The sequence below is a fragment of the Amblyomma maculatum genome, chromosome 7 (assembly GCF_055883805.1).
Source record: "Amblyomma maculatum isolate TAMU_Amacu chromosome 7, ASM5588380v1, whole genome shotgun sequence".
NCBI lineage: Eukaryota > Metazoa > Arthropoda > Arachnida > Ixodida > Ixodidae > Amblyomma > Amblyomma maculatum.
In genome coordinates, this window is record NC_139350.1 from 52,807,542 (window position 1) to 52,951,720 (window position 144,179).

Genomic DNA, 144,179 nt, shown 5'->3' on the forward strand with positions numbered 1-144,179 from the left:
ACGATTACTTACATAGACGCTTCACGACAATGAAATCTAAGTGTAGGAGAGCGACCACCGCTCATTCGTCACGGTCTTCATGAAATCCTCGTGATAACAAAATGACCTGAGCGTAGGTCTCCAAACGAGACGCGGTGAGATTATAAAAGGGTAAAAGATCTTGCTAACAAACAAAGTATACATATCAGCGTCAAAGAACAACAAAAACAAACGAACGGAATAACGCTAGCGCTAGAACGCCAACCTGTAAGAGCTTAAGTAAGCAATTCAAATTGGGATTGCTAGTATTTAGAAGTTAATGCGTCTGAGAAGTGAAAATATCTACGATATAGCTTCGCTCCAATAAATCTTGCCCTGTTCATGATTCCCATATTTTACTCGCGCTTCATTTGCCACTGAAAGGAGTCAATGTGAGGTTACAAATTTACAACTTAAGCATTTAACATGTTCATGAGAAAGATCCCATTGACAATAGGAACATCACTGTAATAACAGCTAAAGCACGTTCAGCGAACGTTGGTGCGGTAATACGACGCAGTAAGCAAAACACGCAGCAAGGGGAGCGGAACCGAAGGCTTTGAGCAATGCGACACGCTTCTTGGGGGCAATAAAATCTCACCTTCACCGCTCAATTAAAACATGCAGCGATACGCCGCTCATGCAGACGTGTATCCGTAAAACAAGCCACCACTTTTGCGACGTGCCTGGGAGGCCGAGCCGAGCCGCCGAGCTGTGACGCAGCATTGTCCCATCGTCCGGAAATGCGCACATGCAGCGGCAATCAGTTTCTCATCGAGCACAGACAGTCTTCGCCTTGCAGTAAAGCTCTACCAAAACCAGCAGAATGAAATACTGACTGTTTGTTACAGATAACCCACTCTGTACGCAGCACGCAACGATGAACGTTGAACAGGGGCCGACGACGCACCCATTCCGCGGAGACAGGTTGAACCATATCTGAGCGTGTGAGCTTTGGGCAACTACGGCCGAGAGAGGCCGTTAGAAACAAGTTAAAATATTAGTAAAAATGTGACACGTTTTTTCTTGCGCAAGAAACAAAAACTGCATTCATTCCTGAGCGCGAATATTATGTTTACTTTCTAGTTCTTTGGAGTTCTGGCAGATCTTATTTTCTGTGCGTTAGTAATTTGCCTCACAGTTCGCAGGAGCCCTCATCATCGAGTTGATGCCGCTGGCAGTAGGCAGCTGCACGCGTTTTCTTCCTAGTTGCGCGACCAGTTGTACATTGACCTTGTACGTCCGACGTACCCATTCGGTTCTCATAAAGATACGACGGACGTCGATGTACAGGCTCATGGCTATATGCACGTCAAACGGTGGCCGCATTCCGCTTGCTACGCGTGAATGAATCTTATCCTCTATATCAGCTAGCCGCGACTCTCAATGAGGCGCTACGAAGAGTTCATCCGTTCTAACATAGATCACGGTCTTCACTCAGGATTGTGTACGGCAAGCATCGCTGTCACGCACATAGCTGCAGGCGATGCGACGTAATGCACCAACTCTACCAGCTGCCATCGAGATACGCACATTCACGAGCAGCTTTTGCTTCGCACTAAACTATTACCTCGATCTGCCCGTAATGTAGGCGAGCTACTTCTAGCATTTACGCTGTCTTAGGTCTTGCATCGACCTCCGAAGATCTAGCGCTGGCACAACACACACACCTCGCCGTGCAGAACATTCGGCTGTCCAAAGTATGTATATGCGCTGCATGTGAAATGGTATTATGCTCGTTCCTCACATGCAGACAGAGGAAACAGGATGTTTCTAGTTAAATTCTTCATTTAAATTCTACCTCAGAGCCGTGGCAGAAGACATGCCGAATCTACTAAAGGCCTACACAGCTACTGCGGCGAGCTGCACATCGACTCGTCGAGGCGAAGACCTACTGCACCGCAATACATTAGTGCACAACCGGAAAGCCGGAAGCGCGAATGCTCCGAATTCCCTACGAACAGCAATGTTCTTTGGTATTTAGGGGAAGACTAGACTAACGTGCTCAGCCTGCATCTTTTTCTCGCCGTTGAATTTTGCGTACATGTAGTTTAAACCCCCGCATGCTCGAGGTTATCGTGACCCGACTGAACGGCCGCGCAGCTTTGAAACGATCGGGATCGATATGCATGCATCGCCGGACTTAGGTACGCGGTAGAAAATGCGCGCTGCACATTTCGTTGCAGAAGCTGACTCTTGGAATTTTGCAGAGTGTGCTATGCAAGTGATCGCTGCTATAACCACGCATCCATGTTCTCACGGCTGGCCTACCCCGAGGCGCATAAATGTTCAACCGTGGAAGTATCAATGATCGAAGAGAGGACTCATTTTCAATATTGGGCGCGAAATCGATAGCTACCAGTGCTCAGTGTTAGAGAAGTTCTGCCTTGACCATGCACAATTCAGTGTTTCAGGTGTGGGCAGTAGCTATAAGAAGTTTGAACAGTTAGCCTTTCAAGTCAGCGGCGCCAGCGATGGACTGGCGGAGCGATTTTCCACGCTACACCGCTGTCTTGCTAGAAAGCCTACCTGCGGCGTTTGACATTCAGCTGCTTTTTGTGGGCCTCGTAATTGAAAGCAACGCCTTCAGAAACGCGTTGAATGTTCAAAAATGTGTTCACTTTAACAGTTTCACTCCAGGCTGTCAAAGCAGGCGGACGCTGATAAAGCAGTTGAGCACTCCAGTCGAAACCAAACATCTGCGTGTCGTTAGAGATCTGTAGAATCGCCTTCAGTTTTTAAAATTAGAATAGGTCACTTTCCGATCGCTGGGACATAAACCCTCATGACAGCGCTGTCACGTGAGTAAGGACCACACCAGACCGAAGCTTGTCTCATATAACATAGCTAACCAAGGTATACCTTACAGCATTGTGTTGATTTTTATGGTGCATAAGCGACTAATGCTGCCATGCACCAAGAACAAGGTTTAATGTATTCATTTTGTGTGTAATGAATTAAATGTTCTTTAGGATGTAACTTGTTTTGGAACATTTTTGGAAACCAAAAATGCAGGAAATTTGCACGTCTCTCCTAGGATCATGCTGGGATGGAAAGGGATCTGTTGCAAAATTGTACAAAATGTTTTCCTTTTATTTTCTCGAGTCTGATGCACATGTAAGATATGGTTTATTGTCAGTTTATCTCCACACTCCTTGTATGTTGGTTTGTCCTCTTTCATAAGTATGAGGCTGTGTGTCAGGTGTGGGTGTGTCTTTTGTGAGGATGACCTAAAATGTCCTCCATGATATGTTTTTGATGACTGCATGATTTCCATTCCTCAATAACAGGTTTGACAAAGTGTAGTTTGCTGTTTATTTTGATGTTTCAAAATTCCTGCCATTTCACTCTCAATTTTCTTTGTACAAGCTTCTTGGTATCTTCATGCAGCATATTCACCCTCTGTAATTTAACGTTGTGGTAAGGTAACCTGGTTATTTCTTTCATCACCTTTCAAGACAGCTGTCCCGCTTTCATAAAGTGTAGGGCTTCTGACGACAGGAACTCCTTGGAAGTAATAATGGGACCTATAATCATGAGCTATCTAAGGTATGCATATATATGCCCATCACTCAGTGGAATGGTGCCAGCACGCTGTTAGAACAGGTCTTGTGGTAACAACAACCATTGTCTGAGGTGTTCCTTTAATGGGCATTGGAGTGCCATGTAACCACAGGTACCGACAAAACTCTTGATTATGCTGTGTGATGATGCCGCCCTTGCATGCATATAGGTGTACATTTCAGAATCTGCAGTGCACCACTTTACCATTTGCCACCAATGTTTGTGCAAAAATGTCTTTTTCATGCATGTTAGCCATCATGATTAACAGACAGACCCTATGCACAAGCCAAAAGTACCACAAGCCAATTGTCACGAGGCCACACGACATGGCAGGAGCTGTTAACTCGAGCTTACAAAGTTATATTTTAAAATATGTTCCGGGATGTTTCAGCTTCGAGTAAGAAAGCTTACTCCAAGGCCATGGAGGCATGTTTGTACAGTTTGGTTAACGTGAGGCTTACAGAGGTCTATGCCAGGTTGTCTATCACATAACAGGGCAGCCTACGACAGTATGCTAATGAGTATGTCTGAGATAACAGAGACATGAATTAAGGAATTAGTAATTAAGTTTATAGCAAAAGGCATATAAATTAATGAGAATCCACAGTGGGATCTGTACAATAAAGCCATTAACGCTGGCGCATCATACCCTTACAGGTGGAGATTAGGAGTCTCCCTAATTTTTTGTCTGCTCAAGGCTTGTCATTTTCTTCGTTCTTCCAGGTGAGGAAGATGTGAAAATGATAGCATCGAGAATGCCAGAGACCATCGTTAACAAGGATGCTGATCCCAACAGCGTAAAAAGAAATTTCAGAAAAGATGGGTGACTAGTAATGCTGGCAACAGTTGAAGCTAAGTGGAAAGGCATGAAATTGAAATGCAACGTATGCAGAGATATGTTGCGAGACGACCAGTCTGTGGTGTGAGACATCTGTCTCCGTTAGTTTCATCAAGTGATTGGCCAAAGCAGATGGGGCTTGTGGTTTTGTGATAAGTGCAGTGTAGTAGCATAGATGCAACCTAGCCCATTAACAATTGGAATGCAGTAAGTGCATTGTTTTGTTTTTGTAAGATATTCATGGTTTCCATGCAAACATTGACAAATTTCTTCTTAGAGAATGTTTGCTGAAATGTGAATATAATGTGCAATAAAACTGGTGTTGTCTTGCTATTTACTTTTCCTTGTATACATTAGTTCTGTGAAGGAAACCACAGTCTAGAAGGAAAGGTAATGACATGCATTTTGTTACTTGACCCCGTTGTGCTGGCTCAGTAGTTACTTGGCTGCTGAACCCATAGATGCAGATTTGATTCCAGCCACAGCAGGGGCATTTCAGTAGAGGTGAAACAATAGGCCGTCATGCACCGTACGGTGTCGGTGCATGTAAAAGAACCCCAAGTGGTCGAAATTATACTGCAGCCCTCAACTATTGTGTTCCTCATAACCGTAGTTGTTTTGGGATGCTAAACCAGATATTATATATCGCATCATACTCTGAGTAAGATGCTATTTATGGTCAGTTAATCATACACAAAATGAACAATTTGTTTCTGCATGGTACAGCAGCTGTTGCACAATTTTATTTTAGCCTTCATGGAGAATATCACACTGGTTCCACATGGCCTTCTGTCGACCCTTGATATGTGTCACAATCACACACCCGAGTATGTATTTGTCTAAGGGCACCTGTACATGCATGGAGGGGACTGTTACTTTCCATTTGTAGGAACTGAAATGCATGATCCACACCATTCCTGTAATTCAACTGCCTGCTATTTGAACTGTCCAGCATTGATGCAAGTTTCAAAGAACTGCAATTACCAAATTAATCCAAGCAGGAAACCAAGCCAAGAACTGCTTCGGTTTCATCTTCAACAACTGTTTGAAAACAAAAATTAGCCAAATGTTGCACAACATAGATGAGAGGTTACAAAATTTAAAAAATAATGTATCCTACCTGTGGCATGTAGGGTTTCACATCCTAAAGTGACATATGTAGCTATGAAGAATACTGTAGTGGAGAGCTCCAGAATAATTTGACTGCCCGGGCTTTGTACTTTGTATTGACATCTCGCAGGAAACAAATGCAATTGCATTTCACCTGCAGCAAAGTGCGACTGCCATCACTGGCATTAAACATTACGACCTTGGGGCATGTAGCCGAATGTGCCGCTGAGATGTCGCAGCGTGTACATACATACTATACACGTCAACCTTTCCAGCATTAAAGCTGTCACATGCATGGCAGATATTCATGTTCACCTTTGGACTGACAAGTTTAAAAGTGTACAATTTGTGTTTGTCTAGCATGAAAAACAAAGGAAACTAAGGAAAAACGAAAACAAAATGAGCATAATATATTGAAAAAGCACTATCATTAACACATAAAGCATATTCGTTCCTTTATTAATGATAAAGTGGCCTTCACAAAGCCTTTACAAAGCATGTATACATGCATTTAGGAAGGTGCTGCGCCAGGCAGCTATTTTACAGAAACCTGAACCATTTCACCCGTAGTAATGCGCACCTCGGCGGTGTGGGCTGGGCACTTATTTTTCGGTCCACTCCAACATGCGAAAACTGCATCACGTGCATTCCCATTTTCCGAGTTTCGAGCTCTGTAGTGCAGTCTGATAACAAATTGTCGATGACTTATTTTCGTCTGACTGTTGCACAGCGCGTGTAAATAAATTACCACTGCATCTAATAAACACTGACATGCACGTGGAACATCGCCGATCATAAACGAACATACTGATGTCCGTCCGGATATTGACGCACTCATCACAGCACTCTCGTAAGACGTAATCCGTACATCACAGCATCTCACGGTAAGCACAAACCGCACGTATAGTTGTACAACAAACACAAATGACGCGATGCTTGGGCTAGAGACACGCCGGCGGTACCCAGCTTTTTCAGCGCCGCTTGTATATGTATGTAGAACTTGGCAGCACCAAACCTCAATGCGAGCAGAAAGCGATGCGTTATGTGACGCATCTCATCACAGATGCAAGTGAGGAAACTTTGAAGAATCAAAACTATGTAACGACCGTCGTATACTTTAATCCACATGATAACGAGGATCAAATGAGCGGGCGTGCGGGCCGCGGGCTGGCCGTCAACACCGCGATTACATGTGCTTGCACCCTACCGCGGTCCAACTCACGTAAACCTATAATCATGCGATCACGTAGTCTATCAGTCTATCACCTATTCTAGGCACTATTTTTGCCACTGTACTATTCTTTGTAATTTCACATTTCACGCATGCAGTATGTTCTACACACGACCGGCTTTATTACTTGTTCTACATACTTCTTGCACCTCGCACACCTCGTACCAACTTCGATTTGGCTACATATGGCTACCAAGTTGTTACCAACCACATCCAAGGTCAATGTACAACTGGTCGCGCAACTTGGAAGAAAACGCGTGCAGCTGCCTACTGCCAGCGGCATCAACTCGATGATGAGGGCTCCTGCGAACTGTGAGGCAAATTACTAGCACACAGAAAATAAGATCTGCCAGAATTCCAAAGAACTAGAAAGCAAACATAATATTCGCGCTCAGGAATGAATGCAGTTTTTGTTTCTTGCGTAAGAAAAAACGTGTCACATTTTTAATAATATTTTAACTTTTTTCTAACGGCCTCTCTCGGCCACTTATTATCCGCTGCGTAGTTGCCCAAAGCTCAGAAATGGCTCAGACCAAAGCTTTTTTCATCCGCGGGTGGGTGCGTCATCGGCCCCGGTTCAACGTTCATCGTTGCGTGCTGCGTACAGAGTGGGTTATCTGTACCAAACAGTCAGTGTTTCATTCTGCTGGTTGTGGTAAAGCTTTACAGCAAGGCGAAGACTGTGTGTGCTCGATGAGAAACTGATTGCCGCTGCATGTGCGCATTTCCGGACGATGGGACAATGTTGCGTCACAGCTCGGCGGCTCGGTTCGGCCTCCCAGGCACGTCGCAAAAGTGGGGGCTTGTTTTACGGATACACGTCTGCATGAGCGGTTATCGCTGCATGTTTTAATTGAGCGGTGAAGGTGAGATTTTATTGCCCCCAAGACGCGTGTCGCATTGCTCAAAGCCTTCCGTTCCGCTCCCTTTGCTACGTGTTTTGCTTACTGCGTCGTATTACCGCACCAACGTTCGCTGAACGTGCTTTAGCTGTTATTACAGTGATCTTCCTATTGTCAATGGGATCTTTCTCATGAACATGTTAAATGCTTAAGTTGTAAATTTGTAACCTCACATTGACTCCTTTCAGTGGCAAATGAAGCGCGAGTAAAATATGGGAATCATGAACAGGGCGAGATTTATTGGAGCGAAGCTATATCGTAGATATTTTCACTTCTCAGACGCAATAACTTCTAAATACTAGCAATCCCAATTTGAATTGCTTACCTAAGCTCTTACAGGTTGGCGTTCTAGCGCTAGCGTTAGACTATTCCGTTCGTTTGTTTTTGTTGTTCTTTGACGCTGATATGTACTTTGTTAGCAAGATCTTTTACCCTTTTATAATCTCACCGCGTCTCGTTTGGAGACCTACGCTCAGGTCATTTTGTTATCACGAGGATTTCATGAAGACCGTGACGAATGAGCGGTGGTCGCTCTCCTACACTTATTTTTCATTGTCGTGAAGCGTCTATGTAAGTAACCGTGAATTAATAAAGCCTGGCTTTCTGTGCAGCACAGCTTCACTCATTTATGCCCTTAGTGAAATGCCTCAAGCCATGTGGTTCTTTCCATGTGCTTGCCGAATTCACTTGAAGGCCCTTGTTCACAAACGTGCCCAAGAAATAAGCCCCAGAATGCGTTTACATGACGCGCGACGAAAGACTAGGCTAACGACGACGGAGGCAGAACGATGCTATGATAAGATGGTTAAAGATGCCGTAACATTTCAGTTAACGTAAAACTTGACAGTAGAAATCCATGTCAAGTAAAGTTGGCTGAACAGTTACGGTGTCCATTTTTCTGCCTTATCCGAGCATCGTTCTGTCTCCGTCGTTGTTGGCCTTGTTTTTCGTTCATAAATAAAAAGACAATCAAATTCCCCGCCAAAAGTACGTCACTGTGACGTCACAAGCAACGTCACGTGTTTGTTGTGCCTTACAGTTCGCAGAGGGCGCTGGGAAACTAAAGCCTCGCTCAGAGTCGACACGCAGGCTTCTGTGGGAGTTACGCTACCATTTGTTCTTCTACCATGCCACATCTGGGGATCTCTGATCCGTCCGGCTTTCCCAACAGATCCCAAGGCCCATATCGGAGAAAAATGCGTTGGGTCCGTCGGATGAACCCCACCGATCGGGTCCGTCCGCCGTATCCCGAAGAAAAACCCACCGGGTCCGTCGGACGTACCTTTAAGACCATTGATCGGGTCCGTCCAACGTATGTACCTTTAGCCACAGCCTAACATATATGCCAAAAATGCATACATGAGGAGAGCAGAGAAGTTTTGTTTAGGTACTTCACAAGGCTTCTCTACTGCTATTTTATTTTATTTGAGTGCATGGGACAAAAACCATCAACAATAAGTTGTTTTGTGAAATTATTGACTACACAAACAGTCCTAAGAGCATCCATCTGCTCACCTTCAGGTGCTTTGAATCTTGACATTGCGCTCGTTATTGCATTTTGTGAAAGAGTGCATGCGGGCAGTTAAGCAGTGATTTCAGCTGCAACAATTTGACAGTGGTCAGAGCACCCAAGTTAGCAGGTTTGCTTGGCCAGTAACATACTGAGTACAAGCTGTCTGCTTGAATTTAGGCTGAAGCAGGTTGTAAACACATTCTCAAGGTCAGCCACAAACTGGTGTCACCTGAAGGGTACAAAAGGCCTCTGTTATCCTTAAGATTAGTAAAATTAGCCAAGTTTAATACACGTGACTTATCTTTTTCTTTAAAAAAAAAAGATTAAAGCCTTTATCACAGTTAGTTTGAGGTAGGATAGAGAGAGCACAATTGTATACAGCTGCCAGCCAACTGGCTCACCCCAGGCAATTTTTAATTTTGAAGTTAAGTAATTATTTTTTCTAATTGACTAACTATTGCCTTTAGACAATAACTGGATTTGCAAAATTTGAGAGCGCCTTCTAAAACCTCCATTCCATTTATTTCCGATAAAGAAAGCCTCATCGTTTTTCCAAGCTGGTGCAGTGGTAAGACGCCCGACTACTGTGCCGGAGTTCCCGGGATCGAATCCCGGCCTCGGCGGCTGCGTTTCGATGGAGGCGAAACGAAGTGGCGTCCGTGTGCTGTGCGATGTCAGCGCACGTTAAAGATCCCCAGGTGGTCGAAATTACTCCGTAGCCCTCCACTACGGCCCCCCTTCTCTCTATCCACTTTCACTCCCACCTTCATCCTTTCTCTTACGGCGCGGTTCAGATGTCCACAGAGCAAGTGTGACAGATACTGCTCCTTTCCCTTCCTATGAACCAACCAACCATCTAAAGAAAGCCCGCGAAATACAAAAATCATCAGCCTGTATAACCAGTATAGCGCTGAGACTGGGCTGTTGAGTCACGGCCGCAGCTAATTTCTGTCACTCAAACCATGCACGGTTGGGAGCACCGCAATATCGTAACGCATGAATGCGTCAGTCACGTGATTTTTTTTTATTTCGCGGGCTTTCTACAGACGTGGGAAAAACTATGCACGTGAGGTTTTCCTTATCGGGAATAAATGAAATGGGGGTTTAAAAAGGTCCTCCACAACTTTGCAAATCACATTTATTTGAAAGCAATACTTAGTAAATTAGAATTGCAAAATGAAAAATTGCCTGCACCGTTTTTTTTATCGATATTTATTGTCTTGGGATATCAGTAGGGTATGATATGAAGATTGAATAAATGATTAAATAAATGGTCCAGCTAGAGATCCAAGGACATACCATGACTACGCGGAATTGAATTTAATTTAATCTCAGCTGTCTCCTTTATTGAGCCAGTGGTAGTATTCGAGATCACGCAAACAGTCGAAGCTTTCTTCCCCGAAGTCTTCCTTTTTTTCAGACCTGGTGCGCCAGGTGGCTGTTAGCAAGTGGTTTCTCTGGCTTATCTCAAATGGTTTATTTTTAACACTTGGCTGAAGTTAGCTTGGACACGCGGTATAAAATATGTCGGCTATCGTTTGGTGCTACAGGCTTATAGCAAGAATCTGCACTAAGCACAACTCTCTGCAACATCAATATTGCCCACATCCAGCCTTGGCTTCACGGGTTTGACGGTAATATATGCCGGAGGATAACCTGGCAAGAGTGTATAGGCACCGCATCAGGTGCCAGTGATGGATTTCACGCGGTATATCCTCACTTCTGCCATTGATCATATATATGTGCGTAGTCACGCAGCAGAATGAGATGCGGCTCGAAATGATGCTCACACACTGCCAATGTTTCTGTGAGAGGCTTTTCCTGCCTTCACAAGCTTCGTAAATTTCCACTTTGTGCGATGTTTGTTGTCCCTCGGAGCAGCAAACAAAGGTGACTGGAGCACCCGGATAGCCGCGCTTCGGTTCGGAGCAAAACAGTGCGAGTTGGTCTTTTTCCTGGCCATTTCGAACTGCGCATGGTGCTTTTGAAGAGCTGAGATGTCTTAGTTGCTGTGATGAAAGGCAGAACTGAAAGTTCGAGGGCAAAATCGCAAGAATGTGCAGACTGCACGGCGCGCCAAGCCTTGACTTCCCTTTGCGGAGGGGCACGCGGTCCTGAAAGCGTGGCGTGACATGGTCAATAGGGTCACGAAGAGTCGGACACGACTGAACGACTGAACTGAACTGACGCGGTCCTAGGGTCCTAGTAGCTACTAGTAGACGTAACTGCAGCGCCACCAGCGGCGGTCAGTGGCGGCCGGCGTGCAAGAGCACGGCCGGTCTCGAGGGAGAGAGCACGCAGAGAAACGCGCTCTCCCTGGAGACCGGCCGTGGCAAGAGGCGCCCATTTTCCTTCCGTTCGCGCCACTAGAAAGTATTCTAGTTCACTATAGCCGTAAGAAAGAGCGCGCGCTCTCTCCCTCGAGACCGGCCGTGGCAGAACCTGGCAGAGGAAGAAAATCACGAACCATCGTAACGCATTTAAACAAATCGAGAAATAAAAATCAGAGTGCATTTTCGAAATACTAACCTCACTTTCAACCGAACGCCGCGGTACTTTTCCGAATCTGCCCACGATTTCGGCAAAATGCAAAGAAAAAGATAGGCAAAAAAAAAAGCTGCGATGATGATGATGGCCGGCTCGGAAGGAGGCTGCTACTGGCTAATGGCTCAGGGGCTCAGGCGCGGCACTGTAGGCGCGGATTGCGAAAGGGACGCGGTGAGATCGCGAGTACACACTTTTGCATGACAACGTAATTGCCTAACATTTTGCCTTTCAGTATGGCCATGGATCGCGATGCAGTGTCGTCGGGCTCCCATTGTGTTCTGCAATTGTTGTCGTAGAGCTGCGACATTTGTGTGGGTGCAACAGGCGAGGCTCAAAACTATCGGTCACCTGTGCGTGAGCTGCGATAAAAACCAATAAAAAGGGCAGGTAAGTACATGTCCATTTGGCTACATTAAAGGTAGTGACTAACGTTCTCCCTGAAGGAACGACTGTTGATGTCAGTCTTAAATGTGTATCGTGGAAGACGTGTGTATTGTGGAAGCTGGCCACCTGTGACTGGACCTTGTTTTGCAACATTTCTGAAATATTTTGTTTGTTGTAAATTTTTGCATGACATATATGTCTAATCTTTCTTGTATTTAAATCAGCATTTCGTGCACCAAAAACGTCCAGTACAGGTCATTGCTCCATAGAGTCAAAGTAACATTTTTTTTTTTTTTTTTTCTGTGCTCTGTACTATGCATTTTCTTAGATCTTTGTTATTTTCCCACAGGTCTATTGAAGCTCATTTTCACAGCCTGTACTAGGCATGTTTTCACAGTTTACTATTCCTTACTCTGCATGAGCCTTGCTTAAGGTCGATTAATCACATGCTGTAAAAAATGTGCTGCAAAAGTTCTGCTGGAGAAAGTAACATGTGTACTTACAGTACGAGAACGGTTTCTCATTTCCAAGAATCTTTGCTCTTTCATGGCTATATATTAAAGACTAGTCACTTTTATCTTTGGCTATTTTCTTGTGCCTGACTGTTTCTCTTGGTGCCCGTAGCAAAGCTGTGCTAAGCGTTGATACCTTGCTTTCAATTGATGCTTTCATTATGAAAAACCAGACTTTATGCCTTGCTTTTCGTACTTGACTGCTTTACCTTGAACACATTATTCAATTGATGCTTTCATTATGAAAAACCAGACTTTATGCCTGGCTTTTTGTACTTGACTGCTTTACCTTGAACACATTGCATATAGTGCAGAAGCTATACATTCCCACATTTCAGTATGTATGCATTAGCAGCCTATGTGCCTGCTGGAAACATTTGAATGTACACAATCTAGTTTTTCTGTCAAGACTCCAGCGCAAATATACACAATAGCAGAATCGTTACCGGTTCTTCACAGGTTTAATTGGAGGAAATAATAGTTTTGCATTCTGATTCTGAAGTTTCTGGAGGTTTCAAGAGATTCTTAACACAAAGCTTTTGTTTAGTACTTGGCCGACATAAGGTGGTGCTTCTTTGCACCACCAGATTTCAGCAGCCATCTGCAGTTTTAAAGCATGTACAGTTATTTCCAATATGAAAGGGAATACATTATGTGCATTCAGCAAACGAATGCCTCATATTTTCTCGTCCGTTCTTTGTAATCATGATCTCTTATACAAAAATAGCAATTTTTTTTTTTGTGCCTTATACCTGCGCATTTGCAGCATTTTGAGATTTGTTTGATAATTAAACTTATATATTTCATAAGCATTACAATGTTTGCCAGGTGTTCACGTTCTTTGCCCTAAATTCGCATGATTTAAAATTATTCACCAAAGAAAACTGCTAGTCCTAGCCCTAACAAGCTTTTCATGTAACTGTGGATAGTGAAGGAGTAGTCTTTTGTATGCAAGGTAGAAGTGCCAATAGTTCGCTCAACGAAATTGATTTTGGCCGAAGCCACCGGCTTCATTTGAGGGTACAATACGCACGATCTTAGGAATTTGTGGCTGGGCAGTTATGAAATTATTTAATCTGCATATCGTTCAGTTCAGCTATCAGTGCAATGGTAGTTTAGTTGGAGCTAGTGGTGGCCGTATAACAATCCCGCTTGTCCTCGGACAGATGCGGTCCAAAATTGAACACCTTCCAAGACAAGTTAGCAGACAGAGAACAAGCACGCATGGTGAGGTGATCCCAAGGATACCACTTAAAGGACTGTCAGTGTTGATTAATGTTACCTAGTCAGTGCTTTTCCCACTAACTTTAACTTGTTTTAACACTGTTTGGCAATCAAAAATGTTGCATTGCCGGAAGTGGGGTTTTAGTGATTTGTAAGTCCTGTTGGCTTCTTTATGGGCGGTGTTTGATGGTCCTACAATTTTTGTTTAGAACAGTTGCTGTTCTTTAAAATGATATTCATTTCTGCAGAAAAACTTTGTTGCAAGAGCGTGGGCACTGCAATCTCAAGATGGCAAATATTACTTGCCCAATACGCCTTGAATTGGTTTCTGCGGCATTTCTAATGCATTTCTGCTGCTGCCGAGCTTTCGGTCTGACATTACTAGAACTTGTTAAGTTAGTGCAGAAGTTTAGGAAAGGATGGCTGAAAGACTATCAAGACTAAGTACTGGAAGTTTCAAATGCAAATGAGCATTATTTGTGTAGTTACAGAGTCGTCAGTGTCCATAATGGATATAGGTACAACTGAAAAAATCATTGCCTGTCCAAATACTCTCATCAGCTGGAACAGCCATGGAAGCTGAGCTTTATTTTGAGATGAAGTGAACTAGTACTGGGATGCTTCCAACCAAAATCCTTTCTTTGAGAAGGCCGAATTTGCTTTGTCCATGCTGATGCTGCCCTGGTAGAACATAAAAGTTACGACGCATGCTCAGTACCTAAACATTATCAAAGGTAAACAGGGAACCTTATGTGAATAGAGACGATGATTCTCATCTTAATTATTCCAGCCGGACTTCGAAGGCGAAGTGTAAATGCTGCTTAAACTGCCAACTGCTCGCAAATATAATCCAAGAGAGCTGTACAGCACGAGTGTGTAGGCTGGCAGCAGTGCTACAAACCTGCCTAGAACTGGCGGTATGAACGGACTCTCTCCCACACAGTACTAAGAAAACTTGCAATCGCCATTACACATACTGATCATCAGGATATGTAAAAGCTTTTCTTTGCTCTAAAAATTAGGCGCTTAAAGTTCAGTATTTGATCTTTTTAAGATGTATAGTGCCAGTTAACGCTCAGTGTTGCCCTGCTTTCACGACAGGCTCAACTGCTTTAAATGAATAAATCGCATGCTTCCTGAGCAGAATAGTTTGATATGCTAATTGCTACCTAGTCTGCTAGTGCATATAGCTACACAAAATACAGACTTAAGTCTTGGAGCTGTGTGACGAATGTAGGGTAGAGATTGTCCCGCAAAGTCATACCAACTGCTTAAAAGAGTTGGTCCTATGGGTGGCTTGTAGTCTTCCACTTTTTAAGGTCATGTTGCTTCAATAATCAAGTGTATCACTTCAAAGTGGGCATCACCTAAAATTTTATTGCTACTTCATGTGCAAGCCAGGCTGAAGACTTGTTTTCTGATGCATATTCACGGGGTGCCTGTATTACTTTGCCAAAACATATTCTTGACTAGAAGATAACCATTCTACTGGATCTGCTGTATAGACACTGAATTTGCAAAAAAATTACACTTAAGAAGAAAAGGCTTTTTAATTGCGAATACTGTGCATTGGTCAGGTTGTTTTATGAAACTACAGATATCCTAGCCATAAAACTATCCATGGCAAATTATGAAAACTGGAAATGCCTAGAAGGACAATGCTTCAAAGGGCAGTGCAATTACAGTGGTCGTTTAATTTACTGAGGGAAATAAGAGGAAGTTTATTTGTGGGAAATAATTACTGGAATAAAAATGCAGCTGCTTTGATTTTTTGTGCTCGTTGCCCAGTCCATTACTTGAAATGGCTTCTACTTTTCTGCATTCAGCTTTCGCACAGCAGTTTATGACAAGTAATTTTTCCTTGAAGTTATGTGCTGTATCCTGTATTTTGCTTCTTTTGAATTTAGTGCCATGTGAAATAACCTAATGAAGCACTCAACATTTACAGTGTTCCAGTATTAATGTTCTGATTGTGTAGCTTCATGCTGTGTTCTTTTTTTTTTTATCTTCCTGCAGGTCATTCCATCAGACATGTGTGAGCAGATGGTCATCTTGGTTTCCCCTGCCTGTTCGACAGTACCGGTTGGATTCGGTGACTGTGCAGTTCCTTTCCACGGGCAACTGTAGCGAGCTCAAGTGCAATAAATAACATATTTTAATGCAATAACGTCAAAGGCCCTGTTATATAGAAAATCTGGTATTAGCATTGTTAGTTAAAAATCACAGGCATGGCTCTGGCTGGTGGTAGTTGGCCGTTGACATGGTCGTGCACTGATTATTTGTTGGGTTGTGTGACATTATGAGGCGACATGACACGGCTGAATGGGCAGGTGCTGCCAACTCGCGCTTTTGTCTTTAAGGTCAGAGGGCGAGATTGCACTGCAGCTTTCCAAGTTTCTTTGATCCCAAGTTAGACACGTACCCCCTTTAGACCACACCGGCATGCTCGTATGGCTTATTTAAAATGGGGAGTTATGTCTGCGTCGTGTGGTCTGTCAAATGATGGCATACCTTCCAACTCTTCCGGTTTGCACAGAAGACTTTCGATGTTTGACTCAACTTTCCGATGACACGATCATTGCTTTAAATCTTCCGACAGATGGTTTCTGCCTGCACAAGAAGGCTGTGTCGGTTCGGACTCACGGCGACGTCCTTGTAGGCAGCAAATTCGGCGGCGGCTAGCAGCGGTGCGCAGTCGCAGTAGATGCAGAAGTTAGCTGGCCTCGCCTTCAATCTTGAGTAAAGGGTGGCATCTAAGCGCACTCGGTGGGGAAGAATTATTTCTGCAGCTTTGCCCAAACATCACGCCTTCTGATCCTCCTACATTGCGCTCGGCCACGTGTCTCATGTTACTGAGCAGCGCTATGCACGTCGATGGCATGACAGCTCTTCTTTCGGAACAATCATGACCAACAACGGTCAAGGGCAGAACTGCGTGTAAAGGGGCTAATAATGGTTTCACATTAAACAAAAACGGTGCGCCGATGGTACTGAGAGAAAACGGCAGTGGTGCCTTGCTGATCAGTTTGCATCGACCACCTGCGGAGGTGTAGTGAGATCACTCGGCTGTGGCGTGGAGAGGTCTCCAGGACTCACCTTTCATGCATGCTGTTGCTGCTTGTGTTTTGATTAGCACTCATTGGACACTGCGTCCTGAACGTGCCGTCCCCCACCCCACCTTAGTGCAACTAAAAGATCTTCCGATTCTTGATCTCGCCAAGTTGGCAGATATCCGATGGGATATTTTGAGACTTTGTGCTAATGAGTGTGCATGGGATAACAGGTGCACAAGTAACACTACTGATTAGGCAAGTAGCAGAGTGAATGGACACGAACGATAAAGAGGAGTTGGAAAATGGGAGCCATTAATGCTGTCACGTCATATCTTTAAAGGCCGAGCAGGAGTGCCCCCCCCCCCCCCCCTTCTTTGTCAGACAAGTTGAGAGTTGGGGTCACGTGAGGCATACAAAAGCAGTGATGTAATAGCTGCATGTTCATAATTTGCATAATAGCCACCGATCAACTGCTGAAATTGATGGCTTGCTAGTACAAATTGAATTATGAGTTATTTGGCAGGAAGTTCTTAATTTTATGCTTATTTTGTAACGTCATGAATCACTGAAACAAAAAAGAATGATAGCTCGAAATTCGGTGTCCACACTTGCGTAAATTAAAATTATTTACACGAACGCCTATGCAATGAAACAACCTGTATAGTTAAGGCTTTCTAATGTCCCAGCTGAACTACTCTCTTTCATATCTGTGGCACTACAACAGATTTGCCTACAAAATGAAGGAATGTCGGCAGCTGTAACTGCTTTACAATGAACACACATAATGGGGCTGTGATTGCCGCCCACTGAGCTGTGGTGCATATAGGGACTCAATTTTCAATTTTAGTTTTAAGGTAAAGGTCAATGGCTCCAACCAAGTTCTTGGTTGGTTGGAGTCATTGACCTTTACCTTAAATTTAAAATCTTGACGAGTGACACTAGCACTGCCTGTCGCCAGAAAAAGTAAAACTAGGCAAAACAATCTTCATGCTCTCGCTTGCTGGTGGGCACTAGAAAACTGAACAGCAAGTGTGAACATGTCGACGGAGCCGATGGATGTAGCTGGCCGTTTTGCATCGATCCAGTCCAAAGGTGACAAAACAACACTTTGATGAGCACCTTGCCGGCATTTTCCTTCTCCCTGCTTGTACTTTCGTGTTCCTCTTGGATATCACCATGGAGCATGCCATGAACCTGGATATGATAAGGATTAGCTACAGGTGCACATTCTGTTGCAGATAGAAGAAAATTAACAAATTGTTTCATGAAATAGTTCTTTAGTTGATGGTAAATAAAGGTTTTCTTTTGCAAGACATGCTTACCATGCTCTATTCCATGTGATACAGTGCTCTGCGAATGACTTTAACAATGAAGTGACCTGTAATATGATTTTCGAGGTCGAAACCACTTCGTACAAAGGCACTTGATTGCACTAGCATTGCATTTACCCGAATGCATGACTACAGACATTTTCAGTTCTGGCTGCTTTAAGTTTATCTGTGCACTTTATTAAAGTTTTCAGCATGATTTCAATAAGGTGATGTCCTGGCACGGTTGCTCCGTGGTTAAAGCGCTCTACTGCTGAACCAGAGAACCCAAAATCGAATCTTGGCCACTGCAGCCGCTTTTCGGTGGTGGCAGGAAGCAAGGCACCCTTGTTCTGTGCGATTTCAGTGTACGGAAAAGAACCCTAGGCGGCTGAAATTTCCAGAGCCCTCCACTATGGAGTCTCTCACAGCCAGAGTCATTTTGGCACATTAAACCCCATAATTGAAACTAACCAGTAAAGTGATACTCATCCTGCTTGTGAATCTTACTATGAATGCCATGAATCTTTAACAACGGTGGAACCATTCAGTCCAGACTTGAGCAGCTACTTGCAGTGTTTGTCGATCTAAAATTGTGTTTTCAATCTGCGTAGCTGGAACATGCTATTTGAAAGGGTGATCGTAGTGAGCCTTCTCTTGGCACTCTCTCATGCCTGTATACCCTGCATATGCAGATTGGAGCGTGCCATAGTAGGATGCAACTTAAAAAAACAGCTGTTGCTAACCATGCTGCGACTGCTGGCGCATGTGTGAGCTATGAAGATGGTGTTTTGTACAGTAGCTTATATCATACAACACATGGCACCCAAGCTTTTTTCTTTTTTTTTTGAAAGAATAAAATTTTGGTGCCAGCTTGGCCCAAATTGCTCAAATTTCATAATGTGGCAGCATAAGGCAAGGTAAGCTTTGGGACTCAGTTTAGCATAGCACTCACATCACTGCAGTAGACTTCCTAACATGTTGTGCAGAGCAATCATGATTCTTAGAAAATGTGGCTTCAGTCCAGCTGGCATCTCCATTTATCAGAGCCTGTACAGAGTCTGCACCTTTCCACCATTTGTTGAATGTTCACTAATTTAAAATGGCTTAGAACAATATGAACCGTATTTATTTTTTTTTACTGTAGTGCAGACCCCTTTTTGTTATGTTGTACACTTCAGGCATATCATTCCTTAATGACTTGGGCCATTTCCTTGAATAAATTCAGGTCAATCCGTGCATTTGCTATTTTTGGTAAGTACTATACTTGTGCACAGCCGGTCTCGATGGAGAGCAGACGCTCTTTCTTGTGGTCTTCTCAATCACCAAAAAAGCAATGGGAGCGGTTCTCTTTTCATTACGCTCTCCACTGCCGTAAGTTGCGCCACCGGCTCACCGTTCACTTTGCACCTGTTGCAGCAGCAGCGGGTGGTTTTTGCCTAGTTTCGCGCTGTGATCCACTGGTTTCGTAGAATGCGCAACGAAATAAAAGAACGCATAGTGTAGTTGCTTTAGCTGCACGTCTCCAGTGTATTCCACATGTGAATGAAGTCTTTAACAAAATCTGCCACTTAGAATCATCAAAAAGATGAATCATCCTTCTTCAAAAATATCACGTGCATATATGACAGCTACTGCTCTCTTAAATGCAGAAGATGGTGAATTGATTCATTCTTTGCAAATATTCATACTGGGCTGACAAATACTATAAGTAAGCTTGTTAATTCAAGGTTAGATTGGTGGCACGTCTATGTGATTTAGCGCAGCAAAGAAACTTTGGCTATTAGAGGCGCTACAATGGAGGTCCTGGAAATTTCTATCACTCAGTGTTCTTTAATGTGCACTACATTGTGTAGAAGACGAATGCCATGACGATATCGCTTTCATTGAGATGTGGCCGCCGCTGCTGGGATCGAACCCAAGACAAATGAAAACCGAAGCTTTTCAAGTTTGCGCTCCTAGATATCGCCCTGTAAAAACATTAGGACGACTACGGCCATGAAATTTCGGTTTTATTGACAGTCATAACTTTATATTCTCTAATATGCAAGCTGGCAATTGCTGTCAAAATTAACCTAAATTTCATGGGCACCACATTTTTTGCGAGTTGCGCATAGCTCATTCGAAAATAGCTCTTTTAAATAACCTGTAGAAATAACAAATAATAATTTAGAAAATAAAGTGCCTCTGAGACTAACATGAGACTTCTGTTTAGAACTGGAAATGCGGTTTCTCCCATGGAGGGTGTGCTTATTTATATGTTTTACGTTAAATAAATCCCTTATGCCCATATGGAGACGCTACTGGCGCATTAAAAGCTCTCCAGCGCAGTCAGGTGCTCGGCGCCGAGACTCTCCCCGCAGGCGAATTGCTTTCAAAGCACTATGTCATTATGATTGCAACAACGTTAGAAGCATTCCCCCCCCCTCCCCCCAAATGCACACACATGTGCACACATGCCGTCCTTGTGCGTGAACGGCGCTAGCTGAAGCGGAGCGGTGAGGTGGTGGCGACCCTACCGAGATGTGGAAACATTGGGGAGGCCGTAAGAAGAACCATGCTTTCCCTCGAGACAGGCCATGACATGTGTTGCTGCGTGGGTAACCAGCCTAGTCTGAATAGAGAGGGCAGTGCATGTACATTTTTTTTTATCTTGATGAAAGCTTGAATAAATTTTCATTTGAAAGTTAGCATTCATAGCAAAATTGTCCTTCTTTGTCCTCTGTTTTTCACTGTGGTTTTTTCTTGAGTGAAAGGGAGTGACAGCAGAATAGTGCCTCTACTGCCAGATCAGCTTTCAGTTAGTGTTGCGTTTGTTGCCTTACACAAAAAGATGCTGTATATAAAATTTCCTAAGAGTAATTGTGGCTTTACAAAGTTCAGGTTTACGTGCCAGCCATATCGGTTTGTACACTATATATTACAGCCAATGCCAATGCTGCAGGTGAGTTGGCATAGCCCTACCACTGTTCTACTGCAAGAATGAATACATAGAATGGCATGCAATATTCTCGCCATGGCAGCTAGGCTGGATGTATTGAAAGTGTGTTGTATGTGAATGAAGAATTACAAGACACAAAAAAAAAAAAAAAAAAAAAAAAAAGGATTTAAAGTAGACAAGTCTTTTTTGTGCTGTGTATTCCTCCATTCACAATACACTAATTAGCATAGAACCACTAGCTGTAAGCAATATTCTAGGGTTCCTAAAGATGGCACCTAATCGTGTCGCTAGGCCCACTGCTGGAGTCTACACAAGGAGTAGCATTGACTGGGTGGGCCAGTGGTTGCCGATGTAGAGACGGGCCGAAAATAAGAATACTCATTTATTAATGCAATAGCTTACAGTCCATATGAACAAAAAAACACGGTGTTGCAAGGAAATTTCTTGCTTGGTAGAGAGGTCAGGTCATGTATATGACCAAATGCTGATTGGTTGGCAAGGAGTGTGATTTCACAAGACCATGTGACGTGACCTCCCCAGATTGGGTGCAATCTGCATTAATTCACAGAAGTTCCATGCCAGTTCTAAAAGTTATGAATTTGACTCTACCTTTTTTATGCGCTGTGCAAAATGATGCAGGCAAACTGTCACAGAGTCAGTGGGTACTTCGAAGAGATAACAGCAGAAACCAAGAGTGTGCGTATTAAGGCTGTTGCTGTTCCCATCAAAATGTGTCACCAGTTGCCTGTCAATTAAAAAGAGTTCACTTTTAAACTCCACAACTTGGGCTTTCTGTTGGCAGGCAGTGGTGGAAGAGTGATTGTCAGACATTTACTGGCAGGCATGGGTAGACTAACGGGCGAAGGTATAGACAAACGTCAAGCTTGTAAACAAAGATGGTGCTGCGATCGGCAGCGACATGGGGGTGTAGGCAGAAACGCAGCGTGCCTACACAGCGCTAAGCGATGCTGCCTTCGAAACCAGTTCGCGCATGCAAATATTCTGAAGCGTAAGCTTCGCTTGTGCATATAAATGGTTTGACGTATGCCTGGAAAATAGTTCAGCACTTATTTCAGCTGAATACTGCTGGAATTACTCGATGAAGAACTGCATTGACTTCCTTCACCATGGCCTCAACAGCACGCGGCTACGGTCAGCGGCTATAGTGATTTAGATGTAAACGATAAAACGCAATGAATAAGAAAAACCAATAGTCAATCCGGCCTCCTGGACTACTTATCACTGAAAAGGAAACAGTCCACAGCTCTGTGAAATGCACCAACTAGCCTAGCGATTGGTTTTCCCGGGCCTATTGCCAACACTGAAAGGAGGACAATGATATGAATGACTGGAAGTGTGTTTTTCATATGACGACTGTTTTGATGGGCTTTCCGCTGCTCCAAGTACCTTCACTTTAATGAACAATATTACTGGCAACTATAAGGAACTAGAAATCATATTTATAGGTCACCTGCAACTTACTTGACAGAATTTTATCGAATAAGAAGATCTCAGTATTTTAGTTCTTTGTAACATTCGTTATGTAGTGCGCTGCCAACTTGGAATATCCTGGTCAATAAAAAAAAAAGTTTCACATCTGTTTCATCGTATAAATGCGTCAAGGCCATTCACAGATTAATGTATGCGTGAAGGATTTTAAGAATGCTCTCATTTTGTTCTCTTTGCTCTGTTGGAGAGGTGCTTGAGCGCAAATGCAACATTCTCCACAATCGCTTACAGCAAAATTTAAGCGATTTGCTGATTATTCTTTTAATACGCTTGGAACATTTTCATTAAAATGCGAGTCATCTTATTCTGCTTATTTTGCACTCATAGCCGAATCAACTTTGGGACATTAAACTCTATATACGATACCATACTTAAATATATCCTGCTCAATCAAGTTAGGCTCTGTTTAGAGAAGGCTCTGCTGCCTACTTCTACGAGAGTAACAGAGTTAGGCTGTACGTGGATATTTAATTCGTTCGTCAAAATCTTAATGACCTTCTAAAAGAAAGTTTAATAATCTGAGAAATAATGCTGTGTAATTTTGTCCAGATCCTATGTTTACTTGCTTTCTAGGGCCGGGGATGAATAGTCACTCGTTAAAATTCGCGAAAGTGAAAACAGAAAAAAGATGTACTTCACAAGACCGGGCCTGTTTCGGCAATATTGCGTAGGAATGACCGCTCAAAGTAGCTGCAGTTATCCTTCACAGCAGCAGCTTCTGCATCGTTCTTTGTACGAACATATACACGGATAGTACAGCAGGTGAATAGGATGTCGCAGCGCAGCTTTCCTGCCTTCATATGCACACGGAGTATCGCGTCAAAAATGTTATGACTTGATAGCTACATACAAAAAACCGTGCATAAGCTGCACGCGCTTGCTATTGCGCTCTTTGTCATGCGGCCGAAAGTCAACCATGAAAATTAAGAGCTGCAAACGAACTGATCAAGTTTCAATGCAGAATTGCAACGCATGCACGTTAGCTGCGAAGGCAATTCGTTGCCGAAGAATCTACTTATCGTGCTCGACGCCACTGCCCTTCGCTCTCATATTTATTCGACCGCAAGAAACATGTGAAAACAGGTGCCATTTTCTTTTTTGTTCCTTGAAAACACAGCAAGCACTGCACATCCAATGCAGACGGCTCTGGCTTTTGCCTACACCCCGAAAGTTACTGCTGTCGCCAGCGCCGCCACATCTTCACTGACGTCACGGGCTGACTCTTATCTATAGGCTGACTAGCATCCTTAAAACAAATCGCTACTCTAAGTGGAGGTACCTTTTTGTCCTGTTCCCCTACTACCTCAGGATTAACTGATTTGCTGGCATCAGTTGAACTCTCCTGATCTTGGTAGATCAACTTCCGAGAAAGTTGTCGCGCTTTAGCCAGAGTTAAAGCCATCACTTGGGCTTCGGTGTCAGTGAAGCCACAACCCTTTTCATTTAGCAATGATTCCGAGCTCTTCGAAAAAAGATAAGGGTAGCCTTCGGGCAGACCCTTCGACACCACCACTACTGTGTTTAGTATGCCAAATGGCACCTCAATTTTAACATTAGCAACTGGCAGACAAACCGAATCTTCACTTACTGCCTGACGTATCCACGCACACTCCAACACATAGTCTTCTTTTGCAACAAATTTAGGGTGAACTACGTCCATGGTTGCGGCCGAATCTCTGAGAACTCTGCACATCTGACAATTTACGGTGTACTCCTTAGTGTACGGTTTCAGGAGGCCGTTGTTACTCGGGTGGTCTCTCACTGAGGTGAACACCTGCCTTTCTTTCGTACAGTTTCACGCGAAATGCCCTGGCTCTTTACATTGTTGTAACAATGTAACAATGAGGGACATTATTGATGTTTTTACTGAGTGTGGATCTGGGCTAGAATTTACTGTTGAAGAACCAGTGGACGATCGGTTACAGTTTTTAGATTTATTGATTCAGTTCGGTGAGGATCATGCTAGTTGGAATACAACCCGAGATCGGTGAAGCCCTTGCTAAGTTCCAGTTCGGGGCATTCCAAATTAGTAAAGAATGGTATGATCAACACATGCTTGTTAAATGCATTGAAGAAATCTGGCTACCAAGGCATGGGCAACAGTTTTGAAAGGCAATTGACAAGAATTGCAAAGGGCGGTTATCAGAAGTCTGTTATTAATGAGGCCTGTTGCCGGTTACTGAAGAGCCTTAAAAGAACGCTCAGACAGAAATCTCTGCCCTGCATGGGTGAGAAGAAGAGGAAGGTTGCAGTGGTACCTTATGTGCACAGAATTTCACATGGCCTCAAAAATGTTGGCAAGAGGTATGGTGTTGATATAGCAATGACCGCCCAGCTCAAGATGAAGAGGATTTGCCTGGCTATTCAAAGGGAAAGAGAATCGAAGAAGCAAGAATGTGGGATGAAACATACAGACCCATTTGTCAGATGCAAGACTGGTGTTGTGTACAGGTTTCCACTCTCTTGTGGAGCCTGTTATATAGAACAGGGTGCTGTATTAACAAGAGACTACTGGAACACCAGAACAACTTGGAAAGTGACAAGGACAAAACATTTCTGGTCTCACATTACCATTCCTGTGGGACAATGAAGAAGGAGAAGAAGTGTACTCCCCTATTTGACCAGGTTGGGATTTTGTATCGCCACAAAGAAAAGTTGATGAGAGAACTAGTTGAAGCATATTTTATTTTAAGGGACGTTAAGTGCGTCAGCAAGACTTCTCTTGCTCTTTCAAGCAAAGAGATTTCTTTTTTAGAGTGACTTTTTGTGTAGCATGTGAACCCAGGGGTTGTTTCACGTGAATGCTTCATTTTCGTCATATTTGTTTTTATCTGGGCCTTCGAGTAAAAGCATAGGCTGAGTTGTGAGTCAGCTCTTGTCCTGTGGCTTCCTTTTATCTTGTCCTGTGTCTATCTGTTCGTGCTGTTTAGTTAAATCTCGTTACGAGAGACACTGTAACAAGAGACACACGGTTATAAGAGACATTTATAAATGGTTTGGTTGGTTTTCCTATGTCTGCCATGTTAACAACATTGCATACAAAAGACACGGTTACAAGAGACACTCGGTTACTAAGGACAACTTTTTCAGGTTCGTGGAGTAAATTCTTCACTATTTAGAAGAGGCACAACCCAGGTGTGCCCATGCAATGCATTTGGAACGTACCAACTCGTGCATGATGCACTTCAGATTCCCTTAGCTAAATTCTGTTCAATATCAGTGTCCTTTTTGTTGTGTATGTCAGGAACTGAGGAGTGCTTCCCCATGATTGGAGTCAAAGCGGCATTGCATTACTGTTACCTACGAAGCAAATCAAAATGCATGAATGACATTCAGCATTTTTAACTCCTCACTGTTCAAATTCGATCACAAGATGAAAGCATAGACTCCTGATGTCTTCCTCTTTGTGAATCATCTGAGGGTGACAAGCCTGTAAGCATCTGAGGGTGACGAGCCTGAAGAGTGCCTCAAAGGTATTAGAGCAATAGGAAGGCTTGCAAAGTGAAGTGCTTTACCTCAAGAATTCGGGAAGGAATACACTTTGCATTCACAAAAATACATACTAGTATGAATAACTTCTTTAAGCTTTCGTGAACAATTTACTGTTAATGCATGTGAATGCATTTATATACTGATGTGCAGTAAACTGATCAACACAGTGCTTTTAGAATCTTTGGTTACAAGAGACCTTGCTTACAAGAGACTTGTTTTTCAGGTCCCTTGAGTGTCTCTTGTAACGAGGTTTTACTGTATTAACAATGTACGGTCATGGTGCTGGCAGGTTGTACTAGCTAGCAGCTGACATGGCCAAGCACCGATACTTCGGTGGTCAGTGCAACTTAACGAGATCACTTATCAGAAAGATGGGAGGAGCTGCCAACTCTGGTTGCTCATTTGGGGTGGGAAGGTGGAATAAGAATCAACCTTCCACTATTTTTGGATGACAAGTCAGGCACTCTCAAACGGCTTGGTTAAAGCGGAGGTTTACATGTTGGATGGTCGCCTACATCCGGTAGAGGGATAAGGTGACAGTTTAGTACTGTATGCTAATAAGAATGTGTGATATATTAGAGGCACAGATCAAGAGATTGGTGAATAAGCAAGCGAGGACTACATGTATGCAAATGAACTGTAAGGGAAGCTGCAGACGCTATATAGTCATATGCTTAAAAGAAGAGCTTAAGTGTCCCCAGAATTTGCTATCTTCTACACAGTATCAAAGATAAATTCTAGAACAATGCGCAAAGAGACAATTCCATCCAAATTTTGCTTTTAGTTGAAATGAATTTTATGGCTCTTTCTGGCTGTGATGATCTTTCACCAGCAGCAGAAAAAAAACACACACACACACAAAAAAACTCATAAATTGGATTTCAAACTTTCCTTGACACTCAATTCAAGAGTATGCCACCAAACTGATGACTCCATGATCACCATATGAAAGTGAAAGGTGGTGTAGCCTAGCCTCAAAGGTGTGCAAAGAACGTTTTCTTCTTGTGGCCCACCTAGGCCACTGCTTTGCTAAAAAAGGGCCACAAATGGGCTTTACAGCATGATATAGATTTATACCCATGTCACACGGGCACTGTAAAGGCATTTGAATAAAAAGACACCTTACTAAAAAGAGTTTCATCCGCAGACACACGACAGAGTTCAATCGCCTTTCCAGAAGCGGTCTTTTTCGTAAGCGGAGATCGCCAATCTCTTTTACGGCTGGAAAGGAGTATCCTCTAGCCCAGTGGACACCAATGATTATCTTTTAATAAATAAAGGAAGCAAAGAGGAAATTTTGTGTCACATTTATACATTATAAAAAAGTTTTACGCTTCGCAGAAGGTTAACTAGGCACTATAATGTAATTTTTCTGCAGCACTCTCGTAACCAGTTCGAAGATATCACGTGGCGACGCTAACCGCTGATGCGTATTTAACATTTGTAAACATACTGTAGCTAAATTTACTTTTTCACTTTTGATAGCGCCTTCGGTAGGAAACACTAAAAGAGATTGCTAGCGCCGTGTGTCTGCTATGCAACTCCTTTTGAATAAAAGACTTTCAACTCTCTAAAAGACCGGTTAGGTGAACGAGTTTTTGCTTGCTCGTGTGATACCAGTATTAAATTTTAAAGTGGGACAGTATGAGACCCTTTCCACAATCATTTCATCCGCCCCCCCCCCCCCCCCTAAAAAAAGAAAAAAAAGTTGTGCACTATTGTGAGGAAAAGTTTGCCCTCAAAGGAAATCAGTTGGTATCCGACTGCACCAGGGATCAAACTCTGCACGAGGCAGATGCTCGAACCACTAGGTCATCACTGTGCACCTCAGTTTGCTTACAGAAATGGCCAGTAATGATGACACCCATATTTCATTTGTAGAGATTTTTCTAGTTTATAAAACCCTTGTTCAGGAGAATATGCACCCATCAATGTGGGGCTCTGAAACAAAGAACTGCTAGAACTGCTAAGCTATACTGTTGATTAAACTACTAGACAGTGCTGAGGAGCAGAATTCTGAATGATCCATAACAAGACCATTGTGTTGTATAGTCCAGAATGAGATCTCATTACTTCAGGGCCTTGATCACACTATGCATCAAATCGTGTATTCTGTAGAACAACGGGCATTCTCGTTCCAATTGCCATTTTTGTTGGCAAGTAGGTGATGATCACATCAATACTAATTCCATTATTGAAGACGTATTTAAGTTTGAAACTGCAGAAAAGACAAAAATGCAGACTGCTGCTAGGTGTGCAGAATTTCTGTAGCATCAAAACTGTTTCGGGTAATAACTATTAGTCCGATTGTTTTTCCACTTGTGATAGTATGAATCTTTCTTTTTCAGGACTTCAAGTATAGCTTTTGTCATCCAAGGACATATACCATGGTCGTAGTTACGCCTAGTATATGTGTAAGTGGATCGATCAATGACGCCTGTGATTTTTCTCACCAGATTCTGATATTCAATATCTATGTCGTCATCGTGCACGCCTTCGAAATCAGTGCACTGAAGCAGCGATCGCACTTGAGCGTAATCAATTCGGGTCGTACATTCTTTACACTGCTTGCAAGGACAGCGCAAAGGGTCACAGGGATAAAGAACAAAGACGGGATTGTGGTCCGGGATGGCAATGTCGCAGACACCAGCAAACACATTTACGTCCTCGTTGCAAAGACATGGTCAATCAGAGAGGCGGATTGGTTAGTGACTCGAGTTGGCTCATCTATAACATTTGTCAAGTTAAAGGACTGTATCAGCAAGAGGTAACCACGGCAATCATCTTTCAACAAATCAATGTTGAAATCACCACAGACAATCAAAGATGATTTATTCGTAGCAAGTGATAATAGCGTGGTTTCCATTACGGAATAGAATTTGTTTAGACAAGCGCTAGGTGGGCGGTAAACAACACCAATGATGCCACACTTCAGTTCAATGACCCCCCCCCCTCCCAGAGTATACCTGCTTCATAACTAGCATTGCATTGACAAAAGTAATCGATCCCTTTTCGAACAAAAAGTGCGATGCCACTACCACGTGATATACTATCCCGCGGTCGCGAAAGGAAGTTGTACCCAGGAATTTCAAGTTTCACCTTGCTTGAGCAATGTCTCTGTCAGCGCAATAACATTGTAATGATACGAGTAATGTCACAGATAAAAAACCAAACGATCCAGGTTTTTCCTAGCACTACGGATGTTGCAGAGTAACACAGATACCTGACCGCGCCCAAGCCATTTGTTTTTGATTTCAGCAGCAGTGTAAGTCATTCGGAGATACATATAGCGATTACAGGGCAGCTGTATTTGTTACTGTACCTGGGCAAGGTCAGCCACCTGCAGTAAGTGCGAGTTGTCTGTTTTGCACATCAAGATTTTACGTTCTATGACCCAAGCATACTTCCAACCTTTCTCTTTTCTTTCCTTCAAAGCGTGGCCCAGCAGCAGTTTCTTTGTCAAGCACAAATGCTTGTTTACACAGACTGGTGAACTCTTTTCTTCTGAACTGTTGAAACCCAGGTGAAATGTATTTAGTCTGTTTTTTGGCAGCTTTCAGCATTTTGTCTCTAGTGGTATGGGAATGAAATTTGACTACTACATTTGCATACCTGCCAGGTTCACAGAAAAGGCATTAGGAAGATCTGATCGGACCGGGGAGGAGGAGGGGGGGACTGAAGGAGTTACTAGGCATTTATATTGAATGAGTTGTTTTTATTTGGTTCAAAAGAGCGGGAATTGGGTGGATTTTGTTTGAAAACCACTGACGTGCCACATCACTGCTCACTGTTGGGGAATCTTCAATATGGCAGACGCTGCCCTTTTCAGAAATTCTTTTGAGTACTGCCGAGAGTAACAGTGTTCGCCCCTGTGACATTTAGCCAAAAGAATGTGACCGAGGGTTGTGTCAGACATGGATGATCTGAACTGGGCGCGATTTTTTTTACAATACTGAACTGCCTCTCACATTCAGCATTGCTGTGTGGTATACAGAGGATTCCAAGCATTACTGCTGAGATACGGCTAAATTTCTTTTGCCCATCTGCGCCTTTCAGCTGGGAGATGGCGCTCCACTGCCTTTCAGTACGTTCCTCTTGCAGCACATCTTGGGGAATGTCAAATGCCTGAAGTTTGACAAATTCCATTTCCAGAGAATTCAAAGCTTGGTCTTTCGACTCTTGCTGCTTTAGTGGCAGTAAGACCGGAAACCACTCCACAAAGAAAAGTACATTCTGAAAGGACATAGTGTCTATGGATTTCAGATCTGCGACTCTAGGATTAATTACTGCATTGTCAGCCAAAGGAAATTTGAGGCGAATATAATCGCAGGCAGCGATCATGTACTTCCGAACAGCTTCATAAAATTGTTCTTGCTCACTTGGCTTGAGTTTCTGAACAATGCGCTTGGCTTCCAGTCCCACCACAATGTCTTCATCCTCCTTCTGTCCATCTTTGTCATGGTAATCAACTGTAAGTAGGTCCTTGTGTTCCTTTAGAAGGCGTGGCTGCATAAACCTTGAAAGGAGGTCTTCAAGAAGCCCAAAAAGTAAAGATTGCAATGCGTGTATTTGAAGAGCTTGAGAGTGCAGCCGACAGTTCAGTGTCTCAAAGACAGGAATGGTGTTATTCAAAAAAAGACAGCACGCCTAGTTCAGGTCCAAGCTCAAAAACTGAAACAGCCTCTCTTCACGTTACTGCCATCCACGGCAACTGAAAACACACTCTTTTTCAGGGCACTCACCGTGCTCTCTTGTGCGTGACGCGCCATTTCACCAACAATTGCTGTCGTCTTGCTTCTACAACATGCGCAGCGCTTTGCAACGTCAGACTTTGGGAACATTTTGCGCAACAGAGGTCCCACGTGCTCAGAGGCGCTCAGCGGGTCATTATGTTCCAACAGGACATCGGTAAACAAGTACTCCGCTCAGATGACATCGCTGTCGTCTTGTGCACCGAAGAAATCTTGGAGACTCTGTTGCTTGTCTTGGCACTCAAGGTTGCTTGAGTGTCTCTTTGACGAAATGTGCGTAGCCAAGTCCACTCTGCCGCCGTGCGAGATGCTGATGTCACAATTGCAAACTGTGTAAAATGCATGATGCTCGCCTTTCTGAGATGGCACAATACATCCAAACTCAGCAGTATACTGCCTGAGGAAGACCTGAAGATATTTCTTGCGCTCTTTGCTTAGCGCCATGGCCGAAGACTACGTTAAAGCAGTACTAAACAACACACAATGCACGCCTCTTGGAAACTGCACTAGACCATGCAACTGAGCTGCCGAAGGTAACAAAGAACACAAGTAAACACGAAAGTTGCCTAAGCAAAACCGGTGTTAGTGTAGAAACATTATAGGCAGAAATTAAGCCACTGGAACTTTAGACAAAACCCGACCTTAGCGCCAAGCCTGAACCGCCCCAAGCGGTGGCGGCGCTACAGTCTCAGCAAAGTGAAAGTAGTTCTGGCAGTTTTTAACTACTGCGCTTGGCCGACTATGCTTTTTAGACCTTTCACTGATCATGATGTCAATCGGTGTCAAATGGTAGGTAGCCTTGGAGCTATGTGGCCAGACTAGAAAAAGGATTTCGCCAAACGTGGGAGCGTTTCCAGGAGATTTGTGTTTTGGTCGTACAATCATACAAAAGCATCAAGATTCGGGAGACCTGGCAGGTACGCACTTGACTCTTTTTGTTCATCGATGTGAACGACATCAATGTCACTCTCACTGATTTCAATTTGCAAATGGCGTGATATATCTGTCAAAGCAGCGACAAGGTGTGCACCATGGACTACAGGAAGCCTCACTGATTTCTAGATTACTTCTCCTGCTGTACTGCTGCAAGTCAATCACCTCTTTCTTCATGTCTTCTAGTTCTTTCGAGAGGCGATCATTGTCCTTTTTTACTTCTACACTTTCAGCTTTAACATTTTTCAGTTCCATTTTTATTTCAACTATTTCTGCCTTAAGCTCTCCAAAATTGTGTTAATGAAATCTATGGATTTCCGCACTGGCTCAAGCTCATCTTCAATCACCTTTTTGAGGGCCTCTTTCAGCTCTACCTGACTGGTTTCAAAGTGTGCTGACAAGTTAGCAAGTGCTTTAACGACTTCCTTTATAGTCGAAGGTGCCTTGTCTCCCATCATGTCATGTACAGACGGAGCAGTCCAAGAGCCGCTATATAGCAAGAAGCACTTTAAGTAAAAGAACGCTTACACACATACCTGCACAGAATGAAGCAGGCAGTTAGCTGCAGCTCAACAGCGGCCTGGACTGCTCCGTAATGGTGCTGAGGGTGGGATAGACAGCGGCTTTTATAGCCTTCCTGTGACGTCGATGCCCCTTCCAGCTGCGAAAGCGCAGCTGACTGCCGGACGATAAAGTGTCGCTGACGGCCCTCCAACAGTCCAAAAAGCGCAGGCACAGCTGGTATCTGGCAGATGCAGCACGTGGACGCTCGATGTAGGCAATAAGCAGGATTTCAGGCGATGGCTTGAGGATTTTTTTTTTTGATGACAATCTGCACAGAATGAAGCAGGCAGTTAGTTGCTGCTCAACGTTACGGCGTCCTGGACTGCTCCAGATTGGTCACCATGATGAGGAACTCAGAGAAACAATCTCTGCACCAATCTAATTACGAGACAAGAAGGAAATTCCAAAAAGATATGGGGGATTGTGAATGATGTTGTTGGATTAAAGAAAAAAGAACATATCCTTCCGGACGTAATCTCAGAGGAGGTGGCTGATACCTTCAATAATCATTTCATTGATCGTGGAGGAAAACTGGTTAATGCCTTCCCTTCAACAACGCCTCGCTTAGGAAGACCTATAGCAACAAATAATACTTACGCTTTCCGGGAGAACCTGAAGAAGAAATGAGGTCAGTAATTAAAACTCTGCGAGAAAGCAAAGCTTGTGGTTATGATGAAATACCATTGAAGGTGTTAAAAGACAATCTCAACATTCTTTGCACCCCCTTATGCAACATAATTAATCATGCGATGGTTAGCTCGCAGTATGCAATAAACTTGAAGATTGCGAAAGTTGTGCCAGTCTACAAGACAGGAGATCCTAATGGCCCCAATAGTTATAGATCCATATCTGTGCTTAATGTAATGAAAAATTAATATCCTTACAATTTAACAAGTTTCTGCTTGATAATAATGTAATCTGTGCTGAGCAGCATGGCTTTATCTCAGCCAAATCAACAACCACTGCTGTCACATCCCTTTACACTATATTAACACTGCTCTTCACAAAAATCAAATTACAATAGTAATATTCCTCAACATAAAAAAAGGCATTTGAGTGCGTCTGTCACTCAGAGTTATTGAAAAAATTAAAAGCAAGTGGTATTAATAATGCCTCTCTCCAGTTTTTTGATAGCTACCTTTTCGCCAGAAAATAAAAAGTAGTGCTGAGTGACAGACACTCCACACTACTACCCGTGACTTGCGGGGTCCCACAAGGATCTGTATTGGGTCCAGTTTTGTTTTCTATTTTCGTGAACGACCTACCGTGCAACTTTCAAAGGTCTTTATGTATGCAGATGACACTGCTCTTCTGTTCACATCTGAGTCACTCTTGGGTCTAGAAAACACGATAACGTCCGAATTGTTTAATGTTTCAGAATGGTTTCGTGCTAATAAACTAACAATAAATGTAGATAAAACTAAATATGTATTATTCCACTCCAAGAGAAGAAACACTGACCCTAGTATGATTCACATATCTCTAAACAACAACTGTGATCAGCGGGTTTCTCCTTTCAAATACCTTGGTATCATCTTTGACCAGCACTTGCACTGGCAAGAGCAGATAGATAAGCTATCTAAAAAGCTAGCTTTCAATTGCTACACACTTGCCAAAGCAAAAAAGTATCTCCCATACACCATACTACGTTCCCTGTATTTTTCGTTATTTCACTGCCACATTAGCTACTGCCGCGAATCTTGGGGACAAACGTACAAAACTTATTTACTTCCCTTGGAGAGACTGCAGAAGAGAGCACTGCATATAATATATCACATATCTTCTAACTGCAGCAACAATAATTTATTTCTAGAAAATCGAGTGCTTTCATTAGAATTCATGCTTAATTACAAAATCTGTGTATTAGTAAATATCATTAATACCAGTATTCCACTGCCATTTGATATTTTCTTGTTACCATCTCGCAATACAAGACATGCATTAAATGGCAAGTTCAACCTGCCTGCTGTAATATGTACGGAGAACGTTTAGTACAATTTTCTGGAGCAAAACATTAGAACAGGTTGCCTATTAATGTGAAGCTAGCAAATAACTTTAAGCAAAGTTGCAAGATGTTCTTTATTAACAGCCAAGAAGGGTCATGAATCCCCCCCCCCCCCTTTTCTTGTGTGTGCTTGCATTTTGTATTAGTACTCGCCTATTAATCATTTGCTGAAATATATATTCCTCCGTGCATGCTGATTCTTTTTTTGTTTCCTCTTTTTTTCATTTTTGCTCATTAGTTTATTTTGTACTGGACCGTCTACTAGCCCCGCGGCTATCGGTCCAAATATCCTTTATGTATTTCATTGCATACAAATAAAGATCATTTTGATTTGATTGACTGATATAATTTGAGCTGCCAAACTTCAGCATTTTTCTGGCTCAGTAGAGGCTGCAAGGTGGCAAGAATTGATCTGTGAAGCATACATTATTACAAGGGCACTTCAAAACATACCTCCACAGTTGAAATCGTCAATACTTCAGCAAGGAAACCTAGCCCTACTTTGGCATTGTGAAGTGGCATCCATGTGGGAAAGAGTGCTCTTTAAAAAATAGGCTGTGTGACATGTTGCAATAGAAACAGTATGAAGGAAATGACTGCACCCTTAGATTTTTACCCCGTTGGGGTGGTGAAGTGGTTAGGGCACTTGACTACTGTGCCCAAGGATGTGGGATCACATCCCGGCCTAGGCGGCCGCTTTTCGATCCAGGCGAAAAGCTAGGCGCCCGAGTGCTGTGCGATGTCAGTGCACGTTGAAGAACCCCACGTGGTTACAATTTGCGGAGTCCTCCACTACAGCGTCTCTCATAGCCTGAGCTGCTTTGGGCCGTTACACCCCACAAACCTAACCAAACCAAACCTTAGACTTTCAACAAGGATTGTGAACCATCTGCAAATTGTTTTAGAAGTCAAAATAAGACAAAATCTTGTACAACTTGCATAGTAGTGAAACAAGGAAAATACCAGTGTCAATGAAACATTTGGACACGACATCACCGAAACAGAACAATCCTCATGCCAACAATTTCTAGCAAGATTCCTTGTATCTAGTTTGATGTGATAACTGCTGCTTTGCAGTGCAACACTGAGTGAAACTGAGCGAGTGGTCATGTCATTCACTGAGTACTACATTACTTATTTCCCTGAGTACGTTTCACAACTGTGTTGCCTCCAAATGTTGAAAGCCTGAGTATTTATTTTTGCATTACGCTGGTACCGAGGAGCACTTTCGAGTAATGCACAAGTCAGTGCGGCATCCTGCAAGTGTGCTTCTGCTAATTTTTTTAGCCAACGACCCATATACCTACATGAGTATGACTGACCAGCAGAGCTGCACTCTGGTGGTATCTGCAGAGTGGCACTGCAGGCTATATGCCAGCACAAAAGGTACTTCCGTGCATTCCACAGATTCGATGAAGTGCAAGGCTGTTCATGCTTATATGAATGCTCAAGATGACAAGCTTTAGATAGCACTGCACTATCAGACAAATGCAGCACCCTTTCTTTCCTACAATTCGCTCCACCACACCCCCATGGTGCAATCAAATGCAATGGAATGGATGGTAAAGTACTGCCACCAAAGTGCCCTCAGTCTCCTGCAGTAAGAGAGCATGTGTCATTCATGGTGGTTTCATAGCATGAACAGCAGCAAACTACATCACACACTACTGCCATGGCATGCAATAATGGCTATATAAATTGCGTGCACTGAGAACAGCGGTCTCTGCTCATTTATGCTATCTGTAGCAAAACATTGGCAGTGTTGCAGAAGCAAGCAACTAACGTTTAAAACCGACAACGTTCTCATGCGTATTAGAAAAACCGGCAATCGATACAGGTGTCGAGAGTGCGCCGCGTCGCAGAGCAGTCCGGGCAGCATATTAGCAAATCATATCCCGTAGGAGCACTCGAACAGACGGCGCTCTGGCACGTGATTCCTCTGAGTAGTAGCACCACCTGGCGACAAATAGTGGATATATTGTCTAAACAAATAAGAAAGCATTTAAAGGCTACCGTTCCCGTCGTTTTGGTGGCGCAATGCATTAACACCAGCCATCACTGCATTGATGCCACTTAAACATCTGTTCGACTCATGTGTTGTAACTTTTTTTCTGAACATTTTTTTGCAATTGCCTTCACCGTAATTATATCCTGCCTTCAGTGAGTGTATGTTACTTTTAGGTGGCGTTCACAGACAACTTCAAGTAACAATCGGTATGACATCTGGGACATTAAGCAATTACCTTCCCCATAAACATTTCCTGCCTCAGTGAATGTATGTTACCTTTAGGTTGCGTTTACTGACATCCTTCAGCAACAATCGCCGTTTACAGTGAGTGTATGTTACCTTTAGGTTGCGTTCAGAGAGACCTTTCACCAACAATCGCAGTTTTAACTCGCTGAAAGCGTCATCTGCTAAAGTGCCCCTACGGGATATGGTTTGGCAATACGCGTCCGGGCAGCCACGTGCTGTCGATCTCTCTTTGTTTCGTGGGCTATTTCGCATTGTGCAAGGTCTTGCTTTTTTCTCTGCCTTTGGATGCTACAGGAATGCAGCATTGTATCAACTGGTAAGTGCCAGCTTTGTTTTATCCTTCCGACGATCGCTGCATAGTATTCAGCTGCATTGAGGCTTGTGAAAAATAGTGACGGCACAAAGAACTGTGTTTATTACGCGTCAGTACCGCAGTAGCAATATTAGATGTGCACGTTTTTTGTGGACTGCAATGCTAATTGCTTCCCTGCCTAGCTCGTCTAGTTTGGGCGAGCTCCTGCGCAGTTTTTTTTTTTTTTTTGCAGTACACGTAATTGTGATACTTTGTGATAAAATTGAAACACAAGCTTTACATGGCTTTACCCATTGTGACGATGGCTACTTTAACTTGAGTTAAACCGAATGATGCAAAGTCTATATTAGTCTCCCTTGTCAACTCGATCGCTGTGTCCCTCTCTAGCATCGGAAACCGCAAAACTCATATTCAACCGCATTGAGGCCTGTGAAAAATAATTACAGCACCAGAAACTGTGATTATCACACGTCAGTAAAGCAATAATAATATTAAATGTGCATGTGCATTTTCTGGACTGCAATGCTAATTTCCTCCCTTATTAGCTCGTCTGTGTGGCATGTTGCACATGCTCCAGCGCAGTATTTTTTTTTTATTTGCAGTGTATAGGCTAATAACATAATTCTGTGATAAAATAAAAACACAAGCTTTACCTCTTGTGACGATTACTTTGGAGAGAGCGAAACAGAAAGATAAAACGCATATATTTGTTCTCCTTGTTCATTAAGTTATAAAAAAAAAAAATTGTTTTGCGCGACGTGCTGAATCATTGAAAGTAACAGCTGATACCGAAGTTATTCTCCTTGCGGATCCCAATGGCATACAGCTGTGTGCCACTGTGCCGGTCGGACAGTAAAAAGAAGGAGCCTGGTGTTTCTTTTCATGGGGTCAAAGCTGCGCTGCGTGAGCAATGGCTGACAGCAATACGAAGAGACGACTGGGTACCGAATTGCACTTCCAACTATTCAAGGGTATGTAGCGAACATTTCAAAAACTCGGACTGTGCAGAAGGAAAAAGGCGCCGTCTGAAAAAGGGAGTTGTACCATCAGTGTTCACTGACTACCCGTCATACTTGCAACCTCACATATTGAAGGAGAGGAACAGTGCAAGCCTAAGAAAAAGAGCAGCTTTTGAGACCCACCATAGCCAAGATGAGCCAGCGAAAAAACTCATGAAGCACGACGAAAGCACGAACGTTGAAACGCCAACTTCTGATACTGACAATGAGGTCTCTGAAGTCTCTCCAACTACAAGCGTCAACTATATTGAAGTGCAGCAACATCAACCAAGAGCTATTTGTAGAAACAAAGAAAAAGAATTCGTCCGTGCCAACAAAATAACCCAAGCTGACATCAGATCTTCCAACCTGCTGGCAGTGGAAAGAATTAAGTGGAAGAGGAAGGAGAGAGACCTAAAAAAGCAAATAGACAGGCTTCGCACCACTGTAGATAAATATATAATGGAGCTGAAAAGATTTAAAGAAGACAGTAATTTTGAGAATATGGCATATATTCGGAGACAAGCGGAAGAAAAAAACATTGCTGCCGTTTTCCTGCTGAACCAAGTTGTCAATTTCAAGCGAAAAATGCCAATATGGTCGGAAGATGTAGTGCGACACTGCATTACACTTAGACACCTTTCTACGAAAGCCTATGAGCATGCCCGAAAGGAAAGATTGTTGAAGTTTCCAAGCAGAAACACGCTGCAAAACTTCATTAGAAGTACTTCTGGAGAAACAGGCTTCAGTGGCTTGGTACAATTAAGCCTGGCTGAAATCGGAGCTTGACAAGCTGGAATCGCCGCATTCCAGAGTATGTTCTCTCATCGTTGATGAGATGCGAATCAAGCCAAAGCTACAGTAAACAAGCAGCAAGATAGTTTCGTGGGCCATTTGGACATGGGTGTGGCCACCGATCTTGACAGTACGCCGGTACTGGCAAATTCCTTGCTTTGTTTTGTAGTTAACGGTCTTTCTACTTCATACAGAATACCAGCATCATACTTTTTCACTAAAGGACTGAATGGCGCACAGCTGTCCAAATTGATGCGATATGTCCTTACTAAGGTCGAAGAGGCTGGCTTCAAGGTGGTGCGCCTTGTAAGGGACAACCATAAAGTAAACGTGAGTGCCACGAAGGACCTCTGCGGCGGATCCTTCACGTACAGGATACCGCACCCGTGTAATCATGATCGGCTGCTGTTCTTAAGCTTCGATTATTGCCACGTTTTGAAAAACATCCGCTCTCAGTTTCTTGCACGCGACCTTGGAAAGAAAGAAACTCTACGAGATGCAGAAAGATTGGATTGTAAAACCTGTGAGGAGTCTAACCAGAAAACATGTTTTTCCGAACAATATTGAAAAAATGAATGTCAAAAGAGCTGTCGAAGTTTTTTCTCCAGATGTTACATCTGCTCTGGAGTTTTTGAAAGAGCACGCAGGACAAAGCTGCCATATGTCATTTGCCTATGCGGGACCAACAATACTGTTAATGAAGAACATCCATCGGTGATTCCTACTGCACGACACCAGCAACAAACAACAACATATCGAGAAAAGGTTCCCTGACGTCAGGCACTTTGACGACAAAAATGATTCTAGGCTGGAATGGCTAGAAGTTACCTTTCCACTATATATCGACCAACTAAAGAAAGATGCAACTTATCCTCGTGGCTTTTTCACAGCCGAAACGTACGAGGCCCTTCTGCTCACAACTTACTCGACTGCTTGCTGCATCCGCTATCTGCTAGCTGAGGAGAAGTTCTGTTTTGTACTAACGCGGAAATTCAGCAGTGACCCAATTGAACCGCTGTTTGGAACCCTGAGGTGGTCACGGGGATGCAACGACCAACTTGACGTGCGGTCAGTACTCTCAGGACTAGAAAAGGTCTTGAAGACGGGAATTGCCGCGACATCTGAACACAGCAATGTGCTGTCATGAGAGTCACCACAGCACTGAACTTAGGACTGCAGGGCTATGTGCACTTGGGAACAGCGATGAGCTTCCAGAGGCTGCTTTGGAAGCCTTGGAATGCTTAGATGTGCAGCATGTCCCTGCTTCTCTACCTTCCTTACAGCTGTCGGCTACGTTCTATGTAGGTTGCTACATTGCTCGTGTAATAAGTGAGCATATGGAATATGAGCAGTGCTGTTTACTCACAACGAAGCCACCTACTAGTAATCCACTCGAGCTGTTCACGCGACAGCAGGACCGAGTTGGGCTGCTTTACCCATCTGACGCATTACTCTATGTCTTAGACACTCTGCGGCTGTTTGTGGACAGAACCTTAAAAGAAAAACCAAGACTGCAAAATCCACTTAGAAACCTGATCGACGCAGCTGTTCCAGCCATCTGTAAATCAAACTTACGAAAGTGCCCGTCAGTGACAGCAGTCACCGTCAACAGTTTTCTCGACTTGTGGCAACAAGATTTATCAGACCGCTGCTGGTGAACTAAGCCTCTTCGATAACTGACAAAAATGATCTGATAAGCCGCTGTTTCAGCAGAAGCCACTTTCATGAAAAGTGATGAAGTTGTAAAAGTGGTTACTCTTGTAGCACAGCTGCTGTTTCGAAATGTGTTAATAAATGTTGGTGCCTTTCTTCTTAAATTTTGTTTCATCGTAGCATAGACTAGCATTGCAATTTTTTTGTTACCATTGACACTATCGGAGCAGTTATCCATGTTTTTGAGCCATGCGCACATTTCTTGAAAGCGCCTTACAAAAAATGTCATAGCATTAGTGTCATTGTCAAGCAAGTACCATGATCACTTGCTATGCATTAACAATGTCGGCCTTACAAGTAAATATACTGAATATGTACGATTCATGCTTAGTAGCAGTTATCCCGCAAGCGAATAACAGTGCTCCCGCCCCCACGCCAGCGTTCGTACCCGTGCGCCTCGACCCCTACGTCAGTGGCGCCCTCAGCGGCAATACCACGCAACTTCACTCGCCGGCGCCGCTCTATTGTTCGCGCGGCGCGTTGATATACATAAAATACGAAAGTAAAGCAGTGCTGAGCTGTTGCGACAGTACTGCGCGGCACACATAGCTGCGCCTAAAATTGGCCACTGTGCTCATTTTAGTGCATTTCTCGATATTGTATGCACGTTCTCGGCAACGCCCAGTATATCCTCTGAAGCATGGCTAGGACATTAGGAAATTTGTTTGCGACGCCGCACAAAACAGTTTAATTAAATATGCATACTTCCGACTAACTCAGGGGAGTCTGCCCTCTCGATGGCGGCATAAAGGAAGCAAACTGTTTCTTACGATGCTCTTAATCAAAATCGAAGTACGTAGTGGAAGAACGAGCACTGTTTGTTGCAAGAATTATCGGAAGCTTCTGACATACACTATAGTGGTCATTCCCGCATAAATTTATGTTGTCAAAGTAAAGACTCACATTTCTCAAACCTCTAGCAACGTTTTTGTGACTGCTTCTCACCTTGCGAAGCTCCCCGAGGGTTGCTAGCATGCTGTTGGTGATGCGCGCATCGGGCAAGCTGACGCCAAATGAACCCCACCCTCCAGCCGAGGCAACTGACGCACGACTACAGTGACGACCACGGTGGTGACGACCGTGGGCGCGATGGCGACGGCCCACGACCTCATGGCGACGGCGAACACAGGCATGGGTAAGCATGGGCAAACGGGCGAACATGCGTGACGCCATACGCATTTTGGAGCGCGTATCTGTTCCCACGGCAACCAGCTGACGTCTTGGCAATAGCGACGATGATGATAGTGTATGAAATAATATACAAGCGCATACATATCTGACTTGACAGAATTATTAACTATATAACTACTAAAAATAGCTTTGAGAAATTAAAACATTAAAATTAAAAATTAGACACGAGTATTTATATTTCATGGTTGAGCGCATTCGACAGTGACAGGAAGTTGAGAAAGTTGATCCATCAACAGCGTTCTGCAATGCACGCAATGCACGTGCAGCACGGGTGGCATTGTTCTTTCTTCAGACATCTCGGTCGTAGCGTCTCGGGTCTTAGTGGAAATGAGCTGTAATACGAGTAATCAGCAGCAAAATCTCGTGAACAAGCTTGAAAACTTCGAATTTCCGTACTGTGACGATGTCGCCAAATACGAGACAATCGAGAAGGTCGGTCAGGGAACGTTCGGGTAAGCTTTCCATTTATTTCTACCCGCTGCTCTAAGCAGGTATGATCGCAGAAACGATGATACCTCACGGCCATCAAAAATGGTGTTCTCGGTGGGTCTAATGTCATTGCCTGTCGAGTTCTTAATGTGTGTATGTATTTATTTGCTGCCGCAGCGACTTATTTATTCGGTGTGATCGCACGCGTTCGCAGAGAAGTGTTCAAGGCAAGACACAAGCAAACACAAAAGCTGGTTGCCCTCAAGAGAGTGCTTATGTTAAACGAAAAAGAAGGGGTAAGTGCCTTGCAACCTGCCCTCCATTTGTTTCGGTGTAGTGATGCAACATTTTCTCGCAGTTCCCCATCACAGCCCTGCGTGAGGTTAAAATCCTGCAGCTCCTCAAGCACGAAAACGTTGTCAACTTGATTGAGATCTGCTACGCCAAAGGTACGTTTTTGGGTCTGTAATCATCACCAGCAGGGGATGGCGCTTATCCGAAAGGATGTTACGGCTGTACGCACACATCCATTCTACACTGGTTCTCACGACACGCGTGTCAGGTTGGCAGGCAGGTATGTCGTGGGGGCAAACAGCGGTCAGCTGTTTTCCCCCACGAATGTGCTGTCAAATGTGCATGTGCCTTTTGAGGAGGCTCCTCAGAGGAAGCAGCGGGCGTTGTTACCGGAGGCGACGTGAAGCGATGGGTGATGAGGCATTGGCGTGCTCTAGCGAGGAGATGGAGGCAAGAGGAGCAAGAGGGCAGAATAATATGGAAGGGAGGAGGGTATTGAAAGACTCTGATGTTCTCTCATGCTCTAGAAGGGGCTGTAGAGGGGAATAAGCAGTTACAGTATATAAGACAAGGACACATAAACCATATTATTTAGGAACACAAAGATAATGCAGGTGCGTAAAAATTTCACGATTTGCATTAAGAATAAATTGCTGTCTCTATAATACTGTAAGAGCATGCGGTATGTACGAAAGATTGCTGGAGGATCGCAGCCGTGGCAACCACTTTTTGACGGAGGCGAAAGCAAGGCGCCTGTATGCTGTGCTACATCAGTGCTTGTAAAGAACCCCAGATAGTCTAAATATCCGGAGCCCTCCACTATCGCGTCTGTCATAGCCTGAGTCACTTTGGGAGGTTACAACAAAAGATTGCAGGGTATAAAGCAGTGGAGGCGAAATGCAAGGTGCCTGTGTACTGTGCAATGTCAGTGCACTTTAAGGAACCCTATGTGGTGAAAATTATCTGGAGACTTCCACTACGGTTCTCCTCATAGCCTGATTTTCTTTGTGATGTTAAACCTCATAAAACAAATATACAGGCCAGCATTGCAAGGTCAAGGTTTGTTTTCAATCAGTGTAGTGTAATCAAGTAACTGCAGAACAGAATGTTTTGAACCTTTTCTTTTTTTATTTCAATTTTTTAGTATTTTGACTAAAGCTGCTGCTGATTCATTCTAATTTGATGATGTCTTGGGAATGAAAAGCGCCTTGCAAGCTGTAATGCGGCAACCTAGGCTGCCAACTTTGTCTGAATATGTGCGTGAAGAAATTTGTGTGTTGCGCATTGTGCAGGGTTTTATGGCAAATAAGCAGCTGAGACTAAACAGGACAACTGGCATGTTAAATTTAGGAAAAAAAGGCTCAGCAACATCTTTGTGTGTGCCTCAAGGAGTGTACCTCTGTCACACGAGCAAATTTAATGTCATTCGTATCGAATGAAATTACCATCTAATGTCATTATTCCCCTGCTAAACGAGAAAATTTAATGGTCATTAGGTTCGAATGACATTCTTCATCGAATGCAGCAGGACTTTTTGACGGGTTAGTTGGTACATGATCTTGATTCTCATAGCGCTGACGAAACACTACAGGAAGAAAGACAGAAAAGGACAGGGTCATCGAATGAGTGGGGAACTCATTCGCATTCGATCGCGAGCCGAATGTGTACTCTTGACGCCAGATACGCAGCAGAAACAAGTAACGCGGCAACATATTCTGCGCACAGTGAAATTAAGAAATTATATTTCTAGAGTTTTGTTTTAAAACCTGTTAATTTAGGGGTAACATTATTCGCACTGCAGGCTCTCTTGGAACGGCATTACTCTCGGTCACAGCAGTGGTCCAGTCATGGCAGCGACTCACGATCATTTTGGGCTCTTTGTTTCTTGGTGGCCGCATCTCCCCGTATGTTTATCTCGGAACTATTTAAAGTTGTGACTGAGCTTCTCACAGTTTGGACGTCAATTACATGCTCTACGTATCTCCGTGCATCTCCCCACTGTGTATCCATGCTCCGCTGTGTTCAGCAGGCGCTGGTTCAGCCATATTGTTTGTTTACATTATAGTGAAATAGAATACTTTCTAGTGGTGCGACCGGCGGCGGCTGGGGCCAGCTCAGGTGAAGTGAGTTGACACTAACGGCTGCTGCGCCTTCTCCTAGCCTCCGACACGCGCGTTGGCAGCACATGGCAATGCGGTGTAAAAGTTTGCTTGCTCTGCGCGCGCGCTGACAGGCAATTAATTGCACTTTAGTGTTCGTATATTGCTGTTAAGTAGTTATATCAGTGAGCAGGAACTATGTCTCAGCAGTGACAGGAAGTTTAACGAAGCTGTGGCAAAAAGAACTGATTCCCACTGTTTTGCTCCAGGCTGCCGCACCGGCTACCCGAGCGTGCCAAAAGCATCATTTTTCTGCACCGAGAGATGACGAGTTGCGAGGAAAGTTTGAGCAGAACTACGTTGACCATGCGAAGGGACAATAAGAGCCTCGTAGAACTATCAGCAGTATGTGAGCACCGTTTTGAAACACCTCATATTGCGAGACTATGTTCATGTAATCGACGGTGTTGAAGTCGTTAGCACCCGGTGCCATACCGACGCTGCTTTCAGGGTGTCCAGCCCAGCTCTCTGTTAAAACACTTAAATGGAGGACCGAAAGATCTGCTTGTGAAAAAATTTCACCGCGAAGCAAGAAGCCGTGTCAGGATGTGAACAGGGCTGACAACGAACATCCAGAGCCAAGATAGCTGGCTGCTACAGAATCATCGCCTTTCTCGTTTCAGGAGCTCCGTGACATTCGCCGAGCTGGTGCCGCTTCGATGACATCGTTTTGGCTTAGTTTTTGCGACGTCTTCATTTAAAATGCAAGCAAGGCCTGTGATTACGCATGAGCGAGCTGTGGTTTTCAAGTCCGTCGGAGGCAAAGCTGAGTGATATGCATTGGAAAAAAAAAAACAGTGGTCTTTGTTAGTGACGCTGCAGTTGTACTGCAGGATGCCGAAGCAGCTTGTCTTTGTAATAGCGGACCAATGACGGATGATAAATATAGGCAAATGTAGCCGGACTTGTTTAACTGCACTGGACTAATTGCAGGCAATAAAATTAACATTAATTGCATAACTGCGAATAAAAATTCAACTTGCTACAGCATTGTCATGTAGTGTTTAATAGCTCGTGTCAAGTACAACTGCACTGGACAAATTGTAGGTTATAATTATTTACTGTTAATATAGTAATTGTGAATAAAACTGAACTTTCTCCTATGCAATCAAGCCATATCATTGCATACCTTGTCAAAGTATGATTGCACTATAATTAGTGCAGGTTTAATTCAAATACCTTTAATTTGTTAATTGCGAATAAATACTTAACTTTATGCCATACCATCAAGTCATATATGTTAGATAGCTTCTGTTGAGTATCACTGCTGCTGGCAAACTAAGTCTTAATTCACCATCGTCACCATCAGCATAACTATACCCACTGCAGGGCGAAGGCCTCTCCCATATTTCTCCACTTAACCCGGTTCTGTGCTAGCTGCATCCACTTGAACCCTGCGAACCTCTTAACCTCATCCGCCCACCTAACTTTCTGCCGCCCCCTGATACGCTTTCCTTCCCTTGGAATCCAGTTTGTTACCCTAAGCGACCATCGGTTATCCTCTCTTTGCACTACATGTCCTGCCCATGCCCATTTCTTCTTCTTATTTTCCACTAGTATGTCGGTGACCTGAGTTATTTCTCTGACCCACTCTGCACGCTTCCTATCTCTTAATGTTGCCCCTACCATTTTTTGTTCCATAGCCCTCTGGGTTGTCCTCAACTTAAGCAGAACTCTCTTGGTTAACCTCCACGTTTCAGCCCCATAGGTGAGTACAGGTAAGATGCAACTGTTGTATACTTTCCTCTTGAGCGATACCGGTAAGCTGCTAGTCATAATCTGCGAGTGCTTGCCAACTGCGCTCCATCCCAATCTTATTCTTCTTGTTACTTCCTTTTCATGGTCCGGATCTGTAGTTACTACCTGTCTTAAGTAGACATTCGCCTACTACTTCCAGTACTTTGCTACCTAACGTAAACTGCTGTTCCTTCCCAGGGGCTGTTGAACATTACCTTAGCCTTCTGCATATTGATTTTCAAGTCTACCTTTCTACTTTTCCTGTCTAGGTCATCAATCGTTATTTGCAGTTCATCCCCCGAGTTGCTTAGCAAGGCAATGTCATCAGCAAATCGCAGATTACTGAGGTATTCTCCATCTACCCTTATCCCTAACTGCTCCCATTCCAAGTCTCTGAATACTTCGTCTAAGCAAGCTGTGAATAGTACTGGGGACATCGTGTCTCCTTGCCTAACACCTTTCTTTATGGGAATTTTGTTACTTTCCTTATGCAGAACTATGGTTGCTGTGCAGCCACTATATATATATCTTCCAGCACTTTCACGTACGGCTCGTCTACCCCCCCTGATTTCGCAATGCCTGCATCATCGCCGAGGTTTCAACCGAGTCAAATGCTTTTTCGTAATCAATGAATGCTATGTATAAGGGCTGGTTATATTCTGAGCATTTTTCTATCACCTGATTGATGGTATGGATATGATCGATAGTAGAGTACCGTTTCCGAAAACCTGCTTGATCCTTTGCATGATTGCAGTCTAAGGTTGTCCTGATTCTATGAGCGATTACCTTAGTAAATACTTTATACGTAACAGACAGTAAGCTGATTGGTCTGTAATTTTTAAGGTCCTTAAAGTCCCCTTTCTTGTGAATGAGGATAATGTTTGCATTCTTACATGGTTCCGGTACCGTCGATGACACCAGGCACTGCGTATACAGGGTGGCCAGCTTTTCTAACACTTAACCCCTCCGTCCTTCAGCAAATCTGTAGTTATCTGATCCTCTCCAGCTGATTTCCCCCTTTTCATGGTTTCTAATGCTTTCTTGACCTCTTCCTTCGTAACTGGTGGAACGTCTGACTGTTTTTGCCTACCATCAATCTCCTTACGGTCCTGACTACTTTGACTATCTTGTCCATATTCGTGATGACGTTGCCCTCCTTGTCCCTTATCGCATACATCTGGTTTTTGCCTATGCCCAATTTCTTCTTTACCGCTTTAAGGCTTCCTCCGTTCTTTACAGTATGCTCAATTTTCTCCATGGTATACTTCCTTATATCGGCCACCTTGTGCTTATTGATTAGCTATGATATCTCGGCCAATTCAATCTGGTCTGTTGGATTGGAAGCTTTCATACTCTGGCGTTTCTTAATCAAATCTTTCGTCTCCTTAGACAGCTTACCGGTATCCTCTCTAACTATCCTACAGCCTACTTCTACCACACATTCAGTAATGATATCTCTGAAATTATTGTTCATTGCTTCTAGGGTAATGTTGCCATTCTCGTTTAGAGCTGAATATCTATTCTGTAGCGAGATCCTGAACTCTTCTGCCCTCCCCCTCACCGCTAATTCGTTGATAGGTTTCTTTCTTACTAATTTGTTGCATTTCTTCAGGTTCAGGCTAATTCGGGACCTCACCATCCTGTGGTTAATGCATCGCACTTTCCCGATTACCTCTACATCTTGCATAATGGCGGGGGTTGAACACATTATGAAGTCAATTTCGTTTTTAGTCTCCCCGTTAGGACTTTTCCATGTCCATTTCCGGTTCTTCCGTTTGCTGAAGAAGGTATTCATGATTCTTAAGTTATTGCGCTCTGCAAAGTCAACTAAGTAACTCCACCCTGCTATTCCTAGAACCAATGCCATAGTCACCTACTGCATGGTCTCCTGCCTGCTTTTTCCCTACCTTGGCATTGAAGTTGCCCATTAGTACAGTATACTGCGTCTTTACTTTTCGCATTGCCGATTCTACATCTTCGTAGAAGCTTTCAACTGCCTGGTCATAACTGCATGTAGGTGCTAGGCCTGTACAACCTTCAGTTTATATCGCTTGTTAAGCCTAATAACGATGCCTGCCACCATCTCATTAATACTATAGAATTCATCTATATTACCCGCTATATACTTATTGACAAGGAAACCTACTCCTAGTTGTCGCCTCTCTGGTAAACCTCGATAACACAGTACATGCCCATCCTTCAGTACAGTATATGCCTCGTTCAGCTTCCTAACCTCACTAAGCCCTATGATATCCCATTTCATACCCTCTAGTTCCTCTAACAGAACTGCTAAACTAGCTTCACTAGCTAGGGTTCTAGCGTTAAACGTTGCCAGGGTCTGTTTCCAATGGCGGCCTGTCCAACGGAGCCAGGTATTCTTAGCACCCCCTGCTGCGTTACAGGTCTGACCGCCGCCGTGGTCAGTTGTTCCGCAGCCGCTGGTGACTGAGGGCCGGGGTTTTATGGAGCTTATCATAGGAGGTTGCGGCCAATTACTGCACCAGGGTGGCCAGCTCCTGTTCTGGCGAAGGAGTATGTTGCTGGAGGTGTTCACTGGCTTCAGGTCTTAATTAGTTGCCAATAAAAAGTTACTTGTGATTCGATATTGAACTTTATGCTGCAGTTTCACGTCATACATGGATGAATAGCCTATATTGATTACGATTGAGCTACACTAATTGCAGGTCCTATTAAGATGCCATTAGTTAATTGTAAATAAAAAACACTACAAGCAACTCGCATCGTTTAAAAGGTCTCACCGAGCAGAATCCAAAAACAAACGCTAAACAGAGCTAGCGCTCATCTACCTCGGTTCAACCATAGTTTTTACCTCTTCCACTTTATAGTTTAGCTAAATGTTGTATTGGCGTAACACTTTGAAGGGTCTTAGCTGTACGTGCATCTCATTGTAACATTGCTCTTACGGGACAATTTATGGTATTATACAAGTAATGAAATCACGATTTCCAGCAGCACTGCATCCCAACTCTGCATTAGCCGACAAGAATTCTTTTCTGTCGTTTCTGTCAGAGTGGCAACGCCACGCAAATGGGCAACGGGGCTTTCTAAGTCCGTCCACAGTAACTGGACTGCGTGTAACACTATGCAGTGCGTTGTCGCTGTTGTAGTATAGCGGTAAACAGATCATAACTACAAGCGCATTAACTTCACTAAACCATTTATGAGCTCAAAATGCCGTATAAAATTTAGCTTAAACGCTTTACTTCTGAAAATGAGTGGTCCAGTCATGGCAGCGACTCACGATCATTCTGAGCTCTTTGTTCCTTGGTGGCCGCATCTCCCCGTATTTATTTCGGAACTATTTAAAGTTGCGACTGAGCTTCTCACAGTTTGAACGTCAATTACATGCTCTACGTGTCTTCGTGCGTCTCCGCACTGTGTATCCGCGCTCCGCTGCATTCAGCCATATTGTTTGTTTACATTTATCGAATTTTGGGTGACTCGATACTTGGCTTGGATCTTTATGGCTGAAGTGTTACAGCACAGCCAAAAGTAATGTTTTTCGCTTGAATTATCGTACAGAAATGTTTTGATCAGCTTTAAAATGTTACACAGTGATTTCAAATGCCTTTTATGGGCACTGATTTTCCTTAAGTGCAGTATTTGGAATGACATATTTTACCGTGTAGCACCGGAAGAAACCGAATGACATTCGATGCATCGAATGATATTAGCATTTAATGTCATTATTCCCCTGCTACACGAGAAAATTTAATGTCATTAGGTTCGAATGACATTCATTGAATGAGCTTGGGGAACTCGCATTTGATCGCGAACCGAATGTGTATTCTTGACGCCAGATACACAGTAAACAAGTAACGCAACAACATATTCTGCGCACAGTGGCATTTAAAAATAATATATCTAAAGTTTTGTTTTAAAACCTGTTAATTTAGGTGTAAAATTATTCACACTGCAGGCTCTCGCGGAACGGCATTACTCGGTCACAGCAGTGGTCCAGTCGTGGCAGCGACTCACGTTTTGGGCTCTGTGTTCCTTGGTGGCCGCATCTCCTCGTATGTTTATCTCGGAACTATTTAAAGTTTTGACCGAACGTCTCACACTTTGGACGTCAATTGCGTGCTCTACGTGTCTCCGTGCGTCTCCGCACTGTGTATCCGTGCTCCGCTGTGCTCTGCCATATTGTTTACATTTATCAAATTTGTGGGTGACTCGATACTTGGCTTGGATTTTTACGGCTCAAGTGCTACAGCACAGCCAAAAGTATTGTTTTTCGCTTGAATTATCGTACAGAAATGTTTTGATCAGCTTTAAAATGTTACACAGTGATTTCAAACGCGTTTTATGAGCACTGATGTTCCTTAAGTGCACTATTTTGAATGACATATTTTACCGTGTAGCACCGAAAGAAACCGAATGACATTCGATGCATCGAATGATATTAGCATTTATTGTCATTATTCTCCTGCTACACGAGAAAATTTAATGTCATTAGGTTCGAATGACATTCTTCATTGAGCTTGGGGAAGTCGCATTTGATCGCGAACCTAATGTGTACTCTTTAAGCTAGATACACAGTAAGCAAGTAACGCAACAACATATTCTGCGCACAGTGGCATTTAAAAATAATATATCTAGAGTTTTGCTTTAAAACCTGTTAATTTAGGTGTAAAATTATTCGCACTGTAGGCTCTCGCGGAACGGCATTACTCGGTCACAGCAGTGGCAAGGCAGTGGCATGGTAGAATTAGCAATGGTCCAGTCATGGCAGCGACTCACGTTTTGGGCTCCGTGTTCCTTGGTGGCCGCATCTCCTCATATGTTTATCTCGGAACTATTTAAAGTTTTGACTGAACGCCTCACAGTTTTGACGTCAATTGCGTGCTCTACGTGTCTCCGTGCGTCTGCGCACTGTGTATCCGCGCTCCGCTGTGTTCCGCCATATTGTTTGTTTACATTACACTATACATTTATCAAATTTGTGGGTGACTCGTTACTCGGCTTGGATTTTTATGGCTCAAGTGCTACAGCACAGCCAAGAGTATGTTTTTCATCACGGTGGAAGAAAGAAAGGTGCCATGGAGGTGCTCCGACGGCGCCGCGAGCAGCACGGGCACGGGTACTGGGGGCCTGTCTCGTCGCTCGTTTCGCTGGCGTTTCTATGGGCGCGCCTAGGACTGGACGGGCGCTTGTTTTTGATACATAGGGGCGTTCGCCTACTTGAAACAATTTTTAATTTGGTTGGAATTATGTACCTTTATATTTCTGCCCATTTTCTAGGTTATAATTCGACTCGGGGCCGCATGAATGATTTCTCAATTGATATGCAGCTCTGCGGTTTACGACAAACACGAGTAATACAATATTTCCTTAAAGCACTCCTGTGAGCGGCGCTTAAAGAGCATCCAAATGAGTGCAAGATCACTATGTGAGCCTTCACAGCTGCCAACATGTGCAAAGTATCATGTACTGCCGCGCTGGAAAAAAAAAAAAAAAAAAAAAAAGAAAAAAAAAAAAACAGAGTTACGTTCGCGCACTCTGCTATTTGAAAATTTTCTCGCCGTTCTTTTTTCCGGTTGATAGCAAAACACGCTAATGTCCTGATTTATTGCATTACGGACAATTGTAGAAAGCTTTTGCTGGAACCCAAATGTTAACATGACGCAAGAAATTTAAACAACGGAACCCGTAGGCGCGCCTTCGCTCGTATTTCTTTTTATTGCCCTGTACACGTGCGTGTCGTGCATTACAGCACAATTTGAAGGTAGGATGCTATAGGGCGATTCCATGTAAGATCAAACAAAAGATGGTCGGCCGACCTTATAAATTGATTTTAAAATTTTGATGTACTGTTGCCCGATGACTGGAAAAATGATACCTGCAATTGGTTGTGCTGCCATGTTTTTTTTTTTGTTTTTTTTTTTTTTTCGGGGCATAGGAAATTGAAATAATGAAGGAGTGGAGTGCCACACTTAGGTTCTCTGTTGTTTTTGACAACTTTGGTCATTGATTACATTGATTACAGAAATTATAATAAAGTTAGGTAGCTGAAAATGGTCTCACTAAAAATATGCATGCTTTTGTTTGTATTCAGATAATTTTGTTCTTTTGGGAAGTGTAGATTTTTTTACTTACATGAACAATAAAGGAGAAGTTGGAGCCGAATAGCGGTTCCGGCTACTCCTTTCCACCAGAATTGTAAGAAACACTTAGTCTCTTTTTATGAAATCAGAAATATAATAATTAGTTTTCACAGGAAAAGAAAGGCATAGTATCTGTCACAGATGTTCTGTCGCAAAGAGAGAAAAAGGTGCCGCAGTGGAGGGCTACGGAGTAATTTAGACCACCCGGGTATCTTTAACGTGCACTAACATCGCACAGCACACGAACGCCTCTTCTTTTCGCCTCCATCGAAACGGAGCCGTCGGCGGTCGGGATCGAACCAGGGTGCTCCGGCACAGTAGTCGGACATCTTAACAACTGCACCATCTCGGCAGGGAGGAAATTGGCCCAGGAAATAAAATGTTGCCTATTTTGCAGGTCTTTGTCTCAAAAAATGTTTGTGATAGAGCGGCAATACTTCCACGCTATGTTCTCAGCATATTTACCTATCAAACTGCAGAAGCTTATATTTATATAACGTTTCAATACACAGACGTACGATCGCGCTGATTTCAAGAAAACAGCGAGCAATGAAAATTTATGAAGACAAATTATTTTTTCTTATATTTCTTAAACTTCGTCCCCTATTCTCCTTGGCTTCAGCTTTCAAATTCATTGAAAAGATATTGCATAATTCCGTTGCGCTAGTAATTACGGCCACTCCAACAATGCCCCTGCACAAGTCTCAGCGCACGACGCAGGATTCAAGATTCTATGACATTTGTGAATTGCACAGTTTTTCAACTGTGGCATAATATTGTATTTTGTCATTTATGTCTTGGCGTCGCAAATTATCTGGCAGACACCCTAGTGAATGATTCGGAAATTTGTGCGCGTGGTGTTTCTGATGCGTTTGTGGCATCGGGCAGCGTTTTTTGAGTCTTACTTTCACCAAAACACGGATTGCGCAAAATACAATAAAGTTCAATGAACAAGCAATGTATTCCAATTATTACTAGTGAAATGAAGAAATTGTTAAGGCCATGGAGAATCGCCTCATTAAAATAGAATGTTTCTTGGCTGCAATCGTTTACTTTAATCATTCGACGACGCACATTACATTCATTCCTGTGCACAGTTTGTTTCTTTCATGCAGTTCAGGCTATACATGCCTGCATGAAGTGTGAACCGCAAGTCATATGCGCGGCAAAAGCCCCAGTCTGACCGTGTGGATGCCGTCGTCTGAGATAGACACGCGCATCCGACTACAGATAGCTTTGCTTTTTTGTGTTCGATACTTCACTTTGCTGCTGGAGCGCCACATTCATTCTGATACCATCTGGTGCAGCGCAGTTTCTCGTGTGGGAACGGTTGTCGCGCTTGCGAGGATGAAGCAGACGCTCAAACCTCCCCGACAGCGATTCAATCTTGCTTCCTTCACCTCCATGTAATCGGCGTCTGGTTGCGATGCGAACAAGGGGTGGATAGAAAAGCGAACATTCATTTCACATGCATTGAACAGCTACCCAAGAGGCATTGCACTGGCGGCATGGTGTCATGGAGCTTCTTTTTAATTGGCCACACGTGGCAACAATCCGCTAGAAGCGCGCCCTGTGCGTGCTCCGGAGCTGCGAGCGCAGCGTGTCGTCTGCTCGAGCAGACGACGCTTCTCTGTTTGCTCGGAAATGGAGTTATTTAGTCAGCCTTACGAAAGTTTCTATCTGCTCAGAAGTTGGGGTGTAAATATCGCAGAATAAATATCTAAGGGTTAGGGCCTTTTAATGCTGATTTAAGTGCGAAATTATAAGCGCACGCGCCGGTGCTTCATAAGCACGCCAGCAGAACCGGCGGAGAGGATGGCCCCCAGACCACGTGCTGCCCCTACCGGCTGCTCTCTCTTTCGGTCACACTAAGCGGCCGCGCGCTTGCTGCAGCACGGCTGCGCCGTCGGAGCACCTCTCTTTCTTCCACCGTGTTTTTCACTTGAATTATCATGCAGAAATGTTTTGATCAGCGTTAAAATATTATAGTGATTTTAAACGTTTTTCATGCGCACAGATGCTCCTTAAGTGTAGTAGTCTTTTTTTTTTATAGCTGATCGTAATTGCCACCATTTGCGAGTGACATTTTACCGTGTAGGGTGTAGCACCGAAAGAAACCGAATGACATTCGATTCAAATGACATTAAATCTGCTTGTCTTGTATTTAATAGAGCTGTCATCAAGAGGAGGAAGAACAATGAAATCGCGTATGGATATCAATGCCTGCCTCACATGCCAACTCCCAGAGGGATAGATCGGGCCTGAGCCCTGAGCGTCATCATTGCTCAGTTGGTAATAGTATGATTGTGCTTAGGTTCCTTCATTTTGTTTTACGTGGTACTGAATGAGGGGGTTAAAAATTAGGCACTATCTTTGAGCTCAAAAACTGGATAAAATACAAGTTCTTGAAGAAATTCTTTTGATAACTGGGTTTGGATTGTTAATTTGGTTTTATTTTTATCAGTGAATTAATATAACTTTCCTACAGGTCATGAAGTGCCTTTTTCTTTTTTCTTTCTATTTTCAAATTTTTTTCCTTGCATTTACTGTTATCCTTTTTCAAGCATTTGCGTCACTATACTAGACTGTCTTGTCCTTGCATGTACACCCCACTGTCAGAAACGTGAAACTTGCAGCGATTGCTGCAAGGTCAGATTATGGGGCTCTCATAGCGGCCTTAGCATTCTCAACCTTCATGAGGGACTGAGCACCACTAACACAAGACATGCTGAACAGTCCAACAGCAGGTTCTGTCATCTGTACACAGATAGTTTGCAAGTAAACATCGCAGCACAATCTATAAGCATGAAGCCTGGCTTCCGCATTGTATGTCAGTGCAGGTGGCAATCGGCAGACTAACTTATGTGCCAGTTTTGCCATTGTTGTTTTGGCTTCTCAGGTCACCAATAACATTAGTGTGAACTGCACAAACTGTGCCTGTGATGCTGAAAAAATTGGCTGCGGCGTAGCTCAGCCAGGCCTGGGTACACAAAGTGAAAGCTTAGTTTAGCCTGATTAAGTCTTGGTTTCATTTGGTTAACCTTTGATTTAGCTGTAATTATCATACTTAGCTGTACACTCGTCGTTAAGCCATGTATGATGGCTGTGCCTGGGTCGGTGGCTAGACATGACTGTGACGAGGCTTGGGTGGACACACTTCGTTAGCCGCGCATGATTTGACAGACATATCAGTTGTCATGGTAGTATGACATTTATTGTTGCTGCATATATATATCAGTTGTCATGGTAGCATGACATTTATTGTTGCTGCACATTATTTGGCTTGATGCCTATGAAGACTGATCAGTGGTCAGTAAAGTAGTTGGTTGCCGTCTCGAGATCAGTCCCAGACGCTAGCTTTGCACACTTAACATAGTGAACCCTTCCGTGAAGCAGCTCACTGGGTGATATCCGCGGGGTGGTCATTCCACTCTCGCACAACGCTCGGAGAAAACAGCCCGGCCTCACTGCCATGCATGTAGGTGAGTGCGACGCTCCTCTTAGGCACGTGGCGAGTCCTGTGGTCAGGTGGTGACTGAGCCTGGGAGAGCGCGTGAGCTAAGCCAGTAGTGGCGGTGGAGGTTGGCGCGGCAAGTGAAAGGCATAAATGTGGCACAGCCGCGGTCAAATGAACGTCAGATTGCTGGCGGCGGCAAATCTCTGCTCTACTAGGTTAGTAAAGCCTTTGCTTTAAAATCATGGCAGCTATTTTAGATGCCACACTGCCTCCGTGGTTTTAGTGCTTATCAAAGATTTATGGAAATTTAGGTTAAGAAGAAGCCATGGACAAACTTCTTTACAAGTATTTCAGCATGCATTTTAGTATTGGCGTAATGGGGCCAGCTTGATCATTCCAAGTGAGGTGTGCATACACAGGTATTTCTGATGTAACTGGTAGTGAAGATTTACCATGAGTGGAATAATCTGAGGGACTGGTGGTGTTGTGATATGAAAAGCACATTACTAATTTAATCATATTATGGGCCATTTGCCACTTAGAACACAAGCTGGACACAATGTTGACGTCAGTTCGTAGTTATCCAATATCGTTAGCATCTTTAACCCTTTGACTGTTGAACATTCCGAAAAAAATTCAGCCCCCAGTGTCGAATTTTTTAAACGCCATGCGTTTAGCGCAGTACCCATATGGCCAAAACAATCAAGGGTTAATCTAACGATAGAAAGCAGCCATCAGCAAAAGTTTGGTCAAGTGTTAGAGTTTAAGAGGGCAGTCTCTGGTGTAAATAAAGAAAGGTGAACCGAGAACTCGTCCTTTGTGGCGCACAAGGTATTACTGGAATTGAGCATGAGCTGTGGTCGTCAGCATTCATGGATTGGGACTAGCATGCTAAGAGTTTAGTGCATGACAGTACATTGTTGTCAGTGTAGTAATATGGCACTTAAGTTTTTGAAATGCTCGTCAGGAGTCTAGGTCCCCTTCCCTCTGCATTCCTTGTGATGGATGGGTTTCTTGAGTTAAGAAAAAAAAAAAAAAATTTTCCTGTGCTGCATAGTTGTTGGCACAAGTGTGAAAAATGTGCTGGATTCAAGACGCCTTATTAAGTGATCAAGAGTATATGACATGTTCCATGGTTTTGCAGCAAATTCTTTTTAATGATATTGGACGTTAACTTGCTGATGAAGGCCTTTCACCAGATTAGCTGTATTTACCTGTATAAGAATTGCGCTTTTTCTGGCCTAGTGCAACTCTTACACTGGTCAGAGTTGCGGCTACCGGCAGAGACCTTGTTCTGTTGATGCGACTGGTGTACATACTAATGCTGTCACCGGCAGCTGACTGGCAGACATTTCAGTTTTCGTCATTTTCACTTTCTCCACTACTTCATGAGCTGCCCTTATTGTTTCCCTCCCAGAAATTCTTGCACTGAAAACAGGACACAGCGCTGCACTAATTTCAGTGTTCCTGTTGTCTCTGTCTTCCTGCGCTAAGCCTCCGACAAACTAGCCTGCAAGGATGCATTTCTGTGTCTGTTGCACAGGTGTGTTTACAGAGATTAAGCCTTCACTGCTGCCACTTGACACTCCACTGCCAACTTCCAGGCGTTTATTCTGTCATGTCCGTTTATCGCGCATCTTTAGACGCACAAAAGCCTTAAACTCATCCGCACTGCCTCATGCCATATCACTCTGGAATGACCTCCCCGAATCATTTGTTTCATTAAATGATCTTGCTGCATTCTGTTAGCATGTGCTCGGCTTGTACTGTTCAGATAATCCCTCCACATTATTGTACAATCTTGGAATTTTGTTGTGTTATTAATATTCTGCATGCATTTCATCTATTTTGTTCCATGTAGCCATGCATATATTCCGCAATTTGATGGATTTGACATCATGCATTGCTTGTTGTTTCGCTCATTATTAATGACATTTTTTTCTTACTGTAACCACCCTTGCGCAATGCCCATGCGGGCCTGTAAGGTTCAATAAATAAATTGTGAAGAGGAAGAAGTACATGAGGAACATTCTAGGCAGTGGCATCATGATCGCTGCGCGTGTTGGACCTGACGGTGTTCGCTGTCGCTGTGCTTGCCGCTGATCTGCCCAGTCCTGCTGATCGAGTCCTGCTGATCTGATCAATAAACCCCCATCTTACATTTGGTGGAGCTGCCGGTTAAGATCTATCCTCTCGCCCTGGAAATCTGCAGCCGCACATTACCACCTGCTGCGATGCGTGAGGACGTTAACCACCAAGCCGTACAAGTTGGCTCGGCCATTACCTGCCCCGGCTTGCTGGCGGTCCCTCCGCTAGCGAGACCCTGCCATCTTCAGCGGCACTGACGACCATGACGTCGAGGACTGGGTCACTTCCTATGAGCGAGTGAGCGCTTATAACAAATGGGACGCGGAAACGAAGTTAAGCAAAATGATATTCTATCTTACCGGCATAGCAAATCTATGGTTTCGCAACCATGAAGCGGACATTCCATCATTGTCCGTGTTCAAAGCTAGCTTCGCTAATGTTTTTGGCCGTCCGGCTGTGAGGAAACTCCGCGCTGAACAGTGCTTGCGTGCGCGGTCTCAACAGGTTGGTGAGAATTTCACAAGTTATATCGAGGACGTCGTCGACTTGTGCAAGCGCGTGAACGCACAGATGTCGGAGGCCGACAAGATTAAGTACATTCTGCAAGGAATTGATGACGACGCCTTCCAGATACTGACTGCTCGAGATATCCACACCATCGCAGAAGTGGTCACACTGTGTCAAAGTTATGATGAACTGCGCAAACAAAGGGCCATAACTCGCTCGAACACCATGCACTCTGACTCGCTTGCTGTCCTGACAGATGCAGCTGAACATTCTGCGCTGCTGCCACAAATCAAGAGCTTCATTCGGGAAGAAGTTACTCGACAGCTCTCCCTTATGTCCTGCCATAAAGAGCCTTCCTCACACCTAGCTCCCAGTTTGCGCCAGATTATTCAGGAAAACAAGTAGCTGAATCTCTTCCTCCAGCCCCTCAATCTATGGCTGTCGCAGCCCCATTGACATATGCGGCTGTTGCTGCCCGACCACCACCTACGCATGCTCCGCCGCAACCTGCCTACGTTCAGCCGCCTCCTGGTCCTGCTCGAGAACCGGCTCCAAGACCGCGCAATCCCTGGCGCACGACAGATAACTGCCCAATTTGGTATACTTGCGGACTGGCTGGACATATTTCTCGTTATTGTCGAAACCGTCTCCCAGTGTCGGCACCACCTACTCATGGTTATGGGTACTGGTCTTCGATGCCTCAGTATTCTGCGCCTATTGAGCTTCCAGCCAGCCGTCATTTCTCCCCAGACCACTCAGCCATGACCGACCGCCGTTTACAGTCGCCACGACGCCGCTCTATCTCTCCGATGCGACGTCGACAGAACGCTTTATGTGAGGAAAACAAGAGGCCGCAGTTCCTGAGGCGAGAACTGCGACCCGTCCAACTTTCAAAGTCCTCATCTGTCGCTGGCCAACCTTATTGAAGTTTTCGTCGAGGGTGTTGCTGTCATGGCTCTAATTGACACTAGTGCTGCGATTTCGGTTATGGACGCAAAACTATGTAGCTCTTTAAAGAAAGTGACGACGCCAATTGCGGGACTTTCGCTGCGAACGGCCAGCACTCAGCATATCAAGCCTTTAGCAGCGTGCATCGCTCGAGTAGTTATCCAGAATTGCCTTTATACCATTGAGTTCGTCGGGCTGCCAAGTTGCTCACACGCTGTTATTTTAGGCTGGGATTTCCCGTCGCATTACGCTGCTATTATTGATTGTGCTCGAGCTGAAGTGGGATTCTCGACTTGGCCCGATGCCTTACCAGACGCTGATCCACGAAATTCCTGTGCTAAAGCCCTCGTCGCCAAAGATATTGACCTTCCTCCCTGCTCTTCTGTGCTTGTTCGTGTCACTTGTGCCACTGTTAGCGATGAGACCGTTCTCTTCACACCAGCTCGTACTTTCCTGCGCCGCAAGTGTCTTCCATTGCCCTACGCTGTGCTCGCTATTTCCGCTGGCCTTTCTATGTTATGGGTCTCTAACCCATTTAACTCCTCTACTGCCTTGCGCCATGGTGAATGCCTCGGCAGTATCCAGCCAATCGCAGCTCTTCTGATCTCTGAGGAACCTGACGACGCGTCGCACTCTGCCGTGACTGCTCTCAGCCCCCCTTCACCTGCGCCCGCTCCTTCCTCTACAGACTTGTTCTTCCGCTCCATCGACGCTGATCTTCCTCCAGCGCAGCGCACTCAGCTTTTGAACCTATTACATCAATTTCGCTCCTCCTTCGACTCTCATCAAAGTTGTTTGGGTCAAACTTCTACAGTCACTCATCGCATCGTCACCAGCACCCACGCACCACTGCGACAGCGCCCCTATCGTGTGTCTGCAACCGAATGCCGGGCTATCGAAGAGCAAGTTGACCTAATGAATCAGAATGGCGTGATTCAGCCCTCAAGCAGCCCTTGGGCGTCACCTGTTGTGCTCGTAAAAAAGAAAGATCGTTCTCTCCGCTTCTGTGTCGATTATCGCCGCCTGAATAAGATTACACGAAAGGATGTCTACCCTCTCCCACGCATCGACGACGCTCTTGATTGTTTGCAAGGCGCCGAGCTCTTTTCTTCCCTAGATTTACATTCCGGCTACTGGCAAGTTCCCCTGGAAGCGGCTGATCGCCCCAAAACTGCCTTTGTAACTCCAAACGGCTTGTACGAATTTAGTTATGCCGTTTGGCCTTTGTAATGCTCCGGCAACATTTGAGCGGATGATGGACACTATTTTGCGTGGCCTAAAGTCTCTGCTACCTCGACGACATTGTCGTCTTTTCTCCTGACTTTGACACACACCTCTACCATCTGAAGCACGTTTTGACCTGCCTATCTGATGCCGGACTGCAGCTGAATTTGAAAAAATGTCGTTTTGCCGCCCGCCAGCTCACCATTCTTGGCCACGTTGTCTCCAAAGAAGGTGTATCACCAGATCCTGCCAAACTTCATGCCGTAGCAGCCTTTCCAAAACCGACATTCATCAAAGATCTACTTAGCTTTCTCGGCTGTGCTCTTACTTTCGCCGCTTTATTAGAAATTTTGCTTCAATTGCTGCTCTCTTGACAGACCTTCTGTCCGGCAGTTCTGACCTTTCGTCATGGTCGCCAACGTGCGACGATGCCTTAAATACTTTACGTCGGATCCTCACGGCATCGCCTGTCCTACGCCACTTCGATCCCACAGCGCCTACTGAGGTCCACACGGACGCCAGTGGTATTGGTCTCGGCGCTGTGCTCGCTCAGCGGAAATCAGGTTATACTGAATATATGGTCGCCTATGCTAGCCGAACACTCACGAAGGCTGAATCCAATTACTCTGTCACTGAAAAAGAGTGCTTAGCGATTATTTGGGCTCTTACTAAATTCCGTCCTTACCTCTATGGCCACCCTTTTGACGTAGTGACGGACCACCATGCACTTTGCTGGCTTTCCTCACTGAAAGACCCGTCCGGCAGATTGGCAAGATGGGCTCTTCGCCTTCAGGAATATGATGTCCGCGTTGTTTATCGCTCCAGCCGCAAGCATCACGGCGCCGATGCACTTTCCCGCTGTCTCCTTACACCTGAGGTCGCGAGCCTTTCCTCTTCCGACGTTTCCCCACCATCGCTTCACATCAATGACATGCTGTCAGCGCAGCGGCAAGATCCTTGGATAAATTCTCTCCTAGATTTTATCTCCAGTCCTACAGCTGCTTCTCTATTGCGTACTCTCTGCCGCCATGCTTCCCACTTCGCCATTCGTGATAACCTCCTCTACCACCGCAACTACTGCGCAGATGGCCGCAAGTGGTTGCTAGTTATTCCCCGGCAGCTACGTTCACAAATATGTGACTATTTTCACGCTGACCCACAATCCGGTCACGTAGGTGTCTTCAAGACATACACTCGTCTCTGGCTGCGTTACTACTGGCGGGGCATGTACACCTTCGTACTCAAGTATGTTCGCTCATGCCTCACCTGTCAACGTCGCAAGCCATCTCCTCAACTTTTCGCTGGAGAGTTGCTACCGTTACCCAACCCACCACGCCCTTTCGACTGCTTTGGCATTGATTTGTATGGGCCGCTTCCCTACACTGCAGCCGGCAACCGCTGGGCTATTGTAGCCGTTGATCATCTGACGAGGTATGCAGAAACTGCAGCACTTCCATCTGCCACAGCGTCAGAAGTAGCTTCCTTCATTTTGCAGCGATTTGTTCTTCGCCACGGCGCACCTCGAGAGCTGCTCAGCGACAGAGGACGCGTTTTCTTGAGTGACGTGAAAGCCCTGCTCACCAAGTGCAACATTATTCATAGAACAACCTCCGCCTGTCATCCCCAGACTAATGGCCTCACTGAGCGTTTCAATCGTACCCTTTTGCGACATGCTCTCTATGTACGTCTCCTCCAACCACTCAAATTGGGATCTTGTCCTTCCATATGTCACGCTTACAATACCGCAACGCAGTCTACTACTGGCTTCTTTCCTTTTTTTCTCCTCTACCGTCGTCACCCCTCTGCTACAATCGACACCATACTCCCGTATCAGCCAGACATATCAGAGTATACTCCTGCGTCTCAAGCAGCCCAGCATGCAGAAGACTGTCGAAAAATTGCCCGCGCATTCACAGCTAACACCCAATACCGCCATAAATCCAACCACGACAACCAACACTCGACACTGGACTTCTCGTCTGGCGCTCTTGTGTGGCTGTGGATACCTTCCAATGCTCCTGCACTGTCTTCAAAATTTCTTGCTAGATACCATGGCCCATACCGAGTTCTGGAGCACATTTCTCCGATTAATTATGTGGTGGAACCTCTTACGCCGTCTCATAATCTACGCCGGCGCGGACGCGAGATTGTTCACGTCCAGCACCTTAAACCCTATTACGACCCTGCCGTTTTGCTCACGTTGTAAGTCGCCAGGATGTCTCCTCTTCATCCCGCAGGTAATTGTAAAGAGGAAGAAGTACACGAGGAACATTCTAGGCAGTGGCATTGTGATCGCTGCGCATGTTGGGCCTGACGATGTTCGCTGACGCTGTGCTCGCCGCTGATCTGCCCAGTCCTGCTGATCGAGTCCTGCTGATCTGATCAATAAACCCCCATCTTACAAAATAAATAAACCAAAACAAAAAAAAAACTACCTTAAGATAGTTACCTTGGTCAGGGCCAGTTGGACTAAATAAATGGCTCAACCCAGTGAGTGAGTTCAGATGAGTCACGAGTCAAAATGAGTGATTGAGCCCAAATGAGCCGTGAGTCAAAATGAGTTCCTATAGATGAGTCGCAAGTCGGAAGTGAATCGTGATCCGCAACGAGTTGTTGACTCTGGATGAGTCGCAATTCCGAGTGAGTTGTGAGTCTAAATGAGTGACTTCATGAGTTCAGTCAGCCTAAGCTTGTGTGGGTATCAGGTTGAGTGAGCTCACAGGGAGACCAAAATTTTGTTAGTCTGAGTGAGCTCTCGTGATTTTGCCAAGGGATGGCCACATCTAACCAAGCTGCACTATCCCTAATCACTCATGCAGGATGACCCCGAACATTATCGAAAACAAATTCACTTTTGATGAGCATATCCTTGTATTTTCCTGTAGTGTTGGGCCTCCTGCTCATTCTTGTTAACACTTTGGTGCCATTTTATTCCATGGTCTCAAGATGCACCTACATCACTAGCATGTCATCCACGAGCAACTCTCTTGTATTTGTAACATGAAGTGTTAATGTGAAGTTCTTCAAATATAAATTTATTGGTTCAGAGCCCAAATATACATTTCATATGTGGAAGCCCTACAATGCACATTTCATTCATGCTTGAAAACCGGTGTGAAATTGGGCAGTCAGGTTTGTACATCCATTCAAAACCTCTATAGTGGCTTCGAAACTTTTGGGCCTTTACATTTATTTCTACATTATGCATGCATCATAAGGTGCTTATGCGTACCACACTACATTGTTATTTTTGCTAAGTTATTTTTCCTCAAATAACTGCTCATCAAAGTGTTAGTGCCTATCAAGAAGGCTGCAACTGCTCTCATTTTGGACCTGTGATCATTTATTTGTTGTAATGCACCCGAGAATGGTCTTTGTCTTTCAATCCGTGTTTTCATATATGTGCACTTCACCTACTTGGTGACAGGTTCTGTTGTGTACTGCTACATGAATTGGGGTGTTCAAATGTTTTTGGCAAGTCACTTATCTCAAGCCAGGCATGTGAAATGAATGCAGAAATTATACGGTGCACGATTTCATATTTAATGGCAGCTCTCGTATGGCTATAGCGAAGACGCGTTGAGACTGGCTTCTTTTGCAAGGGTGAATGCTTTAGAAGGTCTTAAGTGTGCTGATTTGTTTATGTACTGGCTTCTTATGACAGAAGTGAGGCGAATGCACGGATACCGTGAAGAGAGATGAGCAAGACGTAGAAGTCTCTGCTTTGTGAGACAGCAGAGCATCTGGAAGTTTTGCCACTTGTCTCACAATTATTTATTGTCTGGTGTTTTCTGGAGCTTGTGGGAGGTGCATCTCTGGCATAACAGAGGATCGCTCTGTGTGATGTCAACATCTCTTGACTTAGGTCATATGTTATCCAGAGTGCAGGTGGCCTTGGTCTTCAAGCGGTGTTTCATGTTTTTGTGCGTGTTTTTTTTTTCTTGCTCATTGCAGTGCGTGGCTGCCTTCTCCTCTTTCCGGAAAGTTATGCAGCGTAGTTGTGCGTTTTCTTCTTTTTTTGGCGCTCAAGTTGTAGTCTGTTTTTGTGCAGCTACACCTCTCAGCAAATGCAAGGCAACCTTTTACCTTGTGTTTGACTTCTGCGAGCACGACTTGGCAGGCTTGCTGCGCAACGACAATGTCAAGTTTTCACTCGGCGAGATCAAGAAAGTCATGCAGCAGCTACTGAATGGCCTCTACTTCATTCACTGCAACAAGGTGGGCTTACTGCTTTCAAAGGTTGGCATAACTGGTGCTTCCCAATGTCAGGTTGCAGCAAGAGTGTCAGCTTGTAAATAAGTAGAGTGGTCACTGGAACATGTAATGTGTAGTTTTTTTTTTTATGAAGCTTTTATTGCCAATGATTGCATCAGGTGTGCTTTTAGTACCACAAATTTGCTTGCAGGTCTACCTGCATCATGTTAGCAAGGTGCTGTTTAGTCGTTCTAGTGCATCTGCAATTTGTGTGTTGCAGTAAGCAGGGCCCATGGAAAACAACTTTTCATGATCTCTAACAAAGCAGCGGAAAATTGAGGCACATAGTCTTGCACATAGGTTGGCCATATTAAAAGCATAACCAATGACATCCTAGGCAACAAAAGCTTCTTCACACATTTCATGCATTCTATGTTACAGTGGACACCACACAATGTACCCTGATGCAAGGTTGACTGAGCCGACAAGGAAGGTGCCAAACAGGCACTTGTGGCTCTTAAGGCTCCAATATTGATTGACCATAAACAACTTAACTAAAAATGGGGGGCGCTTATGCTTCGCCTTTACGGATGTGACATGGCAGCGGTGATGGCTTTTGTGTGTCGGTTCCCCTTGCAGATCCTCTTTTGTGTGCATGGACTTTGCTGCTGACTTTAATTACAATTCTTTTAATTTGTGACTCTATTATCCCCACACATAGTCATAGGCTAGCATAGTACATGAAAGACGAACTGACATAGATATATGTACATGATGCTGTGCTTTAACCAAACTGTGTAAACATACCATCTTGGCCTAAGGGTCCTGGAGAGCTGGATTCTGATCTTTCCATTTCGAGGGCGAAGCGTGAGTTGACAGTGCCTGCCAACTTTTGCCATGCTGTGTGGTCTCCTGACGTCACACAACCCGGTGGCTAGTTGATGCACGTCGTGTCACCTGCAAACTATCACCTGTCTGAGCCATGCCTGTGATTTTTTGCTCACAGTGCAGACGTCAGATTTCCTGGAGAACGCTATTGCATTAAAGTACTACCCAGTGTTTTCATACGCCTGGAATTTATACTAATAATGCCGAGCCTTGTCCAGAGGTCTTCATGCCACGTGCTTTCTTTTCAGCTGTATAGCAAGGTTCCCATGGAGAGGCCTCGCCCTCACTTAACAAGACAATTTAGTCTTCACGGATGCCACAAATAATGCCTCTGTATATATATAATTGCTCAAAACGGCAGTGTATGGCCTACAGATCAACGAAAGATGTGTACGTGAGTCTGTGCTGAGCCTGATGTATAGTTATGTTAGGCAATGGCACAGTAACATTTTTGTAAACAGTTGCATGTCACCTCTGCCAAAAATTACTGAATTGTTAAGTGTATCACTGAATGTTGGGCCAGTTGGTACATACTCAGGTCCCTTGCAGGGGGTACCATCAAACACCAAAAAAAATGGACCCAGGAAAGTGGTAATTGACACGGACAAATGGTGGAAGAGGATTATACCTACTTTGGTGGGAGTGGAGGTGGACCTTAAGAAAAAGAAAAGTGAACTAACCTGGTATACACTAACCTGGTATAATCACGCTCGTGTGAGGGTAGGTGATGTAACTGGATGTGTGCGTGTGGCCTTGAGGAGCATTGTTGCACTAAAGCAGAGTTTGTCTTGAGCTTGAACTTCTCTGTGCTTACCACCTATTCCTTGCGTTTGTGTCTTTGCATTTGCTGGTATCTTCCATAGAATCTGGATAGGTTAATATTTCGCCCAGCCTTATTTAATCTGTACCTCATGGCTTTGCTGATCTACCAACAAATGCTCTTTATACTTTTTGTATGAAAGCGAACGCATCGCAACTGGAACTGTGGTGCGCTCGATACGTGGAAAGCCCGAATGACGAAGGTGACGAAAAGGATAAGAACAAAGAACTGCCAAATTTCCTGAGACAAGCACTGCATCAGCATCGACTTGCATTGTGTGGTGTTGTTGGAAATAACACTTTATGGCAAATTCCATTCAGCAGTTCGGAGAAAAGGAAGAACTGTTCCAGTAGTCAGTCTGGATTCAGATTCTGAATCTCGATTGGTTTGCAGCGGTACAGTTCTTAGACATCTTGCTCCTTTGCAGATTGGGAGAGCTCTGGAATAATTTGAATTTGTCATTATATATATTTACTCCTTTCGAGTACTAAATTTAGGCAATAGGTGAAACACCTGGTTATTACAGTTACCACAGTGAGAAAGCCGGGCCACAAATAGTTGCGCCGATGTGGCAGTGATTCGTTCCGCCATCGGACAACAATAAGTCCGCCTTGCGCGGCAACAGCCCATTATGTGGCCCTTTTTTTCTTGTTCTTGAACCAACATTTTGGTTCATGGCCCCTTTTCCCAAGCATTTCACCCCCCAAGAGCCGAGCACCAGGCCGGGGGAAATCTTGTACCCATTGGAAACCGGTGGGTACCCGGCGGCACTGGGGATCGATCCCCGTACCTCCCGAATGCGAGGCGGATCGCAACTGGAACTGTGGTGCGCTCGATACGTGGAAAGCCCGAATGACGAAGGTGACGAAAAGGATAAGAACAAAGAACTGCCAAATTTCCTGAGACAAGCACTGCATCAGCATCGACTTGCATTGTGTGGTGTTGTTGGAAATAACACTTTATGGCAAATTCCATTCAGCAGTTCGGAGAAAAGGAAGAACTGTTCCAGTAGTCAGTCTGGATTCAGATTCTGAATCTCGATTGGTTTGCAGCGGTACAGTTCTTAGACATCTTGCTCCTTTGCAGATTGGGAGAGCTCTGGAATAATTTGAATTTGTCATTATATATATTTACTCCTTTCGAGTACTAAATTTAGGCAATAGGTGAAACACCTGGTTATTACAGTTACCACAGTGAGAAAGCCGGGCCACAAATAGTTGCGCCGATGTGGCAGTGATTCGTTCCGCCATCGGACAACAATAAGTCCGCCTTGCGCGGCAACAGCCCATTATGTGGCCCTTTTTTTCTTGTTCTTGAACCAACATTTTGGTTCATGGCCCCTTTTCCCAAGCATTTCACCCCCCAAGAGCCGAGCACCAGGCCGGGGGAAATCTTGTACCCATTGGAAACCGGTGGGTACCCGGCGGCACTGGGGATCGATCCCCGTACCTCCCGAATGCGAGGCGGATCGCAACTGGAACTGTGGTGCGCTCGATACGTGGAAAGCCCGAATGACGAAGGTGACGAAAAGGATAAGAACAAAGAACTGCCAAATTTCCTGAGACAAGCACTGCATCAGCATCGACTTGCATTGTGTGGTGTTGTTGGAAATAACACTTTATGGCAAATTCCATTCAGCAGTTCGGAGAAAAGGAAGAACTGTTCCAGTAGTCAGTCTGGATTCAGATTCTGAATCTCGATTGGTTTGCAGCGGTACAGTTCTTAGACATCTTGCTCCTTTGCAGATTGGGAGAGCTCTGGAATAATTTGAATTTGTCATTATATATATTTACTCCTTTCGAGTACTAAATTTAGGCAATAGGTGAAACACCTGGTTATTACAGTTACCACAGTGAGAAAGCCGGGCCACAAAATGTTTTGTCACAGCTGCACTGTTTTTGCTTCTGAGAGCACTGCCATTTTCTTGTTCTTATGTTCGTAGGGGGTATGCCTCTACTGTGTCTCTCTGCTACCTTTTCACGTGTTTCGATGAATGAACTTGCCGAAAAAGAGTTCCATTTAGACCTGCTTTCTGTGGACAGGTGCACTCTGAATATCGGTGCATCTGGCAGTGCGAAAGGGCATGCTCACATATTGCTCGTGCTGACCACACATACAGTAAAATCTTGTTAATTTGAAGCCATTGGGAGAGGGAAAGATATTTAATTAACCAAATGCCAAAAAAGGTTGGGGCCAGGCAAAACATTTCATTGCAAGGACGCACTGCGCATACCTCCCAGTTCGTGCCACCACTGCAGATTGTGTTGTAAGGTTTTTCACAAGATGGCATCACGGCGTGCGCATAACCTAAAGCAGTAAATTAAATACCGTATTTACTCACATAATGCTCGCACCCCCAACATTGGGCGTCAAAAATCTGAATTTTTTTTTTTTCCTCACATAATCATCGCACCACCAATATTACTACCGCGAGAGTCGTCTGCTAGTAGTAACAAGCGCCATCTTTGGAACGCTACTGAACCTAGCTGGCCTCGTGTGCACGCGCTACCAGGCGGCGATAGCGTGCTCGGGTAGATATCGTCATTGGTTATGCTCGTCTTTTTTTTTTTTTGACCTCCATGATGCATGTAGTCGTCGCCATTTTGTGAGGTGTCCACGTCTCGTTGTTATTGTTCCTTCGTTCCGTCCGTGTTACTTGCTGTGTTCCACCGTCTACCGTGTTCTTGGTGCCGCATCACCATGGGGCGGTACGCAAGTTATATTACAGCTGGTTTTAAGCTGAAAGCTTTCGAGTACGGGCTACAGCATAGCAACCGCGCTGCCAGCAGGCACTTCGGCGTCAACGAGTTCTGCGTAGTGCGCTACTGGAAAGTCGAGACAGCGATTGGAGTGCTGGTGGTGGCGAAAGACATTTATTGGCTCAAAAGAGCATTCACAGGGAAATATGATTGGACCTGCCCTTAAGAGGCCACTCCTTGCAAGCACTAGATGGGGTCTTTAGTACAGGACTCTAGTGGCGTGGCCGCTGCCCAGGCGCGTTCCACCAAGGTCTTTTGGGCCTGTAGGTCAGAGCATCCTAGCAGGTCGCCTCCCAGTCTTCCCGGGTGGGGTTGGGGTGAGGGGGGATAGCAGGGTTGGAGAGGCAGGCCCACACCGTGTGATAAATGTCGGAAGACTTCTATGCACAGTGTGGACAGCTGCCCGAGAAAGAGTGGTCGAAGTGTTTGAGAGCTGCCGGGCACAGCAAAGTATTTGTATAAAGGCGGAGCAGGAGCCGCTCCTCCGCCTTTGAGAGGCCTTTACGCAGGCGGGGATAAATGCCTTGGCCAGATTGATATAGTAAAACAATATCTGTGAAAGAATAAGCTGGAGTGAATTCAAGTTCCTGATCATCGGGGTCGGAGAGAAATGCCCAGTGAGAGAGTGCGTGGGCGTCAGCTGCCTCATTTCCTTCAAGGCCCATGTGAGCAGGAGCCCAAATGATATTCCGGTAAGCGGGGTCCCCGGTGTAGACGCCGTTTTAGAGAAGGTGATAGGCTAGGTACACCCAGCCCTGCTCGACGTTCCAACAGGCCCCCACGAGTCGGAAATAATTGTTTTGGAAGTGGGATGAGCTGCAGCTAATGCAATGGCGATCTCCTCCGCATGTGTTATGTTACGGGCTCGAAAAGTAAGTCCGTTTACTAGTTCGGATTGGTGGACGACTGCAGCTGTATACCATCCCTTATGGTGGGGACCGCAGGCGTCCACGTGGAATACGTGGGGTTTTGATCCATAGTAACGAGCCAGGGCTTCCGCCCGTGCCAGGCGCCGGCCATTATGGCCCTCACGGGTCATGTTTGTGGGAAGAGGGCGCACGTGGAGGGCGCATCTTTACTGGGATGGAATGCGTACACGCTCTTCCATGAGAGTGGTGTGTTGGATATGTAGTCGGGCAAGAAGGCGGCGACCCGACGATGTCTTCGAGAGACATGCATATTGGTTTGTCAAATGGGTTTTCCAGAGCTCCCGAAATGTGTTCACCATGCCCAGCTTCAGGAGACACTGGTTGGAGGTGTTCACGGGGAGGTCCAGGGACCGTTTAACAATTTTTCAGAGGATGGCTTCGAGTGCATCCTCGTCTTGCTTCCGCAGGTGGAGGTATGGAGTCGAATATAGAATTCGACTGGTTACAAATGCATGCGCCAGCCGCAAGGCGTCCTTGCATTGTAACCTCCCCGCACGTATTAGAAACCCAGCGGACCTTGCCGCCCCCTTGGTCCCCTACCTTATGCAGTTTCGCCAATGTCGTTTCTGACCGTTTGTGTTTGTGTTGATGTATGAAGAGCCCCAGTACCCTGACTTCGACATGTTCAGGGATTGGACCTGTCTCAGGAGACTACACAATTTTGGCTGTGCACTTTGGTGATAGGCGTATGTGCACAAATTTATACTTTTGGGGGGAGCATTGGAGGCCGCTGCGACGAGCATAACGGTCCACTATGGTCGCCGCCTGCTGTAGGTTGGCCTCAATGTCTCCGAGGGAGCCCTGCATGGTCCACAGGGTGATGTCATCGGCATACAGCGCATGCTGCACACCGGCGACAGCGCCCAGCTGGGCCGGCAGGTGCATCATAGCCAGATTGAATCACAGGGGAAAGAGCACCACGCCCTGAGGTGTACCCCTGGCTCCTAAATGAAAAGGTCCATGTTCCTTATCTTGGATTCGAATGTAAGATTGTCTGTCGGTCAAAAATTGCCGAATGTATTCAAAGGCGTTTTTACCGCAGTTAGTTTGAGCGAGGTGGGTGAGAATGATGTCGTGGATAACATTGTCGAATGCTCCCTTCAAATCCAAGGCGATTGAAGTGTCGATACGGACTCTGATTAAGTCTCTGATCAAGAGTAGAACTGTACGGTCTGCTGTGAGCATTATACCACGGAACGCGGGGAGTGACGATGAGGCTGCGTGCGGCAAATAAAGTGCTTTAGCAATTTGTGCTTTTGGTGACCTTGTACTTTTATAGCAAGGGCAAGTTCTGCTTGAAAGTAATGTTTTGGTCAAATTTACAATAGCTGACCAAAGAATTGCGAATCACACCTATTTAAATTTGCTTTTAGCGCTCCAAAACATTTGCTCAAAAATTTTTCCCGCATAATTATCGCACCCCCCAACTTAGCATCAATTTTTCGCGGGAAAAAGTGCGAGCATTATGCGAGTAAATACGGTATATATTAAGATGTTTTGAAGTTTTTTTTTTTTTTATCTGTTTGTGGGTTTTTCATGTCATTTGCGCAGATCCTGCACCGCGACATGAAGGCAGCCAATATTCTCATCACCAAGGCAGGCGTGCTCAAGCTGGCAGACTTTGGCCTGGCGCGGACATTTTCCCTCAGCAAACCGGAGCAGCCCAACCGCTACACCAATCTTGTGGTCACCCTCTGGTACCGGCCACCAGAGCTCTTGCTGGGCGAGCGCAACTACGGAACCCCCGTGGACATGTGGGGTGCTGGTTGCATAATGGCCGAGATGTGGTTGCGCAGGCCCATGATGCGGGGCACCAGTGAGCAGCACCAGATCACCCTCATCAGCCAGCTGTGTGGCTCACTCACGCCCGACGTCTGGCCTGGGGTGGAGAAACTCGAGCTGTACGACAAGCTCGACCTGCCCAAAGGCGAGAAGCGCAGGATCAAGGAGGAGCTAATGGCAAGCACACTCCTCCAGTTTTATTGGACTCATTTTCCACTGCTTAAGTGAATGGCACCAACTTGACAGTGATTATTTACTGTGTGAAATTTAAGCCAGACCAAGTTGGGCTTGTAGTATGTGTTGCGCATCATTGGAATGAGGAAGTAATTCCAAGAAACATAAGCTGCTCCCCGTTTTTATTGCAGGCACAGATGTCTACAAACTGGTTAGAGTTGAAAATTGTGGTAACTACGTACTAGTAATGCTTTGCCAGCATTCTAACTTGGCAAGTATGTATGCTGAACAATCAACCTCGCGTTTGTTGACCAAAAAGAAACAGCTTGATGATAGTAACAACTGCACTCAGCAGTTTTCATAAAAACCACTAATAAGAAAAAAAAACCAATAAAACAAAAGACCACAATTGGCATCTGGATACCCTCAAAGCTACACCACTACTTCAACCATATAGACAGTAATTGCAGTTTACTGTGCCTTCGTTGGTAGTCACTTAAATTACTGCACATCATCGCAGGGACTATTCAGGTACACTCATGCACATCCTAGATCAAGCTGTTTGATATACCCAGGTCACTCTGGTCTACAAGGGACTGATTAAATTTAGTCCGGAAAATATATTGCATTTCAATTCTTTACTCCAGTCGAGCCCTTTTTAGACAAGTGTCATCAGTGACATTTATCATGTAGGCAAAAGCCAGTACCATCAGCAGTTGTGTGTGTGTGCCATACTTGCTTGTTTTCGAGTGTAATTAGCAATATTCTGACAAGTAGTGGTTGGCTGTACCCCACAGCGCAACAGGAAAAACGGCGTCACTTTCGCATGTTTCTTGCTGTCGAATAGAGTTGAAAGCAATGGGCAGCAGCTATGGAGTGTGGCAGCCTCTTTGGCGACCGACTGCCTTCACGGCTCACATTGCACTTCTGCGTTGATAGTTGATCAGTTCAGCTGTGGCTTTTAATTCTCTTGATTGCTCTTTGCTTGTGTGATGAATGAGGCAAGAGCAATTGCCTGAGCTCATTTATGTTTGGTCATGCTCTCAAAGATGAGGATGTTCAGGTTTGATATCTGTGTAACTTTAAGTCAAATGAAGGGGAGCCGCTGTCAGATCCCATTCACCCTCTCTAGTCTAAGCGTTTGATCAGGCAGAAAAGAACACTAAAACTGATGCCAGTCTCCCTCAGCAGTTACATCGAGCCACTGAGGGCAGTGCTGGCGATGCTGCATCTACCACAAAATACAATGCCAAAAGCCACTCGACATAAGCAGGAAAAGTATGGTATACAGTGAAACCTCATTATAACGAACAATAAAAAAAATCTGAAAATAGTTCGCTCTATCCATAATTGGCAATATGAGATTTCGTAGAAAATACACGCAAGAGCAGCAAAATTCAATCAGAGAAGGCACAGCAACTCGGAGGGTGCCTACTTGGGTCACGTCCATTTATTTACGCCCAAAGAACTGCGTTATCGCGGCCTACTTTTTTGTGTTGATCGCGTTCCGTATCACGCCCTGTTTCACAGTTTGCAAACACTCAGTAAGGGCAAACCCACTGCTCTCAATAGCACTGCAGTGGCGGCGCAGTAAATCCAATGCAGCAAGCACTTCTTGTGAAGTTGGAATGTTCTCATCATCTGCATGGTCAGCCTGAGGTTTGTCTGCGGGATGTTCAGAAACTCCCACAGCGATTTCGGCGTCCGTCAGTACAGCCGTGGTCGCCGCGATGTCGTCGCCTCTAAAGTCATTGTTGCGGGCATGTCACCAACAAAACACGAAAAATCGTTCAAGGCTCATAGAGCTCGCGGAGCTCTGCCTCTGCTTCGTCAAGATTTTCCCCATCGTCATTTGATGCACGGGCCTCTGCTGGAACAAAACCTGCGTGCCGAAAGCAGTTGGCAATCGTTTCGTCTTTCACGCTGTACCATGCCGCTTTAATGCTCCCAGCAAATTGATCTTCAAGTCCTGCTTCATAAGAAGCTTCACGAGAAGAGTGTCAATCAGTCTCCTCTGGTAAACTACCTTGAAGGCCCTGATTTTATTTTGAGCTTGGTCTTTAACGTCAGTGCTGCTCTTTTTTTTTTCACGTTCACTGCCATTACAGCACTACGCACACCCGCACACCACACTCGACACGACGACCGACGCAGCTTCAGCCAAACGCTACGACGACTACGGCCACGCCGCAATGCTGCTGCTAACACTAAAACGAAAACATGCGAAAGACGCAAAAACCAAAAAGGCAAAAGCAACATTCGATCGCGCCACTGCCGCCGCTACTGAAGCGGCGCTGTCAGCGATTGTGAGATGCGAACGATTTCTTATGGCCTCAGAGATCACCTCCGCGTGCACAAACAGGCGCGCAGCGGTGATCTCGAAGGCCATAGATTCCTTTGGCTGTCAACTCCCAATGCCGTCGTGGCATCTGTGGCGCTGTCAGCGCCTGCGAGGTAGTCCTGAATGTTTGCTGCACCGCACAACACACATGTAGTGCAACGAAGCCTGCCTCCTGCTATTAAAATGAGGTAGTGCTTGGCGTAGCGAAGTTCGTAATATCCGTTTTATGCCGAACTGCATTTGCTATGGTAAGTTAAAAATACATGTGTTTGACAAAAATATTTTGGAAGAGTTCGATATATTCAATAATTCCTTATGTGCGTGTTCGTTATATCGAGGTTTGACTGTATAGTGTTTAACATCCCATAGTGTCATCGTATACAAGGGATGGAAAATAAGCAGAATATTATCATGCCGAATAAGATGCACACTTGAATAAAAATTTTAAATACATAGCTGAGCAGAGGGAGTATAATTTTTGCTAGAACCATGAAGGAAATGTCTCTTAAAGCCAAGAATGAGAGCATTCTTCACTCAAAAAGATACTTTCTCATTAACAATACCCTAAAATATCTTTGGGAACCTCGTCGCAAGCATTGCCAATGTTACAATAATGTAGCATTGCTTAGTGCATTTTGGGCATTTTTTATGCCTAAAGCTTTGTGCAGAGCTTACCAGTGCTCAGGCTTTCCAAAAAACTCTCTCCACTACGGCGTCTCTCATGGTTTGGGACGTTGAATTCAAACTAAACCAAAAAAACTCATAGAAAGCTTTTGGAGAAAGCTTTGCAGAAAAATCTTGTTTGCATGCAAGACATTTTGAACTGCAGTTAAACTGGGGAAAGTGGCGATTAAGATCTAGAATTGTCTACAACCTCGCAAAGGTAATCTCTGAACAGGTGTGGACCTGTCAACACCTTGCCAGGAGCTTGTCCAGTTAGCAGTTCATCAAAGAGGTGGTCATGTGAACTATTGACCACACAGCATTTGCCTCTTACATATATACGGCACTTTTATATTGTTAGACAGTTCTTAAGGAGGTGAGTTCATTATCACATGTAATAAAAAATGACAGAATTTGCCTGAAAGGTGTTTTTAGGTACAGTGTTAGTCCTATTAAGTCTTTTGTGATGTGATCCCTGTGGGCTGCTTGAGTTAATGAAACGTCAAGAGGTAGATTTAAGGAATTCATTACAGTTTTAAAAATTGCTCTTTGCTGTGGCGTAAACACGAGACCAATTAACACTCGAAAAATACAAAATTTTTATTATGAGCTGTAGTAGGGAGTGAATAGTATGCATATGCACACACACACAAAAAAAGAGAACAATAGCAAAGCTCTAGCCTATTTAGCTGCTTCAAGGTACCATCACTACACTCGCATGAGCAGTTACATTTATATGCCGAATAAGATGTTTTCTTCACAAAAATTGTTTGCTCCGTTATTAAAGCCGCAATGTGAGCAGACATATCAGGAGACACAGAATAGTTCATTAGGGTTACGATCACACCACAGCAGTTTATGCACAGGCTGCTAGTGAAATGATGTTTATGATATGTAGATGCACAGTGCTTGCATGCTTTTGACAGCTGCTTGACACCAGCACTAATTCACAATGCGCTGCTGTAACATGAGCTTTGGATAGTTGGAAGATAAATAGTTTTGCTTATGACACTACTAGTATTCGAGCAGATAAATTCATTTCCCCTTCATTTATCTGCTTGTAGCTTACGAGGGTCTCGATTCTGGCAGTCTTGAAGCCATAGGTAGCGTAAGAGGGTTCTAGCGCAGCTTTCGCCCTCGCTCTTGATCACGTTCTACGTGACGCTGGCGGTAACACAGGACGTTCCACATCCACCGCTTTGGTTGAGGGTGGAGCTGGTGAACACTCTCAAGGTTCGTATACAGACAACAATAATACCCAAGAAAGTAGCAGGGGGGACAGCGGCCGATGTAGCTCAGTTGGAAGAGCACCGGACGCGATATTCGGAGGTCGTGGGTTTGGTTTCCACCATCGGCACATTGTTTTTCTTTCTACTTTGTGTTTATCTTTCCTCTAAACAGATAACATTACTGATTTATGTGATTACCGAAGTAAAAATTAAAAAAAAAAAGACATATAGTACAATTCCCCCCCCCCCTCCCCCCCCATGCTTTCCATGGCCTCGCTGACTGTTGGCTTCTTTCCTTCATACTAGTATTCGAGGCATATGTATCTCTGGCTTGCTTATTATGTGGCCCCGCCAGAGTGGCGAAGTGGTTACGGCGCTTGACTACTGCGGGATCGAATCCAGGCCTCGGCAGCCACTTTTTGATGGAGGCAAAAATGCAAGGCGCCCGTGTGCTGTGCGATATCGGTGCATGTTAAAGAACTCCAGGTGGTCGAAATTTTCGGCATCCTCCACTACGGCGTCTTTCATAGCCCGAGTTGCTTTGGGACGTTAAATCCCACCAACCTACTACGTAGTGTTTTATGGAGTGTCATGCTTCTGTATTGATTGTGCAAAAAGTTAGCTTGGGAACAGGTATCCTTTGTTTTGAAGAGAGCGCACGTGCTGCTGTGGGCAGAAAATGTGATACGCTAGGGTAAAGCCGGTTTGCGTGCCACTAAAACCAAGCTTTTCGTAGTGAAACATGTTTTTGTGTCAACCAATCTGAAGCAGCTACATTTTGCCACATTACTTTTGTGGTTTGGTGTTAGTTTACCTCAGAGGATAGCATGCACTCTCTCAGCAGAGGGGCCTCAAATTACATTGCTCAAAATAATGCAGTGTGACGGTTATGATGGGTCACTTTGGTCACTGAGCACGTTGTATGCAGCCGTACGTGAAGGACCCATATGCACTGGACCTGCTGGACAAGTTGCTACACCTGGATCCAAGCAAGCGGTTTGACAGTGACAATGCACTCAACCACGACTTCTTCTGGACGGACCCCATGCCTTGCGACCTGGCCCAGATGCTGTCGCAGCATACGGAATCCATGTTTTCAGGCCATTTTTGCAGAATAAAAGAAGACTACGCTAGGCCATCTTATATGATGCATCTGAGCTGTACCATTTTCGTGGCACTTGACAACTTTTTGCTATTAGCACCTCGGCATTTAGATGCAATATTGCACGCATCATATACAGCTCGTTGGGTAAGAAAAGGTGTTGCCTTTGCAATTCCCCAAACATGAAGAAAATAGGGTTGAAAAAATGTGCGCATTATTTTATATGAAAATTGCAACGCAACCAATCCTTGTCAGGCTGGTGTTTTCAATTTAGCATTCCGTCTGGATGTGAAGTTGGAGGCTGGTTTGCGGTAGAGATTCAAGCTGATGACATGTATACCTTAGGCAAGTGTAGGTGATGAACAAGATGTGAGACTGTGCCTTCCTTTCCTCAAAAACCAAACTTAAAAAATACAAGTCTATTCGTGAAATGAAAACGCTGTTTTCACTTCTACTCTTAAGGTGAAGCTTAAATTATTTATGTACAGTAGAACCTCAGTGATACGAATATCACAGGGTCGGGAAAAAATTTGTATCATAAAAATGAACGAAAATAAGTAAGCAGAAGGATGGGAAAGGCAGTCGCGCAGATCTGTTTCCAACAGAGAAGGTTTATTAGGATCGCGCGGTCACAGCTCGCCACTTGCGGCGCACACAGCGCGACAGGCGATCGCGACGCCTCCGCAGACTTCTGATGGCGACGTGCCAGCCGCGTAGCGCCGCAGACTGCTCGCGTAAATGCTCGCGATGCATACAGCGCAACTAGCGGTCGTGATGCCTACGATGTGCGCGCCTGCAGCCGCCTGCGCTGCCGACTACTACTCACGGCCACACGCCGCTGCAAACCTTTTACGGCATGGAAAACTCTCACGATGCCAGCGATGTGCGATCCGTCCACCTCCGCGTACTTCTCGCGATGCGTACAGCTTGACTGGAGATGGCGACATGCGGGCCACATGGCGCCGCAAACTGCTGGCGGATCGCGATCGCGAAGCCAGTGATGTCCACTCCATGTGCACCTGCCGCATATGGCGGTTGCGACGTCTGCGGTTTGTCGGTCACACACCGCTGAAAGATTTTTGCGGCGTGAGCCCGACAGAAAATCGCAACGTCAGCGATGGCTCTGCGATCGCAATCCACAAGGAGTTTGCGACGCCGTCCAACCGGCGTGTCGTCATCACCAGTCATGCTGTATGCGCCGCGAGAAGTACGCGGAGGCAGGCGGATCACACATCGCCGGTGCAGACTATGCGTCACCGCTATCTGCTCGTGATGCATACATACAGCGCGGCTGCCGATCGCAGAGTCAACGATGTATGGGCGGTGCGTAGGGCTCTAGGTTGCGGTCGCAGTTCACGCGTTTGTATCATGCGTTGTGGCGCAGGTGAGTGGTCGGACCATCCGAAATTTTGAAAATTGTACAGAATGAACTCTGGCCGGGGAATTTTAACGAATTCGTACCATCCCGAAGTTTGTATCAACTGGTTTCGTGTCACCGAGATTTTACTGTAGGTGGAACTAAAGTAATATACCAGTTTGGAAGAGTTGTTTTTGATCCAGCTTAGCTGCGATAGTCACAGGTGGTTTTTTGGTGCAACAGTATCGTTGAGTTTAACATGACCTGCTTTGAAGGCTTCATTGTGAAGAAAATCTGGCATTCTGAGTGTCACGACCTCTGGCAGGTGATGTGGCCGGGCACTGACTTGTCATCAGGTCGTGTGACATCAGGAGACCACATGACATGGCCAACTTAGGCAGCTTCTTTGAGATGTGAGGGTGAGCTGGGAATTGAACCTGGGACCCTTGGCTCCCAAGTTAGCTTTATACTTATTTCAGGTAGTATTTCACATAATAGGGTAACCTACGACTGTATTCTAACGAGTATGCGCAAGGTAGTAGAATAAACTACGGGATCAGTGATTCAGCGAGTAGCGAAGTGCATGTACACGATCAAAGGCCCAAATCGCACCGGTGGGAAGGCCCGCAAGTATCATTAAAAAGCCAGCATCGTCATAAACTTGTATGTTTAAAACTGACGGCACAGGTCCAACAGAGTAAAGTTATGGAGCTGAAGCCCCCCCGAGAGGATTAGTGGGGGCACCTGCCCCCCTGTGCGCACGCCTATGGGTGGGAGCCATTGACACCGTTGAGTCATAGGTAACCTTAAAGACTGAGCTTAAGGCTCCCCAAAATGTTAAGTAATTGCATAGGTCTCTTGCGGAAACCTCTCCTACGCATCTACCTACTTTGTATATAATAGCTAATCTGCCTGTGTGAAGAAACTTGAATGTCTCTGCTTGTCAGCATTTTTTTCTGTTCTTTTTGCATTGAGGCTGCCACATTCTGAGTGCAATCTGTGAAGTGTGTTGAAGACTGTGTGCGCTGTCAATTTTGTAGGCCCCTGTTGTTTTTGCGAGGTTGGGGCACAGCTCCTTGCACCTCTCTGCAGTGGCATGTTTACAATAATTGTATCCACCTGCGGCTGCTTTGATGCTTTGCCCACTCACATTTATGAGGAATGTAGGAAAGGTGCCAAGAAATTTTAATGTAGTTTGCCGATGCTGAGTGCAGTTAGAAAACGGCTCTTTTGCCTATGTTTGTTTTGCAGTGGCGTGTACTACTGTTCTGGGGTGTTAGTGATGCCGTGTTAACACCTGTGTCCTTGCTCTGCATGCCGGCCTGAAGGAATCGAGAGGCAGCACCGAAAGAAGTGCCGCAAATAAGAGTCCACTAGAGCGTTGACTGTTACATAAGAGTGGTTGCCTTTCTGGCATAACCTATGACACCTTTCTGTGCCATTGTTACTCAGAGTTTCTTTATTTTTAACATATCTCCTTTGACATCCTGTACGCTTTTATGTTGCTGCTTCTATCTTCTTTAGACCACCAGCCTTGTGTAACGGATGTTTTTTTTCTTTTTACTTTGTACCAAAGGAGGTTTTTTTCATGTGTTCATGGCTTTATGGAAAGTGTGGGTAACTTAGTGTGTAGAAACCAGGTCAAGATTTGTCAATTCCTCTGTTAGCGGCAGAACAAAGCCGTGTTTTCCGCTACAGGACAGGTCGACCTCTATTACTGTTTTTTTCCCTTACTCGGCGAATGCGGTACACAAAAAGCTAGAATTTGCTGCAGTGTTGGATTGGTTCCTGTTGTAAAAAAACGCATATTTTTATTTTTTTATGTGTCAAGAAACTGATGCTTTTGTGCGTTTTTTTTTTTCTGATATTGTTTTATTGCTTATTTAATAAATATGTTGATTGTCACTAATACCATTGTGAACAGGAATTCCTCCTCTACAATTTGATACTAAACAGTCCTGCACCAAACGAGTTTAATTAAAGAAAAAAAATATCAATGACAGCACCCAAAAACCACCACTGTTCCTGCGGGCAGGAACGAGACTTCCAACAAGTGGGAATGAAAATCAACCTTACAACCCTTTGACCACAGTACAAGAAATAAACACAGTTCTAGCTGCTGGTAAAAAGATGGCACCTAGTTCGGACGAAGTACACTATGAAATGCCAGCGCATCTATCCACACCTGCGATAAAAGCCCTTGTGAGATCTTTTATTAAGACATGGGTATCCGGAAAGATCCCATAGTCGAGGAAGAAAGCGCTTGTTGCACCTTTCCTGAAGCCAGGGAAGCCGCCCACCAACCCTGGTAGTTACAGACCTATAGCCCTTACAAGGTGCCTTGCAAAATCATTTCAAAGTGTTTTAAATATTAGGTTAACCTATGTCCTTCAATCTGAGGAACTCCTAGACATTCACCAGCTTGGTTTCATAAAAGCATGTTCTACAACGAACCATTTAGTCTGCCTTGAAAACACTGTCTGTGAGGCAATTATACATAAACAGCACTGTCTTACCATCTTCTTCGATATGGAGAAGGCATACGATACGACATGGAGGTTCAGTATCCTTTGTTACCTAGCAGATTTGGGCATCCGCAGTAGGATGTTAAACTGCCTAAAGGACTTCCTGTCGAATTGCTCATTTCATGTGCGCTTAGGCTCAACCTTTTCGTGGAACCTTGTGCAGGATAATGGGGTACCACGAAGCTGTATCTTAAGTACAACTCTATTTGTTGTAAAAAACAAATTCCTTAAGCAAAATGATCCGGAAATCTGTAATGTATTCAATATGTCGATCACCTACAGATAGCGTACACATTCTCCAATGTATCAACATCTGAAAGACAAGTGCAGCTTACCATAAACAAGCTAGCGACATGGGCAGATGAAAATGGATTTCAGTTTTCACCACAAAAAACAGTAGCTGTTCTGTTCTCTTTGCGACGAGGCTTTCAAACCGACCCTGACCTGCACCTGAATGAAACTGTATTGCCAATAAGAAAAGAGTGCAAATTTCTCAACATGTAAGGATGAGTGGAAATGAACGAACTGATGTATGTGCTGCAGCCGCCCGGAATGCAAAAATGGAAGAGTAAATGTGCCTTATAAAGATGTCATTAAATATATACAAAGAAAATCGAAAGAGAAGTGTTAGGATTCGTGGGGCAAGGAAATCAACAATAAATTACACATACTGAAGCCAGTGGTAGAGGAATGGAAAACGTAGTCGCCAAGAGCGTTTGGTTGGAGTGGTTCTATGTCACCTTCGTATTGGTCACACACATCTTGCACATAACTTACACATTCCTGCAGCAAGAGAAACCTGCAAGTGGAGATGAGCTCACAGTCAATCATCTTTTGGTATCGTGCACAAAGCTCGACGAAATAAAAAGGCATTTCATAGCTCTCTATAACGAGCACATCCCACTCCACCCAAATCTTCACCTCGCAGAAAATGCCCTTGTCATATTTACTTTTCTCAATTTTTTTCAGACATCAACACTAAACAAACTGTGACATGACTACAAACAATGGTCTTTCTAATACAACACACAATCAACCCTGTGCTTGGCGCAGGATGGCCTTAGTTGCCTATGCGCCATAAAACCCAGTGCAGTACAATACAGTTACTAATGAAACACGATAAGCCTACCTGTGAATAATGTGCAGAGGTGTTCACAGTAAACCACATCCTAATCAGTTGTTACGACTGAAGCACTTCCCACAACTCTATAATGAACTTATACCATTACACCGAAGTTTACATTTTGGAGAAAGGGTGGTCGAAATTTCCGGAGTCCTCCACTACGGCGTCTCTCATAGCCTGAGTTGCTTTGGGACGTTAAACCCTACAAACCAACCAACCAACTTGTTGACATTTCCTGCATATTTTCATTCCTAAAGGCTAAATAAATAAGCGATAGAACCTGTAATAACTTTAAAAGCCCTTTAACCAAGTGGAGATTTTAAACCTTGCTTTTGGTGCATAATGGCCTTAGTCACTTATGTGGCATAAAACACAACACACAACTTAGTCATGTCCGGCAATGTGCAGCGCATCATTCCACTGACATAATTTGGAAATTATTTGGTGCCTCTGCCCTCTTGAAGGGGACATTGAGAACTCGTGTGCTGTTGTGTGGTGCACAGGTGTGACCTGCTGCTTTTCTACCAGCACGACCCATCGAGCAACGTCACATTCGTTGTCAAGGGTGCTGTGTACCGGGCAGGAGAGGGTCCCCTCAAGGCTGGTGTTCTGCTCCAAGCAGCTGTGGAACCCAAGAAGGTGAGCAGGGTGGTGCAGTTAGTATGTCGAGCCGGTACCCTGCGCTGCTTGAGCAAGTCATGCACACAAACATTGGGCATGGTGCTCTTGCTTACTCTTTTCTTTCTTGGCTTTGGCTTGTTTCCTATTTGTTTTTCATTCACGAAGAGAAAAGAATGGGAGTAGCAGGCAGCCTGTGCTTATTGAAACCCATAACACAATGTATCACAGTAACCAGACCACAGGGTGACACTTATTTCACTGTTGTAAAAGGTCTTGAATTGCTTTGGTAATGTTGAGAACTCGAGGGTATAAGGGTTGTGATTTAAGAGCAAACAATTAATTAAAAGAAAATGAGTGCCTTTGCAGGGTTGTTTACAGTGCTTGTGATTGGCTGGTGAGGTATGTGACACAAGTTGCTTAGCTGGAAAAATAGTTGCGAAATTGTCGTCTCTTATGATTCAAAACTCGAGGAATTATTAGTGTCCATGTTTGCGGTTTGAAAAGAGACCTTGTGCAATAAAATGTATGTTTCCAATGTAAGCGTAGAGCTTTAGAGACAGTATCCAAAGTGCTGTCATCTAGCAACCAGCGCGCGTGTTTCCGCCATGTTTGAGGGTAGTTGAACCGAGGAGCGGCAAGCGGTTGCGTGGCCGCTGGATTAGTATTCATTGTCGATGTATAATGCCGACATACTGTTGTGTCCCTTGCTGTATGCAAAACTGAAATAAAGTTGTCGAAGAAAAGAAGCAGCAAGTTATATCCATTGAGTTTTTTTTCTTGTGGCCTTGTGTTAATCTGCTGTCCCATGGTTCTGATGTTGTAGGCGCGCTTCTTCGTTCAGCAGCAATCCTAAATTTTAAAATGGTGTCTTATTTAGCCTGCTTTGAAAGTTGTCAAATTCGTACACGGTGTCATAGATGAAATATGTCGCCCACATCATGTTACATTTTTGTGTAGAAGGATTTCGCATAGCCTTCTCGCGTAAAATATATTCGAGAGTGTTGCTCTTGATTTGCTAGGAGATTGCGTCTGGGCGTAAGGCAAGACCTCTGCGATGTGATTACGCAGGTTAAGGTATCGATTTTTAATTGATAATGTATCTACTGATGTATAGATTTTCATGAAATGGAACCACTATGCGACGGTGACAGGATCAAGCTATCTGAGGAGGATCAGTGTGCGCGGAATCACGTCATTAACCTGTTGCATTTCATCAACAAATTAACGTTGTTTAAAGGGGTTGTTTGGTTGTTTGTACACTAATGAGATACATATGGCGCTAAAGAGCGGCAGAGGACATGGGAACAGTAGTGCACGTGCTGTATTGAAAATGCTTTCAGGTTCATCACAGCGCAGTGTTTATTAGGCACCGATCCTATATTAAAAACAAAAAACAATATCAAGTTCCTTCATGTACGGGTATTGGCATATTGGCACAACATACTATGGAATGCCAACGATCGAGGTCGAGAGCCAGGCACAGTAAGATGTTGAACCTGGTCCGCGCTGGACTCGAAAGCCTCCTGCGGCGGCTGACACAGTGCAATTACATTGCAGACGTGTGTTTTATACCCGGAAGCAATATGAAACTTATTCATGGACGAGTATTTGCGCAGTGCATTAGGAGCCGGTCGGAGTTGACTCGAGAATTAGAAGCAGCAGTGTGGCCTTTGCCCTCGGTAGCTTCACTGACGTTGGCGTTTGCAAGCAGTTTTGGCAGCGCAGTACCACTTTACGAAGTAAAATGGAAATTTATGCAGCGTGTACAAGTCCGTCGTCCGTTCTTCCGTTATTGTTTGCTCTGAATGCGAGTCAATACAGTCGAGCCCACTTGTAACGGCCCCACTTAAGACGAACTTTCGCTTATAACGAACGAGACCGGAGCGACCGCCAAAATATACATTACTTCAATGGCACAAGATCGCACGTATAACGAACGTCCATGAGCGCTGCCGATCGGTTACAGCGAACGGACGGCGTAAACCCGGCGCCCCGATACGAGATAACGATGGGCTCCCATCCCTTTTGGTCCGTTTTCGCAATCCTCCTCGCAAGCAAGCTACCCTTTGCTCGCCGACGCGCGCTGCCTACGAGTGTCGGTGTGGCCTCCAAGGCCACGCTGCCGCCCCTCCTCGCAACTCCGCTCCCCTCTCCTCTCGCCATTCCCTCGTCTTCGCCTGTCTCGACGGCGCCGTCCGCCGGCATAGTCTTCGAAGTTTCGTTTCCTGGCTGTTCCATTGAGCGGCCGTGCTAGGGGCGCGGGGCGCCAGGAGGCAGGCCTCTCCATACACTAGCGGTTGTACTGTTTGCATAGAGAAAGAGATTGGTAAAGAGCGGTCACTCGGCAAAAACTGGCCCCAGGAAATGACGCGCGACTTTTTGCGCTGCCGCCGATTGATGGATGGCGGCACCAACGTGCGCATGCGCGGACACGCGCGCGACGGCACTCGCTGCAGCGATAATCCGCCGGAGCAGACGACAAGAAGTTGTCGAAGGGAGCGGTTGTATGCTCCTGCCTCGCCGCGCTTGTGCGGCACAGACCTCTCGTGGGCTGCTGCGCGGAACGACAGCGGTTTAAAACGACGGCAAGGTGAGCAACGTTTTTTGCTTAACTACGCTGTATTTCATGCAGTTTACGCTGACCATGCCGGCCGGTGCCAATAAGTTTCGCAGCTCGTGAACAGGCGCAGTTCGTTACGCCGTAACTCTGGCGGTTCCCAACCACGGCGAGGTGTAATATGTTGTGTTCTCGGGAAACAGCTTCATTTCGAACAGTTTAGCTCGTAACGCTTGACAAAGTGGCATGTGAAGGCATCAAGGCACGCCGTTGCGCCAAAATGGCGTGTTTGCCGGCCGGTGCGGCCATGGTGACGCAGTTTGCCGAACGGCTAGTTTTGCTAAGTGTCGCGTTTAGCAGAGCAACGGTAAAGTGAGAAACGTGTCATTCTTGACTTTCTTGTCAAACTACGCAGTATTTCAGGCAGTTTAGCTCAGTACGGCGGTCTGCGCTTCACAAAGTCGCACATGAAGGGCAGCCAACAGGCATGACAAGGCGCTCGCCAATATGGCTCGCCGGCCGCGATGACATGTGACATGGCGCGAGGTTTTGCGAACGGCTAGTTTTGCGTGGTGTCGCGTTAGATTTAACGGGACAACGTTAAAGTGAAAAATGTTTTATTATGTGGCAAGCTTCATTGCTTCAGCTGTTCAGTTCTCTTGAAGAATATTGTTAGTTTAGTGGCTGTTATTTCACGCTCTGTAGAAATGCATTTTCAGATAGGTTCGGTTAGCCTGCATTTCCTGACCTCTATGTTGCAAGAGTAGCTTTTGTATCAATTTTACGAATGACAGCTTTTCTGTTCTGGACCATAACTGCTGCTCACCAAGTTTTCAGTATCCACCCACATGCACAGATGTGTGCGCGGTGCAGTGGCCTTACATTTCATTGCAACCTTCTGCACCATGTTCATTCCTTTTCCAGCAGCACTGCAGGGACCCACGGACTGCAGCCGAAGCACGGCAGATGCGGCGAGTGAATGGTGTGGCCTTTCCTCAAGCGTCAGTTCTCCTCTCTGCCCTGGACAATACAAGTTACCCTTGCTAAGGTTGCCGCGACTGGGACTGTTTAGTTTATGTATAATGCCTGTTTTGTTACATATCATTTGCAATAATTCGGAAATCAGTTATGCTATTTTTTGTCTCTACCTAAGTGCTGTTTCTCACCTTGCGTATTTTTATTTTTCTGTATTGTGCACATCGCCTAATGTGTGTCAAGTATTGGCAATGCATCCGTCTACATCTGTTGCATCTCGTGTTTTATATGCAGCAAAATAAATTCATTTCACGAAGCACTTGGCGTCTTTTCTGCACTACTGTTTTGCAAAGGCTGTGGCGCAGCTGCGTTGATGGCCAGTTTAGAGAACTAGGAATCTATTTTTCCTGTTGTTATGCATGCTGAAAATAAATAGAAACGCTAGCAGACCATTTAAAACCAAAATAATGCGCCAAACGGGCAGGGAAGGGCGCAGCGCATGGCTAGCATTCAAATCGCGCGCCCTTCAGCAAGACCGGATGTAGTTGCCGCCGGCCGCTTGATGCACTACAGTCAAATGGGCCGCTGGGCCCTATGGGAGTGTCCGCTCTTTACCAATCTCTTTCTCTATGCTGTTTGCACCTGTGGACTGAATGCGCAGCGCGCGCGCCGCTGCATTCAGTACGGCGGTGACGGCTCGTGACCTCCGAGATTTGCGGAGGTAATCTGGGAGGCCATGGGCGGTTGAAAGCAACTACGGTAGGAGCCAACAGGTGGCAGCACTGACGCTCAGGGATGCCTCTCATTGGTCTCCCCGCTGCATACAATGCCCCGCTGTGTGTCCGTTCCGTTCCATGCCTTGGGCACTTCCTCGCTTGCATTGCGTGATAGGGAACCAAAGCTGGAGTTTGCTCCGCGACGCCAGCGCTCGGTTTCCAGCGGAGCGGAGAGGAACTACAAAACCTACGCCATGGCCGGTCTCGAGGGAGAGGGCGCGCGCTGAGAAACGCGCTCTCCCTCGAGACCGGCCGTGCCTACACGCATTCGCGCCCGCGCTGCGCGCGGCTGTCTGCGGAGTCTGCGCAGCCTGCTAGCTCGGGAGCGCGTGTTACGTTCAGCCGCGCGTGCACGCGGAGCGGGAGAAGGAGAGTGAGGACGAGGGGGGTTGGTGGCGCGTCTTCGCGCGCAAAGCCGGCGCTCTTTGCCAGTGGGATTTCTTAATTTTGCTTTTTTCTGTGCCCCGGCTGACATAGAGGCTGGCTGGAGGCATGTTTTTATCGGTGCTTTCGAAAGTAAGAAATTATGATTAATTGATCGCCGGACATTGTTTTCAAAGAGCGCTTGTTGGCAGGCTCAAACATAAAAAAAATGAACGCGAATTCGCTACTTGAAGGCGGGAGGCAAACGACAGGTATCTTGAAGGACTTGAGGCGGCACCTCTTGATGCCTCTATCCATGTTCACAGAATGAAGGGTCCAGCCTTCTGGTTGAGAATAACCGATAGGCTTGTACACAGCAACGAGTGCTCCTTCCTTTCCCTTTGTGACTGGTCACTTGAAAGGGGCCTATTCAGCTCTTTGGGGACAAACGTTTTAGGCAGTGCTGCCGGCGCATGGGGCCTGTTTTCGGCGCGTTTAGGATGCGTTCCCTACAAAGGCACAAAGCATGCCGCCTTACCCTTTGGTTCCTGCCGACACCGGCCAGGGGAAGTTCGCTGCTGCGGCGCTGCCGTTCGAAATCAATGACCTATCTACTTTTAACGATGAGGGGTTCCTAACGACTTGGGTCATTCCCCAGAAGCCGAGGCATGCCATTTTTGCGGCAGTTTCCTCTCCACAAGACGAGCAGCGATGAAATGTCTGACGACTTTCCATGCAGACGGGGACGTACCTCTCCACGGAAACCTTTGTCTTCTTAATTCCACTGTTACGCTGCGCAATTCCTAGTTCAGTTATCTCCTATAGCGAACGCGCAGTTTTGAGCTCCCGAAGCAGGATCGCGTATGAGGATAGGATGATAGACGTAAAGTGATGGCATTAATGACGAATATCTGTTTCTTGAGGCCAACTCGGTTCCACGATGGCTGCTTCGGCACCGCCAGTTAGAGAAGTACGACACACGAACGGTACGAGATATCCCCCCCCCCCAAAAAAAAAAAAAAAGAAAGAAAGAAAGAAAGGCCCGCAACCATCCCGTTACCGTTTCCACACAAGCTTCGCGAAAAAAGTGCGCCGTCATTTTTTTTTTCATTCTAGTTCTTTTCTTTCTTTCTTCTTCCCCCCTCATTGTTAGAGCGCGACGGTGGCCACAATGCCGTCGGAGGAGGAGAGAAACAACCGAGCGCGCGCGCGCAAACACGTGCTAGAAAGCAGCGCGGAACAGACGACAACATGCGTTTCTATGCGGCGGCTAGCAGACGACGCGGCCGGGCTGCGCGTAGATTTTGACGGGGTCTCCATGGAGGGCGCTGACGCACAGAGCGGCGCCGCGCCCCCTGGTCCAGGTTTTCTCCCCTATTGTCGCACGTGCGCACGTGCTCCGTCAGTCGCGGCGCTTTGTTGTCATTTTCGTGTATGTGGTGTGAGCGCTTCGTCTGTCGGGCCTGAGTCGTATAATTCGGGATGACGGACGGGAATTGCCTGCCTCCAGCGGTCACGAAACGAAAAGCGCTGGACATGGCAACGAAGCGAGCAATTGTGACGGAACTGTCTCAAGGTGCTAAAAGTTGCGTGCTGGTGAAGAAGTACAACGTGTCGAAATCAACCATCTCGACAATTCTGAAGAATAAGGAAAAGATCGCCAGCTCCGACGCCAACACAGCGGACAGAAAGCGCCTGCGGAAGGCCACCTATGCGGACGTAGAGGATGCGCTGCTGAAGTGGTTCGTCGACGCACGGGCTCGCAACGTTCCGATAAGTGGACCATTGATGCTGGGCAAAGCCAAAGACTCGCATTCCTATTAGATTTTCCCGACTTCTGCCCAGGCAATGGCTGGCTACATCGGTTCAAAAGTGCGGCATGGGATTGTTTTTAAATCGATTGTCGGTGAGGCGCGTTCGGTAAGTGACCAGGACGTTGCCAATTGGCTTGCAACAAACCGAGCTATTATTGCAAGCCACGCGGAGCAGGATGTGTATAACGCAGATGAAACTGCATTATTTTATCACATGCTTCCAGACAAGACGCACTCCATGAAAGGGGAGTCATGCGCTGGCGGTAAACACAGTAAAGTGCGCGTTACAGTTCTTCTGTGCACTAATATGAATGGCAGCGACCGGCGCATGCCGTTTTTAATCGGAAAATCCAAGAAGCCACGTTGCTTTCGGAACCATGTACTTGTGCGCTACAGGCACAATACTAAGTCCTGGATGACACGGGATTTATTCGCAGAGTGGCTGGGCGAGTTTGATCGCGACATGCAGAGGCAAAGCAGGCGCGTGCTGCTGTTGCTCGACAATTGCTCAGCACACCACGTGCAGACGTCTCTGACGGCAGTGACTACTTTTCCTGCCGCCCAATACCACTTCTAAAGTGCAGCCTCTTGATTTGGGCATAATACGCTCCTTTAAGGCATCGTATAGGCGCCGCATTGTGCAGCGCTTGCCCATCGCCGTTGACCGTCCGGCCGCTAACTTGCCGCTCCGAGTTTCATTGTATTCAGCCCTTGAGATGGTGAAGGCGGCCTGGGCAGAGGTGACGACCGCTTGCGTGCGAAACTGTTTCCGGCAACTTGCAAGGCCGTCTTCGTCGACGCAGTACCAGACGTCGGGCCTGATGCCTCGTCGACTCCGACATGGGAGGCCCTGGCATTGGTTGGCAGTATTTTATTTCTGCGGATGAAGACGCGGATATTGCGGAACCGTGCACGGACGAAGGCATCGTTTCTGAAGTGCGGGCCGAGAGCGACACGGAAGAATCAGATGAAGATGAAACGTCTGACCCAGCACCCGTAAGCACATCTGTAGCAATGGGCTATGAGAGGGCCTCAGACAACTTGTCTATGCCAAGGGACTCGGCGAAGAGCACGCTAGTGCTTTAAATAAACTGGATACCGCCCTCATCGCATATGCACTGCAGAAACAGACGAGCATCACACTTTTTTGCTAAGAAATAAATTTCGTGTTTTGACCGCCACCTTTCTTTTTTTTTCTCTTCTTTAGTTTGTGGTCCAGTTACTACAAACTTAGGGATATAACGAACGGACGCCGCGTGACGCTCAGGTTCGTTATATGCGGGCTCGACTGTAGCACAAAAACCACAGCACTAAGCAGACGCAGCTTGTGCGACGGGACCAGCCGCAGCAGCGCAGCCGATTCACTCAATCCTTCAACGGGACGTCACGTGTTGTGGTTAGCTGAAGGACGGATAGGTGGCAGCAATTTTGCATAAGGTCGATTTCAAAACCTGAAAAAGAGAAGTGTAATTTAAACCAGTCTTATTTTGCAAGACTCTGTAGTTCTGTGTGATGGTATAGATCAGGGTCAATTGGGAGCAAGGGTCATTCAGTGTGAGAGCTTGAAGGCGAACAAAATGTGTTCTATTACAAGCAGTTCGACACAGTGTTGTTGAGAAGGGAACATAAAAGCCAGGTTCTATGGATTATAGACCTGTCTGGGGACCATCTGAAGCCTGTGCTGCAACCAGTGTCCAAAGAGGCGGTTGCAGGGTCAGGTAGTATTGAACATGATGCTTGAGGCTTGGCTCTGGGGCCCCTGTGTATCTCTACCTCTGTGCACAGGCACTTTTTTGTATCATTCAGTCCACATTCCTTTACACACTATATTCTCGCTTGGAAAGAGCTATGATGCACATTCTGTGCCTGCAGGCTGAAGTGGATGTGGGCTTTTTTTCAGATCATGATGACCAAACATACCAAGAACATGGGCAAGTTCAGCTCTGTCACTGTATCAACTATTGATGAAGAGGAGGAAGAAATTGAAGCGGTAAGTGGTGCTTCTATGTCTTTTTGCAGTAGTGGCTTTTTTATACATAGGCTTCTATGGAGCTTGGCCAGACTGAGTAATGAAGTTCGTATTATCCAAAGATTTGAATAAAGAGGTTTCTGTCTACATGAATACTCGTAATTCGCTACCTGAAAATTCTGAAAGATTTTGCCTGCCTTGACTGTTTTTCCAAGGCCCAGAATGGAAACATATTTGAAACATGGGGTACAGTTGCTGGGACATCTGATGCAGAGTAAATCAGTATTGCCATTTCCCCAGCACCAGTTTTGGTTTGGTGCTTACCCATTCCTTTGTCCATACAGACTCCTGTTTGACCTTTGCAAAAGTTTCTTCAGGTCATAGGTGCTTTGTAGATTACTTCGGCTGTGCATTTTGTGATGGTGCAATGTGTTTCTTTTCTTTTTTTTTGCCAGCCGTAATCTGTGTGCACAGACCAGAAAGCTTTGCAGAAGCAGAATTAATGTCTTGGTTACATGCCGCTTTATGCAAATATGGCAGAACTTAAATTTTCTTTCCTTGGTCAATTGTATACTATGGGATGGTTGGCATTGTGGCATAACTGGAGTCTGTGCTGGCCTGTATCTACAAATTTGTACGGTTTGGGCCAACCAGAGGTTTTTAAATTGCCTCTGTGAGAAAGTGAACAAAAGACCCCAATAGTTTAACTGATCAGAAAATTGGTAGGTTCTGAGGGGGTTTGTCTGAAATGGAATAATTTTATATCATTGATGTCAGTGCATGCTCCTTACTGGAATGCATCTCTCAATGGGTCAAAGCTGAAGTGAGGTTGAAAGGTTAAGTGGCGAAGGTACTGTAAAATTTCAGTGAGTTAAAGGCTATGGGATTGCAGAAATTTGTTTTATAGGAAATTAGTATCATCCTGTATCATCTAAAAATAGAAGCACTGAAAATGCATTCACAGAGATTTGTTTTTGGCCATTGGGACTTATTTTAAAGCTGTACACCACTGCTCACCGCTGGTGATTCATTTTGCATGACACGTGACCATGGCATTATGCCATTTGCAGTGCGAAGGCCGCACTTGACTTGTCATGGGTGTGGCTGCAACTTTCTCATTCATATCATGAAAGAGTGTTTGGAATGGCCAAATTTGTCCGTTGTATACAATGCACTTTAGTAGGCCCATGTGAATATTTGATGATTTTGAATATTCTGTTGAAAGTCAGGTGTTTGATATTAAATTCAGTTCAAGTATTTTGTATTCGAAATCGCGAAGTATCGCCGTATGCCGTATGTACTTAAATGTGACACGGCCACGGGTATAACGTGAGAGGCGACTTTGCATATTGCCCAATGGAAAAAAATAACACCACAAATGTAACACGAGATAAGCGCTTGAAAAAGTGCCTTTAATAGACATTTTAAGGCCTTGCAGTCATGTCGAAAATGCTCATTCATCGTCGTCGTCGGAGGCAGAGTTCTCAGAAACGAAGTCTTCCTTTTTACTGTCGTTTTCTCAGACAATGTCCTTGGAAGCTTTTGCGGCCAGACTCGCATTTAAAAATTATCTCCTGCTGCATCCGCCACCCACTTATGGTAGATTATTAACATCTAGCTGTCAAGCTGTTATAAAATTTCCGATTTCTTCTGCTATCAGAATAGCTTTTCTTTTGAATCAAGTGGCATACTGTGCAATGTATGCCACTTTTCTTTTGCAAAAAGACCTTGACGAAATCTGTGAATGGTGTACCGCGTGGTCAATGCAACTAAATATAACCAAATGTAAAGTACTACGTGTGTCGCGCATTTTGACTCAGCCCACTTATCATCTTAATAATATCGAACTTGAACAAGTGTCTTCATACCGCTATTTAGGCGTTCACATAACAAGGGATCTAACTTGGTCTTTTCACATCACTTCCGTAATTAACAATGCCAACCGCGCTCTCGGCTACCTTCGTCGTAACTTTTTTTCTGCTCCCATCTCACTTAAACTTCTGCTCTACAAACCTCTAGTTCGCAGTAAGTTGGAATATGCTGCATCCATTTGGGATCCCTTTACTTAAAACCTAATCAGCACCCTCGAACTAATTCAGAATAACTCAGCACGTTTCATCCTTCGGAACTATAGCCGCACCGCCAGGGCAACATCTATGAAGAATGCATTACAGTTAACATCTCTTGCTAGCCGTCGAAAGTACGCTCGTCTTTGTTTACTTCATAAAACAATGTTTCATAACCCCAGTCTGCGCAGCGATCTTATACCTCCCCATCATATGTTTCGTCACGAGTTGATCATTCACATAAAATCGGTATTCCTTTTTTAAAACTAAACACGCAGCCGAGTCTTTCCTCCCGCGAACAGCAAAGGACCGGAACCACCTTCCCAGAACTACTGCTTCCATCATTGATCATCAGCGTTTTTGTTCCGCATTAGCTAATATTGTATGATTAGAATTGTAACACCCTGTACATAACTGCATATCTACTGCACTGTATATATATCTACTGTATTCTACCACTCCCCTCTTAAGGGGGACCCGGGTCTTTGCAGCCGAAAATCGGTCAGAAAATCGGATTTTCAATCTTCTCGTTTTCGCGAATAAAGAGTTCCTTCCGCAGCTATCTCCGAAGTTTCGTTGAAAAATATCGCCTAATTTGTGCGTTACAGCATTCCAAAGACGAGAATCTGCGCGTGTGGCCCTTTAAACTGAGGTCAGATCGCGCCAAATTTCGATCTCCCGCAGTTTGAGAAATACGCGATCCGCGGGCATAATCTTGGGGTCGTTCGAAAGATCGCGATTCAGGCCATTCCTATATCTCGGTTGGCGAGTATAGGAACCGGGCGCCCGTTGTATGGCGCCACCGTCGCCTCGGTGGAACAGCGCCGCCCGCGGCGGAGTGCCGAAACAGCGGAATGGCGAGGCAGCTGAGCAGCGCAGTCGTTTCCGTTCTGCGAGGCGTTTTTGAGCATGTCCATACCCGTCGTTTTGCGGTGTGGCTTTGAGCTGCTTTGAGTAATCGCAAGGAGTATTTTTTGACGGGGAAATCTTGAAAAAAAAAAAGAGCCGTTCTCGGCAGGGCGTGCGTGTTTTTTTATTTTTATTTTTAAACCGCCCGGCGCATGGTATTTCTGTTATATACTCGAAAATGCCGCGCGCGTGATTTCACCATGCCTAGGAACACCTTCGTTAGGCACTTGTTAAGGCGACTTCGAAGACGGAAATTGCGCCTGCACTGCGCGTCTATCTTATATTAGGTCTAGTCTGAATCTGCCTGAAGATCAAATGCCACCGAGCCGTGTAGCCGTGTAGTAGTGGTAGTTGTAATGATCAGCGTTCATGTCAAATGAAAAAGATGCTGCGCCTGTCTTTTTTGGTAATAGCTAGGCTCAAACGATTCAGAGCAGAATAATAGCAAATGACATTCTAGTTTCAACCTTGCAACGAGAGCTGTAAAAGGAGAAAAATAATCAAGCAAGACAAAAGTAGGATCCTATTTATGGTTGGAATAGCAAACACACATGTACTTCGAGGGCTTCCTGCACAATTACGCTACAATAGCTCACTGAACCCGGCCTTGAGACCATCAAACTTAATCATAATATAAGCCAAATGAGTAATACCACCTCAGCATCATTTTTACATATACGGCAATGCTCTTGTTGAACACGTTGGAGCTGCTACATATAATTGACTTAGAAAATATTATACTATGCATGCCTTTCTCCCGACATGCTGCAGAGGTTGTGAAAAGAAAACAAAATTAAATTTTCTGCTAGCGTTCTCTCAGCGCAGGAAGTTCAATGCGATTGACCGCACCTGCCTTGAACATCTGAAGGCAATAGTCCAATACTGTCAAACTGTTAAGTACAATCGAAAAAAAAAAACACAGTGTGATGTGTTGTAAGATAAGCAAGCCACCGACAACTAAGAGAGCGTTCTATTGTTAAATGAATCCCTCTGATGGCTCGTTCGCTAAGGTGGTCTACTTTCTCAGCGTACCACGAACTTGCGGGGCCGATACCTAGCTGACCTCGATACCTGATGAGTGTGAGGGGACACGACCATGTATGTAGTTTTCTATTTGCACGTAAAGGAATCCGAATAACTGAAAGCCATTCCTTTTACAACTTTGTCACTGCAGCTTGCCGGACTGCTGCTAAATCTGTTTACATTGGCCATACCTAGAAGCAATTTCTTAGAGAGGTAAAATGGTCTTGTCATACTACGCCACAATCAGGAAATCTCACGTTCACTAAAACGCTGATGACAAACACATGTATTTAGGTGGGCCAGGAAATGGACACTGCTGAGAAAATATGTAAAGCCATGTCAGGTGCAATGTGAATGTGAAAAAAAAGAAAACTGCTACACGGCCTTCGAAATTAAAAAAAATGCTATGTTTATGCTCGTTTCCACAAATTAAATTGTATTTTTTTTCTTGTTCGACTTTTATATGAAGCCGATAGCAGATTTTGTGACCATGCGGTATTGAATGAGCTGTGAAATGAATGATTTTATTAGGCGAAATTGACATGCCACAAACAAATGCTAACAAATTCTAAGAGTATCAATGATATGCAGAGCTCTCAGCGCATTTTCATTGAATGACAAACGAAAAGAGGAAAAATGACAAGATCATGGCAATAAGAATTATTCATGTCTCCTATCTGCTCTTTCTGTTAAGAGAAAAAAGTAAATTATCTTTGACTGTGTCAGCGAAAGTATCCGCACAAACATTGTCTCTGCCCATCACTGAAGGTCATAACGCAGCCCGAACGACGATGGTGGAGCTGCCTTTTCTTTTTCCATGCTGGGGTTTTCTTGTACACAGGCGGAGAAATGCTAGCGTTGTAACTTACGCTGTTGGGTTTCTTCAATTTCCAATTGTCAATAAATTGACTACAGATGAAGGAGTGCGGCTTCGGCTCCGAGACTCTCGTGCCGTCACTCCTGGGGAACAGAAGGCACAGAGCATCCGGTAGCAAGCGGAATTTTAAAAATTCGGCGCTTTCCATGACCACACAGTAATCAAATATGTAGATTCATGCCTTTGCCTTTCAAAGAACCATGCTTAGGTCACCCGCCACTCATGCTTCTGTGGAAACCCGTAGAAATGAATCGATTTAAAAACGTCCAACGAGTTTGCGTAGCTGCCAGTGGAGCCAACAACGCACCGCGTTTTGCCAGCCTTGTTCGACCAGACTTCATTTCACTGGACATATTCACACAATTAACTAGCCCAACTTTCTGTTCTCTTGAGGATATATTCAGGCACAACGTCATCTAAACCTTAGGATTTCCAATTTGCACACAAACCAACGACAAACAGTACCCTCCAATGCGCCGGCCGGGGCCGGCACATTCCAGCGATTGAGCGATACGCCGAGAGGCGGCGCCACCCGTTCAGCTGTCCGGTCTCTGAGCGAGCCCTCTGAAGCGGAAAACGAAGGAACAAAATTGCGTGAAGCACACCCTGCTATTGGACTCCCACCGCACATGAGTAAAATGGTGAGCTTTGGTTGGCTGGAGGTTTGTCGACTGCTCGCGGTCCGGCGCCATTTTGAAAAGGTCTCTCCTTTAGGCTTAGTCGGCCTAGCGCCGTTCCCTCATCGTAACCACAACACGAAATGCGTTTCGTTATTAGCCTAAAAAAAGTAGCGAGAGGAGATAAAGGCACCGGGGACGCTGCATCGCCGCATCTGGTTATCCGCAATCAAGGACGAAGCGCTGACGCTCCGCTTCAAGTCCGCGATAGCCTGATAACAGCGTAGCATAGCCGATCGTGCTCAGTGCGACAGCGAGGTGCGGCACGATCTGCCGCGTACGGAATCGTGATGGTGCAGATGAGTAAGTGCAGCTTGCAACGCCGGGATATATCGCCTTGTGAGGCAGTGCCGCGACCAGCCGCAGCGGCAGTCGCGAAGCAGTGTCCCGAAACACGCGGAACATAGGGAAGATTGCGCGGAATCTCAAATCTTGTCAAAATAAACTTGATTCTGAATGCTATGCGGTGCAAGTCGAGCAATGGGGGCTTATCACTAGTTGCAGGCTGACTGCGTTTACAGCATGAACGTGAGAATGGCGATCGCGTGCCAGAACTTAGCACCAACTTTTGCGGAGGTCATGATGCAAACGGCACTCGTCTTGGTGGCGGCCTCCAGAGCATGCATTTCGTTCACCAGCAATTTTATTCGTTCGAGGGCAATTATATCGGTGGTAAATGATGCACTGACATCGAAAGCCAGTCAGAACCCACTTTAATGAGTTACTGTTAGCTGCATATTCATATATAGACTTATTGCACCTCTTGGTGACTCTAGATCATTTAGAAATAGAAATCTTCTCCACAAGATCTTATGTTTAATCACCAAGGCTCCTACAAACAAAAGCGCATCAAGGAAAATGACTGTGATTATGTTCCCGGAGGGTTTTAATACAAAGTGCGTGCTATTTCATGTCCAAGTTTGCAGTAAATAAGTTCAGGCTATGTTTTGAAACTGCTTTCTTCGTTTTCTTGTACATCCTTCTGTGCAACTATAACAAAAAACTACTAATTTTTCTTGGCAAAATTGAATTAACTTAGCACTTCCACAGAAAAAACAAATTGACAAATTTATGCACACCTTATGACAGGCTACAATTTTTGAACTGCTGCTGCTAAAATTATGCTCATGATATAGTTGCACTCTGGGGTTACAGCAGTACAAGTAGACATAAAATTTTTGCCAGTCATTAATGTACGAATTACTAAAACTTGGGCAGAATTCTGATTAATAAAACAATTGAAATTTTAAAATCTATCAGAGGTAAAAATGGATTGCATATTTGTTTTTAGGATGCCAAAATACACTAGCGGCAAAAGTTTCATCTCTCTAAGTTAAATATTAACAAAATTTGGTCAAAGACCAGGGTCTCCCCTTAAATGCCTTCGGGCCTTGAGGGTAAAATAAACGAAATGAAATGAAATGTGTGTTGCCATTGTGTGAAATGCGATAACAAAAATAATTGCACTAATCCACTGTGAAAGGTGCTACAACGTGATTCTCAGGCTACGAGCGAGAAGCAATAAAATTTTGACTTTGGATGAATTGGGATTTGGCTTCCCTGGCACCCAACGTCGTCAACATAGTAGTTAAATCTCATTACAAGAGACACTGTTACAAGAGATACTTGGTTATAAGAGACACCTTAAAATGGTTTGGTTGGTTTTCCTATGTCTGCCATGTTAACGACATTGCATACAAGAGACATGGTTACAAGGGCAACTTTTTCAGGTCCCTAGAGTAAATTCTTCACTATGTATAAGAGGCACAACCCAGATGTGCCCATGCAATGCAGCTGAAGCGCACCAACTCGTACACATGATGCAATTCAGATTCCCTTAGCTAAATTCTGTTTCATATCAGCGTCCTTTTTGTTCCGATATGTCAGGAACTAAGAAGGAGTGCTTCCCATTGATTAGAAAGTCAAAACGACCCCGTTGTTTCAGCTACTGGCATCACATTATTATTATCTACGAAGCAAATCAAAATGCATGAATGACATCCAGCATTTTTAACTCCTGGATGTTAAAATTTGATTGCAAGATGAAAGCTCAGAATCCTGATGTCTTTCTCTTTGTGGACAATGCTTCTAGCAGCACCAAAGTTCTCGTGCTCAAAGCCACCAAAGTTATTTTTTCCTCCTAACTCCACACGCTACCTTCAACTATATACAAAGCCATTATGCAGTCTGTCAAGTTGCTGTACAAAACAAGGTTGGTAGAACGCCTGTTGCTCGACGGGCAGCAAGACTGTACAATAGTAATTGATGCGAAGTTTGCTGTTCAGGTGATTTCAGGTATCTGGAATGGCCTGAGAAGTGTAGCTGTGAAACAGACAAGCAGGCTTTAAATGTGGTGACATGATGTAAGAGGGCCCATATATGAATACTGTGGAAAGTTTACTTGAAGATGAAGCTTGGGTGAGCATCCAGGAGAGTGTTGAGATACCAGAATCTTTTGAGGAATTCGTATCTGCAGATGTGGATCTTGTGTGCTCCCGAAGAGCTTACAGACTGCAATTATCGTGCAAGAAAATGGCACATGTGCCACAGAGGATGACAACAAGGACATTTCAGAGGAAAAATGTCAGCATCTGAGGGTGACGAGCATGTAAGAGTGCTTCAAAGGTATTAGAGCAACAGGAAGGCTTGCAAAGTAAAATGCTTTACCTCCAGAATTTGGGAAGGAATACACTCTGCACTCAAAAATACATACTAGTATTTAAGTTTTCCTGAACAATTTCCTGTTAATGTGTGTGAATGCATTTATATGCTGATGTGCAGTAAACTGATCAACACAGTGCTTTTAGAATTTTTGGTTACAAGAGACAACTTTTTCGGGTCCCTTGAGTGTCTCTTGTAACGAGGCTTTACTGTATCGTAAAGCTGCGGTAACTGAAACGGAGTGGTGACAGATTCAGTATGGCTACAGTGTTGCCATTTTAGCAGATTTTCCTCTAAATGCAGCGTTTTTTTTAAGTCTTGGCGAGAAAAATTTGCGTCTAGCAGCTAGCGTTTTTTTTTAGAGGATTATCAAACTTTATTTGGTGGGTCATGTTGTTTTGGCGAATTTCAGACTTTTTCAGTGGATCTGAACGAAATGTTATGTTTTATCATTCATCTCTATTTAAAAGGTGCCTGCAGGTTATGTGTGATGAATTGTAGAAGTGATGTCAAACAGCCGCAGCTGCCTCGTCGTCCGTGATGTGGTTCTGTTGCGATCTTCGCAGCTGGTGCCTTTCTGCACGTAGCTGCTTTAGGGTGTCAAGTGATCCCATGTATTGTCCCATCCGTTGAACCCGCGAGGCGTGCGGTGATAGGTGACTTAACGATGAAGTTGAAATATCGTTTAGCCAACTGAACTAGCTGCAGGCAACGCTATGAAACAGGCTCGCACCAGCTACAGTGAACGTCATTATAGTGATCAGAGCGGGGCTGAAGAGGAAAAACAAAGGATGCTTTGATTATCGATTGCAAGGAAGTGTTGTCAGACTCATTCGGACTGATACCACTAACAGCAGCCAGAGCGTGCAGTCTTTTTCAGGAAGGACGCTGTGTGTCGGCCAGTTTTCGAAATGGATGATGGAAATTACGATGAAGATGCTATTGATTCGTTTAGAATCTGGTTCAAAGGCTTGCATAGCATTACTTTTGGCTACTTTTGTCTGGACCCACCCTTTCATGTTCTGATCGTAATTACAGTCGAGCCCGCTTATAACGAACCTGAGCGTCACGCAGCGTCCGTTCGTTCCGAAGTTCGTAGTAACTGGACCACAAACTAAAAAAGAGAAAAAAAAAAGTTGGCGGTCAAAACACAAAATTTATTTCTTAGCAAAAAAGTCTGTGATGCTCGTCTGTTTCTGCAGTGCAGATGCGATGAGGGCGGTCTCCAGTTTATTTAAAGCACTAGCGTGCTCCTCGCCGAGTCCCTTGGCATAGACAAGTTGTCTGAGGCCCTCTATATAGCCCATTGCTACAGATGTGCTTATGGGTGCTGGCTCAGACGTTTCATCTTCATCTGATTCTTCCGCGTCGCTCTCAGCCCGCACTTCAGAAACGATGCCTTCATCCGTGCACGGTTCCGTAATATCCGCGTCTTCATCCGCAGAAATAAAATCCTGCCAACCAATGCCAGGGCCTCCCATGTCGGAGTCGACGACGCGCTGCCACAAATCGCCGCCGGAATCATCATCATCGGAGGCATCAGGCCCGGCGTCAGGTACTGCGTCGACGAAGCCGGCCTTGCAAGTCGCGGAAACAGTTTCTCCGTTTCGCACGCAAGCGGTCGTCACCTCCGCCCAGGCCGCCTTCACAATCTCAAGGGCTGAATACAATGAAACTCGGAGCGGCAAGTTAGCGGCCGGACGGTCAACGGCGATGAGCAAGCGCTGCACAATGCGGCGCCTATACGATGCCTTAAAGGAGCGTATTATTATTATGCCCAAATCAAGAGGCTCACTGCCGTCAGAGACGTTTGCACGTGGTGCGCTGAGCAATTGTCGAGCAACAGCAGCACGCGCCTGCTTTGCCTCTGCATGTCGCGATCAAACTCGCCCAGCCGCTCTGCGAATAAATCCCGTGTCATCCAGGACTTAGTATTGTGCCTGTAGCGCACGGGTACATGGTTCCGAAAGCAACGTGGCTTCTTGGATTTTCCGATTACAAACGGCATGCGCCGGTCGCTGCCATTCATATTAGTGCACAGAAGAACTGTAACGCGCACTTTACTGTGTTTACCGCCAGCGCATGACTCCCCTTTCAGGGAGTGCGTCTTGTCTGGAAGCATCTGATAAAATAATGCAGTTTCATCTGCGTTATACACATCCTGCTCCGCGTAGCTTGCAATAATGGCTCGGTTTGTTGCAAGCCAATTGGCAACGTCCTGGTCACTTACAGAACGCGCCTCACCGACAATCGATTTAAAAACAATCCCATGCCGCACTTTGAACCGATGTAGCCAGCCATTGCCTGGGCAGAAGTCGGGAAAATCTAGTAGGAATGCGAAGTCTTTGGCTTTGCCCAGCATCATTGGTCCACTTATCGGAATGTTGCGAGCCCGTGCGTCGACGAACCACTTCAGCAGCGCATCCTCTACGTCCGCATAGGTGGCCTTCCGCAGGCGCTTTCTGTCCGCTGTGTTGGCGTCGGAGCTGGCGATCTTTTCCTTATTCTTCAGAATTGTCGAGATGGTCGATTTCGACACGTTATACTTCTTCACGAGCTCGCAATTTTTAGCACCTTGAGACAGTTCCGTCACAATTGCTCGCTTCGTTGCCATGTCCAGCGCTTTTCGTTTCGTGACCGCTGGAGGCAGGCAATTCCCGTCCGTCATCCCGAATTATAGGGGAGGAAACCTGGGCCAGGGGGCGCTGCGCCGCTCTGTGCGTCAGCGCCCTCCATGGAGATCCCGTCAAAACCTACGCGCAGTGCGGCCGCGTCGTCTGCTCCCCGCCGCATAGAAAAGCATGCTGTCGTCTGCTCCGCGCTGCTCTCCAGCACGTGTTTGCGCGCGCGCGCTCGGTTGTTTCTCTCCTCCTCCGGCCGCAGTCTGGCCGCCGTCGCGCTCCAACAAAGGGGGCAAGAAAAAAAAACTGGAATGAAAAAGTGACGGCGCGCTTTTACGCAAAACTCGTGAAAGTGTTTTCCTCTCTTCTCTCTTTCGTGTTGAAACGATTGTTGTCGGTTTTTTTAGGTATCTCGTACCGCTCGTATCTCGCACCTCTGTTTGTAACTGGCGGTGCCGCAGCAGCCATCGCAGAACCAAGTCGGCCTCAAGAAACAGATGTATGTCATTAATGCCATCACTCGGCGCTTATAAAGGGAAAACACATACGTTAATCGTCCTATCCTCATACGCGTTCCTGCTTCGGGAGCTCAAAACTGCGCATTCGCTAGAAGAGATTTTTGAACTAGGGATTGCACAGCGTAGCTGTGGAATTAAGAAGACAAAGGTTTACTTGGAGAGATGTCCCCGCCTGCATGAAAAGTCGTCAGGCATTTCCTCGCTCTTCGTCTCACGGAGAGAGGAAACTGCCGAAAGAATGGCATGCCTCGGCTTCTCGTCAGTGATCCAGGTCGTTAAGAAACCTCTCATCGTTAAAGGTAGATAAGTCATTAATTTCGGATGGCAGCGCCACAGCAGCGAACTCCCCCTGACCGCTGTCAGCAGGAACCAAAGGGTAAGGCGGCATGCTTTGTGCCTTTGTAGGGAACGCGTCCTAAACGCGCCGAAAGCAGGCACCACGGCGCCCGCAGCATCGCCTAAAACGTCTGTCCCGAAAGAGTTGAATAGGCCCCTTTCAAGTTAGCAGTCACAAATGGAAAGGAAGCTCCCCAACCAGCGCCCAGAGCACTCGTCGCTGTGTACACGCGTATCAATTCTCAACGAGAAGGCTGGACCCTTCACTCTCTGAACAACATGGAAGAGACATCAAGAGGTGCCGCCTCAAGTCCTTCAAAATACCTGTCGCTTGCCTCTGCCTTCGAGTACCGAATTCACGTTCATGTTTTTTTTTGTCTGAGCCTGCCAACAAGCGCTCTTTGAAAACAATGTCCGCGGCGATCAATTAATCATAATTTCTCACTTACGAAAGCACCGATAAAAAGCGTGCCTCCAGCCAGCCTCTATGTCAGCCGGGGCACAGGAAAATGCAAAAATAAGAAACACCACTGGCAAAGAGCGCCGGCTTTGCGCGCACAGACGCACGACCATCACCCCTCGTCCTCGCTCTCCTTCTCCCGCTCCGCTTGCACGTGCGGCTGCCTGTAGCACGCGCTCCCGAGCGAGCGGGCTGCGCAGACTCCGCAGACAGCCGCGCGCAGCGCGGGCGCGGATGCGCGTAGGTTTTGTAGTTCCTCTCCGCTCCGCTGGAACCGAGCGCTGGCGTCGCGGAGCAAACTCCAGCTTTGGTTCCCTATACGACTCAGGCCCGACAGACGAAGCGCTCACACCACACACACAAAAATGACAACAAAGCGCCGCGACTGACGGAGCACGTGCGCACGTGCGACAATGACGCAAGGCCACGCGCAAGGCAAGCGAGGAAGTGCCTAAGGAATGGAACGGAACGGAACGGACACACAGCGGGGCATTGTATGCAGCGGGGAGACCAATCAGAGGCATCCCTGAGCGTCAGTGCTGCCACCTGTTGGCTCCTACCGTAGTTGCTTTCAACCGCCCATGGCCTCCGAGATTACCTCCGCAAATCTCGGAGGCCACGAACCGTCACCGCCATACTGAATCACGGCCGGTCTCGAGGGAGAGAGCGAGCGCTCTCTCCCTCGAGTCCGGCCGTGACTGAATGCGGCGGCGCGCGCGCTGCGCATTCAGTCCGCCCGTGCAAACAGTACAACCGCTAGCGTATGGAGAGGCCTGCCTCCTGGCGCCCCGCGCCCCTGGCACGGCCGCTCAATGGAACAGCCAGGAAACGAAACTTCGAAGACTATGCCGGCGGCCGGCGCCGTCGAGACAGGCGAAGACGAGGGAATGGCGAGAGGAGAGGGGAGCGGAGTTGCGAGGAGGGGCGGCAGCGTGGCCTTGGAGGCCACACCGACACTCGTAGGCAGCGCGCGTCGGCGAGCAAAGGGTAGCTCGCTTGCGAGGAAGATTGCGAAAACAGACCAAAAGGGATGGGAGCCCATCGTTATCTCGTATCGGGGCGCCGGGTTTACGCCGTCCATTCGCTGTAACCGATCAGCAGCGCTCATGGACGTTCGTTATACGTGCGATCTTGTGCCATTGAAGTAATGTATATTTTGGCGGTCGCTCCAGTCTCGTTCGTTATAAGCGAAAGTTCGTCTTAAGTGGGGCCGTTATAAGTGGGCTCGACTGTACTTAGCAGTGTGATTGATATCCCTGTCTGGTGTATTCCTTGTCATTGTCAATTCCAAATGTTTATAATATATTTATGAAAAAGTGCATACTTCCTTTCTAAACAATTTATTGCGCACTATGCCTAAATATATACTGAATAAAAAATTGCCGCCGAGATTTCTAGCGCAGATGGTAGCTATCACATTGGGGGTGACTAAAACAACGCTTTTTATGAACAGAAATGAGCGGAAAGTAAATATTTTAATGAATATTTCTCATATCGCTGTGCCTAGCGGCCTCCTGTGAAAGCTCTGAGAAAACCGGCTTTTACCTGCCTCCCTCAGTCCTCCCTAGCCACCCCAATCGCGAGCGGTCACACAGACCAAAGGCACCTGCTCATTTTTCCCTTCCGCCGTGGCACTAACAAAATGCACGGACGGACATTTTGTTTTTGTTTCTTTTTTTTAGTAAAGTTTAACGCACCCTAAAACTGCTCTTCTTGTTCCTACGGGACAGCGGACTCAGCTCTCAGTTTTCAACCACGCTGCACACTACTCATCCTTCCCTTCCAGCGCGGAAACAATCGCCCGCAATACGAGCCTTTCGTACGGGTCCCCCTCGACCTCCCTCATCTGCAGCATTCCACTCTGCGCACGCAAAGCTTGCAGACTAGGAAAGCCTCGTGCATCTCCCACGCAGACCCTCTCGCCCGTGCACCACGAACAACCCGCTTCCTCGCCCAGCGACCGTCACTCCCCTCCTCCCGGCTTCGTGCATCTCTTGTGCAGGCCCTCTCTTGGCTGCGGGGGCAGTGGCGGGGCCGGGGGCCCATGACGTTGCCGAGGGTAATTGTGACGTCACATCAGTCGGGAGCGCACTGTCTGAGGCCCAGCGGCCACTCAGTAAGCGTCAAAAATAAAGCCATCTGCTCAGAAGTAACCCGAATTATGTGCCTATGCTATTGTAATCATGTCTTAAGAATGCAGTTGTGGTGTTCTCTCCATATTCTTGGATATTTGTTCAGTATACCTTTAAGATCGAGAGAATTGCCTCATGGCAAATTTATGGCAGTGTTTCTTGCATTAGAACAAAATTGGAGGGAAGAATGCTTGTGTGGAAAGACATGAGCAGTTCTGTGTTGTGCGAACTGCCCCGGACACATGCAGTGAATGACGCGCTAAAATAGTTTGAATGAATGCTCGAAGAAACCGGTGTCTTCTATCAGCCACAGATATGTGGAATACATTTTGCCAGCTTTCATGCTCTGGGCTGCTTACGAAGCACGCACAAGTAGACGCGGCTTCTTTTCTGCTTAACCTGCTCTGCTCATGGCTGTGACACCAAATCATAAATTATTCCTTCCATGTTTAAGCCATGCAGAAGGTGCAGTGCAAGTGTTTTCACATCCAGCATCGTGGTTCATATTGGCGGTTATCTTATAAGGTTCCGAAAATATTTAGTGGATTTATAGCTGATTTTGTGTCTCTTTTTGCAGCATGCAAGGCAACAGAGGTGGCAACACTATATAGCTGCACTCCAGCGCTGCTTTAGGCCATCCAGATTGCAGTATTTGGTTATAATGTGAGAGTAGACTGAGAGCTAAAAATTAAAAAAAAAAAATCTCATGTTACATTTGAATGAGCAAGGTAGTCTGCATCCAGTGGTATTTGTGGAATGCTTGCCTCACATGGTTTTTGTTTAACACACCTTTGGAATGGCACCATTTATGGCGCGCGAGTAAAGTCCTGACTCCATGGACACTTCCTAGACGTACGCAGCGTGTAGCTTCAATTCCGCTTGTATGAAACAGGCTGGTCTGTGCATATATGCAGCAAAAAGTGTGAGCAAGCACGAGCGTGAAACATACATCTGTGCCTGCAAGGTGTTCCACGCTACTCCACCAGAACCGTGATAACGGCAGCATACACCATTTGGAGGGCGTGAGGCTCTCTTGACTTGTGGGGCGGGTCTGAGCTGACTGCAGGTGCCGTAGCCAATCTCGTCAACGTGAAATTAGCTATTCAGGTGAATTGGTGTAAGCAGGAGAGGTAGCCAATACGAGGCATGTTGAGATGGGTGCCCATTTCTGACGTATAAAGCAGGATGGCACTGGGCACATAGGGAGGCATTGCTTAGGTGTCCACGGAGTCACTGCTTAAATAGACAGATTCTGAGAGCACTTTAGAATCTACACTTGCAAAGGCCTGCGCTTTGCTGCTGCACACTGTGCATCACATAATTGCTCTCGTTATTATTATCAACTAAATGCAGCATCATTATCATTACTAGTATCATCATTATTACCAATTGCAGTGTCATTGCCATCGCTGCTATCACCCTCATGTTAGACAAGGAGAAATATGATTTGCTTCTCGTGATGCCGGGCGCTGTCGCACTCGGCTGGGATCCGAGGGATAGAGGTTCGATTTCCGGTGGAGAGAGGATTTTTATTTTTCTGATAATTGACAGGTTGAGCAGACACTTTCTGTCCACAATTTCTATGGATGCCACTCGAGCTGTTAAATGCTTTTGTATCAGTGGTGCAGTTGCAATTGCAACAAGCAGTTGGAGGTGCCACAAATATCTATCGTGACCATTTTGCTTATTCTTGGGCTGCTGATGTAGTTGTGACTCAATTTTGTTTTTGCTTTTCTGGTTTCAGAGGGAAGTTGCTGATTCATATGCCAACAATGCCCGCATCATTGAAAAGCAGTTGGAACGGAAAGGCATGAATAAGCGCAAATTGATTGATCAGGTGAGCTGTCATGACTTGTCCTGTAGTTTCAGTTTTTGGGCTGTAGCTAGAGATGTCATACCCTGAACACATTTACACTTTCTTAATTATTTGTTCATTTCTAGTTTATTTGAAACAAAGCTGAGACTGAAGGCTTGAAAGAGATTGATCAGGGTATCAGCCTTCTCACCAGTAAAGTAGGGATGTGCAAATGATACTTTTCACAACTGGAATCACTGGTGAACAGTGTAGCTTCGCTATTAATCAAATACAGAGAGTTTAGCTAAAAGCTGAATCCAATAAACCCTGAAATTTTAAAAGGGTCATGACACCAATTTTGGAATATAAACTGCTTATTGCATCTTATTTCTGATGTGCCAAGCAATGAAACCTCAAAGTTTCAATTGCATGGGAGCTGCCGCATTTTCGTTTCTTCGTAAACAGCTTACTGATATGGCAACCGACGCAGCCGGTGATGACATAGGCCGATCTGCGCCGTCTGCTACATGCGCTGTGCATGAGCAGCGTCAACTGCGGTTACGCGAAGCCTCGGTAATGTCGGCCAAACAGCAGACACGCCGCTTACCGGGGTTACCGCAAACTTTGCTTTTCGTTAATCTCTGTTGCTGCTTTTAACCTAGGGAATAGCGGCATCCATGGGCAGGATTCAGGTGCACATTGGCGCTCAAGTAAGAAAGGCGCACGAGCTAACCCGCTCGAACAGGGACATATTGTACACTGAAACACGTCTCAAAAGCAACTCATAAAATGCCTAATGTATATAGTGCCAACCGACGACGCTTTGGTACAATCTTCAGGTACCGCCCGGCAGCACAGCAGCTATTAGGCGCGGGCGCCATCACTGGAGCGAACGGCGCTAGCTTCGACCTGGGGAGCAAGTGAGATCACGTGACTCATCTTACTGCTGTTGAAGCAGACGCTCGGTTGAATTTGTGCATTTTAAAAGCTAATAGTCTCATTTATTTCTGTAGTTTGCGTTGATATAGAGTGCCAGCCTTGCACTCTTTGATCTTGCATCGTTACTGAGGTTGTTGATGTTTATATAAGGGGGACGAGGGGATCAAATCGCGAAAATTTTGCAAAACATCGAATTTTAAAAAAGATCAGATTCGGAATCCACAAGGCCAGTTCAATCACATTGCAAAAAAAGTCTGCTGAAGACAGCCTCAAAGTGAGCCTAAAAATTGTGTTTGTGACCTCTGGTAGCAAAAAACTGGTGAAATGTCTGCGAAAATGGTCGATTTCTGAGCGTAATAATTCCGTGGCCGGTGCGCTGATCGCGAAACGTTTGGTACCACTGGAAAGCTTGTTTCACTGCAGTACTCCTTCCATCGTAGCCACTTGTCTACGACAAAAAATAAACGTACAAAAGTAAAAAATGAGAAGGCCTCGCAGAGCCTTTCCTAGGTGCTGATCGGTGGCGCCAGTCACGTGGCACTAAACACGCTCTCTGAGTGGCTGCTGGAAAGCGCGCTGTTGCTCGCGGCGTCTGTTCCTGCCTTATTTGCACATGCTTTTGTCAACTCCTCGGTAGTTTGTGAATCCGCGGCTGCCATTCTGCATTTTTCGTCACCCACAAACGCACAAACGCAAGCCTCCTACCCAGAAAAAGAAGCGATCGGCGGGCAGCAAATAAATGGAACGAGCGAGGACCGGGTCGGCAAAAACGCTTCTCAGAAGTATCAGCGCACCGTGCGGTCTGCCCTAAAGGCAAAGAAACGGAAGTGGCGGTGAAAGCGACGAGGATATCGCATTTACGTTTCGACGCGGTACAGCTCCAATGAATGGAAGTCTCCAGGCTCGTGGAAAGCTGGGCTGATGCAATCGCGCAGCCGCATGGATATGCCAATGCATTCGGTGAAGATCACGGAGATATGTCGCGGAAGGCCGACCCGCCCTTGGAATCAATGTTAGGAAATGAACCCGAAGACCCGGCGCGGTCACCCAATGGCGCAGTGCAGTGCCGGCACGGGGAAGTTCTGCTTTCGCGACGGCGGGTGACGCTGATGCGGCCCGAGCTCTCTAGTATGACGGCGAACGTTTGTGTAACCGGAATAGCACCATTCTGTGGCACCTAGGCCTGAAATCGATTCCCAGCAGTGAATCCGAGGTCCGAGCTTCATCAACTAGCCGCGACATTGTGATGCGCGATGCTGTTCCGATACGGAGAAACTTCCGTTTTCGCAATGGCGAGTGATGCGCTGCTAGGTTTACAGCAAATGTTTGCCTAATCCGATTCGCACTATTTAGGTGCCTAGAACCACATTCTGTGCCCTCAGAAACAACACAAAGAAGCGTGCAGCATAGCGATACAGTATTTCAATGCAGAGGCGTTTTGATGGGTTTTTTAAGAAGTGCCTGTGTAACTTTAAGGGGGGACACTGGTCTTAAAACTATTTTCCTTATTTACCAATCGAAATTGATGCAACTTGGTGGGCTTGTGCAGATTTCAAAACTGCAATTATTTCTTTCATGATCCAATTATTTCATGAGATAATTACACCAGTTAGTCTAATTCTTACAAGAACAATTACAAAATGATCACTAAAGAAAAACTTAGATGAACACATTGCTGGACACTAGAAAGAATGAGGAACACAATGTTGCTAGTTGTTTTTTGATTAAGCAGTTATTTCTTGTTTTATTGAATAACAGAGTTCAAAGCTAAAAATATAGCACCATAATGGTGGCAAAAAAAAAGCCATTTTAAGAATTAAAAAAGAAACAAAAAAAATCTACTTACAACATTGTGTGCTCCACATATTTGGCTTCATGCTGAAAAAAAATTCTTACTCTATCTGAAATAGGTGCCGAGATATTAAGGCCGCAAAACTGCAAGTGGTCGACAATGCATATTTTGAGAAAAGAGCAAAAGACCCACACGGCATTTGACATCCGACGGACGACCGTGGGTACGCCCGCTTCGGACGTTCGGACCTCCGTCGGTCATCCGGTTTTCGTCCCGAAGTCACCTCTCGGACGTCCTACGAACCATCCGATGCAAGACCGCAGAACATGTACAGTTAATCCAGCGGACGTCCGAGCGCGGACATACGGACTATTCTCGGACGTTTCATAGTAGCATGCATACCTAGCAAATCCGCGTGGTTTCTACATGCATTTGTTTATAAAACGGTGGCAGGCCACTGTTCTTATTAAAAGAACCAGTCGCAAGTGAAATGAAAGTTTTATTTCACGATATGTACATACATCAAGAAGAACGTGCTTAGTCAGATGTGCTCTTGCGGGTTGAGCTGACCGTTCCGATGAATGCCTCGGCCACGATTTCGCGACAGCCCCAGAGGTGCCCCTTGAGTCCGAGTGTAGGCTCCTCACTGCAGCTAGAAAAAAATGCAGTTCAAAATACCACAATGAGAACTCGAAATTGTTTGGTCGCGCAAAAAATTTGCACAGCGAATGACAATTATGGGATGAGATTACTACTACTGCTATCTAAAAAGATAAAAGCAGTGTCTCTGGGAGCAAACAGTAGGAACGTATGCGATTTTAACCAGAGCTGCGTTTTAACTTTTGCAACTTGTAAACGCGCGAATCGTGACATCTTTCTATCGGTTAATCCGCTCTCTTATTCGGCTGTTATATGCCAGATATGTACATAACTGTATCGTTTTTAAGATCAGTTTCAGCAATTTACTTGCCTGATACGATAAGAATCAAGCTGAAACCTGTGCCTGCAGCATCGGTGGTCGGCGACCCAGATAACGAGGCTTGGCTGCTTATGGGTCGCCGCAGCAACGATGTTGCAGAAGGATTTCGAATGATTTGTGGTCGAATCAGGCAAGTACATAATCTAAACTGGTATTAAAAAAGACAGACGGTTGTATGCTATACGTGTGCCGAATTTCAGCGGGAATAAGCGAGCGGTTTAACCGACAGAAGCATTTTGCGGTCTGTGTTGACCGTTGGAACACTCGTACCAAATGAACCACTCCCAAAACCAAAATTTATGCTGTTAATTACTAGACAGATTAAAGAGCACTTAAAAAACACTGATGGGTGCATTAAAAGATGTTTACTTACCACGACACAGCTAGATGCACCGGATTGTGAATCGCACGCCGACGAGCAAAGTTACGGTGAGATCATGGCCACTCGTGTTGAGCGGCTAGTGGTTATGGCTGGCGTAGGCTTAGGCTGGCTTAGCCGAGACTTTGGCTGAACCGCCAGTAACCCATCTGTGGCATGTTACCCCATTATGCCAAAATAAAACTTCCAGTTGAAATTTTAATGTGTAACAATAAATAATATGCAGTATTTTGTATTAAAACAATTTTTTAACACCAGTTTATTAATATTATTTGTACACTTTGAGTCAAGACAAGTCGAAACCATCTATGATATGTAAACAAACATGGCGGATAAAACGTCGATAATATATTCAACATACAGTCGAACCTCGATATATCGAACAGCGCGGTGATTGCAAAATAGTTCGATATAGCCGGAATTCGATATACAAAATCACGTAGAAAACGCGTCAAAAACTAGTACAAATCAATCAATGAACCAATCGTGGCACAGTGGCGCAATAAATACTCACTTGAAGTTTCAAACAAAGTATTTATTCCTTTGGCTTAAAGTACTTAACCACGGCGTCCTCAACGTAGTCTAAACGGTCCACAAGCGATAGTCCAGCGCCTTCTCTTGCGCCGCAGTAGCGGCGTACAAGGTCCAAAGCAGCTACAGCCTCAGTTGCAGTCGGGAGCGGGGCAGCGCTTACGGGATCAACCTCGGCAGCGTCTTCGTTTGGCCGCTCAGCAGTAACTTCCGCCGCAATCTCTACATCTGTCAACTCCGCCACTGTTCCGGTGCTGTCATCACCGCCAACGAAGTCATCAATGCACATGCTGTGTGGCTCAGCACCGACAAAGCGCTCCAACTGGCTCCAGGTTTCTTCGAGCTGGCATTCTTCCTCTGTGCTGTCGTCCAACGCTGATTCTTCAGTTGCTTGCTCGGAAGCTTCTTCAATGCGGCTTACAAAACCTGCATGCCGAAAGCAGTGAACTACTGTCGACTGCTTGACGCTGTCCCACGAGGCTTTCAACATTTGAATGGCACCCAAAAGATCTATCTTTGGCTCTTGGCCCATCCGCAGCTTGAGAAGCAAAGTGTCGATCAGCCGACGTTTATAAATGGATTTGAAAGCGCGAATAATGCCCTGGTCCAATGGTTGCAGCTTCGACGTCGTGTTCGGCGGCAAAAACTTAATTTCAATGTTGCTCAGCTGGACATCAGTGTGGTGTGCTGTGCAATTGTCAACGATGAGGCAAACCGTCCGGCCTTGACGCGCCAGCTCCGAGTCCCATGCCTTCAACCATTTTTGGAATATCTCCCGAGTCATCCACGATTTCTTGTTCCATGCGTATGTCACCGGAACACTAGGGCAGTTGCGCATGCATCTCGGGGTTTGGAACTTGCCTATGACAAGTGGCCGCAGCTTCGTGCTGCCGTCCATATTCGCAGCCAACAGAACTTGCCTTGCTTGCCGCCGTGGCACTTGTCTCCGCGCGTGTCGAGCGTTTGTCGCGGAAGCATTTGCCAGAACAGGCCCGTCTCGTCAGCATTGAATATATGATTGGGCTCATACTTGACAAGAATCTTAGGCCACTCTTCTTCAAGCCACTTCTTGATCTCGCCTTCATTGGCGTCCTCACTTTCCCCCGAGACTGTCTTCCCGACAATGTTAAAGCGGGCCTTAAAACGTTGCAGCCAACCGCTGCTGGCATTGAAGTTCTCGGCACCGAGAATGAACGCAAAGTTCTTGGCCTTCTGTTGTATCATCGGTCCCGATACAGGAATATTCCGGGCCCTTGCGTCGATGAACCATTTGTGCAGCGCCTTCTCAACGTCTTCAAAGGCAGCTTTGCGCACCCGCCGCGCGCCTGAGTGCTGATTTTGTTCCGCCTTGGCCTTTATGTCAATCTTGTTTTTCAGCAGTGCTCAAAGTGCTCCTCGGTATGCTGAAAGCTTCGGCGACGCTAGACTTTTTTTCACCATTTTCAACGCGGCGGATCACTTCCAATTTCGCAGCAAATGTCAGGGTCGTCCGCTTCTTCGCGTTTGCAGTCATCACAACACCGACCACGCCGTGACAGGCCTCGGCCACCTAGGCTGCCTAGGCCACACACGATAACAACGACTGGCGCAGCACAAGTGGCGGCGCCGAGACGCGGTTAGTCGTTGACAAACTAAATCAGGCTAGTCACCCTAACCCGGCCAAGCCGCCGCGTGCATACGCCGCTACGTTCAAATGGCGCCCTCGGCGTGACCGATGTATGCAGCGATCGTGCGCAGCAGTCGGGAACGCCCATCGCGCCGCCGCTATCTTCGAGGGCGTTGAGGGAAAGTTCGCCTCCTGTCAACAGAGTGCACATGGTTTGGGGTGGCGGAGTTCGATTTATCCATTTGGCAACCGACGCCGTTCGAAATAAAAAATTAAAAATGCATGCGATTTTCCGCGTGATATAGAAAGTGTTCGATATAATCAATAATTCGATATATCCGTGTTCGATATATCGAGGTTCGACTGTACCATAGTTATAGTGCGTTCGAAGCGCTGGCTCAATGCATGTGCGATTGAAGTTTATAAACTGAGGACGTTTCTTTGCGGTTAGTGACATCATAAATGTAGTAATTAGGATCAGAGCACTGTGAGCGCGTCCAACGATCGAGTGGTGCGAAAAGGCGAGTGCACTGCTGAACAACGCAGAACTGCCCTGACAGCTTCTTAAATGGATAGCTTTTCGCGAGAAAACACGACTATTGATAACTTGATATAAATTGCAATGACTGGCAAGGATTATTGCTTTTTTACTGGTACATTGATGTTGTAATGAGTGCGCTCAGGTCGGAATTCCCTTGGTAGCCCATTCCACTAATGAGTGCCCACCAGTGTCCACACATGAATTCTGATGAGCACGGGTTCGGTTGAGGTCTGTATCGAGATACTATTTTTCTGAAATAATTGAATGTTGATCCGAGAAAGATGATCCCTCGTAAATCCTACGGACACCCCAATACGGATGTCCGTTTTCGGCTGTGTTTCGTTCCTACCGGTTTATGTCCCAATTCGGATGATCCGTTTTCGGATGTGTTTCGTTCTTCCGGCGGTCGTCCCGCTCCGGCTCCGGACGTGTGGACTCTAACCGGACGTCCGACGGACATTATTGGCCGTGTGGGGAGAAAGGGATTATTTAGCATACATTCACTGGTGCAATGCACACATTTACAATTTAAAATGGCTAGAAACCTCCAGGAATGCAGTCTCTTTGCTTTCCAACGTCCAAGTGTCGCCTCTTTCATTTTCATTTGCAGTTACAGCAAATTCAGTTGTCACTTTTTCGGCTGCGCCAGTCACATGCAGGCAGCGACTTTTTCTTCATTTTTTTTTACGTACGTCGTTTTGCCACGTCCTTGCATCAAGGCTGTGGTGAGGAACGTTTATTGCGGAAAAGAAATGTAATTTGGAGCTGTTTGCTGCTTCCCAGTGCTCTGCATTGACAGGAAGCAAGTGCATTCATTAAGGACTATGAGCGAGGTCCGATCGGCGCAAACGCGCGGCAAGCTCTACGAAGATGACGTGTCCCACAGTTTACGCACTGGAGAATAAGTTTGATGGCGATTTATTATCCACGTTCACTTTTTTAAATGCCAATATCGCCGCCGTATGTTTTACACTTCACCAATCTCGGCAAACTGTTTAGATCTGACGATCGTGAACTCAGCCTCGCCAAGCGGACTGTTCGCCACGCTGCCGTCGTCGTCACGATAACAATCCGACTACCGCTTCGTTGCTGGAGTTCGCACGAGTTCAAGCTTTTTCTGTTCTGAGCTTATCTTTCTGCTTATCTACGGCCTGCGATATCACTGTCGCGGCGGGTGTGACCGCTGGCAGTAGCAGTCTCCCGTGCTGGGGAACACGCTAGGCCTGCTTCAGGCTCGTACACACGATCGTTCGGTGCACGACTTTCGTCGGCCTGAGCGCGCACAGCCGGGGCAGGGCATCACTTGAGATGATTAATCAACTATTTTTTTTTCACAAATTCTTGCCGTGAATGCACCGCGTGGTTCGGAACCAAGCGCGGCCGGTGTCACGTCTCCGCCGTCTCCCTGCGGCTTGGGCATGCTGAGTAGACGCCGTCAGCCAGCTCCACCAATGCGGTGACGCCTTATCGTCACGTGCACACCGAAAGCCAATGGGATTGCATATGCCACATTTTTTTTGCTATTTTATATGCGACCAATGGGTGCATGTAAACAGCAGAGGCGCCAATTTGAAGATGAAAGACGGCTCTTTCGTATGAGACCAAGATGGCTACGGTGCCGCGCATAAAATGAGGGCTACACCTCGCGGAAAATGGTTGTTTCGGGGGGCGTTTTCGGCCCAAATTCGGGCGGCATGGATTATATAAATTAGCATTGTTACTAAAATACTGATCCTAGAGATGAAAAACTTAGCAGATTGGTAGATAAAGAGCTACTGATTTCGCAAATCACATTTTCTAAAAAGTGATTTTTTTGAGATTTTTTGGTCTGAAAGACCCGTGTCAGTTTTCTCAAAAGTGCCTTTTGACCCAACTGTCCTGCTTGCTGAAAGCATAGCACGGTAAAGGCTCGATAGATTTTCATGAGGTTTGTTGCATTATATGCCTTGGTAATTTCTTTGTGCAGTGACATTCCCGTATATATAAAATATGGTGTCATTTTTCTACTTTTTAGCTATTTTGTAATGGTGAAAATGAGCTCATTATGCAAGCATGGATGTAATGTTCTGTGTAAAAAAAAAGTCAAGGTGATAAAAAGATTTGGGGAATGTCACTGCATGAACCAATCATATGGCTAAAATGTAAGACCAACTATGGGCTTCTACCATCTTTTTTGTGACGCCAGGCTTTCTGCCAGTTTGGTAAACAATGATGTAAATATACATTTCTAATGTCAAAACTACTGGAAATATCTTAACGAACCTTTGTAATTAGCCATTCAGCACACTTTCCAATAAGCATGCCAAGTTTCATTGCTCTACTGCAAAAATTTAAGAATTTCACTTCGATCCCCATGTCCCCCTTTAAGCTGTTGCTACAGTCCGTTACTGCTCTGTACCCGGACGTAAGCGATGGAACCCGGCGCAAGCTCCCACTGCTACCTGAAACATAAGCTCACAGAACCTTCCTTAATCAAAATTTTAATGAGCAAATCAGCGAGTGATCATTTTCATGATGTGCGCAGCAGGCATTTCGGCGAGTGATATTTCGTCCATAAAGTTGCTGCTAAAAGTTTGGTGAGCGGCAGAAGAAACGGTGCGCGCGTTTTAATTTGCACTTATCATTTTGATGCTAACGATACTACTGATGGAAGGATGGAAAAGATGCTAGCTTCTTTATGGAGCAGTACTCTCCCTAAGAAAGGAGAGATCGTGTGAATGCCAGAGAGTCTCAGATTGTTCTAAATGAACGCGTTGACATGAAAGGTTCCTTGAAGCAAGCTGGAAGCCTCGGGCACCGTCTTCAGTACTGTAGTAATTTCAAATGACAGAATTTGTGAATAAATGGATGATAGAGCATTGCATGCGTGTTGTGAAGCGCTGATTGAGATATTGCATAAAAAAAAATCCTACCATGCGCGGGGAAAGCGAATATCCGCTCTAGCCAGGAGTGCCAATGACTGTATTCAATGCGCAAAAATCTGCTGTGTGGAACGCATGCCTTCATACTTTCTAAAAATTTAATCCGTGTCATCCCCACAGTCAAACCTCTTTTCTGTACTGCGTTTAAGGGAGCAGGAAAGCGGTGCCGCTTCCACCGGCGCTATGTGAAGGCGCTCAGCAGAGGAATATCCCATTACCTGCGCACTGACTGCTTACATCTGACTGGTTGTGTGGTTGCTTCAGTTTTATTTTTTTTTTCATAATAGTAGAAATGCTACAGCCGGTGCACGTCGTCGTAGCAGTAAAGCTCGCCAACTTCGATAACTCTTATTCGGTGAAGTGCTTTCTTGCCGAATGAGTGGGTCTTATACCTCAAAATAAGCTTAAATAGGCCCAGACCGAGGTGTATTTTAAACAAATAAATGAATGTGATGCTAACACGCAACTGAACTGCCTAGGAAAGCATCCTACTGCAGCAGTTCAACGTGCATTATTCCACTTACTTCGCCATGCGGGCGCTTCCACGAGGTGGCGTCAGGGTATGTCCTCGCGCTCAATAGTGTACAAGGCGCGGCACACTGCATCGAAGCACCCAATACCCATCCGCCTAGTTTTAGCTGCCTTGCTTACGCTGCTCGTTGTCAGACCCAAGTCTGGCCCTGGCCACATCATTAGAGTAGACGATAATTTTATGAAGCTTACTGCACCAGATGCCGCTAGCTTACAGCAACGGCTCCCGTGAGTGCTCTGGCTGTCTGCTTCTTTCGACCTTATCGTCGCTAGGCCTAAATTGCTTCGATTGCATCGAAGCCTCAGTGGATGGCACTCAACCCCACTGTTTCGTAGTAAAGGAAATGATTATTTTCGGCCACGCCTTAGCAACGGAGCTAGCGCACAAGAACACTGGTCGCAACGGCTGTCAGCAATTCTCACCGTAAGGGTTGGCATTTCACAAGAAGCATTCATTTTTGAAATTCCTTTTATCGCGAAAGCAATACTACTCCTATTTTCAGCCCTTTGCGTAGCCATGGTCGGTAGGCACGTTAGACCTTTAATGAGCCCAGATGGCTGTGACGTCATACCAGCTGCGAGAGATGGGCTACCAAGTCGAGTCGTCTTGTGGCAGCGGTTGGTAGGCACAGCGCGGCGCGGATGAGATGATGTCATTGTGACATCATACCAGCTGCGCGAGATGGGCTACCAAGTCTAGTCGTCGGGTGGCGGCAGTCGGTAGGCACGGCACGCTGCAGCTGGAACCATGCTGCTACCCAATGGAGGCACTGCTGTCACCTCTTCTCTCGCAGTTGAGAGGAGGCGGAGAAAAACGATTGGTATATAAAAGCTCGCGCTTGCTCAGCTGAGGCACTCGCTATGCATTCTGATAAACAAAGAAAAGTCACGCTGTCCGGATGAAGCCAGGAAACGACAGCGGGGAACAGAGACAGATGAAGAATGGGAACAGCGTCGCGCTCGACATCGCGCTCATGACGTAGCTAGACGAGCGCGTCGCACTTCTCTTGAATCGTTCTCAACCGGTGATAACTAGGAATGGAATGTAATGGACGCTTTGAACAGTGAAGACTCTTTGTCGACGTGTTCACTCAGCAGTTAAGAACATAGGAATGCAACTAGGCGGCAACGACGCGTTCAGGAAACAGAAGAACGACAATGGAACTATAGCGTAGCCATGCTATTATTGCTTTCGCAACCTACCGGGCTTAACTAAAGCTAAGCTCCAGCTAATGTTTTCGAGGGCCTATTATTATTACAAGAAAAACAAATTTTAACTGCTTTTCTGACACTGGTGCAAGGGATCCGTTGTACTGCTGGCACGTATAGCTTACGAGGAAGGCACGGCCGGCGCAGCGATGTTCACGGCGGCGGGGGCAGTAGACGATGGCGACGGTCGTGTCAGAGCTGGATGCCTGTGCAGGAACTAAGTTGCGCTTCACTACAGCCTGTGTTCTGTTTTCAGAAACATGCTGAGTACACTTATTGAGAGTCATGTTAGCAAGCGCAAACACAGTACAGTGTATCGGCAGCTTACTGGTGCCGACGCAGCAGCAGACGATGTAGTGGCCGGTGTTGCTCTGTGAGGTCCCTAAGCACTTCAACATGGCGATCGCTTTTGGTGGGAGGAGCTTCGCGGTGTCAACTTCAGCTATTTATTTCAAAATAAGGGTTGTGTCTAGGGCGCCCAAATTTCGGAAATAAAATAAGGTTCAGTATTATCTGCCAGACTACAAAACTAATATATTGGATAACCATAGCATGACCCTTTTAATAAGAGAATGGAGCTGAATATAAATTGAATATTTTATGAATGTTCAGTACTTGTGTGAATATATTCAGCAGAAGATGTAGTGCTGTGAAACAGCAGAGCCCTGGTGACACCACAGTGGTATAGTGCTATAACTTTATAGAGTTAAAGTTGACACCTTATAATTCAAAGCCACTTAATTGGAATTTTTAGTTAGAAGTGCTTATCTTTCACAATAGAAAATAGCATCTTGCATTTAGTGCATGATAGCCTTAGTTGTTTTTCTGCTGTTGAACACAATACAGCAGGAAGAAGGAAGAACCTATAGTGGGGTGCTGCTATGCTTGCTGTATAAAAGTCAATTATTTGCAAGATGAGAATCTGCAAGCAGGTTTTTCTCCCTCAGTGCAAATGCGTTTTCCTGTCATGCACAGATTACCACTGGAATAACACTAGAATATTTAAGGAAAGCAGGAATAACTAGAAATATGGTATTCATGTATCTTATCATGTGTAATTTTTTTTGTATTTTTGTACCACCCCTTATGTAATACCCCTCACGGGGTATTTAAGGTAATAAAATGAAATGAAATGAAATATGGTAGAAATGAGGTTGTTTTTGGAGGTGGGGGAGGGGGACCGCTTGCCTCTTACACCTTACAGTTAGATGGTTCCATTCGTTGTTTACTCTTGGCTGGGGCACACACAGGATCAGCAGTATAGAATCCCTCCCAGCATCCCCTTTCTCTCGCACATCCTTATTGGTCAGAAGAGAGGGAAGTTGGTTGACCTTGAGTCGCTTCAGCGCTCCAGTAACCTAAGGAATATTCACTGTCATTCAAAAATGTTTGACTGGCACTTCTGTTCTGAGCATGTTGGCTCTATAGTACCGGTTCTGTGAAGCTATGCCACCTGCATTTTATTAGTTAATGCACCTTGGTCTTTCGTGTACTGACATCTTTATCAACATTTCCAGATTTCTCAGGGAGAGCAAGATGGAAAGAAAAAAGTGGTCAGAGGAACCCTTATTGACAAGTGGCCGCATCTGAAGCTGTCGACAGATGTGTTGTATTATTTGTAAACAAAATTTTTATCCAAAAATTGTTGCGAAGCTGTGACATGTTTGCTTACTTCCATCATTGCCTAACCTTGGCATGTTTTGTATAGCCCATCATTTGATGGCATGACTGCTGTCATCATTATTCTTTTCCACTTTTTTGCAGTGCTTTCTTCTGGACATTGTGTTCTGTAAGCATTCAGTTATTATGGGCATAACACACATACCGGTCGCCATACAATAGTAACCCATTGCCCAGAATGCCAAAAAGCACTGCTCACTGTTCAAAAAAGAAAGCAGTTGAGCTAAAGACCTGTTTATGCTTATCATGATCATAGAAATAACATTGAATTTAGCTACCAGAGCAGGCGAGACTGTCTGGCTGAGCCATGGTTCGAAATGAAAGAGGAGTGCATGCGCTTTTTCTTGCAGGAAGTGCGTAATGGCTGGCGCCTTTCATGAGCCCAGGAATCTTTGGCAAGATGCTCCCATGTGTCGGCAATAATTGCCTCTTTAATAGGAATAGGAAACATCTTTGCAAGCCAGTATCTGTCTTTTTCAAAACGCGGCATTCACTGCTGCTGGCTTTTCCCGAGCATATTCCCTGTGCTTAAATGATTTACTATAAAATGCAGATAATGCTTCCAAGAGGGGCTATATCATTTTACCATTTCACAAAAACATTGGATATCTGGGAGCAGACTTGATCTCTGACCAGGTGAACAGACTCTGTAGATAGCACAGAAATCAATTTTCCCTGCTTCATGGGGGAGCCTCGTTTCGGGCACTTCTGTCCCTGATAGTATGTGAATTGCTGCGGTGTGGGAATATCTGAACTTCGAATTGGCTTCATTTTTGCTATTCAGCTCATTCACTGGAGTGGGGAACACTTGAGTGCTATTCAACTATTTATGGTTGCTAAAGCACTTCTGAATTCACGTTTGAAAGATGGAACCTGGCAATGTAGCCATTTGGAAGGTGACGGTGGGCTGTGCAGCTGTAAGCATGTAAACAAACGAAACGGGTTTGGAACATATCTGGCAGTATGTAGCATGTAAGGTGCATATCCACCGTAACAATGTCGGCTGATATTCTCTCCCTCCTGCAGTGATATGAAAGGAAATATTTAAGTACTATGTGGTCCGAACAACATTGTTACAATGGGAGTTTGACGTCGGAGCACTGAACAGGTCAAGAAGGCAGGGGGCTCAGCTGGTCAACGGCTGCACGTCCGGTACGAGTCTCCCCAACGTCTTTCTCCTTGACTTGTGCTATCAACTTCATCTTCAGGACTGCTACATTTTCCTTATGGACTGCTGAAGCTCCCCGGGCGAGGTTGTTATTCGCTTCCACGGGAGTGGCACAGCCTCATCCGGGCAGCATGGGCAACCTAGGTTGTGGCCGAGCGATGACTGCTTGCTGTCATGCGTGCTATTGGGTAGTTCAAGTCACTGACGCAGTCGAGCACAACGTAAGGGCCAGCGTAATGCGCCAGGCTAAACCAACTTCTGGGTCGCCAAAGCCACATTAAGTCTCGAAGGTCGTAAGACACATGGTTATGCCAGCTGTCATACCAAGCTTTGGAACGCTCTTGCGAAGCGAGAATTCGCATATGGGGCGAGACCGCGAGCATCTTCGGCACGATAGAGTTTCTGCGATGTATGGTTTGTCATGGACAGAGTAAGGAAGAATAGTGTCGAGACGATACCGAGGAGGACGGGCTTATAGAACGGGCTGTAGCCGATCATCTGATGTGTTGCAGCGTTGAAGGCAAAACATTATAAATGCCAGTATGGTATTCCGGTTGTTGCCAGATGCGATGTACATAGCAGCTGATGAGTGAGTGGTTTGTGTGCTCTGTCAAGCCACTGGTTTGAAGATGATATGGTGTGGAATGTCGAAAATGTGATGTGCACAAATGGAGAAACTCTTCCATATCTGCCATAAACGCGACATCGATCACTCACTCGTTCAGGTCCGTGGCGGACGGTAACAGAACGGAGCAAGAACAGGGATACGTGAGCGGTGGCTGAAGGAAGAGCAGCTGTTTCGCAGTAGTGGGTGAGATAGTCGGCACAAACCACGATCCAACGATTTCCTTTGGGAGACTTCGGTGAGGGACCCATAAGGTCGATTCCGACTTTCTCGAATGCACGACGTGGTGGAGTCCCAGGACGCAGCAGGCCCTGTGGTGTGGACATAGGTCATTTGTGCCGTTGGCACTCGGTGCAGCTCGTCAGATCGCTCACTTTGGCACATTTTCGGCCAATAAAACAGGTCGTGGGTACGGTTGAGTATTTGTGCAGAGCCCAGGTGACTGGAAGTTGGGTCGTCGTACATGGCATGCAGCATGCACAAGTGGTGGCTCTCGGGAACCACGAATAGAAAATTTGTGCTGGTGATTGATTGGTTTGTGGGGCTTAACGTCCCAAAGCGACTCAGGCTATGAGACGCCGTAGTGGAGGACTGGAAATTTCAACCACCTGGGGTTCTTTAACGTGCACAGTAAGCCTTTCTGTATAGAAGGCCATCATTGAGCCAAAAAATTAGCTGTTGTTTAGCTTCTGGTTATAAACCTGGAGTTACACGAGCGCTATTTGCATAGCTACGCTTAGGTTCAGCTTGGAAGTAAAGACATGGCTTTTGCACATAATACTTTACTCTATGGTTTCAGCTTTATGCCATAGGGGGTACCTTTGACCCCTAAAGTGCGATGAGGCGAAAGCATCTGTTGCGCAGTTTTTCGAAGTGCTCCACTATGGCTATGGCACCTCTTTCTCTCTGTTTTCCCACCCACCTTCCTGATGACGTAATAGCGTAAGCTACCAGCCAACATAAAGCTCTGCTTTAACCGAACCATATGAACGTGCCTGTGTGGAGTAGGGATAACGTGAATGCAAAGGTATTGGCAGGCTGATTGTGATATCACCCTCCCATATGAAAGGAGAGACCACAGTTGGTAGCTCCTGCCAAAACCAGTCCTATCTACGTCCAGTTAGTGCTCGGCCATGACAGCTCCCAGTTACCACCTCCCATGACCTCTTCTAGCAGTTACTAGGCAAAGGATCAAGGCCAGTATAATGACGGCCAAGGTGCAACCACATCGAAAGTGCGATCATGAAGTAGCTGGCATAGTGTAGCTCTCGCTATAAAATGGGCTGGGAACTGTGGAATCCCGCACTGCTGCAAGCAGAGTCTCGAGGTTTATGTCAGTCTTGCACAGTCTGCAGAGCCGAGGTGTTGGGAAACTCGGGAACGACAGAGGTGATGTAGTGATCGAAGTCAGCAGAGCCACATTCGGTTGTAGGAAGAGGAAGACGTAGAAGAGTGTGCATCGGCGTGTTTGCGGCCACTCTTGTACGAAACAGTGAAGTCGTACTACTGCAGACGAAGGGCCCAGCATGCCAAATGACCAAATGGATCATGAAGGTTGATGAGGCAACACAGGGCATGATGGTGCGTCACAACCGTGAAATGGCATCCATAGATGTAGCATCAAAATCACTGAACTTCGAAAACTACAGTGAGGCACTCCTGCTCAGCACGACACTTGCAGTGTGTACAAGAATGAACTGCGTTGAGGGATCTTGGGATATTTAGTGTGCACGACAAGAGTTTTTTTTATTCAACTTTATTTAGCTGACACGTGCGCTGACTGTAACGTGCCATTTCTGCAATTCTGTGATAAGACTTGTGCATATGGTATTTTCTCAAAACAAGGAAAGGTTTAATTTCTATCACTGTTGGAAAAGCCTGCAATGTTACATTACATGTACAGCAGTTCTTTTCACTTGCGGCATTTCGATGGAGGTGAGAGAGGGATAGGGGAATGGCGGGGTGCCAGTGCACACATGCTGAATGCTCTGCTGAAAGGGCAAAGGGTGTGGTTACGTGGTGTTAACGTCCCTCTAACCACTTGGACCATATTCTGAAACAGCCTGCTTAATCTGGATTCCTCCACTAGGATGTTTATCGTAGCCCAAATGCAGCTTAGTGTAGAAAAAAAAAATTGCTGAAAAATACAAATTTTCTGGTAGCTGGCCTGTCAAAGTGTGTAACGTTCTGTTTTTGCAACGCTAAATTGACTGATTAATTTATTTCAGTCAAGATGTCTCTGTGGTGTTCAGAAGTTGGGTAGAAAAGTTCATATTCGCAGCTGACCTAGATGGTGCCCGCAAAATCTCACAACGATGAAAGCGTGTCTGGTGTGGGACGAGTTCCAAAGCAATATTCAGTCCTGTAGATGAACATACGGGGTGAGGCTTTGGTCGGGGGTCTGCTGCAGTCAACATGCTCTCCCAGATGAAGAATCATGTCGGTGCCTGTGTCGCTTGCAGAACAAATCACAGAGGTGAAGCTTCATCATTGTCATCTGTGTAGTGTTCGACGGCCTGTAATCTTTTCTTGGAAGAGTAATTCCTAAACCTTGCAAGAATTTCGGCAGTTATAGAGGCTATTCTTGTGATAACACTCAAAAGGGCTAGACACAGTAGTCACATTCGAACATCAGCGTGCCAGACCTAGTAGTCAGAGCTGTGACCCCCAACTCGCGGTGCGATAAATCACCACCACTTCGGATTCGGGTCAGAAGGGACAGGCACAAGTTGCACACTTGAAGCAGGATCCATTCTTCCTGCCAATATACATGCCAACACAACACTCGCACACAATCGCCATAGCGAGTGAGTGTTCCGCTCGCGTAAGGGGGTGAATAAACTGAAGAGACTGCTGCAGGAACTGCAAACCACAAAGACACAAGCTTTCCCCGGTCAGGTGTTCGGTTTTATGTGCTGAAATGACAACGGGGCTATGACCTCACCATGTGTAAAAATATTTTATGCCATGGTGCTTTATGGCCAGAGTTGCTGTTGTGCCATTAAATTTCAACATCAAATGCACCACACATCTTTCCAATTTCACTGAAGACAATGAACACAGCCAATATTTCTACAATAATGTGTTGTGACACAGTGCCAGTTTGAAAATTCAGCCTTCAAATGTTAAAGCTGTAAGTCAACAAGCACAGTGGACTCTTGGCTTGCGTGATGTTTAGTCTACCTGGGGGAAGTGTGCATGCAGTATGCATTTGGCATACTGATGGAGGAAAGAAAGCAGTAGCAATTACATGCTTGGAAATGCAGATTATGAAAGCTACTAATGAAGAGAGAATTACGTTTTAGTCTACTTGATTCATCATTGATTGTCAGTGATATGTTATTAATCATTGCCTTATGAGTTAAATGATTTGACAGCCGTGCCTACTCCAAACGGTGTGCCAGAGGCGGCACACTGTAATTCTGCAAATTCCGCAAGCTAGCTGAAACTGAAGATAGCGGAGCAACAACTACAAGCTCGTATGCTTCGAGGACAAAAAAAATTCAATGCGTATAGCCTCCCACGTGTGGAGAATGCTTATGCAATAAGGGTCAAATGTGGAGATAGTCAAATTTTAATGTCTGGTGGGCCAATTGTTTTCTACGTGACCCATCTAAATTTGGAAGACACCACTGAGTTGGCCATAGCCCATTATTAAGTCATCATCTATATACCAATTAGTACTTTTTGGATACATCTTATTTGATCTTATCTTTCTGCAGATGAATGGACACTTCTCTGTGGCATGACCAAATAATGCTTATGCATTAAAATGGAAATGTGGCTGAGAATGATTCCAGTGCGTACCAAATAAATAATAATGAGCAAATCAATGCCATGCACTGTGCCGCCCACTATGTAGCCCTTGTTTTCTCTTCCTTTCCTTGGATGTTTCTTTGATGTATTTACCGATTTCAACTTTTGTAGATACTTTCCCACAGGCACAACTCATGCTTCTGTTGCAGCTGTACTAGTTGTTCTGCTGTAGCTTAACCATTTCATACTTGTTAAATACATGTACTGGCCACAAACATGGCTTCTGTGCTTTTTCAGTGCCACAACATAGATCTGGTTTGAAAGAAAACTAGAATTTGAGCAATTTAAGCTCAAAGCCGTCAAGTCTGGATGAATGCTTTCTCATCCAAACATTCTTAAAGAATGAGCTGAAACCATACGTACAAAATGTGTTGCAAATTCCTTCCATTATGCAATGCCAAGTATCCTGTTCTGTTTGCAGTGAAAAACTCATGTGAAACTTTGCATAGCAGGACTTTGAAGCAGGCTTCACCTCTATCCTCACGCTCAAAAAGTAACCACTAAAAAGAAGGCTGGCAAGTGTGAACACAACTGCCAAGGCAAGCATACTGAGCAAGTAACAAGAGCCAATCATCATGCAGTAAATTTGCCAAAAAGAAATCATACACACATAATAGGTTCCATGAAGCGACATGACCATACTTTTTCCTTCCAATTGATATACCTAAGTTGCCGAACTTAACAAATAATATATCACCTAAAGAAAGTTTTGTGTTCTAATTTCCATGCAGTATGCAAAACTAACACAAGAGAGAGAGAGAGAGAGAGAGAGAGAGAACTTTTATTCGTCCTACAGAGTGACTATCCCGCTCTTCGGGGGTTAGACCCGGAAGATGGGACAGTCGCCTTAGTTGCAGGCTGGTAGTTCTTGGACTCCGGCGGCATCTTCGGCCTGTCGAACAATTTCTCTTTTGGCTCTTGGGTCTGAGCTTCGCAGAAGGTTCTCCCAGGCATCTTTAGTTATATTTTTAGCCCTGCCTGGTGACTTTGCACATTCTCATATTATGTGATCTAGAGATCCCCTTTCCTTACATAGTGAACATAGGTCTGATCGTATTTCTGGCCATATATGGTTGAGAAGAACTAGGTTCGGGTATGTATTTGTCTGTAGCTTTCTCCATGCTACTGCTTCCTTTTTGCCTAACGCAGAGTCTGGTGGTGGTAGGACCCTCCTGCTCAGTCTGTAGTGCATTGTTATTTCGCTATAGTTAATCAGGTCCTCTTGTTTGCCTTGTTCTGGTGGCACTCCTCCAGCCCGGTGTGTGAGATCTCAGGGTAGTTTGTGTGCCGCCTCGTTTCCGGGCACGCGGGCTGGCGTCCAAACAAGGGTGACGTCTCTTTCTATTCGCTTTTGATCGAGGATTCTACCCGCGACCTTTGCTATTACTCCAGCGGTGCAGCTCTTGATTGCGCTTTTGCTGTCACTGACTATGTATTTTGCCTCGATCTGGCACAATGCGTGCAGTGCTTAAGCTGTGCGCAGAAGAGGGTCTATGTGCACACATTTATATGCTTTGCGGCAGGTTTTGTAGCCGTATTTCGGGCACAAGTTTCCTGCCAATTAAACATCAATCACCTCATCATCACTGCCAGATCCATATTTTTTGGAGACAAATAACAGTACGTTCTCTTGGTGTCACTCAATGTTTTATAAACTACAACAAGACAAAATGGCTGCTTACATGTGGAAGGGGGGCACTAGTGGACATTCTGAAGAGGTTACACGCAGCATAAATATGTAAGAAAGGATAATAATAGACAGCCATTGCTGTAGACGAGTGTTAGAGCAGCAGACACAAAAATCAGAGGTTGTGGGTTCGGATTCCACCGGCAGTATGTCGTTTTGTTTTCTACTTCCGATCAGACTATCTCCACCATTATTACTTCACATTTAACAAAAAAAAAATTCCCCGTGCTTTCATTTGTCAGTGCCTGTTGGCTCCCATTTTACATACCTCATAACAAAGCCACTTCATTTTCCCTGCATTTGTCTGCTGATTTGCTCACAGCGCAAATGATGCAAAAGCCAGCAGGTCACCCCACAAGGTTCCAGATGGCAGCACATCAAACCAATTCATGAATATTGCAAAACAGGGAGAGTGCAATGCAGCAGCCAGTCCAGAACGTTCAGAAATGCATTCAGTAGTACTAATATGGAAGTAAAACCTATAAATTGAGGAGTAGTACTGCTTGCAGCTTTGAAGTCAAATATAAAATTAGCCTCCCTAGCAAAAAAGACCAATAGGAAGCGTTATTTTTTTCTATAAGAATTGGTATTGGTTCTGTAGGTATTCTATGTGTTGTATCTGCTTTTTTATGGGACTTATGCAGAAACTCACAAATCTTATAGACTGGTACATATTTGTCCTATAGGCAATCAGAATTGGTTTCATAGGTTTATCTGTGGGTTGTATAAGAAAAGTATCAGACCAGTGCAGAAGCCCATACATCTTATAAGCTGATACGTGCTTGTCTTGTAAACCACTACATATTGGTTCATGTGTGATACATCAGTATGCCTTTGTTTATGGGTCTTACATGCAGGATCAGTCAGTTGGAGATTTTAGGTCTTTTTCATTATTTCCTTTTCCATCTCGGACACATCCCCAAAACTCACGCATTCATCCCGTTTATTGAGTGTTGCCGTAACGTACAATATTAGCCGCAATAATAACTGAGAACGCCGCAACACAAAATGTTCTCACTTAATTCTGCGCGCAGTCTCAACAAACTACGTACGGTTGGAGCCGCAAGACGCGCGACGCTGTTGCTACTGGACCACTGAATGGAGATGGGAAAGCACGCGCGGTTCTGTCAGGACCCAGCTGAGTCACAATCACCTACATGTGCAGAGCAGGGCGGTGAAATGGATTGAGGCGCGCGTCCAAGCAACTGCAACCGCCGCCGGAGCGAGAGGAGTCGACATCGAGCACGCGACGAGTACGGCTCGAGCTGCCGCCGCGGTAGCGCGATGCGAGATGAACATGGTAGCGGTAGCGAGATGAACATGGTGCCAGGAGTCTAGGCAGTGATCATAAACGTATCAAGATGAGTTTTGGAATAAAAACTAATTCAGGAATGAAACATGATGATCAGCCAGATGGGATCTTTTACTCGGAGCAGCAAATAGAAACAGCAAGCACCCAAATTGAAGCAGCTAGTAATCTCTAAGGATAATAAAGCAGAGTGGACATACACAAAGTTAATGGGACTGTTTGGGCTATAGTTGGCTAAGGTGCGAGTCAGGAAAAAAAGGACAAGACGAAAACCAAAGAGCTGGTGGGATGGGGAGGTGAAGAAGGTCATAGAGAAACGTCAGGAAGCCTCCAGGGAACACAAATATTCTAAGCATAGGGGAGACCCAGAAGCAGACGTTGAGAGAAAATAGGATAAATACATAAAATGTAGAAGGGAGGCATCCTACTTAATCAATGAGAAAATTAGAAGACAATTGTCCCAGTGGCTGTCAGAAGTAAACAAAAGGGATAAAAATGCAGCTAAGAAATTCTGGCAATACCTGAATTCCCTTAGTTATAAGACTAGCCTAGAGCAGAGGTCTATTGTTACAGATCAAGGTATTCGGCTAGAAGGGGAAAAGGCAATAGAGCATATGCGACTAACGATGTCAGAAAAGTTTAAAGAACAAAGAAATTTCGTAGGTGCCTTAGTAGAGGACGATAGACTGGTTAGTGCAATTGTTCCAATTGGACAAAGAGAGTGGGAAAGGGCTGAGAAGAGAGTACCAATTAAGTAGCACATCAGCAGGCCCAGATGGTATTCCTATTAGGTTATTAAATAGGTTGGGCCCAAAGTTTAAGGAAACGTCAAGAGAGGGGGTGATCAAAATGTTAATGGATGGCAAAGTTCCTGATGAATGGAGACTAAGTAGAATGAGCATGATATATAAGAGAAAGGGGGACAAAGCTGACATAGGCAACTACCGTCCCATAATAGTAACATCAGTGGTCTACAGGGTGGTGATGCAGATTATAAAGGACAGACTGCAGGCATGGGTAGAAAGCAAGGGGGTGCTGGGAGAGCTGCAGGATGGCTTCCGGAAACAAAGGAGGTTAGAGGACAATCTGTTCTCATTGACACAGTGTATCGAGGTAGCAGAAAAGGAACACAGACCCCTATGGCTAGCTTTTCTAGATATCAAAGGAGCCTATGACAGTGTACTTCAAGGAGACTTATGGAGTATTCTGGATGTGTTAGGTGAAGAAAGCGGAGTAACCAATCTTTTAAAAGATATTTATAAGGATAACCAGGTGCTAATAAAATGGGAAAAAAAGGTGTCGAAGCCTGTAGAGGTAAAGAAGGGGCTTAGACAAGGATGTCCCCTGTCACCTTTGTTGCTCATGCTGTACCTGTAAGGAGTAGAGGCTAAACTAGAGGGGAGTGGACTCGGCTTCAACCTTTCTTTATTCAAGCAAGGAGAATTTATCCCACAGTCATTACCAGGACTAATGTATGCAGATGATATAGTACTGATGGCTGACAACAGGGTAGATTTGCAGGAGTTGATGGATATCTGCGGTACAGAGGGAGATAAGTTAGGTCTGCAGTTTAGCAAGGAAAAATCGGCAGTCATGATTTTTATTGATAATGTCGAGGCCGGCGAACATAGGATACAGGAGGACATGCTGGAAGTAGTGGATAAGTACAAGTATCTTGGGGTGTGGATAAATACTGGAGCTGAATACCTAACGGAGCATGAAAAATATGTGGCAGCTAAGGGAAGTAGAAACGCAGCCGGCATGAAAAACAGGGCGCTGTGGAATTACAATAGGTATGAAGTGGTGCGAGGGATTTGGAAAGGGGTGATGGTTCCTAGTCTGACGTTTGCCAATGCAGTCCTGTGTATGAGATCAGGTATGAGAGAGAGGTGAGACGGTTGGAAATTAAGCAGCGCGGGGTGGGTAAGGCTTGCTTTGGGAGCTCATGGGAATACGCCAAACCAGGGTGTGCAGGGTGACCTGGGATGGTCTTCTTTTGAAAGCAGGGAAGCTGGCAGCAAGATAGCGTTTGAGCAACGATTGAGAAAAATGGGAGAAAAGCGGTGGGCTAGGAAAGTCTTCAGCTACCTCTACATGAGGAATGTTGACACAAGATGGAGAAGGCGGACAAGAAAATTGGCAAGCAAATATTTGGACAGCAGTAGGGGGACCAGCCAGGAATTATCAATTAAGAAAAAGGTTAAGGAAACAGAGAGGGGTCTGTGGAAAATAGGGCTGGAGACTAAATCAGCATTAGAAATGTACCGAACTTTCAAGCAGGAAATAGCCAAAGAAAACATTTACGATAATTCTATGGGCAGCCCATTGTTGTTCGAGGCTAGGACAGGAGTATTGCGGACTAAGACGTACCGAGTCAAGTACCAAGAGATAGACACGCTGTGCAGGGTGTGTGGGGAGGATGAGGAAACGCCTGAACACTTCATAATTTTCTGTAAAGGGCCCTGCACTATAGTTCAAGGTAATGGGCCAGATTTAGCCAAAGCATTGGGGTTTAAGGATAATGAAGGGAAAATAGACTTTAAACGGGTAGAAATAACCAAACGAAGGTTAGCTGATTGGTGGCTGAAAGGAAGGCAAGAATAGGTCCACACTATATATTACTATTCACGGATAGGCGGCCTGTGGCGCCGCCGCCTGATTCAAAGGGTTCAGCCTTATCCATCCATCCATCCATCCATCCATCCATCCATCCATCCATCCATCCATCCATCCATCCATCCATCCATCCATCCATCCATCCATCCATCCATCCATCCATCCATCCATCCATCCATCCATCCATCCATCCATCCATCCATCCATCCATCCATCCATCCATCCATCCATCCATCCATCCATCCATCCATCCATCCATCCATCCATCCATCCAGCCTATATCATTGATTGGCATGTGACCATATAAGCCACGCATTCGCGCATACTGTGGTGATGCTCTGTGATTGGTCGAGACCTCCATGACGTCATCCTGTCTCGACCAATCAGAGCTGCGGCTAAAGCGTGACACTTTTGCTGACGACAACGATGAGGTAATGAAGATTGCACGCCGGCAATGAACGAGCCTACCTTTTAGCTTGACTATAGTGAACTAGGCTTGACGGAGTGCTCTGTCTAGAAGCACACATTGATCGCGGCATACCTCTCTGGAGTCTGCATAGTCGGCCCAGGTGTTTCCAAACTTTTTCAAGTTCTGCAAGTGCCTTAAGGTGGCGGTCCCACGGTCGCCATCTTGAGAGTAGTTCAGAGAGTAGTCCCAGTACATATCTGCCGGATTGTTCTAACCACTAGATAGGACTAACCCAGTCATACTACTACATTTGTATAACATTTTAGCTAACCGTGATGATGTTAATGACATTTTTGCATCAACTCTAGGTGAATTCAAATTCTGTTTCTACTTATGACTGTATATTGTCTTGTGTACCATACAGGGTAATAGAGGGTTTACAAAAGTACGTCTGGCAACCGTGAGCGGTACGCTGATCCCGCACTGGCCGCCATATTTTGTTCGCTCCATCCATTCGCTTCGTGTCCGTCCGTCAGCGCTTGTCGTTCTGTTCGCGCTTTTCACGTTTTAACCTAGTGTGCTGTGCTTGGACCTCTCTTCGGCCCCTGGCGGTTTCTGTTAGCGACGCCTAGAAGCGTATTTTGACAGCCGAGACGTGGCGGGGCCCACCGGCCGCGCTGCCGAGCGCAGTTACAAATTACTCTACGAGTCGTGAATGGGCCCCTCGGCAATCCGCAGCGTCATCATTATCCAGGTACAGTATCCAGAGTTCTGTAATGTGCATTTTTTTGTCTGTGCGTCTTTGCTGTTTACCTAAACGCCTAAGAGAAATCATCGCGAGTTTGTTTGCTTGGTTTGCGCAATCACCGTCGCTCATCCCACTGGAAGATACTTGGTTGGTGAAATAAGTGAGGATGCATTTTATTTTATGATAAAAGAATCGTGCGTAATTTGACGTAAGTTGGACTGGCGCTTAGCACTTTCCTCCCCATGCCATCGACGCAGTAGTTTGCATTAGTCTCGGATATAATCGGGGGCTGCGTAAAAAAAAAGTGCCATGGTAATTTGTGCTTCCAGTGATTGAATAATGATTGGTGTGCGATAGGCGATGATGAGTTAATAAAATCTTTGTAATTAATTGATCAATTGATGAAATAAAGACACGAAAAAAAGGAAAAATTGGAAAGTAAAGGTTTAAAGGAGTCAGAATGAAAAACCAGTGCTTGGTGATGCTAAGGAAGAAAATTTAGAATGTGTAATTGATTAATTAAAATAATTGAAGAATGTGTTCAAAAGTGTTAAAATTGCTCAGAATGAAAAGCCGATTGTTGCTGACGCATGCGTATTGGTGTAAAAAATATAAAACGTCAAATAAAATAAAAATAAATAAAGAAATGATAGAAATATAACATAACATACATAACAACATATAACATACTACACCTGTATGTAGTATGTTACTTTTGATGAATTCATATTTCACTGCATTGTATTCTTTTCGCCCCTCCTGCTAGGGCCCAGTTAGGGCCTGCAGTATTTGGTAAATAGAATAAATAAATAAATAAATAAATAAATAAATAAATAAATAAATAAATAAATAAATAAATAAATAAATAAATAAATAAATAAATAAATAAATAAATAAATAAATAAATAAAATATAACACGTGAAGAAAGAAAACATCGTGCGTGTGTGTGTATGAGAGAGACACTATCGCGTTATACCTTTAACGGCGGAGCTTAAGTGACCCCCTAATTTTTTTTATAACGATATGATATAATATAAACCTGATTTTATGAACACAGGCAGTTGCACAAAGCAAAAACACTTCGCAGTAATGTGAGTTGACTTTTCAAATTTATTTTCGTTTCAGCCGAGTTCCTCCTCCTCCAAGTTCCTCGAAGCTTCCAATGTCAGCGCTTTCATATGAGATTAAGGCGTCAAATGTTTACTTTCTGACAGAGGGAATAAGCAAGAAATCGACATGTTTAAAAATTCCAGTGAATTTCAGGTAGCTGTGAATTAGCGAACCATCGGGTGACTCGAAAAAACACACAAAAGTGAAGCGCACGCTTCGTTATTTTATCGGCCGCGCTGGCAGGTATAAAACCTGAGCTGCGCGATCTGGACGTGGACTGGTCGAAACGGGCTGCACGTCAGCATGTTACAACGAGCTAATGGGATGCAATCTGTTCCTGCTTTTCTAGACGCCGCGGGTTTGGCAGCCGCTTGCTTTTGCAGCGTGAAACACGCACCTCGGGCGCACTAGACAACCGTATTCCTCTCTGCACCAAGCACTACCTTTTAGTATGACTGTGAAAAGTAGTTTCGGTAATCATGCCCGGGTAAATGCAACCTACGTAAAAAATGTTTCAGAGAACGTATTTGCACAATAGCGTTCGTTATACATGCATTGCTCCTTCTCCCGTGTCCTCCATCGCAGCATAAGCTTATCCTTCAAGTTCACAAGGCTCCATAGCACGATATGTGAGCTAGCTCCCAGTCAGAGGGACGTGCAGCAATGCTTTGCAAGTGACCCTTGTAAAGCCGATTAGGACTGCAAACGAACGGTCGCATACACGCGTATACCTTGATTCCGTGCGCTGGCTGCAGAAGGGCACGCAGCAACATGCTGGAATCATTCCGAATAGAGCTTGGAGCTAACAGCGACTGCTGTGATGTTAAAAAATGAAACAATCGCTTGTGAGCATTCCAATGCACCTTTCGGTGCATGCACGGGTCCTACGAAGGCGCACGTTGAGCCTACTCGATGGGAGGCGCGGGCGGACTGAGCAAAACATGGCCGCCGCGCACAGTTTCTATTTTTTTCACTAGATGGCGCTAACTTTTGTAAAGCCTCTATTGCTGTTCATGGGCACGGTAAAAAAATAAGTTTTTCAATATTCATCAGCAAATCTACTCAGTGACAGTTCTATGTTTGTGGCCATTATATAGATCATTTTTGTATTCCTGACTAGAGCGGGTGAAATCGCTTCTTTCAGCTGCTGCGCGTTACCAGAATAAATGCTGGTGCATATTTTCCAGTAGCTGTCAAATACAGTGAGAGGGCATTCAGGTGCACAAAATAGGACTAGGCTGTGCCAGTCTGTTCCATATGGAGATACTAGTGCCCACATGGGCCTGTCATGGTAGGAAATAGAATTGTATAATTGCTCGAAGAGCTTTCCAGTAGCATGTTTTGATGGGCTAGCTGGCACACCACTGCAGTGTGGTTTGGCTGTGCGAACAGGCCAAGGACGAAAGGAACGCGCATGGAAATGCCAAGTTTGTTTTATCATTTCTTCATCTCCGTGCTTCTTCGGTTTACACTGCCAAATCATATTCATGCTTTCCTATATGTTATCTTGCAAGCAGCAAATGCACTGCTTTTACTGATAGAACATTAAATGTTTACATATGAGTGCCAAGTGACAGCTACTAGCATTATACTTTCCTTCTGTGTTGCAGCGGGATCATTCATGTCTTACCTTTTTCAGGAGCCGGCATTTATTGCATTGTTCTGATTTCCAGGCCCTTCCCTGTCTGGTGCGTGTGCTAAAGCAGGAATCCCTTGGAGGCGATTTGCAGCTTTTGTCCATCATCTTGATTCCGTCTCCACATAGGTAATAGCCACTGGGGTGGCTCAGGATTAGAATGCTCAATTGTTAAACCCAAGGACACAGGATGAAATCCTGGTTTCGGCAGTCCCTTTACAATGGAGGCGAAAAGCAATGCCGTGAACTGTGCGATGTTGGCACACATTTAAAGACAAGGTTGTAGAAATTTCTGGAGGCCTTCACTAAAGCATGTATTTATGTCCCATTAATATGGAAACAGTCTGTTCGGGCAATGGAGAGGGAGAAAATCCAATGAGGTCATTGAGAGCATATTTACCACGGTAGCAGAGGTGGATCCAGGTGCCTACTCTGTTGGGGGGGGGGCACAGCTAGTATTATTGCGACATATCTGTAGTGCTTCCCGATATATATTTTTTTTTACATAGTGGCCATGCAGACCAGTTGGTGCAAACCTAACTTGCTGGACATGGACATGGGAAGCCAAGGACATGGGAACTCAATACAAAGAAGTACATACCCACGAAACACATAACGTCTAATAAACTTCTTTAAACAGCTCTGGAAGGCTACAAACATCTTGTTCTAGAACAAAACCTCGCACAGACGTCGACGGAAAGAAGTTTCCTGGAAAACTTCGTTAGCACGTCTATACTAAGACGCCTTTTCAAAGACGTCTCAGATGTTTTTTTTGGAGACATCAATTAGATATTTTTCCAAAGACCTCTCAGCGATGTTTATTCAGAAACGTTTCACAAATACTATTGTAGAAAGGGTTTACTAACTTCTAAAAGTCCATAAAAAATACTCCATGTTTTCCCTGTTCATAATGTTGAATCCCTATTCAAAGAATGTTCACAAATCACAGCGAACATTTTCTACGAATGATTTATTGCAGCCACGGAACTAAGCAATAATTACGGCACATAAATTGTTTGACAGCTTTGCATTACTCCAATGTCTCAACTTGATTATTTGATAATCAGGAACAGAAAGTAAGAGACCGCTTTAAAATAACCTCGAACTTTGAAACTGCGGTTCGTTCTAGCGGGAACCAAAGCCCCGTCATTTATGGTCCAGCTAACCGACCGCTCGTAAGACTGCACTGGGTTGCACACCGGTCCTGAAAGACGAGGGGAGGCACGCGAATGACAACACTTTTTTATGCTGCGAATGCCTCTTCATTCCAGCTTGCCTGGCCAACACCAGAAAACCACCGTATTGCCGTTCGTACGGCCGCACTGGGGTAGCATACGGATCCTGTAAGAAGACGGGAGGCACGCGAATGACATACTTCTACTCCGGCTTTCTCGGGAGCACGAGAAAATCACCGCACTGCCGGAAAATGCATAGCAAATAATGTTTGTTGCTTGGGCAAGAGAACAGTCAGCAGGAGAGCCGATCGTACGCTCAAACATCGTTCCGCACACTGAAGCCTGCTGCGTGGTGGCGCTCTGCTCGATGCCGATGCAATTTACGATTTGTCAACATTGCTTTATTATTTCAATTTTTTTTTCTCGTTTCTTTGCAAAACATAAGGTTAAATTGAAAAACAAAATAAAATAAACTCATAATTGTTTTTGTAATCGTTGAGTTTTGTAGGCAGTTATTGCTTTATTAGCATTTTGGCATTGCAGTCGCTAGCGACTGCTTGCTACCCGCGCGCACCAATCGTTCAACTCATCTTTCCTAGTCTTTCGACATGCTCAACGGTTGCTCAACGTGCTCTCGATGGTGTGAGTTCGGTGTGCTGCCTTTGTTTCCCGCGTTTGGACATTTACGCTGATTTTGCAGGTTTCCCGCGCTGTATTTTACAACCACTGCTGTGCTGTGATATGGAGCTCATATTTCTCAACAGTAAGTAACTTTCCACTTCTCTTGTATGGTGAATGCAGCGCGCCGAAGTTGAACCGCAGATGCGTCTGACTAGCGCGCTAGAAACACGGGTAGATAGCAATGCGTGTTTGTCTATCTGTCCATGTTTCTAGCGCTGTTTTAACGTACTGTCCAACCAACTCGCCCAACAAGCAACTTAGCTGTATTGTATTGGCTTTGTTAACTTCACTGATGCGGGCTAATTAAGTATGTGCGGTAGCAAATGTAGAACTGAAGTAATATATCTTGAGGAGTTATTTTGTTGCTAATGATCGTGTTGAAGATGTGAAATTATACGAGTCTTTTTGAAAACATTCCGGCACTTCACTGGCATCAGGTGTAGAATATTCGTGGTTTCTTCCAATAAATAGTTGGAAGTTGTGCGCATATGATGTCTTATTCGTTCTTGTTATCTTTGCACCGTACCGTTTTCAAATCAGTAACCTCAGCTCACTTTAAGTTTTTCTGTGTATGTACAAGGTGAATAAAACTTTCTTCTCTGAACACACTAGAAAAGATTGTTCTTTAAGTTCACGGTAGATCAATGCCCGAAGCATAAGGCCACTGCCTCGACCTCGTTTTGTGGTGCGAGCTATAAGGAATTTTTTTTTCATGCATGGCCTACTAGGTGAATGATTTCAATGGCGTTCATGGTAGGTCCGGGCATTTTGAATAGATGCTGTCGTGACGCTGGGCTAAGTCGACCCGGCCTTCAATTGGTAGCGTGCAGAGACTCCGGGTTCATGAAGGATTGAATCTTCGAAGTTGGTAAAATATATACAAGCAGGTTTAATGGAACTTTGAGAAAACTTATTTACATGATTATTTACATGAAAAAGAAGGGTACATCAGCAAAATGGCAAGCGTTAAGAGTTCATAGCGAGAAGCGTCTGGATGAGCCGTTTACCCAGGGCTCAGAGCATCTTTTCGTGCTCTGCATGTCCTTAAAACCCCCTATGTCCAGCCCCTCTCTGAAGATGCTGACCAACCAGTTCCAGGGCACGCCCCTCAGATATCGGCATCCAATCGAACACATCACTGCACTGATGGTTTGATGCACTGACTGGTCCGGCATTGTTTCGTTGGCGTGGTCACTTGTTGGCGGGAAGAGCTTGGGAACGGCGAGGAGGTACATTTCTATTCTTCAGCAAAGATTCGATATGCTGGTTCCGGTAAGTGGATTTCCTTCTCAGAAACCCAAGTGCACGTGCGCGCCGCATACTGCTCCCAGCATTGTCCCTTTTCAGCAATTGCAAATCTTTCCTGCATTCCCGAGAAATCATCTAATGGCCGTATGCGTCATGCTCCTTTCTTGTCCTGCACGTCAGCGGACGTTGTCTCCTTTGGACAATAGGCATTCCTCACTTGACCATAGGGCTTCTCCACAGGAAGGGTGAACAATTGAACGAAAGCACTTGGGGCTTTTTCCCACAGGGCGACATTTCTTTGTATTTTTTTAGATGTTCCCTTGATGGCCAATTTGGCATTTGCAGGGTCTCAACAAAGCAAAACAGGCTCACACAAAAGGATTCATGGAAACAGGCTCACTTAGCGCCCTTGCACCAGCAGCACATATCCTCAGCACATATCCATGCCCACAGGCGAACAATAGAGCGCGCCAGTGCGAACAATGCAAGGTCATAACAATGCTAGCGGTATCACTGTATTTTGGTGTTTCCTTTCTCCCTGCATATTTTTCTTTTCTTAAAAACCCCACAAAACTCAGGCACATAGCTCAACTACCACTGCCTTTGGCTCGTTTGATTATTTTGAGCTTTTTTTGTGTCTTTGCAGGTTGCTGGAATTTTGTCTGTCTTAAAGACCCCTGGAAAAGGCACAACCTGGAGCTTACGATATGCCATTGAATTTAGCTCATCAGCCAATGCCGTCAGTGTGCATTATGATTTTATATATCTATGCAAGTTATAAAAAATATTTTTATGCAGAACCTTCTGGTCGGATGGTTCCAGTGCGTTTACACCAGTGCATTTGCAGCATGCCTGTAACTTAAATGTTTTTTGCCAGTGCAGGTTGTTTGGAGTTTACTTTTGCAGAAGAACCTTCAAAAAAGGCTTATCAAATCCATATTGTCAACAAGTTTATTTGCTGATTGCTTTTACTTTTGTAGGTGGAGTGCAATAAAAATTCGGACTGGAGAAGCATGTGTTCTTCATACATTCAGCATGCGCATTCACTATTGAGTGTAGCGACTTGTAGTTTGTGCTCATTGTTCTCAATTCTGCATGTGAGATCACACAATAGTCTGCTTTGAGAGCATTTTTTTCTAAATTTTAAATTACAGTTAAATGGGGAGAGGGTGAATTGTTGAAGGCTTGCATTTTCTACAGCACTATAAGAAACAGCTAGAGATGGCACATAATCGGTGGGGTGGTAAAGGAGTAAAATTGAAAATTCTATAAAAAAATTAAAATATTCTCTTCAGCCCAACTGAATTTGCGCCATCTCTAGCTGTGTCTTATTGTGTTGTACAAAGTGCAAGCCTTCATCAATTCACCTTCTCCCCAGTTAACTGTGTCATTTCATTAAATTTAGAAAAAAAAATGCTCTCAAAGCAGATCACTGTGACCTCACATGCAGAATTGAGGACAATGAGCACAAACTGCAAATCGTTACACATCTAAAACAAGAATAGAAACGGTCTAGCCAAGAGGGTTTAAAGATGTGTGCTAGCACAGCTGTAGCAGAGCTACAGCTAGAAGCAATGTCTAGAACAAGTATAAAAATTTTCTAGGCAAGAAGTTTTCAAGACTTCTACTGGTGTAGCGTTAGCAGAGCTAAATCGGAGCTACAGGAAGGCTTGTAGCTCTTGGGTCTACAGAACGTCTCAAATGAGTCTTCTTTTAGAAGTGCCCATTTCTTGGCCTAGACATATTCTAGATGTCAATTAGCTCTTTTTGTGTTTCATGGGAATTGGAACAACACTGGTCTGAGACCCACTTCCAAAGCATTTCACCCCAAAAGAGCCAAGCATCAGGTCAGGGGAAATCCTGTACCAGTTGGAAAACTGTTGGGTACCTGGCAGCACCTGGAATCGTACCTTCTGAATGCACAGCAAATATTGTTCCTTATATTTCTTTTTCGTGTGTTTCCGTGTCTTTGGCTGGTCCAATATGTTAGATTTAAGTTTAGTACAATACCCCAAGAAAACAAAAATGACAAAATATTTTTAGTCAGTACATAATCTAATTGCCCACTGTTCTTTTAGTTTTCATATCATTGTCTATAAAATATATATCCATGAAATTTGTTGCCGCTTAACTAAATTTGTGTAAAGCTAAACACAAAATATCACTGATCTAGTTTTTTTGTGTTTGTGTGCTCAGTAAAGACTATCAGTCTTAAAGAAACATTGTTCTACATGCAAGTTTAACATATTTGACAAAGGCTAAGTTTCATAAATAAAAAGCACAGCTATGAGGTTCCTGAAAATTATCAGACAGCTCGTCCCAGTGTATATAATTTTTTTTAAGAACATTGTGAGTACGCTGAGCACTGATGTCTTCTTGCAATGAAATTTTTCCTAGCTTGGTCAGTTCTTTCAAGACCACACTTATTATCATTTAACCATAATCATCACGGATCTGGTGTGTGAATCCACCCTAAGCGCTCTGTAAAAAAAAGAGACGAAAATGTACTGCATACACCAGCGCACCTTTGACCACGGTCTTTCTGAATTCATGAACGATCATTAAGCATTTTTTTAGATCTTCCAAGGCCACGTTGAACACCATTAGAGCGAGCACCCGAGCAAAGGCTACTACCCCACCAAGACATGATGGCCTTGTGACAGAATCTGCCTCGCATTCAGGAGGTACCAGTTTCGATCGTGGTGCCGGTGGGTACAAGATTTCTCCTAGCCTGATTCTCGGCTCTTCTGGGATAAGATGCTTGGGAAAGGTATTCTAGTTCACTCCAGGAAAAGGGTCATGAACCAAATTTCGCGATTCGTTCCACCATTAGACAATCCTAAGTCCACTTCGTGCAGCAGAAGCCCATATGCAGTTCCTTTTTCCTCCTTTCCTAAGGCAAGTACCAGGCTGGACCATAGCTTGTACACATTTGAGAAAATTGGGAGTGGAAGTCGAACCCACCACATTGCTGTAATGTGGAATGATGCTGAGATAAGGAAATAGTAAGCCAGCACAATTACTAACCATTCAAGAAAGGCTACTGATTACTCTCACTGCGGTTCATTAAAGAGATGTACTCAGGGGTGCAGGAGCTCAAATAAGATTTGTAACAATTTTTGGAGCAGCAAAATCTTCGTTTTAGAACAGTAAAATTCATATTTGGATCAGCTCACAAGAAAAAAAAATTAATTCCAATTTTGGAGCTGTTAAACAGGGAAGAAACCTTACTTTCGGCACAAAAGAATGAAGAGGTGTGAATATCGGACTGTATGAAAGTGATCCAAAGGAAATCTAGCAAGGGCCACCTATCACCGATGCTGCGTGTATTTATTTTTGTAAATAAGCTTTTTGTACGGCTAGGCATGCTATCACACACACACACACACACACACACACACACACACACACACACACACACACACACACACACACACACACACACACACACACACACACACACACACACACACACACACACACACACACACACACACACACACACACACACACACACACACACACACACACACACACACACACACACACACACACACACACACACACACACACACACACACACACACACACACACACACACACACACACGCACACACACACACACACACACACACACACGCGCACACACACACACACGCGCACACACACACACACGCGCACACACACACACACACACACACACACACACACACACACACACACACACACACACACACACACACACACACACACACACACACACACACACACACACACACACACACACACAAAATTAGTCCTAAAATTGAAGAGGCTAAATAAAAAAGAGAATATGCTTTCTTTTTTTCATTTAGCGCGGTTGACAATTCCTTAATCATGGGATCTTATGTTGCTTGCAAGGCTCAAAAAACAATGTTTTACTCTGCGAAATCAACAGCTTATGTCGTGCGAGGGCAGCTCCAAAAGAGCTTAATTTGAAGCAGTGACTGCCATCAGCCTGTGTCCAGAAGCGAGCGCAGTGCAAAGACAAAATGTTGATTAAAAAGCAAATACAGAAACAAAGACAAAAAGAAACTCCGACCAAAAGGCGAAATGGCAAATAACGAAAGCAAGTTTTAAGCAAAGAAAACTGACGAACGAGCACATCTTCGACTCGTGAATTATGCTTCTTGTGGACTGGCGGTGGTTTTGACACAATATTTTGATTAAGGAAAGGTGGGACGATTATTAGGTTATGTATTCATGCACAAAGCATACATTATAGTACTATTTCAATGTTGCAGCACGCATAGATGTTAATTTTGGCAGTCTTGGGCTCCACTGCGGCATTATGGAATTCAATAGCTAGGCTGCTGTGAGTTTCTCGACCTTCTGATGTTCGAAATAAATTTCACATGTTCCACCTACAGTTGTATTAGCACAAACACAGAAGCCATAACTGATGCACCTCCTACACTATCTGACGATGGGAAAGTGAGTCTATTGACAAGACAGCATAAAAACAACCTTGCTATACATGAATGGCCCAACAGGATATCGAAAACTTCCATGAGCCGCATAAAAAACTAAGATACATCCAATAAAAACATGCAGCACTTAAAATACAGTGTTGAAGTATTACTCCAAAATCACAAGTACCACCACGGCCCACCATGGAAGCAATAGCAGTGGTGCCTTGTCACAAACAGCCCATTTGCGTTCTGGGGTTCCTTCAGCGCACAGACAGTGACCGAACTGGAAAGCGGAGAAAGCACATGGATGCAGAGAAAAATATGAGTAGGCATTAGAATGCCATGACGCCATCTCAAAATAAAACTAAAAGGCGAGTGACGCATGCTACAGTGTCTGTAGCATCGTGACTGGTTATATCACGGCCGCAGAAATTAATCCCTGAGTATGGCAAACATTTGCGGATAGTCGGGGCATTTTGGCACAGTGTGGAGCAAATTTCACTCTTAATGCACAGCTTGGCGCAGCTGTTGCACCCCTGTGTGCTGTCCGCTCATCATTCTTGGATTTTCAGGCACCAAGCCGCTTCTGCTCTGTGAGGCCTGGGAGAGGTTGTTTTTGCCTTCTTAACTGCTTGGAGCACGACAGATTTTATTAACCCTATTCAGTATGCCAACGCTTTTCAGCCTTCCATTAGCCTGGTACGCAGATTTAGGGTGTGTCTTTG

At 45.2% G+C, this 144,179-nt stretch overlaps 4 protein-coding genes, 1 long non-coding RNA gene and 1 pseudogene across 8 annotated transcripts; 5 read left to right on the top strand and 1 right to left on the bottom strand.

Moving 5' to 3' along the window:
- Positions 1-8,484: 8,484 nt before the first annotated feature.
- LOC146183202 (uncharacterized) lies at positions 8,485-16,017 on the top strand. 2 transcript variants are annotated; one of them, XR_014708759.1, is made up of 3 exons: positions 8,492-8,975; positions 11,956-12,110; positions 15,860-15,997. XR_014708759.1 is itself a non-coding variant. In XM_084609081.1 (2 exons), exons 1-2 carry the CDS (start codon positions 8,791-8,793, stop codon positions 15,990-15,992), a joined length of 318 nt encoding a protein of 105 aa, XP_084465207.1. In that variant the 5' UTR covers positions 8,485-8,790; the 3' UTR covers positions 15,993-16,017. The 2 variants fall into 2 exon arrangements, 1 of the variants encoding a protein (XP_084465207.1); XM_084609081.1 differs by lacking the exon at positions 11,956-12,110 and having other exon boundaries at positions 8,485-8,975; positions 15,860-16,017.
- On the bottom strand, positions 16,010-51,229 carry LOC146183203 (uncharacterized). 3 transcript variants are annotated; one of them, XR_014708760.1, is made up of 3 exons: positions 51,043-51,229; positions 32,366-32,661; positions 16,010-18,090 (listed from the first exon to the last, which is right to left on the bottom strand). XR_014708760.1 is itself a non-coding variant. In XM_084609083.1 (3 exons), exons 1-2 carry the CDS (start codon positions 50,310-50,312, stop codon positions 32,388-32,390), a joined length of 306 nt encoding a protein of 101 aa, XP_084465209.1. In that variant the 5' UTR covers positions 50,313-50,745; the 3' UTR covers positions 25,141-25,605; positions 32,366-32,387. The 3 variants fall into 3 exon arrangements, 2 of the variants coding, with proteins under 2 accessions (XP_084465209.1, XP_084465208.1); XM_084609083.1 differs by lacking the exons at positions 16,010-18,090; positions 51,043-51,229 and adding exons at positions 25,141-25,605; positions 50,281-50,745; XM_084609082.1 differs by lacking the exon at positions 16,010-18,090 and adding an exon at positions 25,143-25,605 and having other exon boundaries at positions 51,043-51,228.
- On the top strand, positions 37,781-40,504 carry LOC146183204 (uncharacterized; annotated as a pseudogene).
- On the top strand, positions 41,874-80,771 carry LOC146183205 (cyclin-dependent kinase 9-like). The gene is made up of 6 exons (XM_084609080.1): positions 41,874-42,114; positions 42,306-42,387; positions 42,450-42,540; positions 64,682-64,848; positions 71,772-72,179; positions 77,338-80,771. The coding sequence occupies exons 1-6, from the start codon at positions 41,990-41,992 to the stop codon at positions 77,695-77,697; spliced, it is 1,233 nt and encodes a 410-aa protein (XP_084465206.1). The 5' UTR covers positions 41,874-41,989; the 3' UTR covers positions 77,698-80,771.
- A 4,835-nt stretch (positions 80,772-85,606) lies between these two features.
- LOC146183206 (uncharacterized) lies at positions 85,607-86,985 on the top strand. Its single transcript, XR_014708477.1, has 2 exons — positions 85,607-85,727; positions 86,619-86,985. It is a non-coding gene; the product is annotated as an uncharacterized LOC146183206 (long non-coding RNA).
- A 4,541-nt stretch (positions 86,986-91,526) lies between these two features.
- Positions 91,527-107,774, top strand: LOC146183207 (STING ER exit protein-like). The gene is made up of 2 exons (XM_084609084.1): positions 91,527-91,612; positions 107,616-107,774. Exons 1-2 carry the CDS (start codon positions 91,529-91,531, stop codon positions 107,772-107,774), a joined length of 243 nt encoding a protein of 80 aa, XP_084465210.1. The 5' UTR covers positions 91,527-91,528.
- Positions 107,775-144,179: the final 36,405 nt, after the last annotated feature.

Coding starts and splice junctions, on each gene's coding strand:
- LOC146183203 (XM_084609083.1), bottom strand. CDS start 50,312: ATGCGGCCACCAAGGAACACAGAGCCCAAAAC. Junction 32,662..50,280: donor AGGAACACAGAGCCCAAAAC/GTGAGTCGCTGC, acceptor CATTCTGTGCAG/ATTGTCATCAAAAAAAAAAA.
- LOC146183207 (XM_084609084.1), top strand. CDS start 91,529: ATGACCAAACATACCAAGAACATGGGCAAGTTCAGCTCTGTCACTGTA. Junction 91,613..107,615: donor AGGAGGAAGAAATTGAAGCG/GTAAGTGGTGCT, acceptor TTCTGGTTTCAG/AGGGAAGTTGCTGATTCATA.
- LOC146183205 (XM_084609080.1), top strand. CDS start 41,990: ATGAGCTGTAATACGAGTAATCAGCAGCAAAATCTCGTGAACAAGCTT. Junction 42,388..42,449: donor TGTTAAACGAAAAAGAAGGG/GTAAGTGCCTTG, acceptor ATTTTCTCGCAG/TTCCCCATCACAGCCCTGCG. Junction 64,849..71,771: donor ACTTCATTCACTGCAACAAG/GTGGGCTTACTG, acceptor TCATTTGCGCAG/ATCCTGCACCGCGACATGAA.
- LOC146183202 (XM_084609081.1), top strand. CDS start 8,791: ATGCCACATCTGGGGATCTCTGATCCGTCCGGCTTTCCCAACAGATCC. Junction 8,976..15,859: donor ATTGATCGGGTCCGTCCAAC/GTATGTACCTTT, acceptor ATCTTCCTGCAG/GTCATTCCATCAGACATGTG.